Source organism: Symphalangus syndactylus, chromosome 3 (genome assembly GCF_028878055.3).
Source record: "Symphalangus syndactylus isolate Jambi chromosome 3, NHGRI_mSymSyn1-v2.1_pri, whole genome shotgun sequence".
NCBI classification, from domain to species: Eukaryota; Metazoa; Chordata; class Mammalia; order Primates; family Hylobatidae; genus Symphalangus; species Symphalangus syndactylus.
Window position 1 is genome coordinate 159,457,014 of NC_072425.2, and position 144,179 is coordinate 159,601,192.

Consider the following 144,179-nt stretch of genomic DNA (forward strand, 5'->3'; position numbering starts at 1 on the left):
CTACACGGAATCATTCGGTGAAACTTCTTTCTGATCTGTGCATTCAGCTAACAGAGTTATACCATACTTTTGATTGAGCAGATCTGAACACTCTTTCTGTTGAAAATGCAACTGGACATTTGGAGCGCTAAGAGCGTAGTAGTGGAAAAAGGAATATATTCAAATATAAACTACACAGAAGCATTCTGTGAAACTTCTTTCTGATCTGAGCATTCAGCTAACAGAGTTAAACCATACTTTTGATTGAGCAGTTTTGAAACACTCTGTCTGTAGAAAATGCAACCGGACATTCGTAGCGCTAAGTGGGTAATAGTGGAAAAAAAAATATGTTCAAATATAAACTACACAGAAGCATTGTATGTAACTTCTTTCTGTTCTGTGCATTCAACTAACAGAGTTGAACCTTACTTTTGATTGAGCCGTTCTGAAACACTCTTTCTGTAGAAACTGCAATTGGACATTCTGAGCGCTAAGAGGCCTGTATTGGAAAAAAGAATGTCTACAAATTAAAACTACACAGAAGAATTGTGTGAAACTTCTTTCCGTTCTGTTTGTTCAACTAAAAGAGTTGAACCTTAGTTTTGATTGAGCCGTTCTGAAACACTCTTTCTGTAGAAAATGCAAGTGGAGACTCGGAGCGCTAAGAGGGTAATAGTGGAAAAAGGAATGTCTCCAAATATAAACTACACAGAATCATTCTGTGAAACTTCTGTCTGATCTGTGCATTCAGCTAACAGAGTTAAACCATACTTTTGATTGAGCAGATCTGAACACTCTTTCTGTAGAAAATGCAACTGGACATTTGGAGCGCTAAGAGAGTAGTAGTGGAAAAAGGAATATATTCAAATATAAACTACACAGAAGCATTCTGTGAAACTTCTTTCTGATCTGAGCATTCAGCTAACAGAGTTAAACCATACTTTGATTGAGCAGTTTTGAAACCCTCTGTCTGTAGGAAATGCAACTGGACATTCGTAGCGCTAAGTGGGTAATAGTGGAAAAAATAGTATGTTCAAATATAAACTACACAGAAGCATTGTATGAAACTTCTTTCTTTTCTGTGCATTCAACTAACAGAGTTGAACCTTACTTTTGATTGAGCCGTTCTGAAACACTCTTTCTGTAGAAACTGCAATTGGACATTCTGAGCGCTAAGAGGCCTATATTGGGAAAAAGAATGTCTACAAATAAAAACTACACAGAAGAATTGTGTGAAACTTCTTTCTTTTCTGTTTGTTCAACTAAAAGAGTTGAACCTTAGTTTTGATTGAGACGTTCTGAAACACTCTTTCTGTAGAAAATGCAAGTGGAGATTCGGAGCGCTAAGAGGGTAATAGTGGAAAAAGGAATGTCTCCAAATATAAACTACACAGAATCCTTCTGTGAAACTACTTTCTGATCTGTGCATTCAGCTAACAGAGTTAAACCATACTTTTGATTGAGCAGATCTGAACACTCTTTCTCTAGAAAATGCAACTGGACGTTTGGAGCGCTAAGAGAGTAGTAGTGGAAAAAGGAATATATTCAAATATAAACTACACAGAAGCATTCTGTGAAACTTCTTTCTGATCTGAGCATTCAGCTAACAGAGTTAAACCATACTTTTGATTGAGCAGTTTTGAAACACTCTGTCTGTAGAAAATGCAACTGGACATTCGTAGCGCTAAGTGGGTAATAGTGGAAAAAAGAATATGTTCAAATATAAACTACACAGTAGCATTCTGTGAAAATTCTTTCTGTTCCGTGCATTCAACTAACAGAGTTGAACCTTACTTTTGATTGAGCCGTTCTGAAACACTCTTTCAGTAGAAACTGCAATTGGACATGCTAAGCGCTAAGAGGCCTACATTGGGAAAAAGAATATCTCCAAATAAAAACTACACAGATGCATTCTGTGAAACTTATTTCTGATCTGTAAATTCAGTTAACAGAGATAAAACTTATTTTTGATTGAGCAGTTATGAAACACTCTTTTTGTAGAAAATGCAAGTGGAGATTCGGAGCGCTAAGAGGGTAATAGTGGAAAAAGGAATGTCTTCAAATATAAACTACACGGAATCATTCGGTGAAACTTCTTTCTGATCTGTGCATTCAGCTAACAGAGTTAAACCATACTATTGATTGAGCAGATCTGAACACTCTTTCTGTTGAAAATGCAACTGGACATTTGGAACGCTAAGAGCGTAGTAGTGGAAAAAGGAATATATTCAAATATAAACTACACAGAAGCATTCTGTGAAACTTCTTTCTGATCTGAGCATTCAGCTAACAGAGTTAAACCATACTTTTGATTGAGCAGTTTTGAAACACTCTGTCTGTAGAAAATGCAACTGGACATTCGTAGCGCTAAGTGGGTAATAGTGGAAAAAAATATGTTCAAATATAAACTACACAGAAGGATTGTATGAAACTTCTTTCTGTTCTGTGCATTCAACTAACAGAGTTGAACCTTACTTTTGATTGAGCCTTTCTGAAACACTCTTTCTGTAGAAACTGCAATTGGATATTCTGAGCGCTAAGAGGCCTATATTGGGAAAAATAATATCTTCAAATAAAAACTACACAGAAGCATTGTGTGAAACTTATTTCTGATATGTTCATTAAGCTAACAGAGTTAAACCATAGTTTTGATTGCGCAGTTCTGAACACTCTTTCTGTAGAAAATGCAAGTGGACATTCGGAGCGCTAAGAGGGTAATAGTGGAAAAAGGAATATATTCAAATATAAACTACACAGTAGCATTCTGTGAAAATTCTTTCTGTTCTGTGCATTCAACTAACAGAGTTGAACCTTACTTTTGATTGAGCCGTTCTGAAACACTCTTTCAGTAGAAACTGCAATTGGACATGCTAAGCGCTAAGAGGCCTACATTGGGAAAAAGAATATCTCCAAATAAAAACTACACAGATGCATTCTGTGAAACTTATTTCTGATCTGTAAATTCAGTTAACAGAGATAAAACTTATTTTTGATTGAGCAGTTATGAAACACTCTTTTTGTAGAAAATGCAAGTGGAGATTCGGAGCGCTAAGAGGGTAATAGTGGAAAAAGGAATGTCTTCAAATATAAACTACACGGAATCATTCGGTGAAACTTCTTTCTGATCTGTGCATTCAGCTAACAGAGTTAAACCATACTATTGATTGAGCAGATCTGAACACTCTTTCTGTTGAAAATGCAACTGGACATTTGGAACGCTAAGAGCGTAGTAGTGGAAAAAGGAATATATTCAAATATAAACTACACAGAAGCATTCTGTGAAACTTCTTTCTGATCTGAGCATTCAGCTAACAGAGTTAAACCATACTTTTGATTGAGCAGTTTTGAAACACTCTGTCTGTAGAAAATGCAACTGGACATTCGTAGCGCTAAGTGGGTAATAGTGGAAAAAAATATGTTCAAATATAAACTACACAGAAGGATTGTATGAAACTTCTTTCTGTTCTGTGCATTCAACTAACAGAGTTGAACCTTACTTTTGATTGAGCCTTTCTGAAACACTCTTTCTGTAGAAACTGCAATTGGATATTCTGAGCGCTAAGAGGCCTATATTGGGAAAAATAATATCTTCAAATAAAAACTACACAGAAGCATTGTGTGAAACTTATTTCTGATATGTTCATTAAGCTAACAGAGTTAAACCATACTTTTGATTGCGCAGTTCTGAACACTCTTTCTGTAGAAAATGCAAGTGGACATTCGGAGCGCTAAGAGGGTAATAGTGGAAAAAGGAATATATTCAAATATAAACTACACAGTAGCATTCTGTGAAAATACTTTCTGTTCTGTGCATTGAACTAACAGAGTTGAACCTTAGTTTGATTGAGCCGTTCTGAAACACTCTTTCTGTAGAAACTGCAATTGGACATGCTAAGCGCTAAGAGGCCTACATTGGGAAAAAGAATATCTTCAAATAAAAACTACACAGATGCATTCTGTGAAACTTATTTCTGATCTGTAAATTCAGTTAACAGAGATAAAACATATTTTTGATTGAGCAGTTATGAACACTCTTTTTGTAGAAAATGCAAGTGGAGATTCGGAGCGCTAAGAGGGTAATAGTGGAAAAAGGAATGTCTTCAAATATAAACTACACAGAATCATTCGGTGAAACTTCTTTCTGATCTGTGCATTCAGCTAACAGAATTAAACCATACTTTTGATTGAGCAGATCTGAACACTCTTTCTGTAGAAAATGCAACTGGACATTTGGAGCGCTAAGAGCGTAGTAGTGGAAAAAGGAATATATTAAAATATAAACTACACAGAAGCATTCTGTGAAACTTCTTTCTGATCTGAGCATTCAGCTAACAGAGTTAAACCATACTTTTGATTGAGCAGTTTTGAAACACTCTGTCTGTAGAAAATGCAACTGGACATTCGTAGCGCTAAGTGGGTAATAGTGGAAAAAAGAATATGTTCAAATATAAACTACACAGAAGCATTGTATGAAACTTCTTTCTGTTCTGTGCATTCAACTAACAGAGTTGAACCTTACTTTTGATTGAGCCGTTCTGAAACACTCTTTCTGTAGAAACTGCAATTGGACATTCTGAGCGCTAAGAGGCCTATATTGGGAAAAAGAATGTCTACAAATAAAAACTACACAGAAGAATTGTGTGAAACTTCTTTCCGTTCTGTTTGTTCAACTAAAAGAGTTGAACCTTAGTTTTGATTGAGCCGTTCTGAAACACTCTTTCTGTAGAAAATGCAAGTGGAGTTTCGGAGCGCTAAGAGGGTAATAGTGGAAAAAGTAATGTCTCCAAATATAAACTACACAGAATCATTCTGTGAAACTTCTTTCTGATCTGTGCATTCAGCTAACAGAGTTAAACCATACTTTTGATTCAACAGATCTGAACACTCTTTCTGTAGAAAATGCAACTGGACATTTGGAGCGCTAAGAGAGTAGTAGTGGAAAAAGGAATATATTCAAATATAAACTACACAGAAGGATTCTGTGAAACTTCTTTCTGATCTGAGCATTCAGCTAACAGAGTTAAACCATACTTTTGATTGAGCAGTTTTGAAACACTCTGTCTGTAGAAAATGCAACTGGACATTCGTAGCGCTAAGTGGGTAATAGTGGAAAAAAGAATATGTTCAAATATAAACTACACAGAAGCATTGTATGAAACTTCTTTCTGTTCTGTGCATTCAACTAACAGAGTTGAACCTTACTTTTGATTGAGCCTTTCTGAAACACTCTTTCTGTAGAAACTGCAGTTGGACATTCTGAGCGCTAAGAGGCCTATATTGGGAAAAATAATATCTTCAAATAAAAACTACACAGAAGCATTGTGTGAAACTTATTTCTGATATGTTCATTAAGCTAACAGAGTTAAACCATACTTTTCATTGCGCAGTTCTGAACACTCTTTCTGTAGAAAATGCAAGTGGACATTCGGAGCGCTAAGAGGGTAATAGTGGAAAAAGGAATATATTCAAATATAAACTACACAGTAGCATTCTGTGAAAATTCTTTCTGTTCTGTGCATTCAACTAACAGAGTTGAACCTTACTTTTGATTGAGCCGTTCTGAAACACTCTTTCTGTAGAAACTGCAATTGGACATGCTAAGCGCTAAGAGGCCTACATTGGGAAAAAGAATATCTTCAAATAAAAACTACACAGATGCATTCTGTGAAACTTATTTCTGATCTGTAAATTCAGTTAACAGAGATAAAACATATTTTTGATTGAGCAGTTATGAAACACTCTTTTTGTAGAAAATGCAAGTGGAGATTCGGAGCGCTAAGAGGGTATTAGTGGAAAAAGGAATGTCTTCAAATATAAACTACACGGAATCATTCGGTAAAAACTTCTTTCTGATCTGTGCATTCAGCTAACAGAGTTAAACCATACTTTTGATTGAGCAGATCTGAACACTCTTTCTGTTGAAAATGCAACTGGACATTTGGAGCGCTAAGAGCGTAGTAGTGGAAAAAGGAATATATTCAAATATAAACTACACAGAAGCATTCTGTGAAACTTCTTTCTGATCTGAGCATTCAGCTAACAGAGTTAAACCATACTTTTGATTGAGCAGTTTTGAAACACTCTGTCTGTAGAAAATGCAACTGGACATTCGTAGCGCTAAGTGGGTAATAGTGGAAAAAAGAATATGTTCAAATATAAACTACACAGAAGCATTGTATGAAACTTCTTTCTGTTCTGTGCATTCAACTAACAGAGTTGAACCTTACTTTTGATTGAGCCGTTCTGAAACACTCTTTCTGTAGAAACTGCAATTGGACATTCTGAGCGCTAAGAGGCCTGTATTGGGAAAAAGAATGTCTACAAATAAAAACTACACAGAAGAATTGTGTGAAACTTCTTTCTGTTCTGTTTGTTCAACTAAAAGAGTTGAACCTTAGTTTTGATTGAGCCGTTCTGAAACACTCTTTCTGTAGAAAATGCAAGTGGAGATTCGGAGCGCTAAGAGGGTAATAGTGGAAAAAGGAATGTCTCCAAATATAAACTACACAGAATCATTCTGTGAAACTTCTTTCTGATCTGTGCATTCAGCTAACAGAGTTAAACCATACTTTTGATTGAGCAGATCTGAACACTCTTTCTGTAGAAAATGCAACTGGACATTTGGAGCGCTAACAGAGTAGTAGTGGAAAAAGGAATATATTCAAATATAAACTACACAGAAGCATTCTGTGAAACTTCTTTCTGATCTGAGCATTCAGCTAACAGAGTTAAACCATACTTTTGATTGAGCAGTTTTGAAACACTCTGTCTGTAGGAAATGCAACTGGACATTCGTAGCGCTAAGTGGGTAATAGTGGAAAAAATAGTATGTTCAAATATAAACTACACAGAAGCATTGTATGAAACTTCTTTCTGTTCTGTGCATTCAACTAACAGAGTTGAAACTTACTTTTGATTGAGCCTTTCTGAAACACTCTTTCTGTAGAAACTGCAATTGGACATTCTGAGCGCTAAGAGGCCTATATTGGGAAAAAGAATGTCTACAAATAAAAACTACACAGAAGGATTGTGTGAAACTTCTTTCTGTTCTGTTTGTTCAACTAAAAGAGTTGAACCTTAGTTTTGATTGAGCCGTTCTGAAACACTATTTCTGTAGAAAATGCAAGTGGAGATTCGGAGCGCTAAGAGGGTAATAGTGGAAAAAGGAATGTCTCCAAATATAAACTACACAGAATCATTCTGTGAAACTTCTTTCTGATCTGTGCATTCAGCTAACAGAGTTAAACCATACTTTTGATTGAGCAGATCTGAACACTCTTTCTGTAGAAAATGCAACTGGACATTTGGAGCGCTAAGAGTGTAGTAGTGGAAAAAGGAATATATTCAAATATAAACTACACAGAAGCATTCTGTGAAACTTCCTTCTGATCTGAGCATTCAGCTAACAGAGTTAAACCATACTTTTGATTGAGCAGTTTTGAAACACTCTGTCTGTAGAAAATGCAACTGGACATTCGTAGCGCTAAGTGGGTAATAGTGGAAAAAAGAATATGTTCAAATATAAACTACACAGAAGCATTGTATGAAACTACTTTCTGTTCTGTGCATTCAACTAACAGAGTTGAACCTTACTTTTGATTGAGCCTTTCTGAAACACTCTTTCTGTAGAAACTGCAGTTGGACATTCTGAGCGCTAAGAGGCCTATACTGGGAAAAATAATATCTTCAAATAAAAACTACACAGAAGCATTGTGTGAAACTTATTTCTGATATGTTCATTAAGCTAACAGAGTTAAACCATACTTTTCATTGCGCAGTTCTGAACACTCTTTCTGTAGAAAATGCAAGTGGACATTCGGAGCGCTAAGAGGGTAATAGTGGAAAAAGGAATATATTCAAATATAAACTACACAGTAGCATTCTGTGAAAATTCTTTCTGTTCTGTGCATTCAACTAACAGAGTTGAACCTTACTTTTGATTGAGCCGTTCTGAAACACTCTTTCTGTAGAAACTGCAATTGGACATGCTAAGCGCTAAGAGGCCTACATTGGGAAAAAGAATATCTTCAAATAAAAACTACACAGATGCATTCTGTGAAACTTATTTCTGATCTGTAAATTCAGTTAACAGAGATAAAACATATTTTTGATTGAGCAGTTATGAAACACTCTTTTTGTAGATAATGCAAGTGGAGATTCGGAGCGCTAAGAGGGTAATAGTGGAAAAAGGAATGTCTCCAAATATAAACTACACAGAATCATTCTGTGAAACTTCTGTCTGATCTGTGCATTCAGCTAACACAGTTAAACCATACTTTTGATTGAGCAGATCTGAACACTCTTTCTGTAGAAAATGCAACTGGACATTTGGAGCGCTAAGAGAGTAGTAGTGGAAAAAGGAATATATTCAAATATAAACTACACAGAAGCATTCTGTGAAACTTCTTTCTGATCTGAGCATTCAGCTAACAGAGTTAAACCATACTTTTGATTGAGCAGTTTTGAAACCCTCTGTCTGTAGGAAATGCAACTGGACATTCGTAGCGCTAAGTGGGTAATAGTGGAAAAAATAGTATGTTCAAATATAAACTACACAGAAGCATTGTATGAAACTTCTTTCTGTTCTGTGCATTCAACTAACAGAGTTGAACCTTACTTTTGATTGAGCCGTTCTGAAACACTCTTTCTGTAGAAACTGCAATTGGACATTCTGAGCGCTAAGAGGCCTATATTGGGAAAAAGAATGTCTACAAATAAAAACTACACAGATGAGTTGTGTGAAACTTCTTTCTTTTCTGTTTGTTCAACTAAAAGAGTTGAACCTTAGTTTTGATTGAGACGTTCTGAAACACTCTTTCTGTAGAAAATGCAAGTGGAGATTCGGAGCGCTAAGAGGGTAATAGTGGAAAAAGGAATGTCTCCAAATATAAACTACACAGAATCCTTCTGTGAAACTACTTTCTGATCTGTGCATTCAGCTAACAGAGTTAAACCATACTTTTGATTGAGCAGATCTGAACACTCTTTCTGTAGAAAATGCAACTGGACGTTTGGAGCGCTAAGAGAGTAGTAGTGGAAAAAGGAATATATTCAAATATAAACTACACAGAAGCATTCTGTGAAACTTCTTTCTGATCTGAGCATTCAGCTAACAGAGTTAAACCATACTTTTGATTGAGCAGTTTTGAAACACTCTGTCTGTAGAAAATGCAACTGGACATTCGTAGCGCTAAGTGGGTAATAGTGGAAAAAAGAATATGTTCAAATATAAACTACACAGAAGCATTGTATGAAACTTCTTTCTGTTCTGTGCATTCAACTAACAGAGTTGAACCTTACTTTTGATTGAGCCTTTCTGAAACTCTCTTTCTGTAGAAACTGCAATTGGACATTCTGAGCGCTAGGAGGCCTATATTGGGAAAAATAATACCTTCAAATAAAAACTACACAGAAGCATTTTGTGAAACTTATTTCTGATATGTTCATTAAGCTAACAGAGTTAAACCATACTTTTGATTGCGCAGTTCTGAACACTCTTTCTGTAGAAAATGCAAGTGGACATTCGGAGCGCTAAGAGGGTAATAGTGGAAAAAGGAATATATTCAAATATAAACTACACAGTAGCATTCTGTGAAAATTCTTTCTGTTCTGTGCATTCAACTAACAGAGTTGAACCTTACTTTTGATTGAGCCGTTCTGAAACACTCTTTCAGTAGAAACTGCAATTGGACATGCTAAGCGCTAAGAGGCCTACATTGGGAAAAAGAATATCTCCAAATAAAAACTACACAGATGCATTCTGTGAAACTTATTTCTGATCTGTAAATTCAGTTAACAGAGATAAAACTTATTTTTGATTGAGCAGTTATGAAACACTCTTTTTGTAGATAATGCAAGTGGAGATTCGGAGCGCTAAGAGGGTAATAGTGGAAAAAGGAATGTCTCCAAATATAAACTACACAGAATCATTCTGTGAAACTTCTGTCTGATCTGTGCATTCAGCTAACACAGTTAAACCATACTTTTGATTGAGCAGATCTGAACACTCTTTCTGTAGAAAATGCAACTGGACATTTGGAGCGCTAAGAGAGTAGTAGTGGAAAAAGGAATATATTCAAATATAAACTACACAGAAGCATTCTGTGAAACTTCTTTCTGATCTGAGCATTCAGCTAACAGAGTTAAACCATACTTTTGATTGAGCAGTTTTGAAACCCTCTGTCTGTAGGAAATGCAACTGGACATTCGTAGCGCTAAGTGGGTAATAGTGGAAAAAATAGTATGTTCAAATATAAACTACACAGAAGCATTGTATGAAACTTCTTTCTGTTCTGTGCATTCAACTAACAGAGTTGAACCTTACTTTTGATTGAGCCGTTCTGAAACACTCTTTCTGTAGAAACTGCAATTGGACATTCTGAGCGCTAAGAGGCCTATATTGGGAAAAAGAATGTCTACAAATAAAAACTACACAGATGAGTTGTGTGAAACTTCTTTCTTTTCTGTTTGTTCAACTAAAAGAGTTGAACCTTAGTTTTGATTGAGACGTTCTGAAACACTCTTTCTGTAGAAAATGCAAGTGGAGATTCGGAGCGCTAAGAGGGTAATAGTGGAAAAAGGAATGTCTCCAAATATAAACTACACAGAATCCTTCTGTGAAACTACTTTCTGATCTGTGCATTCAGCTAACAGAGTTAAACCATACTTTTGATTGAGCAGATCTGAACACTCTTTCTGTAGAAAATGCAACTGGACGTTTGGAGCGCTAAGAGAGTAGTAGTGGAAAAAGGAATATATTCAAATATAAACTACACAGAAGCATTCTGTGAAACTTCTTTCTGATCTGAGCATTCAGCTAACAGAGTTAAACCATACTTTTGATTGAGCAGTTTTGAAACACTCTGTCTGTAGAAAATGCAACTGGACATTCGTAGCGCTAAGTGGGTAATAGTGGAAAAAAGAATATGTTCAAATATAAACTACACAGAAGCATTGTATGAAACTTCTTTCTGTTCTGTGCATTCAACTAACAGAGTTGAACCTTACTTTTGATTGAGCCTTTCTGAAACTCTCTTTCTGTAGAAACTGCAATTGGACATTCTGAGCGCTAGGAGGCCTATATTGGGAAAAATAATACCTTCAAATAAAAACTACACAGAAGCATTTTGTGAAACTTATTTCTGATATGTTCATTAAGCTAACAGAGTTAAACCATACTTTTGATTGCGCAGTTCTGAACACTCTTTCTGTAGAAAATGCAAGTGGACATTCGGAGCGCTAAGAGGGTAATAGTGGAAAAAGGAATATATTCAAATATAAACTACACAGTAGCATTCTGTGAAAATTCTTTCTGTTCTGTGCATTCAACTAACAGAGTTGAACCTTACTTTTGATTGAGCCGTTCTGAAACACTCTTTCAGTAGAAACTGCAATTGGACATGCTAAGCGCTAAGAGGCCTACATTGGGAAAAAGAATATCTCCAAATAAAAACTACACAGATGCATTCTGTGAAACTTATTTCTGATCTGTAAATTCAGTTAACAGAGATAAAACTTATTTTTGATTGAGCAGTTATGAAACACTCTTTTTGTAGAAAATGCAAGTGGAGATTCGGAGCGCTAAGAGGGTAATAGTGGAAAAAGGAATGTCTTCAAATATAAACTACACGGAATCATTCGGTGAAACTTCTTTCTGATCTGTGCATTCAGCTAACAGAGTTAAACCATACTATTGATTGAGCAGATCTGAACACTCTTTCTGTTGAAAATGCAACTGGACATTTGGAACGCTAAGAGCGTAGTAGTGGAAAAAGGAATATATTCAAATATAAACTACACAGAAGCATTCTGTGAAACTTCTTTCTGATCTGAGCATTCAGCTAACAGAGTTAAACCATACTTTTGATTGAGCAGTTTTGAAACACTCTGTCTGTAGAAAATGCAACTGGACATTCGTAGCGCTAAGTGGGTAATAGTGGAAAAAAATATGTTCAAATATAAACTACACAGAAGGATTGTATGAAACTTCTTTCTGTTCTGTGCATTCAACTAACAGAGTTGAACCTTACTTTTGATTGAGCCTTTCTGAAACACTCTTTCTGTAGAAACTGCAATTGGATATTCTGAGCGCTAAGAGGCCTATATTGGGAAAAATAATATCTTCAAATAAAAACTACACAGAAGCATTGTGTGAAACTTATTTCTGATATGTTCATTAAGCTAACAGAGTTAAACCATACTTTTGATTGCGCAGTTCTGAACACTCTTTCTGTAGAAAATGCAAGTGGACATTCGGAGCGCTAAGAGGGTAATAGTGGAAAAAGGAATATATTCAAATATAAACTACACAGTAGCATTCTGTGAAAATACTTTCTGTTCTGTGCATTGAACTAACAGAGTTGAACCTTAGTTTGATTGAGCCGTTCTGAAACACTCTTTCTGTAGAAACTGCAATTGGACATGCTAAGCGCTAAGAGGCCTACATTGGGAAAAAGAATATCTTCAAATAAAAACTACACAGATGCATTCTGTAAAATTATTTCTGATCTGTAAATTCAGTTAACAGAGATAAAACATATTTTTGATTGAGCAGTTATGAACACTCTTTTTGTAGAAAATGCAAGTGGAGATTCGGAGCGCTAAGAGGGTAATAGTGGAAAAAGGAATGTCTTCAAATATAAACTACACAGAATCATTCGGTGAAACTTCTTTCTGATCTGTGCATTCAGCTAACAGAGTTAAACCATACTTTTGATTGAGCAGATCTGAACACTCTTTCTGTAGAAAATGCAACTGGACATTTGGAGCGCTAAGAGCGTAGTAGTGGAAAAAGGAATATATTAAAATATAAACTACACAGAAGCATTCTGTGAAACTTCTTTCTGATCTGAGCATTCAGCTAACAGAGTTAAACCATACTTTTGATTGAGCAGTTTTGAAACACTCTGTCTGTAGAAAATGCAACTGGACATTCGTAGCGCTAAGTGGGTAATAGTGGAAAAAAGAATATGTTCAAATATAAACTACACAGAAGCATTGTATGAAACTTCTTTCTGTTCTGTGCATTCAACTAACAGAGTTGAACCTTACTTTTGATTGAGCCGTTCTGAAACACTCTTTCTGTAGAAACTGCAATTGGACATTCTGAGCGCTAAGAGGCCTATATTGGGAAAAAGAATGTCTACAAATAAAAACTACACAGAAGAATTGTGTGAAACTTCTTTCCGTTCTGTTTGTTCAACTAAAAGAGTTGAACCTTAGTTTTGATTGAGCCGTTCTGAAACACTCTTTCTGTAGAAAATGCAAGTGGAGTTTCGGAGCGCTAAGAGGGTAATAGTGGAAAAAGTAATGTCTCCAAATATAAACTACACAGAATCATTCTGTGAAACTTCTTTCTGATCTGTGCATTCAGCTAACAGAGTTAAACCATACTTTTGATTCAACAGATCTGAACACTCTTTCTGTAGATAATGCAACTGGACATTTGGAGCGCTAAGAGAGTAGTAGTGGAAAAAGGAATATATTCAAATATAAACTACACAGAAGGATTCTGTGAAACTTCTTTCTGATATGAGCATTCAGCTAACAGAGTTAAACCATACTTTTGATTGAGCAGTTTTGAAACACTCTGTCTGTAGAAAATGCAACTGGACATTCGTAGCGCTAAGTGGGTAATAGTGGAAAAAAGAATATGTTCAAATATAAACTACACAGAAGCATTGTATGAAACTTCTTTCTGTTCTGTGCATTCAACTAACAGAGTTGAACCTTACTTTTGATTGAGCCTTTCTGAAACACTCTTTCTGTAGAAACTGCAGTTGGACATTCTGAGCGCTAAGAGGCCTATATTGGGAAAAATAATATCTTCAAATAAAAACTACACAGAAGCATTGTGTGAAACTTATTTCTGATATGTTCATTAAGCTAACAGAGTTAAACCATACTTTTCATTGCGCAGTTCTGAACACTCTTTCTGTAGAAAATGCAAGTGGACATTCGGAGCGCTAAGAGGGTAATAGTGGAAAAAGGAATATATTCAAATATAAACTACACAGTAGCATTCTGTGAAAATTCTTTCTGTTCTGTGCATTCAACTAACAGAGTTGAACCTTACTTTTGATTGAGCCGTTCTGAAACACTCTTTCTGTAGAAACTGCAATTGGACATGCTAAGCGCTAAGAGGCCTACATTGGGAAAAAGAATATCTTCAAATAAAAACTACACAGATGCATTCTGTGAAACTTATTTCTGATCTGTAAATTCAGTTAACAGAGATAAAACATATTTTTGATTGAGCAGTTATGAAACACTCTTTTTGTAGAAAATGCAAGTGGAGATTCGGAGCGCTAAGAGGGTATTAGTGGAAAAAGGAATGTCTTCAAATATAAACTACACGGAATCATTCGGTAAAAACTTCTTTCTGATCTGTGCATTCAGCTAACAGAGTTAAACCATACTTTTGATTGAGCAGATCTGAACACTCTTTCTGTTGAAAATGCAACTGGACATTTGGAGCGCTAAGAGCGTAGTAGTGGAAAAAGGAATATATTCAAATATAAACTACACAGAAGCATTCTGTGAAACTTCTTTCTGATCTGAGCATTCAGCTAACAGAGTTAAACCATACTTTTGATTGAGCAGTTTTGAAACACTCTGTCTGTAGAAAATGCAACTGGACATTCGTAGCGCTAAGTGGGTAATAGTGGAAAAAAGAATATGTTCAAATATAAACTACACAGAAGCATTGTATGAAACTTCTTTCTGTTCTGTGCATTCAACTAACAGAGTTGAACCTTACTTTTGATTGAGCCGTTCTGAAACACTCTTTCTGTAGAAACTGCAATTGGACATTCTGAGCGCTAAGAGGCCTGTATTGGGAAAAAGAATGTCTACAAATAAAAACTACACAGAAGAATTGTGTGAAACTTCTTTCTGTTCTGTTTGTTCAACTAAAAGAGTTGAACCTTAGTTTTGATTGAGCCGTTCTGAAACACTCTTTCTGTAGAAAATGCAAGTGGAGATTCGGAGCGCTAAGAGGGTAATAGTGGAAAAAGGAATGTCTCCAAATATAAACTACACAGAATCATTCTGTGAAACTTCTTTCTGATCTGTGCATTCAGCTAACAGAGTTAAACCATACTTTTGATTGAGCAGATCTGAACACTCTTTCTGTAGAAAATGCAACTGGACATTTGGAGCGCTAACAGAGTAGTAGTGGAAAAAGGAATATATTCAAATATAAACTACACAGAAGCATTCTGTGAAACTTCTTTCTGATCTGAGCATTCAGCTAACAGAGTTAAACCATACTTTTGATTGAGCAGTTTTGAAACACTCTGTCTGTAGGAAATGCAACTGGACATTCGTAGCGCTAAGTGGGTAATAGTGGAAAAAATAGTATGTTCAAATATAAACTACACAGAAGCATTGTATGAAACTTCTTTCTGTTCTGTGCATTCAACTAACAGAGTTGAAACTTACTTTTGATTGAGCCTTTCTGAAACACTCTTTCTGTAGAAACTGCAATTGGACATTCTGAGCGCTAAGAGGCCTATATTGGGAAAAAGAATGTCTACAAATAAAAACTACACAGAAGGATTGTGTGAAACTTCTTTCTGTTCTGTTTGTTCAACTAAAAGAGTTGAACCTTAGTTTTGATTGAGCCGTTCTGAAACACTATTTCTGTAGAAAATGCAAGTGGAGATTCGGAGCGCTAAGAGGGTAATAGTGGAAAAAGGAATGTCTCCAAATATAAACTACACAGAATCATTCTGTGAAACTTCTTTCTGATCTGTGCATTCAGCTAACAGAGTTAAACCATACTTTTGATTGAGCAGATCTGAACACTCTTTCTGTAGAAAATGCAACTGGACATTTGGAGCGCTAAGAGCGTAGTAGTGGAAAAAGGAATATATTCAAATATAAACTACACAGAAGCATTCTGTGAAACTTCTTTCTGATCTGAGCATTCAGCTAACAGAGTTAAACCATACTTTTGATTGAGCAGTTTTGAAACACTCTGTCTGTAGAAAATGCAACTGGACATTCGTAGCGCTAAGTGGGTAATAGTGGAAAAAAGAATATGTTCAAATATAAACTACACAGAAGCATTGTATGAAACTTCTTTCTGTTCTGTGCATTCAACTAACGGAGTTGAACCTTACTTTTGATTGAGCCTTTCTGAAACACTCTTTCTGTAGAAACTGCAATTGGACATTCTGAGCGCTAAGAGGCCTATATTGGGAAAAAGAATGTCTACAAATGAAAACTACACAGAAGAATTGTGTGAAACTTCTTTCTGTTCTGTTTGTTCAACTAAAAGAGTTGAACCTTAGTTTTGATTGAGCCCTTCTGAAACACTCTTTCTGTAGAAAATGCAAGTGGAGATTCGGAGCGCTAAGAGGGTAATAGTGGAAAAAGGAATGTCTCCAAATATAAACTACACAGAATCATTCTGTGAAACTTCTTTCTGATCTGTGCATTCAGCTAACAGAGTTAAACCATACTTTTGATTGAGCAGTTTTGAAACACTCTGTCTGTAGAAAATGCAACTGGACATTCGTAGCGCTAAGTGGGTAATAGTGGAAAAAAGAATATGTTCAAATATAAACTACACAGAAGCATTGTATGAAACTTCTTTCTGTTCTGTGCATTCAACTAACAGAGTTGAACCTTACTTTTGATTGAGCCTTTCTGAAACAGTCTTTCTGTAGAAACTGCAATTGGACATTCTGAGCGCTAGGAGGCCTATATTGGGAAAAATAATACCTTCAAATAAAAACTACACAGAAGCATTGTGTGAAACTTATTTCTGATATGTTCATTAAGCTAACAGAGTTAAAACATACTTTTGATTGCGCAGTTCTGAACACTCTTTCTGTAGAAAATGCAAGTGGACATTCTGAGCGCTAAGAGGGTAATAGTGGAAAAAGGAATATATTCAAATATAAACTACACAGTAGCATTCTGTGAAAATTCTTTCTGTTCTGTGCATTCAACTAACAGAGTTGAACCTTACTTTTGATTGAGCCGTTCTGAAACACTCTTTCTGTAGAAACTGCAATTGGACATGCTAAGCGCTAAGAGGCCTACATTGGGAAAAAGAATGTCTCCAAATAAAAACTACACAGATGCATTCTGTGAAACTTATTTCTGATCTGTAAATTCAGTTAACAGAGATAAAACTTATTTTTGATTGAGCATTTATGAAACACTCTTTTTGTAGAAAATGCAAGTGGAGATTCGGAGCGCTAAGAGGGTAATAGTGGAAAAAGGAATGTCTTCAAATATAAACTACACGGAATCATTCGGTGAAACTTCTTTCTGATCTGTGCATTCAGCTAACAGAGTTAAACCATACTTTTGATTGAGCAGATCTGAACACTCTTTCTGTTGAAAATGCAACTGGACATTTGGAGCGCTAAGAGCGTAGTAGTGGAAAAAGGAATATATTCAAATATAAACTACACAGAATCATTCTGTGAAACTTCTTTCTGATCTGAGCATTCAGCTAACAGAGTTAAACCATACTTTTGATTGAGCAGTTTTGAAACACTCTGTCTGTAGAAAATGCAACTGGACATTCGTAGCGCTAAGTGGGTAATAGTGGAAAAAAGAATATGTTCAAATATAAACTACCCAGAAGCATTGTATGAAACTTCTTTCTGTTCTGTGCATTCAAATAACAGAGTTGAACCTTACTTTTGATTGAGCCTTTCTGAAACACTCTTTCTGTAGAAACTGCAATTGGACATTCTGAGCGCTAAGAGGCCTCTATTGGGAAAAATAATATCTACAAATAAAAACTACACAGAAGCATTGTGTGAAACTTATTTCTGATATGTTCATTAAGCTAACAGAGTTAAACCATACTTTTGATTGCGCAGTTCTGAACACTCTTTCTGTAGAAAATGCAAGTGGACATTCGGAGCGCTAAGAGGGTAATAGTGGAAAAAGGAATATATTCAAATATAAACTACACAGTAGCATTCTGTGAAAATTCTTTCTGTTCTGTGCATTCAACTAACAGAGTTGAACCTTACTTTTGATTGAGCCGTTCTGAAACACTCTTTCTGTAGAAACTGCAATTGGACATGCTAAGCGCTAAGAGGCCTACATTGGGAAAAAGAATATCTTCAAATAAAAACTACACAGATGCATTCTGTGAAACTTATTTCTGATCTGTAAATTCAGTTAACAGAGATAAAACATATTTTTGATTGAGCAGTTATGAAACACTCTTTTTGTAGAAAATGCAAGTGGAGATTCGGAGCGCTAAGAGGGTAATAGTGGAAAAAGGAATGTCTTCAAATATAAACTACACAGAATCATTCGGTGAAACTTCTTTCTGATCTGTGCATTCAGCTAACAGAGTTAAACCATAGTTTTGATTGAGCAGATCTGAACACTCTTTCTGTAGAAAATGCAACTGGACATTTTGAGCGCTAAGAGCGTAGTAGTGGAAAAAGGAATATATTCAAATATAAGCTACACAGAAGCATTCTGTGAAACTTCTTTCTGATCTGAGCATTCAGCTAACAGAGTTAAACCATACTTTTGATTGAGCAGTTTTGAAACACTCTGTCTGTAGAAAATGCAACTGGACATTCGTAGCGCTAAGTGGGTAATAGTGGAAAAAAGAATATGTTCAAATATAAACTACACAGAAGCATTGTATGAAACTTCTTTCTGTTCTGTGCATTCAACTAACAGAGTTGAACCTTACTTTTGATTGAGCCGTTCTGAAACACTCTTTCTGTAGAAACTGCAATTGGACATTCTGAGCGCTAAGAGGCCTATATTGGGAAAAACAATGTCTACAAATAAAAACTACACAGAAGAATTGTGTGAAACTTCTTTCTGTTCTGTTTGTTCAACTAAAAGAGTTGAACCTTAGTTTTGATTGAGCCGTTCTTAAACACTCTTTCTGTAGAAAATGCAAGTGGAGATTTGGAGCGCTAAGAGGGTAATAGTGGAAAAAGGAATGTCTCCAAATATAAACTACACAGAATCATTCTGTGAAATTTCTTTCTGATCTGTGCATTCAGCTAACAGAGTTAAACCATACTTTTGATTGAGCAGATCAGAACACTCTTTCTGTAGAAAATGCAACTGGACATTTGGAGCGCTAAGAGAGTAGTAGTGGAAAAAGGAATATATTCAAATATAAACTACACAGAAGCATTCTGTGAAACTTCTTTCTGATCTGAGCATTCAGCTAACAGATATAAACCATACTTTTGATTGAGCAGTTTTGAAACACTCTGTCTGTAGAAAATGCAACTGGACATTCGTAGCGCTAAGTGGGTAATAGTGGAAAAAAGAATATGTTCAAATATAAACTACACAGAAGCATTGTATGAAACTTCTTTCTGTTCTGTGCATTCAACTAACAGAGTTGAACCTTACTTTTGATTGAGACTTTCTGAAACACTCTTTCTGTAGAAACTGCAATTGGACATTCTGAGCGCTAAGAAGCCTGTAATGGGAAAAATAATATCTTCAAATAAAAACTACACAGAAGCATTGTGTGAAACTTATTTCTGATATGTTCATTAAGCTAACAGAGTTAAACCATACTTTTGATTGCGCAGTTCTGAACACTCTTTCTGTAGAAAATGCAAGTGGACATTCGGAGCGCTAAGAGGGTAATAGTGGAAAAAGGAATATATTCAAATATAAACTACGCAGTAGCATTCTGTGAAAATTTTTTCTGTTCTGTGCATTCAACTAACAGAGTTGAACCTTACTTTAGATTGAGCCGTTCTGAAACACTCTTTCTGTAGAAACTTCAATTGGACATGCTAAGCGCTAAGAGGCCTACATTGGGAAAAAGAATATCTTCAAATAAAAACTACACAGATGCATTCTGTGAAACTTATTTCTGATCTGTAAATTCAGTTAACAGAGATAAAACATATTTTTGATTGAGCAGTTATGAAACACTCTTTTTGTAGAAAATGCCAGTGGAGATTCGGAGCGCTAAGAGGGTAATAGTGGAAAAAGGAATGTCTTCAAATATAAACTACACGGAATCATTCGGTGAAACTTCTTTCTGATCTGTGCATTCAGCTAACAGAGTTAAATCATACTTTTGATTGAGCAGATCTGAACAGTCTTTCTGTAGAAAATGCAACTGGACATTTGGAGCGCTAAGAGCGTAGTAGTGGAAAAAGGAATATATTCAAATATAAACTACACAGAAGCATTCTGTGAAACTTCTTTCGAATCTGAGCATTCAGCTAACAGAGTTAAACCATACTTTTGATTGAGCAGTTTTGAAACACTCTTTCTGTAGAAAATGCAACTGGACATTCGTAGCGCTAAGTGGGTAATAGTGGAAAAAAGAATATGTTCAAATATAAACTACACAGAAGCATTGTATGAAACTTCTTTCTGTTCTGTGCATTCAACTAACAGAGTTGAACCTTACTTTTGATTGAGCCGTTCTGAAACACTCTTTCTGTAGAAACTGCAATTGGACATTCTGAGCTCTAAGAGGCCTATATTGGGAAAAAGAATGTCTACAAATAAAAACTACACAGAAGAATTGTGTGAAACTTCTTTCTGTTCTCTTTGTTCAACTAAAAGAGTTGAACCTTTGTTTTGATTGAGCCGTTCTGAAACACTCTTTCTGTAGAAAATGCAAGTGGAGATTCGGAGCGCTAAGAGGGTAATAGTGGAAAAATGAATGTCTCCAAATATAAACTACACAGAATCATTCTGTGAAACTTCTTTCTGATCTGTGCATTCAGCTAACAGAGTTAAACCATACTTTTGATTGAGCAGATCAGAACACTCTTTCTGTAGAAAATGCAACTGGACATTTGGAGCGCTAAGAGAGTAGTAGTGGAAAAAGGAATATATTCAAATATAAACTACACAGAAGCATTCTGTGAAACTTCTTTCTGATCTGAGCATTCAGCTAACAGAGTTAAACTATACTTTTGATTGAGCAGTTTTGAAACACTCTGTCTGTAGAAAATGCAACTGGACATTCGTAGCGCTAAGTGGGTAATAGTGGAAAAAAGAGTATGTTCAGATATAAACTACACAGAAGCATTGTATGAAACTTCTTTCTGTTCTGTGCATTCAACTAACAGAGTTGAACCTTACTTTTGATTGAGCCTTTCTGAAACACTCTTTCTGTAGAAACTGCAATTGGACATTCTGAGCGCTAAGAGGCCTCTATTGGGAAAAATAATATCTTCAAATAAAAACTACACAGAAGCATTGTGTGAAACTTATTTCTGATATGTTCATTAAGCTAACAGAGTTAAACCATACTTTTGATTGCGCAGTTCTGAACACTCTTTCTGTAGAAAATGCAAGTGGACATTCGGAGCGCTAAGAGGGTAATAGTGGAAAAAGGAATATATTCAAATATAAACTACACAGTAGCATTCTGTGAAAATTCTTTCTGTTCTGTGCATTCAACTAACAGAGTTGAACCTTACTTTTGATTGAGCCGTTCTGAAACACTCTTTCTGTAGAAACTGCAATTGGACATGCTAAGCGCTAAGAGGCCTACATTGGGAAAAAGAATATCTTCAAATAAAAACTACACAGATGCATTCTGTGAAACTTATTTCTGATCTGTAAATTCAGTTAACAGAGATAAAACATATTTTTGATTGAGCAGTTATGAAACACTCTTTTTGTAGAAAATGCAAGTGGAGATTCGGAGCGCTAAGAGGGTAATAGTGGAAAAAGGAATGTCTTCAAATATAAACTACACAGAATCATTCGGTGAAACTTCTTTCTGATCTGTGCATTCAGCTAACAGATTTAAACCATACTTTTGATTGAGCAGATCTGAACACTCTTTCTGTAGAAAATGCAACTGGACATTTGGAGCGCTAAAAGAGTAGTAGTGGAAAAAGGAATATATTCAAATATAAACTACACAGAAGCATTCTGTGAAACTTCTTTCTGATCTGAGCATTCAGCTAACAGAGTTAAACCATACTTTTGATTGAGCAGTTTTGAAACACTCTGTCTGTAGAAAATGCAACTGGACATTCGTAGCGCTAAGTGGGTAATAGTGGAAAAAAGAATATGTTCAAATATAAACTACACAGAAGCATTGTATGAAACTTCTTTCTGTTCTGTGCATTCAACTAACAGAGTTGAACCTTACTTTTGATTGAGCCGTTCTGAAACACTCTTTCTGTAGAAACTGCAATTGGACATTCTGAGCGCTAAGAGGCCTATATTGGGAAAAAGAATGTCTACAAATAAAAACTACACAGAAGAATTTTGTGAAACTTCTTTCTGTTCTGTTTGTTCAACAAAAAGAGTTGAACCTTAATTTTGATTGAGCCGTTCTGAAACACTCTTTCTGTAGAAAATGCAAGTGGAGATTCGGAGCGCTAAGAGGGTAATAGTGGAAAAAGGAATGTCTCCAAATATAAACTACACAGAATCATTCTGTGAAACTTCTTTCTGATCTGTGCAATCAGCTAACAGAGTTAAACCATACTTTTGATTGAGCAGATCTGAACACTCTTTCTGTAGAAAATGCAACTGGACATTTGGAGCGCTAAGAGAGTAGTAGTGGAAAAAGGAATATATTCAAATATAAACTACACAGAAGCATTCTGTGAAACTTCTTTCTGATCTGAGCATTCCTCTAACAGAGTTAAACCATACTTTTGATTGAGCAGTTTTGAAACACTCTGTCTGTAGAAAATGCAAGTGGACATTCGTAGCGCTAAGTGGGTAATAGTGGAAAAAAGAGTATGTTCAGATATAAACTACACAGAAGCATTGTATGAAACTGCTTTCTGTTCTGTGCATTCAACTAACAGAGTTGAACCTTACTTTTGATTGAGCCTTTCTGAAACACTCTTTCTGTAGAAACTGCAATTGGACATTCTGAGCGCTAAGAGGCCTATATTGGGAAAAATAATATCTTCAAATAAAAACTACACAGAAGCATTGTGTGAAACTTATTTCTGATATGTTCATTAAGCTAACAGAGTTAAACCATACTTTTGATTGCGCAGTTCGGAACACTCTTTCTGTAGAAAATGCAAGTGGACATTCGGAGCGCTAAGAGGGTAATAGTGGAAAAAGGAATATATTCAAATATAAACTACACAGTAGCATTCTGTGAAAATTCTTTCTGTTCTGTGCATTCAACTAACAGAGTTGAACCTTACTTTTGATTGAGCCGTTCTGAAACACTCTTTCTGTAGAAACTGCAATTGGACATGCTAAGCGCTAAGAGGCCTACATTGGGAAAAAGAATATCTTCAAATAAAAACTACACAGATGCATTCTGTGAAACTTATTTCTGATCTCTACATTCAGTTAACAGAGATAAAACATATTTTTGAGTGAGCAGTTATGAAACACTCTTATTGTAGAAAATGCAAGTGGAGATTCGGAGCGCTAAGGGGGTAATAGTGGAAAAAGGAATGTCTTCAAATATAAACTACACAGAATCATTCGGTGAAACTTCTTTCTGATCTGTGCATTCAGCTAACAGAGTTAAACCATACTTTTGGTTGAGCAGATCTGAACACTCTTTCTGTAGAAAATGCAACTGGACATTTGGAGCGCTAAGAGCGTAGTAGTGGAAAAAGGAATATATTCAAATATAAGCTACACAGAAGCATTCTGTGAAACTTCTTTCTGATCTGAGCATTCAGCTAACAGAGTTAAACCATACTTTTGATTGAGCAGTTTTGAAACACTCTGTCTGTAGAAAATGCAACTGGATATTCGTAGCGCTAAGTGGGTAATAGTGGAAAAAAGAATATGTTCAAATATAAACTACACAGAAGCATTGTATGAAACTTCTTTCTGTTCTGTGCATTCAACTAACAGAGTTGAACCTTACTTTTGATTGAGCCGTTCTGAAACACTCTTTCTGTAGAAACTGCAATTGGACATTCTGAGCGCTAAGAGGCCTATATTGGGAAAAAGAATGTCTACAAATAAAAACTACACAGAAGAATTGTGTGAAACTTCTTTCTGTTCTGTTTGTTCAAATAAAAGAGTTGAACCTTAGTTTTGATTGAGCCGTTCTGAAACACTCTTTCTGTAGAAAACGCAAGTGGAGATTCGGAGCGCTAAGAGGGTAATAGTGGAAAAAGTAATATATTCAAATATAAACTACACAGTAGCATTCTGTGAAAATTCTTTCTGTTCTGTGCATTCAACTAACAGAGTTGAACCTTACTTTTGATTGAGCCGTTCTGAAACACTCTTTCTGTAGAAACTGCAATTGGACATGCTAAGCCCTAAGAGGCCTACATTGGGAAAAAGAATATCTTCAAATAAAAACTACACAGATGCATTCTGTGAAAGTTATTTCTGATCTGTAAATTCAGTTAACAGAGATAAAACATATTTTTGATTGAGCAGTTATGAAACACTCTTATTGTAGAAAATGCAAGGGGAGATTCGGAGCGCTAAGGGGGTAATAGTGGAAAAACGAATGTCTTCAAATATAAACTACACAGAATCATTCGGTGAAACTTCTTTCTGATCTGTGCATTCAGCTAACAGAGTTAAACCATACTTTTGATTGAGCAGATCTGAACACTCTTTCTGTAGAAAATGCAACTGGACATTTGGAGCGCTAAGAGCTTAGTAGTGGAAAAAGGAATATATTCAAATATAAACTACACAGAAGCATTCTGTGAAACTTCTTTCTGATCTGAGCATTCAGCTAACAGAGTTAAACCATACTTTTGATTGAGCAGTTTTGAAACACTCTGTCTGTAGAAAATGCAACTGGACATTCGTAGTGCTAAGTGGGTAATAGTGGAAAAAAGAATATGTTCAAATATAAACTACACAGAAGCATTGTATGAAACTTCTTTCTGTTCTGTGCATTCAACTAACAGAGTTGAACCTTACTTTTGATTGAGCCGTTCTGAAACACTCTTTCTGTAGAAACTGCAATTGGACATTCTGAGCGCTAAGAGGCCTATATTGGGAAAAAGAATATCTACAAATAAAAACTACACAGAAGAATTGTGTGAAACTTCTTTCTGTGCCGTTTGGTCAACTAAAAGAGTTGAACCTTAGTTTTGATTGAGCCGTTCTGAAACACTCTTTCTGTAGAAAATGCAAGTGGAGATTCGGAGCGCTAAGAGGGTAATAGTGGAAAAAGGAATATATTCAAATATAAACTACACAGTAGCATTCTGTGAAAATACTTTCTGTTCTGTGCATTCAACTAACAGAGTTGAACATTACTTTTGATTGAGCCGTTCTGAAACACTCTTTCTGTAGAAACTGCAATTGGACATTCTGAGCGCTAAGAGGGCTGTATTGGGAAAAATAATATCTTCAAATAAAAACTACACAGAAGCATTGTGTGAAACTTATTTCTGATATGTTCATTAAGCTAACAGAGTTAAACCATACTTTTGATTGCGCAGTTCTGAACACTCTTTCTGTAGAAAATGCAAGTGGACATTCGGAGCGCTAAGAGGGTAATAGTGGAAAAAGGAATATATTCAAATATAAACTACACAGTAGCATTCTGTGAAAATACTTTCTGTTCTGTGCATTCAACTAACAGAGTTGAACCTTACTTTTGATTGAGCCGTTCTGAAACACTCTTTCTGTAGAAACTGCAATTGGACATGCTAAGCGCTAAGAGGCCTACATTGGGAAAAAGAATATCTTCAAATAAAAACTACACAGATGCATTCTGTGAAACTTATTCCTGATCTGTAAATTCAGTTAACAGAGATAAAACATATTTTTGATTGAGCAGTTATGAAACACTCTTTTTGTAGAAAATGCAAGTGGAGATTCGGAGCGCTAAGAGGGTAATAGTGGAAAAAAGAATGTCTTCAAATATAAACTACACAGAATCATTCGGTGAAACTTCTTTCTGATCTGTGCATTCAGCTAACAGAGTTAAACCATACTTTTGATTGAGCAGATCTGAATACTCTTTCTGTAGAAAATGCAACTGCACATTTGGAGCGCTAAGAGCGTAGTAGTGGAAAAAGGAATATATTCAAATATAAACTACACAGAAGCATTCTGTGAAACTTCTTTCTGATCTGAGCATTCAGCTAACAGAGTTAAACCATACTTTTGATTGAGCAGTTTTGAAACACTCTGTCTGTAGAAAATGCAACTGGACATTCGTAGCGCTAAGTGGGTAATAGTGGAAAAAAGAATATGTTCAAATATAAACTACACAGAAGCATTGTATGAAACTTCTTTCTGTTCTGTGCATTCAACTAACGGACTTGAACCTTACTTTTGATTGAGCCGTTCTGAAACACTCTTTCTGTAGAAACTGCAATTGGACATTCTGAGCGCTAAGAGGCCTATATTGGGAAAAAGAATGTGTACAAATAAAAACTACACAGAAGAATTGTGTGAAACTTCTTTCCGTTCTGTTTGTTCAACTAAAAGAGTTGAACCTTAGTTTTGATTGAGCCGTTCTGAAACACTCTTTCTGTAGAAAATGCAAGTGGAGTTTCGGAGCGCTAAAAGGGTAATAGTGGAAAAAGGAATGTCTCCAAATATAAACTACACAGAATCATTCTGTGAAACTTCTTTCTGATCTGTGCATTCAGCTAACAGAGTTAAACCATACTTTTGATTCAACAGATCTGAACACCCTTTCTGTAGAAAATGCAACTGGACATTTGGAGCGCTAAGAGAGTAGTAGTGGAAAAAGGAATATATTCAAATATAAACTACACAGAAGCATTCTGTGAAACTTCTTTCTGATCTGAGCATTCAGCTAACAGAGTTAAACCATACTTTTGATTGAGCAGTTTTGAAACACTCTGTCTGTAGAAAATGCAACTGGACATTCGTAGCGCTAAGTGGGTAATAGTGGAAAAAAGAATATGTTCAAATATAAACTACACAGAAGCATTGTATGAAACTTCTTTCTGTTCTGTGCATTCAACTAACAGAGTTGAACCTTACTTTTGATTGAGCCGTTCTGAAACACTCTTTCTGTAGAAACTGCAATTGGACATTCTGAGCGCTAAGAGGCCTGTATTGGAAAAAAGAATGTCTACAAATAAAAACTACACAGAAGAATTGTGTGAAACTTCTTTCTGTTCTGTTTGTTCAACTAAAAGAGTTGAACCTTAGTTTTGATTGAGCCGTTCTGAAACACTCTTTCTGTAGAAAATGCAAGTGGAGACTCGGAGCGCTAAGAGGGTAATAGTGGAAAAAGGAATGTCTCCAAATATAAACTACACAGAATCATTCTGTGAAACTTCTGTCTGATCTGTGCATTCAGCTAACAGAGTTAAACCATACTTTTGATTGAGCAGATCTGAACACTCTTTCTGTAGAAAATGCAACTGGACATTTGGAGCGCTAAGAGAGTAGTAGTGGAAAAAGGAATATATTCAAATATAAACTACACAGAAGCATTCTGTGAAACTTCTTTCTGATCTGAGCATTCAGCTAACAGAGTTAAACCATACTTTGATTGAGCAGTTTTGAAACACTCTGTCTGTAGAAAATGCAACTGGACATTCGTAGCGCTAAGTGGGTAATAGTGGAAAAAATAGTATGTTCAAATATAAACTACACAGAAGCATTGTATGAAACTTCTTTCTGTTCTGTGCATTCAACTAACAGAGTTGAACCTTACTTTTGATTGAGCCGTTCTGAAACACTCTTTCTGTAGAAACTGCAATTGGACATTCTGAGCGCTAAGAGGCCTATATTGGGAAAAAGAATGTCGACAAATATAAACTACACAGAAGAATTGTGTGAAACTTCTTTCTTTTCTGTTTGTTCAACTAAAAGAGTTGAACCTTAGTTTTGATTGAGACGTTCTGAAACACTCTTTCTGTAGAAAATGCAAGTGGAGATTCGGAGCGCTAAGAGGGTAATAGTGGAAAAAGGAATGTCTCCAAATATAAACTACACAGAATCCTTCTGTGAAACTTCTTTCTGATCTGTGCATTCAGCTAACAGAGTTAAACCATACTTTTGATTGAGCAGATCTGAACACTCTTTCTGTAGAAAATGCAACTGGACGTTTGGAGCGCTAAGAGAGTAGTAGTGGAAAAAGGAATATATTCAAATATAAACTACACAGAAGCATTCTGTGAAACTTCTTTCTGATCTGAGCATTCAGCTAACAGAGTTAAACCATACTTTTGATTGAGCAGTTTTGAAACACTCTGTCTGTAGAAAATGCAACTGGACATTCGTAGCGCTAAGTGGGTAATAGTGGAAAAAAGAATATGTTCAAATATAAAGTACACAGAAGCATTGTATGAAACTTCTTTCTGTTCTGTGCATTCAACTAACAGAGTTGAACCTTACTTTTGATTGAGCCTTTCTGAAACACTCTTTCTGTAGAAACTGCAATTGGACATTCTGAGCGCTAAGAGGCCTCTAATGGGAAAAATAATATCTTCAAATAAAAACTACACAGGAGCATTGTGTGAAACTTATTTCTGATATGTTCATTAAGCTAACAGAGTTAAACCATACTTTTGATTGCGCAGTTCTGAACACTCTTTCTGTAGAAAATGCAAGTGGACATTCGGAGCGCTAAGAGGGTAATAGTGGAAAAAGTAATATATTCAAATATAAACTACACAGTAGCATTCTGTGAAAATACTTTCTGTTCTGTGCATTCAACTAACAGAGTTGAACCTTACTTTTGATTGAGCCGTTCTGAAACACACTTTCTGTAGAAACTGCAATTGGACATGCTAAGCCCTAAGAGGCCTACATTGGGAAAAAGAATATCTTCAAATAAAAACTACACAGATGCATTCTGTGAAAGTTATTTCTGATCTGTAAATTCAGTTAACAGAGATAAAACATATTTTTGATTGAGCAGTTATGAAACACTCTTATTGTAGAAAATGCAAGTGGAGATTCGGAGCGCTAAGGGGGTAATAGTGGAAAAAGGAATGTCTTCAAATATAAACTACACAGAATCATTCGGTGAAACTTCTTTCTGATCTGTGCATTCAGCTAACAGAGTTAAACCATACTTTTGATTGAGCAGATCTGAACACTCTTTCTGTAGAAAATGCAACTGGACATTTGGAGCGCTAAGAGCTTAGTAGTGGAAAAAGGAATATATTCAAATATAAACTACACAGAAGCATTCTGTGAAACTTCTTTCTGATCTGAGCATTCAGCTAACAGAGTTAAACCATACTTTTGATTGAGCAGTTTTGAAACACTCTGTCTGTAGAAAATGCAACTGGACATTCGTAGTGCTAAGTGGGTAATAGTGGAAAAAAGAATATGTTCAAATATAAACTACACAGAAGCATTGTATGAAACTTCTTTCTGTTCTGTGCATTCAACTAACAGAGTTGAACCTTACTTTTGATTGAGCCGTTCTGAAACACTCTTTCTGTAGAAACTGCAATTGGACATTCTGAGCGCTAAGAGGCCTATATTGGGAAAAAGAATATCTACAAATAAAAACTACACAGAAGAATTGTGTGAAACTTCTTTCTGTGCCGTTTGGTCAACTAAAAGAGTTGAACCTTAGTTTTGATTGAGCCGTTCTGAAACACTCTTTCTGTAGAAAATGCAAGTGGAGATTCGGATCGCTAAGAGGGTAATAGTGGAAAAAGGAATGTCTCCAAATATAAACTACACAGAATCATTCTGTGAAACTTCTTTCTGATCTGTGCATTCAGCTAACAGAGTTAAACCATACTTTTGATTGAGCAGATCAGAACTCTCCTTCTGTAGAAAATGCAACTGGACATTTGGAGCGCTAAGAGAGTAGTAGTGGAAAAAGGAATATATTCAAATATAAACTACACAGAAGCATTCTGTGAAACTTCTTTCTGATCTGAGCATTCAGCTAACAGAGTTAAACCATACTTTTGATTGAGCAGTTTTGAAACACTCTGTCTGTAGAAAATGCAACTGGACATTCGTAGCGCTAAGTGGGTAATAGTGGAAAAAAGAATATGTTCAAATATAAACTACACAGAAGCATTGTATGAAACTTCTTTCTGTTCTGTGCATTCAACTAGCAGAGTTGAACCTTACTTTTGATTGAGCCTTTCTGAAACACTCTTTCTGTAGAAACTGCAATTGGACATTCTGAGCGCTAAGAGGGCTGTATTGGGAAAAATAATATCTTCAAATAAAAACTACACAGAAGCATTGTGTGAAACTTATTTCTGATATGTTCATTAAGCTAACAGAGTTAAACCATACTTTTGATTGCGCAGTTCTGAACACTCTTTCTGTAGAAAATGCAAGTGGACATTCGGAGCGCTAAGAGGGTAATAGTGGAAAAAGGAATATATTCAAATATAAACTACACAGTAGCATTCTGTGAAAATACTTTCTGTTCTGTGCATTCAACTAACAGAGTTGAACCTTACTTTTGATTGAGCCGTTCTGAAACACTCTTTCTGTAGAAACTGCAATTGGACATGCTAAGCGCTAAGAGGCCTACATTGGGAAAAAGAATATCTTCAAATAAAAACTACACAGATGCATTCTGTGAAACTTATTCCTGATCTGTAAATTCAGTTAACAGAGATAAAACATATTTTTGATTGAGCAGTTATGAAACACTCTTTTTGTAGAAAATGCAAGTGGAGATTCGGAGCGCTAAGAGGGTAATAGTGGAAAAAGGAATGTCTTCAAATATAAACTACACAGAATCATTCGGTGAAACTTCTTTCTGATCTGTGCATTCAGCTAACAGAGTTAAACCATACTTTTGATTGAGCAGATCTGAATACTCTTTCTGTAGAAAATGCAACTGCACATTTGGAGCGCTAAGAGCGTAGTAGTGGAAAAAGGAATATATTCAAATATAAACTACACAGAAGCATTCTGTGAAACTTCTTTCTGATCTGAGCATTCAGCTAACAGAGTTAAACCATACTTTTGATTGAGCAGTTTTGAAACACTCTGTCTGTAGAAAATGCAACTGGACATTCGTAGCGCTAAGTGGGTAATAGTGGAAAAAAGAATATGTTCAAATATAAACTACACAGAAGCATTGTATGAAACTTCTTTCTGTTCTGTGCATTCAACTAACGGACTTGAACCTTACTTTTGATTGAGCCGTTCTGAAACACTCTTTCTGTAGAAACTGCAATTGGACATTCTGAGCGCTAAGAGGCCTGTATTGGAAAAAAGAATGTCTACAAATAAAAACTACACAGAAGAATTGTGTGAAACTTCTTTCTGTTCTGTTTGTTCAACTAAAAGAGTTGAACCTTAGTTTTGATTGAGCCGTTCTGAAACACTCTTTCTGTAGAAAATGCAAGTGGAGACTCGGAGCGCTAAGAGGGTAATAGTGGAAAAAGGAATGTCTCCAAATATAAACTACACAGAATCATTCTGTGAAACTTCTGTCTGATCTGTGCATTCAGCTAACAGAGTTAAACCATACTTTTGATTGAGCAGATCTGAACACTCTTTCTGTAGAAAATGCAACTGGACATTTGGAGCGCTAAGAGAGTAGTAGTGGAAAAAGGAATATATTCAAATATAAACTACACAGAAGCATTCTGTGAAACTTCTTTCTGATCTGAGCATTCAGCTAACAGAGTTAAACCATACTTTGATTGAGCAGTTTTGAAACACTCTGTCTGTAGAAAATGCAACTGGACATTCGTAGCGCTAAGTGGGTAATAGTGGAAAAAATAGTATGTTCAAATATAAACTACACAGAAGCATTGTATGAAACTTCTTTCTGTTCTGTGCATTCAACTAACAGAGTTGAACCTTACTTTTGATTGAGCCGTTCTGAAACACTCTTTCTGTAGAAACTGCAATTGGACATTCTGAGCGCTAAGAGGCCTATATTGGGAAAAAGAATGTCGACAAATATAAACTACACAGAAGAATTGTGTGAAACTTCTTTCTTTTCTGTTTGTTCAACTAAAAGAGTTGAACCTTAGTTTTGATTGAGACGTTCTGAAACACTCTTTCTGTAGAAAATGCAAGTGGAGATTCGGAGCGCTAAGAGGGTAATAGTGGAAAAAGGAATGTCTCCAAATATAAACTACACAGAATCCTTCTGTGAAACTTCTTTCTGATCTGTGCATTCAGCTAACAGAGTTAAACCATACTTTTGATTGAGCAGATCTGAACACTCTTTCTGTAGAAAATGCAACTGGACGTTTGGAGCGCTAAGAGAGTAGTAGTGGAAAAAGGAATATATTCAAATATAAACTACACAGAAGCATTCTGTGAAACTTCTTTCTGATCTGAGCATTCAGCTAACAGAGTTAAACCATACTTTTGATTGAGCAGTTTTGAAACACTCTGTCTGTAGAAAATGCAACTGGACATTCGTAGCGCTAAGTGGGTAATAGTGGAAAAAAGAATATGTTCAAATATAAACTACACAGAAGCATTGTATGAAACTTCTTTCTGTTCTGTGCATTCAACTAACAGAGTTGAACCTTACTTTTGATTGAGCCTTTCTGAAACACTCTTTCTGTAGAAACTGCAATTGGACATTCTGAGCGCTAAGAGGCCTCTAATGGGAAAAATAATATCTTCAAATAAAAACTACACAGGAGCATTGTGTGAAACATATTTCTGATATGTTCATTAAGCTAACAGAGTTAAACCATACTTTTGATTGCGCAGTTCTGAACACTCTTTCTGTAGAAAATGCAAGTGGACATTCGGAGCGCTAAGAGGGTAATAGTGGAAAAAGTAATATATTCAAATATAAACTACACAGTAGCATTCTGTGAAAATTCTTTCTGTTCTGTGCATTCAACTAACAGAGTTGAACCTTACTTTTGATTGAGCCGTTCTGAAACACTCTTTCTGTAGAAACTGCAATTGGACATGCTAAGCCCTAAGAGGCCTACATTGGGAAAAAGAATATCTTCAAATAAATACTACACAGATGCATTCTGTGAAACTTATTTCTGATCTGTAAATTCAGTTAACAGAGATAAAACATATTTTTGATTGAGCAGTTATGAAACACTCTTATTGTAGAAAATGCAAGTGGAGATTCGGAGCGCTAAGGGGGTAATAGTGGAAAAAGGAATGTCTTCAAATATAAACTACACAGAATCATTCGGTGAAACTTCTTTCTGATCTGTGCATTCAGCTAACAGAGTTAAACCATACTTTTGATTGAGCAGATCTGAACACTCTTTCTGTAGAAAATGCAACTGGACATTTGGAGCGCTAAGAGCTTAGTAGTGGAAAAAGGAATATATTCAAATATAAACTACACAGAAGCATTCTGTGAAACTTCTTTCTGATCTGAGCATTCAGCTAACAGAGTTAAACCATACTTTTGATTGAGCAGTTTTGAAACACTCTGTCTGTAGAAAATGCAACTGGACATTCGTAGTGCTAAGTGGGTAATAGTGGAAAAAAGAATATGTTCAAATATAAACTACACAGAAGCATTGTATGAAACTTCTTTCTGTTCTGTGCATTCAACTAACAGAGTTGAACCTTACTTTTGATTGAGCCGTTCTGAAACACTCTTTCTGTAGAAACTGCAATTGGACATTCTGAGCGCTAAGAGGCCTATATTGGGAAAAAGAATATCTACAAATAAAAACTACACAGAAGAATTGTGTGAAACTTCTTTCTGTGCCGTTTGGTCAACTAAAAGAGTTGAACCTTAGTTTTGATTGAGCCGTTCTGAAACACTCTTTCTGTAGAAAATGCAAGTGGAGATTCGGAGCGCTAAGAGGGTAATAGTGGAAAAAGGAATGTCTCCAAATATAAACTACACAGAATCATTCTGTGAAACTTATTTCTGATCTGTGCATTCAGCTAACAGAGTTAAACCATACTTTTGATTGAGCAGATCAGAACTCTCCTTCTGTAGAAAATGCAACTGGACATTTGGAGCGCTAAGAGAGTAGTAGTGGAAAAAGGAATATATTCAAATATAAACTACACAGAAGCATTCTGTGAAACTTCTTTCTGATCTGAGCATTCAGCTAACAGAGTTAAACCATACTTTTGATTGAGCAGTTTTGAAACACTCTGTCTGTAGAAAATGCAACTGGACATTCGTAGCGCTAAGTGGGTAATAGTGGAAAAAAGAATATGTTCAAATATAAACTACACAGAAGCATTGTATGAAACTTCTTTCTGTTCTGTGCATTCAACTAGCAGAGTTGAACCTTACTTTTGATTGAGCCTTTCTGAAACACTCTTTCTGTAGAAACTGCAATTGGACATTCTGAGCGCTAAGAGGGCTGTATTGGGAAAAATAATATCTTCAAATAAAAACTACACAGAAGCATTGTGTGAAACTTATTTCTGATATGTTCATTAAGCTAACAGAGTTAAACCATACTTTTGATTGCGCAGTTCTGAACACTCTTTCTGTAGAAAATGCAAGTGGACATTCGGAGCGCTAAGAGGGTAATAGTGGAAAAAGGAATATATTCAAATATAAACTACACAGTAGCATTCTGTGAAAATACTTTCTGTTCTGTGCATTGAACTAACAGAGTTGAACCTTACTTTTGATTGAGCCGTTCTGAAACACTCTTTCTGTAGAAACTGCAATTGGACATGCTAAGCGCTAAGGGGCCAACATTGGGAAAAAGAATATCTTCAAATAAAAACTACACAGATGCATTCTGTGAAACTTATTTCTGATCTGTAAATTCAGTTAACAGAGATAAAACATATTTTTGATTGAGCAGTTATGAACACTCTTTTTGTAGAAAATGCAAGTGGAGATTCGGAGCGCTAAGAGTGTAATAGTGGAAAAAGGAATGTCTTCAAATATAAACTACACAGAATCATTCGGTGAAACTTCTTTCTGATCTGTGCATTCAGCTAAAAGAGTTAAACCATACTTTTGATTGAGCAGATCTGAACACTCTTTCTGTAGAAAATGCAACTGGACATTTGGAGCGCTAAGAGCGTAGTAGTGGAAAAAGGAATATATTAAAATATAAACTACACAGAAGCATTCTGTGAAACTTCTTTCTGATCTGAGCATTCAGCTAACAGAGTTAAACCATACTTTTGATTGAGCAGTTTTGAAACACTCTGTCTGTAGAAAATGCAACTGGACATTCGTAGCGCTAAGTGGGTAATAGTGGAAAAAAGAATATGTTCAAATATAAAGTACACAGAAGCATTGTATGAAACTTCTTTCTGTTCTGTGCATTCAACTAACAGAGTTGAACCTTACTTTTGATTGAGCCGTTCTGAAACACTCTTTCTGTAGAAACTGCAATTGGACATTCTGAGCGCTAAGAGGCCTATATTGGGAAAATGAATGTCTACAAATAAAAACTACACAGAAGAATTGTGTGAAACTTCTTTCCGTTCTGTTTGTTCAACTAAAAGAGTTGAACCTTAGTTTTGATTGAGCCGTTCTGAAACACTCTTTCTGTAGAAAATGCAAGTGGAGATTCGGAGCGCTAAGAGGGTAATAGTGGAAAAAGGAATGTCTCCAAATATAAACTACACAGAATCATTCTGTGAAACTTCTTTCTGATCTGTGCATTCAGCTAACAGAGTTAAACCATACTTTTGATTGAGCAGATCTGAACACTCTTTCTGTAGAAAATGCAACTGGACATTTGGAGCGCTAAGAGAGTAGTAGTGGAAAAAGGAATATATTCAAATATAAACTACACAGAAGCATTCTGTGAAACTTCTTTCAGATCTGAGCATTCAGCTAACAGAGTTAAACCATACTTTTGATTGAGCAGTTTTGAAACACTCTGTCTGTAGAAAATGCAACTGGACATTCGTAGCGCTAAGTGGGTAATAGTGGAAAAAATAGTATGTTCAAATATAAACTACACAGAAGCATTGTATGAAACTTCTTTCTGTTCTGTGCATTCAACTAACAGAGTTGAACCTTACTTTTGATTGAGCCGTTCTGAAACACTCTTTCTGTAGAAACTGCAATTGGACATTCTGAGCGCTAAGAGGCCTATATTGGGAAAAAGAATGTCTACAAATAAAAACTACACAGAAGAATTGTGTGAAACTGCTTTCTTTTCTGTTTGTTCAACTAAAAGAGTTGAACCTTAGTTTTGATTGAGCCGTTCTGAAACACTCTTTCTGTAGAAAATGCAAGTGGAGATTCGGAGCGCTAAGAGGGTAATAGTGGAAAAAGGAATGTCTCCAAATATAAACTACACAGAATCATTCTGTGAAACTTCTTTCTGATCTGTGCATTCAGCTAACAGAGTTAAACCATACTTTTGATTGAGCAGATCTGAACACTCTTTCTGTAGAAAATGCAACTGGACGTTTGGAGCGCTAAGAGAGTAGTAGTGGAAAAAGGAATATATTCAAATATAAACTACACAGAAGCATTCTGTGAAACTTCTTTCTGATCTGAGCATTCAGCTAACAGAGTTAAACCATACTTTTGATTGAGCAGTTTTGAAACACTCTGTCTGTAGAAAATGCAACTGGACATTCGTAGCGCTAAGTGGGTAATAGTGGAAAAAAGAATATGTTCAAATATAAACTACACAGAAGCATTGTATGAAACTTCTTTCTGTTCTGTGAATTCAACTAACAGAGTTGAACCTTACTTTTGATTGAGCCTTTCTGAAACACTCTTTCTGTAGAAACTGCAATTGGACATTCAGAGCGCTAGGAGGCTTATATTGGGAAAAATAATACCTTCAAATAAAAACTACACAGAAGCATTGTGTGAAACTTATTTCTGATATGTTCATTAAGCTAACCGAGTTAAACCATACTTTTGATTGCGCAGTTCTGAACACTCTTTCTGTAGAAAATGCAAGTGGACATTCGGAGCGCTAAGAGGGTAATAGTGGAAAAAGGAATATATTCAAATATAAACTACACAGTAGCATTCTGTGAAAATTCTTTCTGTTCTGTGCATTCAACTAACAGAGTTGAACCTTACTTTTGATTGAGCCGTTCTGAAACACTCTTTCTGTAGAAACTGCAATTGGACATGCTAAGCGCTAAGAGGCCTACATTGGGAAAAAGAATATCTCCAAATAAAAACTACACAGATGCATTCTGTGAAACTTATTTCTGATCTGTAAATTCAGTTAACAGAGATAAAACTTATTTTTGATTGAGCAGTTATGAAACACTCTTTTTGTAGAAAATGCAAGTGGAGATTCGGAGCGCTAAGAGGGTAATAGTGGAAAAAGGAATGTCTTCAAATATAAACTACACGGAATCATTCGGTGAAACTTCTTTCTGATCTGTGCATTCAGCTAACAGAGTTAAACCATACTTTTGATTGAGCAGATCTGAACACTCTTTCTGTTGAAAATGCAACTGGACATTTGGAGCGCTAAGAGCGTAGTAGTGGAAAAAGGAATATATTCAAATATAAACTACACAGAAGCATTCTGTGAAACTTCTTTCTGATCTGAGCATTCAGCTAACAGAGTTAAACCATACTTTTGATTGAGCAGTTTTGAAACACTCTGTCTGTAGAAAATGCAACTGGACATTCGTAGCGCTAAGTGGGTAATAGTGGAAAAAAGAATATGTTCAAATATAAACTACACAGAAGCATTGTATGAAACTTCTTTCTGTTCTGTGCATTCAACTAACAGAGTTGAACCTTACTTTTGATTGAGCCTTTCTGAAACACTCTTTCTGTAGAAACTGCAATTGGACATTCTGAGCGCTAAGAGGCCTATATTGGGAAAAATAATATCTTCAAATAAAAACTACACAGAAGCATTGTGTGAAACTTATTTCTGATATGTTCATTAAGCTAACAGAGTTAAACCATACTTTTGATTGCGCAGTTCTGAACACTCTTTCTGTAGAAAATGCAAGTGGACATTCGGAGCGCTAAGAGGGTAATAGTGGAAAAAGGAATATATTCCAATATAAACTACACAGTAGCATTCTGTGAAAATACTTTCTGTTCTGTGCATTGAACTAACAGAGTTGAACCTTACTTTTGATTGAGACGTTCTGAAACACTCTTTCTGTAGAAACTGCAATTGGACATGCTAAGCGCTAAGAGGCCTACATTGGGAAAAAGAATATCTTCAAATAAAAACTACACAGATGCATTCTGTGAAACTTATTTCTGATCTGTAAATTCAGTTAACAGAGATAAAACATATTTTTGATTGAGCAGTTATGAAACACTCTTTTTGTAGAAAATGCAAGTGGAGATTCGGAGCGCTAAGAGGGTAATAGTGGAAAAAGGAATGTCTTCAAATATAAACTACACGGAATCATTCGGTGAAACTTCTTTCTGATCTGTGCATTCAGCTAACAGAGTTATACCATACTTTTGATTGAGCAGATCTGAACACTCTTTCTGTTGAAAATGCAACTGGACATTTGGAGCGCTAAGAGCGTAGTAGTGGAAAAAGGAATATATTCAAATATAAACTACACAGAAGCATTCTGTGAAACTTCTTTCTGATCTGAGCATTCAGCTAACAGAGTTAAACCATACTTTTGATTGAGCAGTTTTGAAACACTCTGTCTGTAGAAAATGCAACCGGACATTCGTAGCGCTAAGTGGGTAATAGTGGAAAAAATAATATGTTCAAATATAAACTACACAGAAGCATTGTATGAAACTTCTTTCTGTTCTGTGCATTCAACTAACAGAGTTGAACCTTACTTTTGATTGAGCCGTTCTGAAACACTCTTTCTGTGGAAACTGCAATTGGACATTCTGAGCGCTAAGAGGCCTGTATTGGAAAAAAGAATGTCTACAAATAAAAACTACACAGAAGAATTGTGTGAAACTTCTTTCCGTTCTGTTTGTTCAACTAAAAGAGTTGAACCTTAGTTTTGATTGAGCCGTTCTGAAACACTCTTTCTGTAGAAAATGCAAGTGGAGACTCGGAGCGCTAAGAGGGTAATAGTGGAAAAAGGAATGTCTCCAAATATAAACTACACAGAATCATTCTGTGAAACTTCTGTCTGATCTGTGCATTCAGCTAACAGAGTTAAACCATACTTTTGATTGAGCAGATCTGAACACTCTTTCTGTAGAAAATGCAACTGGACATTTGGAGCGCTAAGAGAGTAGTAGTGGAAAAAGGAATATATTCAAATATAAACTACACAGAAGCATTCTGTGAAACTTCTTTCTGATCTGAGCATTCAGCTAACAGAGTTAAACCATACTTTTGATTGAGCAGTTTTGAAACCCTCTGTCTGTAGGAAATGCAACTGGACATTCGTAGCGCTAAGTGGGTAATACTGGAAAAAATAGTATGTTCAAATATAAACTACACAGAAGCATTGTATGAAACTTCTTTCTGTTCTGTGCATTCAACTAACAGAGTTGAACCTTACTTTTGATTGAGCCGTTCTGAAACACTCTTTCTGTAGAAACTGCAATTGGACATTCTGAGCGCTAAGAGGCCTATATTGGGAAAAAGAATGTCTACAAATAAAAACTACACAGAAGAATTGTGTGAAACTTCTTTCTTTTCTGTTTGTTCAACTAAAAGAGTTGAACCTTAGTTTTGATTGAGACGTTCTGAAACACTCTTTCTGTAGAAAATGCAAGTGGAGATTCGGAGCGCTAAGAGGGTAATAGTGGAAAAAGGAATGTCTCCAAATATAAACTACACAGAATCCTTCTGTGAAACTACTTTCTGATCTGTGCATTCAGCTAACAGAGTTAAACCATACTTTTGATTGAGCAGATCTGAACACTCTTTCTGTAGAAAATGCAACTGGACGTTTGGAGCGCTAAGAGAGTAGTAGTGGAAAAAGGAATATATTCAAATATAAACTACACAGAAGCATTCTGTGAAAATTCTTTCTGATCTGAGCATTCAGCTAACAGAGTTAAACCATACTTTTGATTGAGCAGTTTTGAAACACTCTGTCTGTAGAAAATGCAACTGGACATTCGTAGCGCTAAGTGGGTAATAGTGGAAAAAAGAATATGTTCAAATATAAACTACACAGAAGCATTGTATGAAACTTCTTTCTGTTCTGTGCATTCAACTAACAGAGTTGAACCTTACTTTTGATTGAGCCTTTCTGAAACTCTCTTTCTGTAGAAACTGCAATTGGACACTCTGAGCGCTAGGAGGCCTATATTGGGAAAAATAATACCTTCAAATAAAAACTACACAGAAGCATTGTGTGAAACTTATTTCTGATATGTTCATTAAGCTAACAGAGTTAAACCATACTTTTGATTGCGCAGTTCTGAACACTCTTTCTGTAGAAAATGCAAGTGGACATTCGGAGCGCTAAGAGGGTAATAGTGGAAAAAGGAATATATTCAAATATAAACTACACAGTAGCATTCTGTGAAAATTCTTTCTGTTCTGTGCATTCAACTAACAGAGTTGAACCTTACTTTTGATTGAGCCGTTCTGAAACACTCTTTCAGTAGAAACTGCAATTGGACATGCTAAGCGCTAAGAGGCCTACATTGGGAAAAAGAATATCTCCAAATAAAAACTACACAGATGCATTCTGTGAAACTTATTTCTGATCTGTAAATTCAGTTAACAGAGATAAAACTTATTTTTGATTGAGCAGTTATGAAACACTCTTTTTGTAGAAAATGCAAGTGGAGATTCGGAGCGCTAAGAGGGTAATAGTGGAAAAAGGAATGTCTTCAAATATAAACTACACGGAATTATTCGGTGAAACTTCTTTCTGATCTGTGCATTCAGCTAACAGAGTTAAACCATACTATTGATTGAGCAGATCTGAACACTCTTTCTGTTGAAAATGCAACTGGACATTTGGAACGCTAAGAGCGTAGTAGTGGAAAAAGGAATATATTCAAATATAAACTACACAGAAGCATTCTGTGAAACTTCTTTCTGATCTGAGCATTCAGCTAACAGAGTTAAACCATACTTTTGATTGAGCAGTTTTGAAACACTCTGTCTGTAGAAAATGCAACTGGACATTCGTAGCGCTAAGTGGGTAATAGTGGAAAAAAGAATATGTTCAAATATAAACTACACAGAAGCATTGTATGAAACTTCTTTCTGTTCTGTGCATTCAACTAACAGAGTTGAACCTTACTTTTGATTGAGCCTTTCTGAAACACTCTTTCTGTAGAAACTGCAATTGGATATTCTGAGCGCTAAGAGGCCTATATTGGGAAAAATAATATCTTCAAATAAAAACTACACAGAAGCATTGTGTGAAACTTATTTCTGATATGTTCATTAAGCTAACAGAGTTAAACCATACTTTTGATTGCGCAGTTCTGAACACTCTTTCTGTAGAAAATGCAAGTGGACATTCGGAGCGCTAAGAGGGTAATAGTGGAAAAAGTAATATATTCAAATATAAACTACACAGTAGCATTCTGTGAAAATACTTTCTGTTCTGTGCATTGAACTAACAGAGTTGAACCTTACTTTTGATTGAGCCGTTCTGAAACACTCTTTCTGTAGAAACTGCAATTGGACATGCTAAGCGCTAAGAGGCCTACATTGGGAAAAAGAATATCTTCAAATAAAAACTACACAGATGCATTCTGTGAAACTTATTTCTGATCTGTAAATTCAGTTAACAGAGATAAAACATATTTTTGATTGAGCAGTTATGAACACTCTTTTTGTAGAAAATGCAAGTGGAGATTCGGAGCGCTAAGAGGGTAATAGTGGAAAAAGGAATGTCTTCAAATATAAACTACACAGAATCATTCGGTGAAAATTCTTTCTGATCTGTGCATTCAGCTAACAGAGTTAAACCATACTTTTGATTGAGCAGATCTGAACACTCTTTCTGTAGAAAATGCAACTGGACATTTGGAGCGCTAAGAGCGTAGTAGTGGAAAAAGGAATATATTAAAATATAAACTACACAGAAGCATTCTGTGAAACTTCTTTCTGATCTGAGCATTCAGCTAACAGAGTTAAACCATACTTTTGATTGAGCAGTTTTGAAACACTCTGTCTGTAGAAAATGCAACTGGACATTCGTAGCGCTAAGTGGGTAATAGTGGAAAAAAGAATATGTTCAAATATAAACTACACAGAAGCATTGTATGAAACTTCTTTCTGTTCTGTGCATTCAACTAACAGAGTTGAACCTTACTTTTGATTGAGCCGTTCTGAAACACTCTTTCTGTAGAAACTGCAATTGGACATTCTGAGCGCTAAGAGGCCTGTATTGGGAAAAAGAATGTCTACAAATAAAAACTACACAGAAGAATTGTGTGAAACTTCTTTCTGTTCTGTTTGTTCAACTAAAAGAGTTGAACCTTAGTTTTGATTGAGCCGTTCTGAAACACTCTTTCTGTAGAAAATGCAAGTGGAGATTCGGAGCGCTAAGAGGGTAATAGTGGAAAAAGGAATGTCTCCAAATATAAACTACACAGAATCATTCTGTGAAACTTCTTTCTGATCTGTGCATTCAGCTAACAGAGTTAAACCATACTTTTGATTGAGCAGATCTGAACACTCTTTCTGTAGAAAATGCAACTGGACATTTGGAGCGCTAAGAGAGTAGTAGTGCAAAAAGGAATATATTCAAATATAAACTACACAGAAGCATTCTGTGAAACTTCTTTCTGATCTGAGCATTCAGCTAACAGAGTTAAACCATACTTTTGATTGAGCAGTTTTGAAACACTCTGTCTGTAGGAAATGCAACTGGACATTCGTAGCGCTAAGTGGGTAATAGTGGAAAAAATAGTATGTTCAAATATAAACTACACAGAAGCATTGTATGAAACTTCTTTCTGTTCTGTGCATTCAACTAACAGAGTTGAAACTTACTTTTGATTGAGCCTTTCTGAAACACTCTTTCTGTAGAAACTGCAATTGGACATTCTGAGCGCTAAGAGGCCTATATTGGGAAAAAGAATGTCTACAAATAAAAACTACACAGAAGGATTGTGTGAAACTTCTTTCTGTTCTGTTTGTTCAACTAAAAGAGTTGAACCTTAGTTTTGATTGAGCCGTTCTGAAACACTATTTCTGTAGAAAATGCAAGTGGAGATTCGGAGCGCTAAGAGGGTAATAGTGGAAAAAGGAATGTCTCCAAATATAAACTACACAGAATCATTCTGTGAAACTTCTTTCTGATCTGTGCATTCAGCTAACAGAGTTAAACCATACTTTTGATTGAGCAGATCTGAACACTCTTTCTGTAGAAAATGCAACTGGACATTTGGAGCGCTAAGAGCGTAGTAGTGGAAAAAGGAATATATTCAAATATAAACTACACAGAAGCATTCTGTGAAACTTCTTTCTGATCTGAGCATTCAGCTAACAGAGTTAAACCATACTTTTGATTGAGCAGTTTTGAAACACTCTGTCTGTAGAAAATGCAACTGGACATTCGTAGCGCTAAGTGGGTAATAGTGGAAAAAAGAATATGTTCAAATATAAACTACACAGAAGCATTGTATGAAACTACTTTCTGTTCTGTGCATTCAACTAACAGAGTTGAACCTTACTTTTGATTGAGCCTTTCTGAAACACTCTTTCTGTAGAAACTGCAGTTGGACATTCTGAGCGCTAAGAGGCCTATATTGGGAAAAAGAATGTCTACAAATGAAAACTACACAGAAGAATTGTGTGAAACTTCTTTCTGTTCTGTTTGTTCAACTAAAAGAGTTGAACCTTAGTTTTGATTGAGCCATTCTGAAACACTCTTTCTGTAGAAAATGCAAGTGGAGATTCGGAGCGCTAAGAGGGTAATAGTGGAAAAAGGAATGTCTCCAAATATAAACTACACAGAATCATTCTGTGAAACTTCTTTCTGATCTGTGCATTCAGCTAACAGAGTTAAACCATACTTTTGATTGAGCAGTTTTGAAAGACTCTGTCTGTAGAAAATGCAACTGGACATTCGTAGCGCTAAGTGGGTAATAGTGGAAAAAAGAATATGTTCAAATATAAACTACACAGAAGCATTGTATGAAACTTCTTTCTGTTCTGTGCATTCAACTAACAGAGTTGAACCTTACTTTTGATTGAGCCGTTCTGAAACAGTCTTTCTGTAGAAACAGCAATTGGACATTCTGAGCGCTAGGAGGCCTATAGTGGGAAAAATAATACCTTCAAATAAAAACTACACAGAAGCATTGTGTGAAACTTATTTCTGATATGTTCATTAAGCTAACAGAGTTAAAACATACTTTTGATTGCGCAGTTCTGAACACTCTTTCTGTAGAAAATGCAAGTGGACATTCGGAGCGCTAAGAGGGTAATAGTGGAAAAAGGAATATATTCAAATATAAACTACACAGTAGCATTCTGTGAAAATTCTTTCTGTTCTGTGCATTCAACTAACAGAGTTGAACCTTACTTTTGATTGAGCCGTTCTGAAACACTCTTTCTGTAGAAACTGCAATTGGACATGCTAAGCGCTAAGAGGCCTACATTGGGAAAAAGAATGTCTCCAAATAAAAACTACACAGATGCATTCTGTGAAACTTATTTCTGATCTGTAAATTCAGTTAACAGAGATAAAACTTATTTTTGATTGAGCATTTATGAAACACTCTTTTTGTAGAAAATGCAAGTGGAGATTCGGAGCGCTAAGAGGGTAATAGTGGAAAAAGGAATGTCTTCAAATATAAACTACACGGAATCATTCGGTGAAACTTCTTTCTGATCTGTGCATTCAGCTAACAGAGTTAAACCATACTTTTGATTGAGCAGATCTGAACACTCTTTCTGTTGAAAATGCAACTGGACATTTGGAGCGCTAAGAGCGTAGTAGTGGAAAAAGGAATATATTCAAATATAAACTACACAGAATCATTCTGTGAAACTTCTTTCTGATCTGAGCATTCAGCTAACAGAGTTAAACCATACTTTTGATTGAGCAGTTTTGAAACACTCTGTCTGTAGAAAATGCAACTGGACATTCGTAGCGCTAAGTGGGTAATAGTGGAAAAAAGAATATGTTCAAATATAAACTACACAGAAGCATTGTATGAAACGTCTTTCTGTTCTGTGCATTCAACTAACAGAGTTGAACCTTACTTTTGATTGAGCCTTTCTGAAACACTCTTTCTGTAGAAACTGCAATTGGACATTCTGAGCGCTAAGAGGCCTCTATTGGGAAAAATAATATCTTCAAATAAAAACTAAACAGAAGCATTGTGTGAAACTTATTTCTGATATGTTCATTAAGCTAACAGAGTTAAACCATACTTTTGATTGCGCAGTTCTGAACACTCTTTCTGTAGAAAATGCAAGTGGACATTCGGAGCGCTAAGAGGGTAATAGGGGAAAAAGGAATATATTCAAATATAAACTACACAGTAGCATTCTGTGAAAATACTTTCTGTTCTGTGCATTCAACTAACAGAGTTGAACCTTATTTTGATTGAGCCGTTCTGAAACACTCTTTCTGTAGAAACTGCAATTGGACATGCTAAGCGCTAAGAGGCCTACATTGGGAAAAAGAATATCTTCAAATAAAAACTACACAGATGCATTCTGTGAAACTTATTTCTGATCTGTAAATTCAGTTAACAGAGATAAAACATATTTTTGATTGAGCAGTTATGAAACACTCTTTTTGTAGAAAATGCAAGTGGAGATTCGGAGCGCTAAGAGGGTAATAGTGGAAAAAGGAATGTCTTCAAATATAAACTACACAGAATCATTCGGTGAAACTTCTTTCTGATCTGTGCATTCAGCTAACAGAGTTAAACCATACTTTTGATTGAGCAGATCTGAACACTCTTTCTGTAGATAATGCAACTGGACATTTGGAGCGCTAAGAGCGTAGTAGTGGAAAAAGGAATATATTCAAATATAAACTACACAGAAGCATTCTGTGAAACTTCTTTATGATCTGAGCATTCAGCTAACAGAGTTAAACCATACTTTTGATTGAGCAGTTTTGAAACACTCTGTCTGTAGAAAATGCAACTGGACATTTGTAGCGCTAAGTGGGTAATAGTGGAAAAAAGAATATGTTCAAATATAAACTATACAGAAGCATTGTATGAAACTTCTTTCTGTTCTGTGCATTCAACTTACGGAGTTGAACCTTACTTTTGATTGAGCCGTTCTGAAACACTCTTTCTGTAGAAACTGCAATTGGACATTCTGAGCGCTAAGAGGCCTATATTGGGAAAAAGAATGTCTACAAATAAAAACTACACAGAAGAATTGTGTGAAACTTCTTTCCGTTCTGTTTGTTCAACTAAAAGAGTTGAACCTTAATTTTGATTGAGCCGTTCTGAAACACTCTTTCTGTAGAAAATGCAAGTGGAGTTTCGGAGCGCTAAGAGGGTAATAGTGGAAAAAGGAATGTCTCCAAATATAAACTACACAGAATCATTCTGTGAAACTTCTTTCTGATCTGTGCATTCAGCTAACAGAGTTTAACCATACTTTTGATTCAACAGATCTGAACACTCTTTCTGCAGAAAATGCAACTGGACATTTGGAGCGCTAAGAGAGTAGTAGTGGAAAAAGGAATATATTCAAATATAAACTACACAGAAGCATTCTGTGAAACTTCTTTCTGATCTGAGCATTCAGCTAACAGAGTTAAACCATACTTTTGATTGAGCAGTTTTGAAACACTCTGTCTGTAGAAAATGCAACTGGACATTCGTAGCGCTAAGTGGGTAATAGTGGAAAAAAGAATATGTTCAAATATAAACTACACAGAAGCATTGTATGAAACTTCTTTCTGTTCTGTGCATTCAACTAACAGAGTTGAACCTTACTTTTGATTGAGCCGTTCTGAAACACTCTTTCTGTAGAAACTGCAATTGGACATTCTGAGCGCTAAGAGGCCTATATTGGGAAAAATAATATCTTCAAATAAAAACTACACAGAAGCATTGTGTGAAACTTATTTCTGATATGTTCATTAAGCTAACAGAGTTAAACCATACTTTTGATTGCGCAGTTCTGAACACTCTTTCTGTAGAAAATGCAAGTGGACATTCGGAGCGCTAAGAGGGTAATAGTGGAAAAAGGAATATATTCAAATATAAACTACACAGTAGCATTCTGTGAAAATACTTTCTGTTCTGTGCATTGAACTAACAGAGTTGAACCTTACTTTTGATTGAGCCGTTCTGAAACACTCTTTCTGTAGAAACTGCAATTGGACATGCTAAGCGCTAAGAGGCCTACATTGGGAAAAAGAATATCTTCAAATAAAAACTACACAGATGCATTCTGTGAAACTTATTTCTGATCTGTAAATTCAGTTAACAGAGATAAAACATATTTTTGATTGAGCAGTTATGAAACACTCTTTTTGTAGAAAATGCAAGTGGAGATTCGGAGCGCTAAGAGGGTATTAGTGGAAAAAGGAATGTCTTCAAATATAAACTACACGGAATCATTCGGTAAAAACTTCTTTCTGATCTGTGCATTCAGCTAACAGAGTTAAACCATACTTTTGATTGAGCAGATCTGAACACTCTTTCTGTTGAAAATGCAACTGGACATTTGGAGCGCTAAGAGCGTAGTAGTGGAAAAAGGAATATATTCAAATATAAACTACACAGAAGCATTCTGTGAAACTTCTTTCTGATCTGAGCATTCAGCTAACAGAGTTAAACCATACTTTTCATTGAGCAGTTTTGAAACACTCTGTCTGTAGAAAATGCAACTGGACATTCGTAGCGCTAAGTGGGTAATAGTGGAAAAAAGAATATGTTCAAATATAAACTACACAGAAGCATTGTATGAAAGTTCTTTCTGTTCTGTGCATTCAACTAACAGAGTTGAACCTTACTTTTGATTGAGCCGTTCTGAAACACTCTTTCTGTAGAAACTGCAATTGGACATTCTGAGCGCTAAGAGGCCTGTATTGGGAAAAAGAATGTCTACAAATAAAAACTACACAGAAGAATTGTGTGAAACTTCTTTCTGTTCTGTTTGTTCAACTAAAAGAGTTGAACCTTAGTTTTGATTGAGCCGTTCTGAAACACTCTTTCTGTAGAAAATGCAAGTGGAGATTCGGAGCGCTAAGAGGGTAATAGTGGAAAAAGGAATGTCTTCAAATATAAACTACACAGAATCATTCTGTGAAACTTCTTTCTGATCTGTGCATTCAGCTAACAGAGTTAAACCATACTTTTGATTGAGCAGATCTGAACACTCTTTCTGTAGAAAATGCAACTGGACATTTGGAGCGCTAAGAGAGTAGTAGTGGAAAAAGGAATATATTCAAATATAAACTACACAGAAGCATTCTGTGAAACTTCTTTCTGACCTGAGCATTCAGCTAACAGAGTTAAACCATACTTTTGATTGAGCAGTTTTGAAACACTCTGTTTGTAGAAAATGCAACTAGACATTCGTAGCGCTAAGTGGGTAATAGTGGAAAAAAGAATATGTTCAAATATAAACTACACAGAAGCATTGTATGAAACTTCTTTCTGTTCTGTGCATTCAACTAACAGAGTTGAACCTTAATTTTGATTGAGCCTTTCTGAAACACTCTTTCTGTAGAAACTGCAATTGGACATTCTGAGCGCTAAGAGGCCTATATTGGGAAAATAATATCTTCAAATAAAGACTACACAGAAGCATTTTGTGAAACTTATTTCTGATATGTTCATTAAGCTAACAGAGTTAAAGCATACTTTTGATTGCGCAGTTCTGAACACTCTTTCTGTAGAAAATGCAAGTGGACATTCGGAGCTCTAAGAGGGTAATAGTGGAAAAAGGAATATATTCAAATATAAACTACACAGTAGCATTCTGTGAAAATTCTTTCTGTTCTGTGCATTCAACTAACAGAGTTGAACCTTACTTTTGATTGAGCCGTTCTGAAACACTCTTTCTGTAGAAACTGCAATTGGACATGCTAAGCGCTAAGAGGCCTACATTGGGAAAAAGAACATCTTCAAATAAAAACTACACAGATGTATTCTGTGAAACTTATTTCTGATCTCTAAATTCAGTTAACAGAGATAAAACATATTTTTGATTGAGCAGTTATGAAACACTCTTTTTGTAGAAAATGCAAGTGGAGATTCGGAGCGCTAAGAGGGTAATAGTGGAAAAAGGAATGTTTTCAAATATAAACTACACAGAATCATTCGGTGAAACTTCTTTCTGATCTGTGCATTCAGCTAACAGAGTTAAACCATACTTTTGATTGAGCAGATCTGAACACTCTGTAGAAAATGCAACTGGACATTTGGAGCGCTAAGAGCGTAGTAGTGGAAAAAGGAATATATTCAAATATAAACTACAAAGAAGCATTCTGTGAAACTTCTTTCTGATCTGAGCATTCAGCTAACAGAGTTAAACCATACTTTTGATTGAGCAGTTTTGAAACACTCTGTCTGTAGAAAATGCAGCTGGACATTCGTAGCGCTAAGTGGGTAATAGTGGAAAAAAGAATATGTTCAAATATAAACTACACAGAAGCATTGTATGAAACTTCTTTCTGTTCTGTGCATTCAACTAACAGAGTTGAACCTTACTTTTGATTGAGCCGTTCTGAAACACTCTTTCTGTAGAAACTGCAATTGGACATTCTGAGCGCTAAGAGGCCTATATTGGGAAAAAGAATGTCTACAAATAAAAACTACACAGAAGAATTGTGTGAAACTTCTTTCTGTTCTGTTTGTTCAACTAAAAGAGTTGAACCTTAGTTTTGATTGAGCCGTTCTGAAACACTCTTTCTGTAGAAAATGCAAGTGGAGATTCGGAGCGCTAAGAGGGTAATAGTGGAAAAAGGAATGTCTCCAAATATAAACTACACAGAATCATTCTGTGAAACTTCTTTCTGATCTGTGCATTCAGCTAACAGAGTTAAACCATACTTTTGATTGAGCAGATCTGAACACTCTTTCTGTAGAAAATACAACTGGACATTTGGAGCGCTAAGAGAGTAGTAGTGGAAAAAGGAATATATTCAAATATAAACTACACAGAAGCATTCTGTGAAACTTCTTTCTGACCTGAGCATTCAGCTAACAGAGTTAAACCATACTTTTGATTGAGCAGTTTTGAAACACTCTGTTTGTAGAAAATGCAACTGGACATTCGTAGCGCTAAGTGGGTAATAGTGGAAAAAACAATATGTTCAAATATAAACTACACAGAAGCATTGTATGAAACTTCTTTCTGTTCTGTGCATTCAACTAACAGAGTTGAACCTTAATTTTGATTGAGCCTTTCTGAAACACTCTTTCTGTAGAAACTGCAATTGGACATTCTGAGCGCTAAGAGGCCTCTATTGGGAAAAATAATATCTTCAAATAAAAACTACACAGAAGCATTGTGTGAAACTTATTTCTGATATGTTCATTAAGCTAACAGAGTTAAACCATTCTTTTGATTGCGCAGTTCTGAACACTCTTTCTGTAGAAAATGCAAGTGGACATTCGGAGCGCTAAGAGAGTAATAGTGGAAAAAGGAATATATTCAAATATAAACTACACAGTAGCATTCTGTGAAAATACTTTCTGTTCTGTGCATTCAACTAACAGAGTTGAACCTTACTTTTGATTGAGCCGTTCTGAAACACTCTTTCTGTAGAAACTGCAATTGGACATGCTAAGCGCTAAGAGGCCTACATTGGGAAAAAGAATATCTTCAAATAAAAACTACACAGATGCATTCTGTGAAACTTATTTCTGATCTGTAAATTCAGTTAACAGAGATAAAACATATTTTTGATTGAGCAGTTATGAAACACTCTTTTTGTAGAAAATGCAAGTGGAGATTCGGAGCGCTAAGTGGGTAATAGTGGAAAAAGGAATGTTTTCAAATATAAACTACACAGAATCATTCGGTGAAACTTCGTTCTGATCTGTGCATTCAGCTAACAGAGTTAAACCATACTTTTGATTGAGCAGATCTGAACACTCTTTCTGTAGAAAATGCAACTGGACATTTGGAGCGCTAAGAGCGTAGTAGTGGAAAAAGGAATATATTCAAATATAAACTACAAAGAAGCATTCTGTGAAACTTCTTTCTGATCTGAGCATTCAGCTAACAGAGTTAAACCATACTTTTGATTGAGCAGTTTTGAAACACTCTGTCTGTAGAAAATGCAGCTGGACATTCGTAGCGCTAAGTGGGTAATAGTGGAAAAAAGAATATGTTCAAATATAAACTACACAGAAGCATTGTATGAAACTTCTTTCTGTTCTGTGCATTCAACTAACAGAGTTGAACCTTACTTTTGATTGAGCCGTTCTGAAACACTCTTTCTGTAGAAACTGCAATTGGACATTCTGAGCGCTAAGAGGCCTATATTGGGAAAAAGAATGTCTACAAATAAAAACTACACAGAAGAATTGTGTGAAACTTCTTTCTGTTCTGTTTGTTCAACTAAAAGAGTTGAACCTTAGTTTTGATTGAGCCGTTCTGAAACACTCTTTCTGTAGAAAATGCAAGTGGAGATTCGGAGCGCTAAGAGGGTAATAGTGGAAAAAGGAATGTCTCCAAATATAAACTACACAGAATCATTCTGTGAAACTTCTTTCTGATCTGTGCATTCAGCTAACAGAGTTAAACCATACTTTTGATTGAGCAGATCTGAACACTCTTTCTGTAGAAAATACAACTGGACATTTGGAGCGCTAAGAGAGTAGTAGTGGAAAAAGGAATATATTCAAATATAAACTACACAGAAGCATTCTGTGAAACTTCTTTCTGACCTGAGCATTCAGCTAACAGAGTTAAACCATACTTTTGATTGAGCAGTTTTGAAACACTCTGTTTGTAGAAAATGCAACTGGACATTCGTAGCGCTAAGTGGGTAATAGTGGAAAAAACAATATGTTCAAATATAAACTACACAGAAGCATTGTATGAAACTTCTTTCTGTTCTGTGCATTCAACTAACAGAGTTGAACCTTAATTTTGATTGAGCCTTTCTGAAACACTCTTTCTGTAGAAACTGCAATTGGACATTCTGAGCGCTAAGGGCCTCTATTGGGAAAAATAATATCTTCAAATAAAAACTACACAGAAGCATTGTGTGAAACTTATTTCTGATATGTTCATTAAGCTAACAGAGTTAAACCATTCTTTTGATTGCGCAGTTCTGAACACTCTTTCTGTAGAAAACGCAAGTGGACATTCGGAGCGCTAAGAGAGTAATAGTGGAAAAAGGAATATATTCAAATATAAACTACACAGTAGCATTCTGTGAAAATACTTTCTGTTCTGTGCATTCAACTAACAGAGTTGAACCTTACTTTTGATTGAGCCGTTCTGAAACACTCTTTCTGTAGAAACTGCAATTGGACATGCTAAGCGCTAAGAGGCCTACATTGGGAAAAAGAATATCTTCAAATAAAAACTACACAGATGCATTCTGTGAAACTTATTTCTGATCTGTAAATTCAGTTAACAGAGATAAAACATATTTTTGATTGAGCAGTTATGAAACACTCTTTTTGTAGAAAATGCAAGTGGAGATTCGGAGCGCTAAGTGGGTAATAGTGGAAAAAGGAATGTTTTCAAATATAAACTACACAGAATCATTCGGTGAAACTTCGTTCTGATCTGTGCATTCAGCTAACAGAGTTAAACCATACTTTTGATTGAGCAGATCTGAACACTCTTTCTGTAGAAAATGCAACTGGACATTTGGAGCGCTAAGAGCGTAGTAGTGGAAAAAGGAATATATTCAAATATAAACTACAAAGAAGCATTCTGTGAAACTTCTTTCTGATCTGAGCATTCAGCTAACAGAGTTAAACCATACTTTTGATTGAGCAGTTTTGAAACACTCTGTCTGTAGAAAATGCAGCTGGACATTCGTAGCGCTAAGTGGGTAATAGTGGAAAAAAGAATATGTTCAAATATAAACTACACAGAAGCATTGTATGAAACTTCTTTCTGTTCTGTGCATTCAACTAACAGAGTTGAACCTTACTTTTGATTGAGCCGTTCTGAAACACTCTTTCTGTAGAAACTGCAATTGGACATTCTGAGCGCTAAGAGGCCTATATTGGGAAAAAGAATGTCTACAAATAAAAACTACACAGAAGAATTGTGTGAAACTTCTTTCTGTTCTGTTTGTTCAACTAATAGAGTTGAACCTTAGTTTTGATTGAGCCGTTCTGAAACACTCTTTCTGTAGAAAATGCAAGTGGAGATTCGGAGCGCTAAGAGGGTAATAGTGGAAAAAGGAATGTCTCCAAATATAAACTACACAGAATCATTCTGTGAAACTTCTTTCTGATCTGTGCATTCAGCTAACAGAGTTAAACCATACTTTTGATTGAGCAGATCTGAACACTCTTTCTGTAGAAAATACAACTGGACATTTGGAGCGCTAAGAGAGTAGTAGTGGAAAAAGGAATATATTCAAATATAAACTACACAGAAGCATTCTGTGAAACTTCTTTCTGACCTGAGCATTCAGCTAACAGAGTTAAACCATACTTTTGATTGAGCAGTTTTGAAACACTCTGTTTGTAGAAAATGCAACTGGACATTCGTAGCGCTAAGTGGGTAATAGTGGAAAAAACAATATGTTCAAATATAAACTACACAGAAGCATTGTATGAAACTTCTTTCTGTACTGTGCATTCAACTAACAGAGTTGAACCTTAATTTTGATTGAGCCTTTCTGAAACACTCTTTCTGTAGAAACTGCAATTGGACATTCTGAGCGCTAAGAGGCCTCTATTGGGAAAAATAATATCTTCAAATAAAAACTACACAGAAGCATTGTGTGAAACTTATTTCTGATATGTTCATTAAGCTAACAGAGTTAAACCATTCTTTTGATTGCGCAGTTCTGAACACTCTTTCTGTAGAAAATGCAAGTGGACATTCGGAGCGCTAAGAGAGTAATAGTGGAAAAAGGAATATATTCAAATATAAACTACACAGTAGCATTCTGTGAAAATACTTTCTGTTCTGTGCATTCAACTAACAGAGTTGAACCTTACTTTTGATTGAGCCGTTCTGAAACACTCTTTCTGTAGAAACTGCAATTGGACATGCTAAGCGCTAAGAGGCCTACATTGGGAAAAAGAATATCTTCAAATAAAAACTACACAGATGCATTCTGTGAAACTTATTTCTGATCTGTAAATTCAGTTAACAGAGATAAAACATATTTTTGATTGAGCAGTTATGAAACACTCTTTTTGTAGAAAATGCAAGTGGAGATTCGGAGCGCTAAGTGGGTAATGGTGGAAAAAGGAATGTTTTCAAATATAAACTACACAGAATCATTCGGTGAAACTTCGTTCTGATCTGTGCATTCAGCTAACAGAGTTAAACCATACTTTTGATTGAGCAGATCTGAACACTCTTTCTGTAGAAAATGCAACTGGACATTTGGAGCGCTAAGAGCGTAGTAGTGGAAAAAGGAATATATTCAAATATAAACTACAAAGAAGCATTCTGTGAAACTTCTTTCTGATCTGAGCATTCAGCTAACAGAGTTAAACCATACTTTTGATTGAGCAGTTTTGAAACACTCTGTCTGTAGAAAATGCAGCTGGACATTCGTAGCGCTAAGTGGGTAATAGTGGAAAAAAGAATATGTTCAAATATAAACTACACAGAAGCATTGTATGAAACTTCTTTCTGTTCTGTGCATTCAACTAACAGAGTTGAACCTTAATTTTGATTGAGCCTTTCTGAAACACTCTTTCTGTAGATACTGCAATTGGACATTCTGAGCGCTAAGAGGCCTATATTGGGAAAAATAATATCTTCAAATAAAAACTACACAGAAGCATTTTGTGAAACTTATTTCTGATATGTTCATTAAGCTAACAGAGTTAAACCATACTTTTGATTGCGCAGTTCGGAACCCTCTTTCTGTAGAAAATGCAAGTGGACATTCGGAGCGCTAAGAGGGTAATAGTGGAAAAAGGAATATATCCAAATATAAACTACACAGTAGCATTCTGTGAAAATTCTTTCTGTTCTGTGCATTCAACTAACAGAGTTGAACCTTACTTTTGATTGAGCCGTTCTGAAACACTCTTTCTGTAGAAACTGCAATTGGACATGCTAAGCGCTAAGAGGCCTACATTGGGAAAAATAATATCTTCAAATAAAAACTACACAGATGCATTCTGTGAAACTTATTTCTGATCTGTAAATTCAGTTAACAGAGATAAAACTTATTTTTGATTGAGCAGTTATGAAACACACTTTTTGTAGAAAATGCAAGTGGAGATTCGGAGCGCTAAGAGGGTAATAGTGGAAAAAGGAATGTCTTCAAATATAAACTACACGGAATCATTCGGTGAAACTTCTTTCTGATCTGTGCATTCAGCTAACAGAGTTAAACCATACTTTTGATTGAGCAGATCTGAACACTCTTTCTGTAGAAAATGCAACTGGACATTTGGAGCGCTAAGAGCGTAGTAGTGGAAAAAGGAATATATTCAAATATAAACTACACAGAAGCATTCTGTGAAACTTCTTTCTGATCTGAGCATTCAGCTACAGAGTTAAACCATACTTTTGATTGAGCAGTTTTGAAACACTCTGTCTGTAGAAAATGCAACTGGACAATCGTAGCGCTAAGTGGGTAATAGTGGAAAAAAGAATATGTTCAAATATAAACTACACAGAAGCATTGTATGAAACTTCTTTCTGTTCTGTGCATTCAACTAACAGAGTTGAACCTTACTTTTGATTGAGCCGTTCTGAAACACTCTTTCTGTAGAAGCTGCAATTGGACATTCTGAGCGCTAAGAGGCCTATATTGGGAAAATGAATATCTACAAATAAAAACTACACAGAAGAATTGTGTGAAACTTCTTTCTGTTCTGTTTGTTCAACTAAAAGAGTTGAACCTTAGTTTTGATTGAGCCGTTCTGAAACACTCTTTCTGTAGAAAATGCAAGTGGAGATTCGGAGCGCTAAGAGGGTAATAGTGGAAAAAGGAATGTCTCCAAATATAAACTACACAGAATCATTCTGTGAAACTTCTTTCTGATCTGTGCATTCAGCTAACAGAGTTAAACCGTACTTTTGATTGAGCAGATCTGAACACTCTTTCTGTAGAAAATGCAACTGGACATTTGGAGCGCTAAGAGAGTAGTAGTGGAAAAAGGAATATATTCAAATATAAACTACACAGAAGCATTCTGTGAAACTTCTTTCTCATCTGAGCATTCAGCTAACAGAGTTAAACCATACTTTTGATTGAGCAGTTTTGAAACACTCTGTTTGTAGAAAATGCAACTGGACATTCATAGCGCTAAGTGGGTAATAGTGGAAAAAAGAATATGTTCAAATATAAACTACACAGAAGCATTGTATGAAACTTCTTTCTGTTCTGTGCATTCAACTAACAGAGTTGAACCTTACTTTTGATTGAGCCTTTCTGAAACACTCTTTCTGTAGAAACTGCAATTGGACATTCTGAGCGCTAAGAGGCCTCTATTGGGAAAAATAATATCTTCAAATAAAAACTACACAGAAACATTGTGTGAAACTTATTTCTGATATGTTCATTAAGCTAACAGAGTTAAACCATTCTTTTGATTGCGCAGTTCTGAACACTCTTTCTGTAGAAAACGCAAGTGGACATTCGGAGCGCTAAGAGAGTAATAGTGGAAAAAGGAATATATTCAAATATAAACTACACAGTAGCATTCTGTGAAAATACTTTCTGTTCTGTGCATTCAACTAACAGAGTTGAACCTTACTTTTGATTGAGCCGTTCTGAAACACTCTTTCTGTAGAAACTGCAATTGGACATGCTAAGCGCTAAGAGGCCTACATTGGGAAAAAGAATATCTTCAAATAAAAACTACACAGATGCATTCTGTGAAACTTATTTCTGATCTGTAAATTCAGTTAACAGAGATAAAACATATTTTTGATTGAGCAGTTATGAAACACTCTTTTTGTAGAAAATGCAAGTGGAGATTCGGAGCGCTAAGAGGGTAATAGTGGAAAAAGGAATGTTTTCAAATATAAACTACACAGAATCATTCGGTGAAACTTCGTTCTGATCTGTGCATTCAGCTAACAGAGTTAATCCATACTTTTGATTGAGCAGATCTGAACACTCTTTCTGTAGAAAATGCAACTGGACATTTGGAGCGCTAAGAGCGTAGTAGTGGAAAAAGGAATATATTCAAATATAAACTACAAAGAAGCATTCTGTGAAACTTCTTTCTGATCTGAGCATTCAGCTAACAGAGTTAAACCATACTTTTGATTGAGCAGTTTTGAAACACTCTGTCTGTAGAAAATGCAACTGGACATTCGTAGCGCTAAGTGGGTAATAGTGGAAAAAAGAATATGTTCAAATATAAACTACACTGAAGCATTGTATGAAACTACTTTCTGTTCTGTGCATTCAACTAACAGAGTTGAACCTTACTTTTGATTGAGCCTTTCTGAAACACTCTTTCTGTAGAAACTGCAATTGGACATTCTGAGCGCTAAGAGGCCTATATTGGGAAAATAATATCTTCAAATAAAAACTACACAGAAGCATTTTGTGAAACTTATTTCTGATATGTTCATTAAGCTAACAGAGTTAAACCATACTTTTGATTGCGCAGTTCTGAACACTCTTTCTGTAGAAAATGCAAGTGGACATTCGGAGCTCTAAGAGGGTAATAGTGGAAAAAGGAATATATTCAAATATAAACTACACAGTAGCATTCTGTGAAAATTCTTTCTGTTCTGTGCATTCAACTAACAGAGTTGAACCTTACTTTTGATTGTGCCATTCTGAAACACTCTTTCTGTAGAAACGGCAATTGGACATGCTAAGCGCTAAGAGGCCTACATTGGGAAAAAGAATATCTTCAAATAAAAACTACACAGATGCATTCTGTGAAACTTATTTCTGATCTGTAAATTCAGTTAACAGAGATAAAACATATTTTTGATTGAGCAGTTATGAAACACTCTTTTTGTAGAAAATGCAAGTGGAGATTCGGAGCGCTAAGAGGGTAATAGTGGAAAAAGGAATGTCTTCAAGTATAAACTACACGGAATCATTCGGTGAAACTTCTTTCTGATCTGTGCATTCAGCTAACAGAGTTAAACCATACTTTTGATTGAGCAGATCTGAACACTCTTTCTGTAGAAAATGCAACTGGACATTTGGAGCGCTAAGAGCGTAGTAGTGGAAAAAGGAATATATTCAAATATAAACTACACAGAAGCATTCTGTGAAACTTCTTTCTGATCTGAGCATTCAGGTAACAGAGTTAAACCAAACTTTTGATTGAGCAGTTTTGAAACACTCTGTCTGTAGAAAATGCAGCTGGACATTCGTAGCGCTAAGTGGGTAATAGTGGAAAAAAGAATATGTTCAAATATAAACTACACAGAAGCATTGTATGAAACTTCTTTCTGTTCTGTGCATTCAACTAACAGAGTTGAACCTTACTTTTGATTGAGCCTTTCTGAAACACTCTTTCTGTAGATACTGCAATTGGACATTCTGAGCGCTAAGAGGCCTATATTGGGATAAATAATATCTTCAAATAAAAACTACACAGAAGCATTGTGTGAAACTTATTTCTGATATGTTCATTAAGCTAACAGAGTTAAACCATACTTTTGATTGCGCAGTTCTGAACCCTCTTTCTGTAGAAAATGCAAGTGGACATTCGGAGCGCTAAGAGGGTAATAGTGGAAAAAGGAATATATTCAAATATAAACTACACAGTAGCATTCTGTGAAAATTCTTTCTGTTCTGTGCATTCAACTAACAGAGTTGAACCTTACTTTTGATTGAGCCGTTCTGAAACACTCTTTCTGTAGAAACTGCAATTGGACATGCTAAGCGCTAAGAGGCCTACATTGGGAAAAAGAATATCTTCAAATAAAAACTACACAGATGCATTCTGTGAAACTTATTTCTGATCTGTAAATTCAGTTAACAGAGATAAAACTTATTTTTGATTGAGCAGTTATGAAACACTCTTTTTGTAGAAAATGCAAGTGGAGATTCGGAGCGCTAAGGGGGTAATAGTGGAAAAAGGAATGTCTTCAAATATAAACTACACGGAATCATTCGGTGAAACTTCTTTCTGATCTGTGCATTCAGCTAACAGAGTTAAACCATACTTTTGATTGAGCAGATCTGAACACTCTTTCTGTTGAAAATGCAACTGGACATTTGGAGCGCTAAGAGCGTAGTAGTGGAAAAAGGAATATATTCAAATATAAACTACACAGAAGCATTCTGTGAAACTTCTTTCTGATCTGAGCATTCAGCTAACAGAGTTAAAACATACTTTTGATTGAGCAGTTTTGAAACACTCTGTCTGTAGAAAATGCAACTGGACATTCTTAGCGCTAAGTGGGTAATAGTGGAAAAAAGAATATGTTCAAATATAAACTACACAGAAGCATTGTATGAAACTTCTTTCTGTTCTGTGCATTCAACTCACAGAGTTGAACCTTACTTTTGATTGAGCCGTTCTGAAACACCCTTTCTGTAGAAACTGCAATTGGACATTCTGAGCGCTAAGAGGCCTATATTGGGAAAAAGAATGTCTACAAATAAAAACTACACAGAAGAATTGTGTGAAACTTCTTTCTGTTCTGTTTGTTCAACTAAAAGAGTTGAACCTTAGTTTTGATTGAGAAGTTCTGAAACACTCTTTCTGTAGAAAATGCAAGTTGAGATTCGGAGCGCTAAGAGGGTAATAGTGGAAAAAGGAATGTCTCCAAATATAAACTACACAGAATCATTCTCTGAAACTTCTTTCTGATCTGTGCATTCAGCTAACAGAGTTAAACCATACTTTTGATTGAGCAGATCTGAACACTCTTTCTGTAGAAAATGCAACTGGACATTTGGAGCGCTAAGAGAGTAGTAGTGGAAAAAGGAATATATTCAAATATAAACTACACAGAAGCATTCTGTGAAACTTCTTTCTGACCTGAGCATTCAGCTAACAGAGTTAAACCATACTTTTGATTGAGCAGTTTTGAAACACTCTGTTTGTAGAAAATGCAACTGGACATTCGTAGCGCTAAGTGGGTAATAGTGGAAAAAAGAATATGTTCAAATATAAACTACACAGAAGCATTGTATGAAACTTCTTTCTGTTCTGTGCATTCAACTAACAGAGTTGAACCTTACTTTTGATTGAGCCTTTCTGAAACACTCTTTCTGTAGAAACTGCAATTGGACATTCTGAGCGCTAAGAGGCCTCTATTGGGAAAAATAATATCTTCAAATAAAAACTACACAGAAGCATTGTGTGAAACTTATTTCTGATATGTTCATTAAGCTAACAGAGTTAAACCATTCTTTTGATTGCGCAGTTCTGAACACTCTTTCTGTAGAAAACGCAAGTGGACATTCGGAGCGCTAAGAGAGTAATAGTGGAAAAAGGAATATATTCAAATATAAACTACACAGTAGCATTCTGTGAAAATACTTTCTGTTCTGTGCATTCAACTAACAGAGTTTAACCTTACTTTTGATTGAGCCGTTCTGAAACACTCTTTCTGTAGAAACTGCAATTGGACATGCTAAGCGCTAAGAGGCCTACATTGGGAAAAATAATATCTTCAAATAAAAACTACACAGATGCATTCTGTGAAACTTATTTCTGATCTGTAAATTCAGTTAACAGAGATAAAACATATTTTTGATTGAGCAGTTATGAAACACTCTTTTTGTAGAAAATGCAAGTGGAGATTCGGAGCGCTAAGAGGGTTATAGTGGAAAAAGGAATGTTTTCAAATATAAACTACACAGAATCATTCGGTGAAACTTCGTTCTGATCTGTGCATTCAGCTAACAGAGTTAAACCATACTTTTGATTGAGCAGATCTGAACACTCTTTCTGTAGAAAATGCAACTGGACATTTGGAGCGCTAAGAGCGTAGTAGTGGAAAAAGGAATATATTCAAATGTAAACTACAAAGAAGCATTCTGTGAAACTTCTTTCTTATCTGAGCATTCAGCTAACAGAGTTAAACCATACTTTTGATTGAGCAGTTTTGAAACACTCTGTCTGCAGAAAATGCAACTGGACATTCGTAGCGCTAAGTGGGTAATAGTGGAAAAAAGAATATGTTCAAATATAAACTACACAGAAGCATTGTATGAAACTTCTTTCTGTTCTGTGCATTCAACTAACAGAGTTGAACCTTACTTTTGATTGAGCCGTTCTGAAACACTCTTTCTGTAGAAACTGCAATTGGACATTCTGAGCGCTAAGAGGCCTATATTGGGAAAAAGAATGTCTACAAATAAAAACTACACAGAAGAATTGTGTGAAACTTCTTTCTGTTCTGTTTGTTCAACTAAAAGAGTTGAACCTCAGTTTTGATTGAGCCGTTCTGAAACACTCTTTCTGTAGAAAATGCAAGTGGAGATTCGGAGCGCTAAGAGGGTAATAGTGGAAAAAGGAATGTCTCCAAATATAAACTACACAGAATCATTCTGTGAAACTTCTTTCTGATCTGTGCATTCAGCTAACAGAGTTAAACCATACTTTTGATTGAGCAGATCTGAACACTCTTTCTGTAGAAAATGCAACTGGACATTTGGAGCACTAAGAGAGTAGTAGTGGAAAAAGGAATATATTCAAATATAAACTACACAGAAGCATTCTGTGAAACTTCTTTCTGACCTGAGCATTCAGCTAACAGAGTTAAACCATACTTTTGATTGAGCAGTTTTGAAACACTCTGTTTGTAGAAAATGCAACTGGACATTCGTAGCGCTAAGTGGGTAATAGTGGAAAAAAGAATATGTTCAAATATAAACTACACAGAAGCATTGTATGAAACATCTTTCTGTTCTGTGCATTCAACTAACAGAGTTGAACCTTACTTTTGATTGAGCCTTTCTGAAACACTCTTTCTGTAGAAACTGCAATTGGACATTCTGAGCGCTAAGAGGCCTCTATTGGGAAAAATAATATCTTCAAATAAAAACTACACAGAAGCATTGTGTGAAACTTATTTCTGATATGTTCATTAAGCTAACAGAGTTAAACCATTCTTTTTATTGCGCAGTTCTGAACACTCTTTCTGTAGAAAATGCAAGTGGACATTCGGAGCGCTAAGAGAGTAATAGTGGAAAAAGGAATATATTCAAATATAAACTACACAGTAGCATTCTGTGAAAATACCTTCTGTTCTGTGCATTCAACTAACAGAGTTGAACCTTACTTTTCATTGAGCCGTTCTGAAACACTCTTTCTGTAGAAACTGCAATTGGACATGCTAAGCGCTAAGAGGCCTACATTGGGAAAATGAATATCTTCAAATAAAAACTACACAGATGCATTCTGTGAAACTTATTTCTGATCTGTAAATTCAGTTAACAGAGATAAAACATATTTTTGATTGAGCAGTTATGAAACACTCTTTTTGTAGAAAATGCAAGTGGAGATTCGGAGCGCTAAGAGGGTAATAGTGGAAAAAGGAATGTTTTCAAATATAAACTACACAGAATCATTCGGTGAAACTTCGTTCTGATCTGTGCATTCAGCTAACAGAGTTAAACCATACTTTTGATTGAGCAGATCTGAACACTCTTTCTGTAGAAAATGCAACTGGACATTTGGAGCGCTAAGAGCGTAGTAGTGGAAAAAGGAATATATTCAAATATAAACTACAAAGAAGCATTCTGTAAAACTTCTTTCTGATCTGAGCATTCAGCTAACAGAGTTAAACCATAGTTTTGATTGAGCAGTTTTGAAACACTCTGTCGAAAATGCAACTGGACATTCGTAGCGCTAAGTGGGTAATAGTGGAAAAAAGAATATGTTCAAATATAAACTACACTGAAGCATTGTATGAAACTTCTTTCTGTTCTGTGCATTCAACTAACAGAGTTGAACCTTACTTTTGATTGAGCCTTTCTGAAACACTCTTTCTGTAGAAACTGCAATTGGACATTCTGAGCGCTAAGAGGCCTATATTGGGAAAATAATATCTTCAAATAAAAACTACACAGAAGCATTTTGTGAAACTTATTTCTGATATCTTCATTAAGCTAACAGAGTTAAACCATACTTTTGATTGCGCAGTTCTGAACACTCTTTCTGTAGAAAATGCAAGTGGACATTCGGAGCTCTAAGAGGGTAATAGTGGAAAAAGGAATATATTCAAATATAAACTACACAGTAGCATTCTGTGAAATTTCTTTCTGTTCTGTGCATTCAACTAACAGAGTTGAACCTTACTTTTGATTGAGCCGTTCTGAAACACTCTTTCTGTAGAAACGGCAATTGGACATGCTAAGCGCTAAGATTCCTACATTGGGAAAAAGAATATCTTCAAATAAAAACTACACAGATGCATTCTGTGAAACTTATTTCTGATCTGTAAATTCAGTTAACAGAGATAAAACATATTTTTGATTGAGCAGTTATGAAACACTCTTTTTGTAGAAAATGCAAGTGGAGATTCGGAGCGCTAAGAGGGTTATAGTGGAAAAAGGAATGTTTTCAAATATAAACTACACAGAATCATTCGGTGAAACTTCGTTCTGATCTGTGCATTCAGCTAACAGAGTTAAACCATACTTTTGATTGAGCAGATCTGAACACTCTTTCTGTAGAAAATGCAACTGGACATTTGGAGCGCTAAGAGCGTAGTAGTGGAAAAAGGAATATATTCAAATGTAAACTACAAAGAAGCATTCTGTGAAACTTCTTTCTTATCTGAGCATTCAGCTAACAGAGTTAAACCATACTTTTGATTGAGCAGTTTTGAAACACTCTGTCTGCAGAAAATGCAACTGGACATTCGTAGCGCTAAGTGGGTAATAGTGGAAAAAAGAATATGTTCAAATATAAACTACACAGAAGCATTGTATGAAACTTCTTTCTGTTCTGTGCATTCAACTAACAGAGTTGAACCTTACTTTTGATTGAGCCGTTCTGAAACACTCTTTCTGTAGAAACTGCAATTGGACATTCTGAGCGCTAAGAGGCCTATATTGGGAAAAAGAATGTCTACAAATAAAAACTACACAGAAGAATTGTGTGAAACTTCTTTCTGTTCTGTTTGTTCAACTAAAAGAGTTGAACCTCAGTTTTGATTGAGCCGTTCTGAAACACTCTTTCTGTAGAAAATGCAAGTGGAGATTCGGAGCGCTAAGAGGGTAATAGTGGAAAAAGGAATGTCTCCAAATATAAACTACACAGAATCATTCTGTGAAACTTCTTTCTGATCTGTGCATTCAGCTAACAGAGTTAAACCATACTTTTGATTGAGCAGATCTGAACACTCTTTCTGTAGAAAATGCAACTGGACATTTGGAGCACTAAGAGAGTAGTAGTGGAAAAAGGAATATATTCAAATATAAACTACACAGAAGCATTCTGTGAAACTTCTTTCTGACCTGAGCATTCAGCTAACAGAGTTAAACCATACTTTTGATTGAGCAGTTTTGAAACACTCTGTTTGTAGAAAATGCAACTGGACATTCGTAGCGCTAAGTGGGTAATAGTGGAAAAAAGAATATGTTCAAATATAAACTACACAGAAGCATTGTATGAAACATCTTTCTGTTCTGTGCATTCAACTAACAGAGTTGAACCTTACTTTTGATTGAGCCTTTCTGAAACACTCTTTCTGTAGAAACTGCAATTGGACATTCTGAGCGCTAAGAGGCCTCTATTGGGAAAAATAATATCTTCAAATAAAAACTACACAGAAGCATTGTGTGAAACTTATTTCTGATATGTTCATTAAGCTAACAGAGTTAAACCATTCTTTTGATTGCGCAGTTCTGAACACTCTTTCTGTAGAAAATGCAAGTGGACATTCGGAGCGCTAAGAGAGTAATAGTGGAAAAAGGAATATATTCAAATATAAACTACACAGTAGCATTCTGTGAAAATACCTTCTGTTCTGTGCATTCAACTAACAGAGTTGAACCTTACTTTTCATTGAGCCGTTCTGAAACACTCTTTCTGTAGAAACTGCAATTGGACATGCTAAGCGCTAAGAGGCCTACATTGGGAAAATGAATATCTTCAAATAAAAACTACACAGATGCATTCTGTGAAACTTATTTCTGATCTGTAAATTCAGTTAACAGAGATAAAACATATTTTTGATTGAGCAGTTATGAAACACTCTTTTTGTAGAAAATGCAAGTGGAGATTCGGAGCGCTAAGAGGGTAATAGTGGAAAAAGGAATGTTTTCAAATATAAACTACACAGAATCATTCGGTGAAACTTCGTTCTGATCTGTGCATTCAGCTAACAGAGTTAAACCATACTTTTGATTGAGCAGATCTGAACACTCTTTCTGTAGAAAATGCAACTGGACATTTGGAGCGCTAAGAGCGTAGTAGTGGAAAAAGGAATATATTCAAATATAAACTACAAAGAAGCATTCTGTAAAACTTCTTTCTGATCTGAGCATTCAGCTAACAGAGTTAAACCATAGTTTTGATTGAGCAGTTTTGAAACACTCTGTCGAAAATGCAACTGGACATTCGTAGCGCTAAGTGGGTAATAGTGGAAAAAAGAATATGTTCAAATATAAACTACACTGAAGCATTGTATGAAACTTCTTTCTGTTCTGTGCATTCAACTAACAGAGTTGAACCTTACTTTTGATTGAGCCTTTCTGAAACACTCTTTCTGTAGAAACTGCAATTGGACATTCTGAGCGCTAAGAGGCCTATATTGGGAAAATAATATCTTCAAATAAAAACTACACAGAAGCATTTTGTGAAACTTATTTCTGATATGTTCATTAAGCTAACAGAGTTAAACCATACTTTTGATTGCGCAGTTCTGAACACTCTTTCTGTAGAAAATGCAAGTGGACATTCGGAGCTCTAAGAGGGTAATAGTGGAAAAAGGAATATATTCAAATATAAACTACACAGTAGCATTCTGTGAAATTTCTTTCTGTTCTGTGCATTCAACTAACAGAGTTGAACCTTACTTTTGATTGAGCCGTTCTGAAACACTCTTTCTGTAGAAACGGCAATTGGACATGCTAAGCGCTAAGATTCCTACATTGGGAAAAAGAATATCTTCAAATAAAAACTACACAGATGCATTCTGTGAAACTTATTTCTGATCTGTAAATTCAGTTAACAGAGATAAAACATATTTTTGATTGAGCAGTTATGAAACACTCTTTTTGTAGAAAATGCAAGTGGAGATTCGGAGCGCTAAGAGGGTAATAGTGGAAAAAGGAATGTCTTCAAGTATAAACTACACGGAATCATTCGGTGAAACTTCTTTCTGATCTGTGCATTCAGCTAACAGAGTTAAACCATACTTTTGATTGAGCAGATCTGAACACTCTTTCTGTAGAAAATGCAACTGGACATTTGGAGCGCTAAGAGCGTAGTAGTGGAAAAAGGAATATATTCAAATATAAACTACACAGAAGCATTCTGTGAAACTTCTTTCTGATCTGAGCATTCAGCTAACAGAGTTAAACCATACTTTTGATTGAGCAGTTTTGAAACACTCTGTCTGTAGAAAATGCAGCTGGACATTCGTAGCGCTAAGTGGGTAATAGTGGAAAAAAGAATATGTTCAAATATAAACTACACAGAAGCATTGTATGAAACTTCTTTCTGTTCTGTGCATTCAACTAACAGAGTTGAACCTTACTTTTGATTGAGCCTTTCTGAAACACTCTTTCTGTAGATACTGCAATTGGACATTCTGAGCGCTAAGAGGCCTATATTGGGATAAATAATATCTTCAAATAAAAACTACACAGAAGCATTGTGTGAAACTTATTTCTGATATGTTCATTAAGCTAACAGAGTTAAACCATACTTTTGATTGCGCAGTTCTGAACCCTCTTTCTGTAGAAAATGCAAGTGGACATTCGGAGCGCTAAGAGGGTAATAGTGGAAAAAGGAATATATTCAAATATAAACTACACAGTATCATTCTGTGAAAATTCTTTCTGTTCTGTGCATTCAACTAACAGAGTTGAACCTTACTTTTGATTGAGCCGTTCTGAAACACTCTTTCTGTAGAAACTGCAATTGGACATGCTAAGCGCTAAGAGGCCTACATTGGGAAAAAGAATATCTTCAAATAAAAACTACACAGATGCATTCTGTGAAACTTATTTCTGATCTGTAAATTCAGTTAACAGAGATAAAACTTATTTTTGATTGAGCAGTTATGAAACACTCTTTTTGTAGAAAATGCAAGTGGAGATTCGGAGCGCTAAGGGGGTAATAGTGGAAAAAGGAATGTCTTCAAATATAAACTACACGGAATCATTCGGTGAAACTTCTTTCTGATCTGTGCATTCAGCTAACAGAGTTAAACCATACTTTTGATTGAGCAGATCTGAACACTCTTTCTGTTGAAAATGCAACTGGACATTTGGAGCGCTAAGAGCGTAGTAGTGGAAAAAGGAATATATTCAAATATAAACTACACAGAAGCATTCTGTGAAACTTCTTTCTGATCTGAGCATTCAGCTAACAGAGTTAAAACATACTTTTGATTGAGCAGTTTTGAAACACTCTGTCTGTAGGAAATGCAACTGGACATTCGTAGCGCTAAGTGGGTAATAGTGGAAAAAAGAATATGTTCAAATATAAACTACACAGAAGCATTGTATGAAACTTCTTTCTGTTCTGTGCATTCAACTCACAGAGTTGAACCTTACTTTTGATTGAGCCGTTCTGAAACACCCTTTCTGTAGAAACTGCAATTGGACATTCTGAGCGCTAAGAGGCCTATATTGGGAAAAAGAATGTCTACAAATAAAAACTACACAGAAGAATTGTGTGAAACTTCTTTCTGTTCTGTTTGTTCAACTAAAAGAGTTGAACCTTAGTTTTGATTGAGAAGTTCTGAAACACTCTTTCTGTAGAAAATGCAAGTTGAGATTCGGAGCGCTAAGAGGGTAATAGTGGAAAAAGGAATGTCTCCAAATATAAACTACACAGAATCATTCTCTGAAACTTCTTTCTGATCTGTGCATTCAGCTAACAGAGTTAAACCATACTTTTGATTGAGCAGATCTGAACACTCTTTCTGTAGAAAATGCAACTGGACATTTTGAGCGCTAAGAGAGTAGTAGTGGAAAAAGGAATATATTCAAATATAAACTACACAGAAGCATTCTGTGAAACTTCTTTCTGACCTGAGCATTCAGCTAACAGAGTTAAACCATACTTTTGATTGAGCAGTTTTGAAACACTCTGTTTGTAGAAAATGCAACTGGACATTCGTAGCGCTAAGTGGGTAATAGTGGAAAAAAGAATATGTTCAAATATAAACTACACAGAAGCATTGTATGAAACTTCTTTCTGTTCTGTGCATTCAACTAACAGAGTTGAACCTTACTTTTGATTGAGCCTTTCTGAAACACTCTTTCTGTAGAAACTGCAATTGGAAATTCTGAGCGCTAAGAGGCCTCTATTGGGAAAAATAATATCTTCAAATAAAAACTACACAGAAGCATTGTGTGAAACTTATTTCTGATATGTTCATTAAGCTAACAGATTTAAACCATTCTTTTGATTGCGCAGTTCTGAACACTCTTTCTGTAGAAAACGCAAGTGGACATTCGGAGCGCTAAGAGAGTAATAGTGGAAAAAGGAATATATTCAAATATAAACTACACAGTAGCATTCTGTGAAAATACTTTCTGTTCTGTGCATTCAACTAACAAAGTTTAACCTTACTTTTGATTGAGCCGTTCTGAAACACTCTTTCTGTAGAAACTGCAATTGGACATGCTAAGCGCTAAGAGGCCTACATTGGGAAAAATAATATCTTCAAATAAAAACTACACAGATGCATTCTGTGAAACTTATTTCTGATCTGTAAATTCAGTTAACAGAGATAAAACATATTTTTGATTGAGCAGTTATGAAACACTCTTTTTGTAGAAAATGCAAGTGGAGATTCGGAGCGCTAAGAGGGTTATAGTGGAAAAAGGAATGTTTTCAAATATAAACTACACAGAATCATTCGGTGAAACTTCGTTCTGATCTGTGCATTCAGCTAACAGAGTTAAACCATACTTTTGATTGAGCAGATCTGAACACTCTTTCTGTAGAAAATGCAACTGGACATTTGGAGCGCTAAGAGCGTAGTAGTGGAAAAAGGAGTATATTCAAATGTAAACTACAAAGAAGCATTCTGTGAAAATTCTTTCTGATCTGAGCATTCAGCTAACAGAGTTAAACCATACTTTTGATTGAGCAGTTTTGAAACACTCTGTCTGCAGAAAATGCAACTGGACATTCGTAGCGCTAAGTGGGTAATAGTGGAAAAAAGAATATGTTCAAATATAAACTACACAGAAGCATTGTATGAAACTTCTTTCTGTTCTGTGCATTCAACTAACAGAGTTGAACCTTACTTTTGATTGAGCCGTTCTGAAACACTCTTTCTGTAGAAACTGCAATTGGACATTCTGAGCGCTAAGAGGCCTATATTGGGAAAAAGAATGTCTACAAATAAAAACTACACAGAAGCATTGTGTGAAACTTCTTTCTGTTCTGTTTGTTCAACTAAAAGAGTTGAACCTTAGTTTTGATTGAGCCGTTCTGAAACACTCTTTCTGTAGAAAATGCAAGTGGAGATTCGGAGCGCTAAGAGGGTAATAGTGGAAAAAGGAATGTCTCCAAATATAAACTACACAGAATCATTCTGTGAAACTTCTTTCTGATCTGTGCATTCAGCTAACAGAGTTAAACCATACTTTTGATTGAGCAGATCTGAACACTCTTTCTGTAGAAAATGCAACTGGACATTTGGAGCACTAAGAGAGTAGTAGTGGAAAAAGGAATATATTCAAATATAAACTACACAGAAGCATTCTGTGAAACTTCTTTCTGACCTGAGCATTCAGCTAACAGAGTTAAACCATACTTTTGATTGAGCAGTTTTGAAACACTCTGTTTGTAGAAAATGCAACTGGACATTCGTAGCGCTAAGTGGGTAATAGTGGAAAAAAGAATATGTTCAAATATAAACTACACAGAAGCATTGTATGAAACATCTTTCTGTTCTGTGCATTCAACTAACAGAGTTGAACCTTACTTTTGATTGAGCCTTTCTGAAACACTCTTTCTGTAGAAACTGCAATTGGACATTCTGAGCGCTAAGAGGCCTCTATTGGGAAAAATAATATCTTCAAATAAAAACTACACAGAAGCATTGTGTGAAACTTATTTCTGATATGTTCATTAAGCTAACAGAGTTAAACCATTCTTTTGATTGCGCAGTTCTGAACACTCTTTCTGTAGAAAATGCAAGTGGACATTCGGAGCGCTAAGAGAGTAATAGTGGAAAAAGGAATATATTCAAATATAAACTACACAGTAGCATTCTGTGAAAATACCTTCTGTTCTGTGCATTCAACTAACAGAGTTGAACCTTACTTTTCATTGAGCCGTTCTGAAACACTCTTTCTGTAGAAACTGCAATTGGACATGCTAAGCGCTAAGAGGCCTACATTGGGAAAATGAATATCTTCAAATAAAAACTACACAGATGCATTCTGTGAAACTTATTTCTGATCTGTAAATTCAGTTAACAGAGATAAAACATATTTTTGATTGAGCAGTTATGAAACACTCTTTTTGTAGAAAATGCAAGTGGAGATTCGGAGCGCTAAGAGGGTAATAGTGGAAAAAAGAATGTTTTCAAATATAAACTACACAGAATCATTCGGTGAAACTTCGTTCTGAACTGTGCATTCAGCTAACAGAGTTAAACCATACTTTTGATTGAGCAGATCTGAACACTCTTTCTGTAGAAAATGCAACTGGACATTTGGAGCGCTAAGAGCGTAGTAGTGGAAAAAGGAATATATTCAAATATAAACTACACAGAAGCATTCTGTGAAACTTCTTTCTGATCTGAGCATTCAGGTAACAGAGTTAAACCATACTTTTGATTGAGCAGTTTTGAAACACTCTGTCTGTAGAAAATGCAGCTGGACATTCGTAGCGCTAAGTGGGTAATAGTGGAAAAAAGAATATGTTCAAATATAAACTACACAGAAGCATTGTATGAAACTTCTTTCTGTTCTGTGCATTCAACTAACAGAGTTGAACCTTACTTTTGATTGAGCCTTTCTGAAACACTCTTTCTGTAGATACTGCAATTGGACATTCTGAGCGCTAAGAGGCATATATTGGGATAAATAATATCTTCAAATAAAAACTACACAGAAGCATTGTGTGAAACTTATTTCTGATATGTTCATTAAGCTAACAGAGTTAAACCATACTTTTGATTGCGCAGTTCTGAACCCTCTTTCTGTAGAAAATGCAAGTGGACATTCGGAGCGCTAAGAGGGTAATAGTGGAAAAAGGAATATATTCAAATATAAACTACACAGTAGCATTCTGTGAAAATCCTTTCTGTTCTGTGCATTCAACTAACAGAGTTGAACCTTACTTTTGATTGAGCCGTTCTGAAACACTCTTTCTGTAGAAACTGCAATTGGACATGCTAAGCGCTAAGAGGCCTACATTGGGAAAAAGAATATCTTCAAATAAAAACTACACAGATGCATTCTGTGAAACTTATTTCTGATCTGTAAATTCAGTTAACAGAGATAAAACTTATTTTTGATTGAGCAGTTATGAAACACTCTTTTTGTAGAAAATGCAAGTGGAGATTCGGAGCGCTAAGAGGGTAATAGTGGAAAAAGGAATGTCTTCAAATATAAACTACACGGAATCATTCGGTGAAACTTCTTTCTGATATGTGCATTCAGCTAACAGAGTTAAACCATACTTTTGATTGAGCAGATCTGAACACTCTTTCTGTAGAAAATGCAACTGGACATTTGGAGCGCTAAGAGCGTAGTAGTGGAAAAAGGAATATATTCAAATATAAACTACACAGAAGCATTCTGTGAAACTTCTTTCTGATCTGAGCATTCAGCTAACAGAGTTAAACCATACTTTTGATTGAGCAGTTTTGAAACACTCTGTCTGTAGAAAATGCAGCTGGACATTCGTAGCGCTAAGTGGGTAATAGTGGAAAAAAGAATATGTTCAAATATAAACTACACAGAAGCATTGTATGAAACTTCTTTCTGTTCTATGCATTCAACTAACAGAGTTGGACCTTACTTTTGATTGAGCCTTTCTGAAACACTCTTTCTGTAGATACTGCAATTGGACATTCTGAGCGCTAAGAGGCCTATATTGGGAAAAAGAATGTCTACAAATAAAAACTACACAGAAGAATTGTGTGAAACTTCTTTCTGTTCTGTTTGTTCAACTAAAAGAGTTGAACCTTAGTTTTGTTTGAGCCGTTCTGAAACACTCTTTCTGTAGAAAATGCAAGTGGAGATTCGGAGCGCTAAGAGGGTAATAGTGGAAAAAGGAATGTCTCCAAATATAAACTACACAGAATCATTCTGTGAAACTTCTTTCTGATCTGTGCATTCAGCTAACAGAGTTAAACCATACTTTTGATTGAGCAGATCTGAACACTCTTTCTGTAGAAAATGCAACTGGACATTTGGAGCGCTAAGAGCGTAGTAGTGGAAAAAGGAATATATTCAAATATAAACTACACAGAAGCATTCTGTGAAACTTCTTTCTGATCTGAGCATTCAGCTAAAAGAGTTAAACCATACTTTTGATTGAGCAGTTTTGAAACACTCTGTCTGTAGAAAATGCAACTGGACATTCGTAGCGCTAAGTGGGTAGTAGTGGAAAAAAGAATATGTTCAAATAAAAACTACACAGAAGAATTGTGTGAAACTTCTTTCTGTTCTGTTTGTTCAACTAAAAGAGTTGAACCTTAGTTTTGATTGAGCCGTTCTGAAACACTCTTTTTGTAGAAAATGCAAGTGGAGATTCGGAGCGCTAAGAGGGTAATAGTGGAAAAAGGAATGTCTCCAAATATAAATTGCACATAATCATTCTGTGAAACTTCTTTCTGATCTGTGCATTCAGCTAACAGAGTTAAACCATACTTTTGATTGAGCAGATCTGAACACTCTTTCTGCAGAAAATGCAACTGGACATTTGGAGCGCTAAGAGAGTAGTAGTGGAAAAAGGAATATATTCAAATATAAACTACACAGAATCATTCTGTGAAACTTCTTTCTGATCTGAGCATTCAGCTAACAGAGTTAAACCATACTTTTGATTGAGCAGTTTTGAAACACTCTGTCTGTAGAAAATGCAACTGGACATTCGTAGCGCTAAGAGGGTAATAGTGGAAAAAAGAATATGTTCAAATATAAACTACACAGAAGCATTGTATGAAACTTCTTTCTGTTCTGTGCATTCAACTAACAGAGTTGAACCTTACTTTTGATTGAGCCTTTCTGAAACACTCTTTCTGTAGAAACTGCAATTGGACATTCTGAGCGCTAAGAGGCCTATATTGGGAAAAGTAATAACTCCAAATAAAAACTACACAGAAGCATTGTGTGAAACTTATTTCTGATATGTTCATTAAGCTAACAGAGTTAAACCATACTTTTGATTGCGCAGTTCTGAACACTCTTTCTGTAGAAAATGCAAGTGGACATTCGGAGCGCTAAGAGGGTAATAGTGGAAAAAGGAATATATTCAAATATAAACTACACAGTAGGATTCTGTGAAAATTCTTTCTGTTCTGTGCATTCAACTAACAGAGTTGAACCTTACTTTTGATTGAGCCGTTCTGAAACACTCTTTCTGTAGAAACTGCAATTGGACATGCTAAGCGCTAAGAGGCCTACATTGGGAAAAAGAATATCTTCAAATAAAAACTACACAGATGCATTCTGTGAAACTTATTTCTGATCTGTAAATTCAGTTAACAGAGATAAAACATATTTTTGATTGAGCAGTTATGAAACACTCTTTTTGTAGAAAATGCAAGTGGAGATTCGGAGCGCTAAGAGGGTAATAGTGGAAAAAGGAATGTCTTCAAATATAAACTACACAGAAGCATTCTGTGAAACTTCTTTCTGATCTGAGCATTCAGCTAACAGAGTTAAACCATACTTTTGATTGAGCAGTTTTGAAACACTCTGTCTGTAGAAAATGCAACTGGACATTCGTAGCGCTAAGTGGGTAATAGTGGAAAAAAGAATATGTTCAAATATAAACTACACAGAAGCATTGTATGAAACTTCTTTCTGTTCTGTGCATTCAACTAACAGAGTTGAACCTTACTTTTGATTGAGCCGTTCTGAAACACTCTTTCTGTAGAAACTGCAATTGGACATTCTGAGCGCTAAGAGGCCTATATTGGGAAAAAGAATGTCTACAAATAAAAACTACACAGAAGAATTGTGTGAAACTCCTTTCTGTTCTGTTTGTTCAACTAAAAGATTTGAACCTTAGTTTTGATTGAGCCGTTCTGAAACACTCTTTCTGTAGAAAATGCAAGTGGAGATTCGGAGCGCTAAGAGGGAAATAGTGGAAAAAGGAATGTCTCCAAATATAAACTACACAGAATTATTCTGTGAAACTTCTTTCTGATCTGTGCATTCAGCTAACAGAGTTAAACCATTCTTTTGATTGAGCAGATCTGAACACTCTTTCTATAGAAAATGCAACTAGACATTTGGAGCGCTAAGAGAGTAGTAGTGGAAAAAGGAATATATTCAAATATAAACTACACAGAAGCATTCTGTGAAACTTCTTTCTGATCTGAGCACTCAGCTAACAGAGTTAAACCATACTTTTGATTGAGCAGTTTTGAAACACTCTGTCTGTAGAAAATGCAACTGGACATTCGGAGCGCTAAGTGGGTAATAGTGGAAAAAAGAATATGTTCAAATATAAACTACACAGAAGCATTGTATGAAACTTCTTTCTGTTCTGTGCATTCACCTAACAGAGTTGAACCTGACATTTGATTGAGCCTTTCTGAAACACTCTTTCTGTAGAAACTGCAATTGGACATTCTGAGCGCTAAGAGGCCTATATTGGGAAAAGTAATATCTTCAAATAAAAACTACACAGAAGCATTGTGTGAAACTTATTTCTGATATATTCATTAAGCTAACAGAGTTAAACCATACTTTTGATTGCGCAGTTCTGAACACTCTTTCTGTAGAAAATGCAAGTGGACATTCGGAGCGCTAAGAGGGTAATAGTGGAAAAAGGAATATATTCAAATATAAACTACACAGTAGCATTCTGTGAAAATTCTTTCTGTTCTGGGCATTCAACTAACAGAGTTGAACCTTACTTTTGATTGAGCCGTTCTGAAACACTCTTTCTGTAGAAACTGCAACTGGACATGCTAAGCGCTAAGAGGCCTACATTGGGAAAAAGAATATCTTCAAATAAAAACTACACAGATACATTCTGTGAAACTTATTTCTGATCTGTAAATTCAGTTAACAGAGATAAAATATATTTTTGATTGAGCAGTTATGAAACACTCTTTTTGTAGAAAATGCAAGTGGAGATTCGGAGCGCTAAGAGGGTAATAGTGGAAAAAGGAATGTCTTCAAGTATAAACTACACGGAATCATTCGGTGAAACTTCTTTCTGATCTGTGCATTCAGCTAACAGAGTTAAACCATACTTTTGATTGAGCAGATCTGAACACTCTTTCTGTAGAAAATGCAACTGGACATTTGGAGCGCTAAGAGCGTAGTAGTGGAAAAAGGAATATATTCAAATATAAACTACACAGAAGCATTCTGTGAAACTTCTTTCTGATCTGAGCATTCAGCTAACAGAGTTAAACCATACTTTTGATTGAGCAGTTTTGAAACACTCTGTCTGTAGAAAATGCAACTGGACATTCGTAGCGCTAAGTGGGTAATAGTGGAAAAAAGAATATGTTCAAATATAAACTACACAGAAGCATTGTATGAAACTTCTTTCTGTTCTGTGCATTCAACTAACAGAGTTGAACCTTACTTTTGATTGAGCCTTTCTGAAACACTCTTTCTGTAGAAACTGCAATTGGACATTCTGAGCGCTAAGAGGCCTATATTGGGAAAAATAATATCTTCAAATAAAAACTACACAGAAGCATTGTGTGAAACTTATTTCTGATATGTTCATTAAGCTAACAGAGTTAAACCATACTTTTGATTGCGCAGTTCTGAACACTCTTTCTGTAGAAAATGCAAGTGGACATTCGGAGCGCTAAGAGGGTAATAGTGGAAAAAGGAATATATTCAAATATAAACTACACAGTAGCATTCTGTGAAAATTCTTTCTGTTCTGTGCATTAAACTAAGAGAGTTGAACCCTACTTTTGATTGAGCCGTTCTGATACACTCTTCCTGTAGAAACTGCAATTGGACATGCTAAGCGCTAAGAGGCCTACATTGGGAAAAAGAATATCTTTAAATAAAAACTACACAGATGCATTCTGTGAAACTTATTTCTGATCTGTAAATTCAGTTAACAGAGATAAAACATATTTTTGATTGAGCAGTTATGAAACACTCTTTTTGTAGAAAATGCAAGTGGAGATTCGGAGCGCTAAGAGGGTAATAGTGGAAAACGGAATGTCTTCAAATATAAACTACACAGAATCATTCGGTGAAACTTCTTTCTGATCTGTGCATTCAGCTAACAGAGTTAAACCATACTTTTGATTGAGCAGATCTGAACACTCTTTCTGTAGAAAATGCAACTGGACATTTGGAGCGCTAAGAGCGTAGTAGTGGAAAAAGGAATATATTCAAATATAAACTACACAGAAGCATTCTGTGAAACTTCTTTCTGATCTGAGCATTCAGCTAACAGAGTTAAACCATACTTTTGATTGAGCAGTTTTGAAACACTCTGTCTGTAGAAAATGCAACTGGACATTCGTAGCGCTAAGTGGGTAATAGTGGAAAAAAGAATATGTTCAAATATAAACTACACAGAAGCATTGTATGAAACTTCTTTCTGTTCTGTGCATTCAACTAACAGAGTTGAATCTTACTTTTGATTGAGCCGTTCTGAAACACTCTTTCTGTAGAAACTGCAATTGGACATTCTGAGTGCTAAGAGGCCTATATTGGGAAAAAGAATGTCTACAAATAAAAACTACACAGAAGAATTGTGTGAAACTTCTTTCTGTTCTGTTTGTTCAACTAAAAGAGTTGAACCTTAGTTTTGATTGAGCCGTTCTGAAACACTCTTTCTGTAGAAAATGCAAGTGGAGATTCGGAGCGCTAAGAGGGTAATAGTGGAAAAAGGAATGTCTCCAAATATAAACTACACAGAATCATTCTGTGAAACTTCTTTCTGATCTGTGCATTCAGCTAACAGAGTTAAACCATACTTTTGATTGAGCAGATCTGAACACTCTTTCTGTAGAAAATGCAACTGGACATTTGGAGCGCTAAGAGAGTAGTAGTGGAAAAAGGAATATATTCATATATAAACTACACAGAAGCATTCTGTGAAACTTCTTTCTGATCTGAGCATTCAGCTAACAGAGTTAAGCCATACTTTTGATTGAGCAGTTTTGAAACACTCTGTCTGTAGAAAATGCAACTGAACATTCGTAGCGCTAAGTGGGTAATAGTGGAAAAAAGAATATGTTCAAATATAAACTACACAGAAGCATTGTATGAAACTTCTTTCTGTTCTGTGCATTCAACTAACAGAGTTGAACCTTACTTTTGATTGAGCCTTTCTGAAACACTCTTTCTGTAGAAACTGCAATTGGACATTCTGAGCGCTAAGAGGCCTCTATTGGGAAAAATAATATCTTCAAATAAAATCTACACAGAAGCATTGTGTGAAACTTATTTCTGATATGTTCATTAAGCTAACAGAGTTAAACCATACTTTTGATTGCGCAGTTCTGAACACTCTTTCTGTAGAAAATGCAAGTGGACATTTGGAGCGCTAAGAGGGTAATAGTGGAAAAAGGAATATATTCAAATATAAACTACACAGTAGCACTCTGTTAAAATTCTTTCTGTTCTGTGCATTCAACTAACAGAGTTGAACCCTACTTTTGATTGAGCCGTTCTGAAACACTCTTTCTGTAGATACTGCAATTGGACATGCTAAGCGCTAAGAGGCCTACATTGGGAAAAAGAATATCTTTAAATAAAAACTACACAGATGCATTCTGTGAAATTTATTTCTGATCTGTAAATTCAGTTAACAGAGATAAAACATATTTTTGATTGAGCAGTTATGAAACACTCTTTTTGTAGAAAATGCAAGTGGAGATTCGGAGCGCTAAGAGGGTAATAGTGGAAAAAGGAATGTCTTCAAATATAAACTACACAGAATCATTCGGTGAAACTTCTTTCTGATCTGTGCATTCAGCTAACAGAGTTAAACCATACTTTTGATTGAGCAGATCTGAACACTCTTTCTGTAGAAAATGCAACTGGACATTTGGAGCGCTAAGAGCGTAGTAGTGGAAAAAGGAATATATTCAAATATAAACTACACAGAAGCATTCTGTGAAACTTCTTTCTGATCTGAGCATTCACCTAACAGAGTTAAACCACACTTTTGATTGAGCAGTTTTGAAACACTCTGTCTGTAGAAAATGCAACTGGACATTCGTAGCGCTAAGTGGGTAATAGTGGAAAAAAGAATATGTTCAAATATAAACTACACAGAAGCATTGTATGAAACTTCTTTCTGTTCTGTGCATTCAACTAACAGAGTTGAACCTTACTTTTGATTGACCCGTTCTGAAACACTCTTTCTGTAGAAACTGCAATTGGACATTCTGAGCGCTAAGAGGCCTATATTGGGAAAAAGAATGTCTACAAATAAAAACTACACAGAAGAATTGTGTGAAACTTCTTCCTGTTCTGTTTGTTCAACTAAAAGAGTAGAACCTTAGTTTTGATTGAGCCGTTCTGAAACACTCTTTTTGTAGAAAATGCAAGTGGAGATTCGGAGCGCTAAGAGGGTAATAGTGGAAAAAGGAATGTCTCCAAATATAAACTACACATAATCATTCTGTGAAACTTCTTTCTGATCTGTGCATTCAGCTAACAGAGTTAAACCATACTTTTGATTGAGCAGATCTGAACACTCTTTCTGCAGAAAATGCAACTGGATATTTGGAGCGCTAAGAGATTAGTAGTGGAAAAAGGAATATATTCAAATATAAACTACACAGAATCATTCTGTGAAACTTCTTTCTGATCTGAGCATTCAGCTAACAGAGTTAAACCATACTTTTGATTGAGCAGTTTTGAAACACTCTGTCTGTAGAAAATGCAACTGGACATTCGTAGCGCTAAGTGGGTAATAGTGGAAAAAAGAATATGTTCAAATATAAACTACACAGAAGCATTGTATGAAAATTCTTTCTGTTCTGTGCATTCAACTAACAGAGTTGAACCTTACTTTTGATTGAGCCTTTCTGAAACACTCTTTCTGTAGAAACTGCAATTGGACATTCTGAGCGCTAAGAGGCCTATATTGGGAAAAATAATATCTTCAAATAAAAACTACACAAAAGCATTGTGTGAAACTTATTTCTGATATGTTCATTAAGCTAACAGAGTTAAACCATACTTTTGATTGCGCAGTTCTGAACACTCTTTCTGTAGAAAATGCAAGTGGACATTCGGAGCGCTAAGAGGGTAATAGTGGAAAAAGGAATATATTCAAATATAAACTACACAGTAGCATTCTGTGAAAATTCTTTCTGTTCTGTGCATTCAACTAACAGAGTTGAACCTTACTTTTGATTGAGCCGTTCTGAAACACTCTTTCTGTAGAAACTGCAATTGGACATGTTAAGCGCTAAGAGGCCTACATTGGGAAAAAGAATATCTTCAAATAAAAACTACACAGATGCATTCTGTGAAACTTATTTCTGATCTGTAAATTCAGTTAACAGAGATAAAACATATTTTTGATTGAGCAGTTATGAAACACTCTTTTTGTAGAAAATGCAAGTGGAGATTCGGAGCGCTAAGAGGGTAATAGTGGAAAAAGGAATGTCTTCAAATATAAACTACACAGAAGCATTCTGTGAAACTTCTTTCTGATCTGAGCATTCAGCTAACAGAGTTAAACCATACTTTTGATTGAGCAGTTTTGAAACACTCTGTCTGTAGTAAATGCAACTGGACATTCGTAGCGCTAAGTGGGTAATAGTGGAAAAAAGAATATGTTCAAATATAAACTACACAGAAGCATTGTATGAAACTTCTTTCTGTTATGTGCATTCAACTAACAGAGTTGAACCTTACTTTTGATTGAGCCGTTCTGAAACACTCTTTCTGTAGAAACTGCAATTGGACATTCTGAGCGCTAAGAGGCCTATATTGGGAAAAAGAATGTCTACAAATAAAAACTACACAGAAGAATTGTGTGAAACTTCTTTCTGTTCTGTTTGTTCAACTAAAAGAGTTGAACCTTAGTTTTGATTGAGCCGTTCTGAAACACTCTTTTTGTAGAAAATGCAAGTGGAGATTCGGAGCGCTAAGAGGGTAATAGTGGAAAAAGGAATGTCTCCAAATATAAACTGCACATAATCATTCTGTGAAACTTTTTTCTGATCTGTGCATTCAGCTAACAGAGTTAAACCATACTTTTGATTGAGCAGATCTGAACACTCTTTCTGCAGAAAATGCAACTGGACGTTTGGAGCGCTAATAGAGTAGTAGTGGAAAAAGGAATATATTCAAATATAAACTACACAGAATCATTCTGTGAAACTTCTTTCTGATCTGAGCATTCAGCTAACAGAGTTAAACCATACTTTTGATTGAGCAGTTTTGAAACACTCTGTCTGTAGAAAATGCAACTGGACATTCGTAGCGCTAAGTGGGTAATAGTGGAAAAAAGAATATGTTCAAATATAAACTACACAGAAGCATTGTATGAAACTTCTTTCTGTTCTGTGCATTCACCTAACAGAGTTGAAACTTACATTTGATTGAGCCTTTCTGAAATACTCTGTCTGTAGAAACTGCAATTGGACATTCTGAGCGCTAAGAGGCCTATATTGGGAAATGTAATATCTTCAAATAAAAACTACACAGAAGCATTGTGTGAAACTTATTTCTGATATATTCATTAAGCTAACAGAGTTAAACCATACTTTTGATTGCGCAGTTCTGAACACTCTTTCTGTAGAAAATGCAAGTGGACATTCGGAGCGCTAAGAGGGTAATAGTGGAAAAAGGAATATATCCAAATATAAACTACACAGTAGCATTCTGTGAAAATTCTTTCTGTTCTGGGCATTCAACTAACAGAGTTGAACCTTACTTTTGATTGAGCCGTTCTGAAACACTCTTTCTGTAGAAACTGCAACTGGACATGCTAAGCGCTAAGAGGCCTACATTGGGAAAAAGAATATCTTCAAATAAAAACTACACAGATACATTCTGTGAAACTTATTTCTGATCTGTAAATTCAGTTAACAGAGATAAAACATATTTTTGATTGAGCAGTTATGAAACACCCTTTTGTAGAAAATGCAAGTGGAGATTCGGAGCGCTAAGAGGGTAATAGTGGAAAAAGGAATGTCTTCAAGTATAAACTACACGGAATCATTCGGTGAAACTTCTTTCTGATCTGTGCATTCAGCTAACAGAGTTAAACCATACTTTTGATTGAGCAGATCTGAACACTCTTTCTGTAGAAAATGCAACTGGACATTTGGAGCGCTAAGAGGGTAATAGTGGAAAAAGGAATATATTCAAATATAAACTACACAGAAGCATTCTGTGAAACTTCTTTCTGATCTGAGCATTCAGCTAACAGAGTTAAACCATACTTTTGATTGAGCAGTTTTGAAACACTCTGTCTGTAGAAAATGCAACTGGACATTCGTAGCGCTAAGTGGGTAATAGTGGAAAAAAGAATATGTTCAAATATAAACTACACAGAAGCATTGTATGAAACTTCTTTCTGTTCTGTGCATTCAACTAACAGAGTTGAACCTTACTTTTGATTGAGCCTTTCTGAAACACTCTTTCTGTAGAAACTGCAATTGGACATTCTGAGCGCTAAGAGGCCTATATTGGGAAAAATAATATCTTCAAATAAAAACTACACAGAAGCATTGTGTGAAACTTATTTCTGATATGTTCATTAAGCTAACAGAGTTAAACCATACTTTTGATTGCGCAGTTCTGAACACTCTTTCTGTAGAAAATGCAAGTGGACATTCGGAGCGCTAAGAGGGTAATAGTGGAAAAAGGAATATATTCAAATATAAACTACACAGTAGCATTCTGTGAAAATTCTTTCTGTTCTGTGCATTCAACTAAGAGAGTTGAACCCTACTTTTGATTGAGCCGTTCTGATACACTCTTTCTGTAGAAACTGCAATTGGACATGCTAAGCGCTAAGAGGCCTACATTGGGAAAAAGAATATCTTTAAATAAAAACTACACAGATGCATTCTGTGAAACTTATTTCTGATCTGTAAATTCAGTTAACAGAGATAAAACATATTTTTGATTGAGCAGTTATGAAACACTCTTTTTGTAGAAAATGAAAGTGGAGATTCGGAGCGCTAAGAGGGTAATAGTGGAAAAAGGAATGTCTTCAAATATAAACTACACAGAATCATTCGGTGAAACTTCTTTCTGATCTGTGCATTCAGCTAACAGAGTTAAACCATACTTTTGATTGAGCAGATCTGAACACTCTTTCTGTAGAAAATGCAACTGGACATTTGGAGCGCTAAGAGCGTAGTAGTGGAAAAAGGAATATATTCAAATATAAACTACACAGAAGCATTCTGTGAAACTTCTTTCTGATCTGAGCATTCACCTAACAGAGTTAAACCATAATTTTGATTGAGCAGTTTTGAAACACTCTGTCTGTAGAAAATGAAACTGGACATTCGTAGCGTTAAGTGGGTAATAGTGGAAAAAATAATATGTTCAAATATAAACTACACAGAAGCATTGTATGAAACTTCTTTCTGTTCTGTGCATTCAACTAACAGAGTTGAACCTTACTTTTGATTGAGCCGTTCAGAAACACTCTTTCTGTAGAAACTGCAATTGGACATTCTGAGCGCTAAGAGGCCTATATTGGGAAAAAGAATGTCTACAAATAAAAACTACACAGAAGAATTGTGTGAAACTTCTTTCTGTTCTGTTTGTTCAACTAAAAGAGTTGAACCTTAGTTTTGATTGAGCCGTTCTGAAACACTCTTTTTGTAGAAAATGCAAGTGGAGATTCGGAGCGCTAAGAGGGTAATAGTGGAAAAAGGAATGTCTCCAAATATAAATTGCACATAATCATTCTGTGAAACTTCTTTCTGATCTGTGCATTCAGCTAACAGAGTTAAACCATACTTTTGATTGAGCAGATCTGAACACTCTTTCTGCAGAAAATGCAACTGGACATTTGGAGCGCTAAGAGAGTAGTAGTGGAAAAAGGAATATATTCAAATATAAACTACACAGAATCATTCTGTGAAACTTCTTTCTGATCTGAGCATTCAGCTAACAGAGTTAAACCATACTTTTGATTGAGCAGTTTTGAAACACTCTGTCTGTAGAAAATGCAACTGGACATTCGTAGCGCTAAGAGGGTAATAGTGGAAAAAAGAATATGTTCAAATATAAACTACACAGAAGCATTGTATGAAACTTCTTTCTGTTCTGTGCATTCAACTAACAGAGTTGAACCTTACTTTTGATTGAGCCTTTCTGAAACACTCTTTCTGTAGAAACTGCAATTGGACATTCTGAGCGCTAAGAGGCCTATATTGGGAAAAGTAATAACTCCAAATAAAAACTACACAGAAGCATTGTGTGAAACTTATTTCTGATATGTTCATTAAGCTAACAGAGTTAAACCATACTTTTGATTGCGCAGTTCTGAACACTCTTTCTGTAGAAAATGCAAGTGGACATTCGGAGCGCTAAGAGGGTAATAGTGGAAAAAGGAATATATTCAAATATAAACTACACAGTAGCATTCTGTGAAAATTCTTTCTGTTCTGTGCATTCAACTAACAGAGTTGAACCTTACTTTTGATTGAGCCGTTCTGAAACACTCTTTCTGTAGAAACTGCAATTGGACATGCTAAGCGCTAAGAGGCCTACATTGGGAAAAAGAATATCTTCAAATAAAAACTACACAGATGCATTCTGTGAAACTTATTTCTGATCTGTAAATTCAGTTAACAGAGATAAAACATATTTTTGATTGAGCAGTTATGAAACACTCTTTTTGTAGAAAATGCAAGTGGAGATTCGGAGCGCTAAGAGGGTAATAGTGGAAAAAGGAATGTCTTCAAATATAAACTACACAGAAGCATTCTGTGAAACTTCTTTCTGATCTGAGCATTCAGCTAACAGAGTTAAACCATACTTTTGATTGAGCAGTTTTGAAACACTCTGTCTGTAGAAAATGCAACTGGACATTCGTAGCGCTAAGTGGGTAATAGTGGAAAAAAGAATATGTTCAAATATAAACTACACAGAAGCATTGTATGAAACTTCTTTCTGTTCTGTGCATTCAACTAACAGAGTTGAACCTTACTTTTGATTGAGCCGTTCTGAAACACTCTTTCTGTAGAAACTGCAATTGGACATTCTGAGCGCTAAGAGGCCTATATTGGGAAAAAGAATGTCTACAAATAAAAACTACACAGAAGAATTGTGTGAAACTCCTTTCTGTTCTGTTTGTTCAACTAAAAGATTTGAACCTTAGTTTTGATTGAGCCGTTCTGAAACACTCTTTCTGTAGAAAATGCAAGTGGAGATTCGGAGCGCTAAGAGGGAAATAGTGGAAAAAGGAATGTCTCCAAATATAAACTACACAGAATTATTCTGTGAAACTTCTTTCTGATCTGTGCATTCAGCTAACAGAGTTAAACCATTCTTTTGATTGAGCAGATCTGAACACTCTTTCTATAGAAAATGCAACTAGACATTTGGAGCGCTAAGAGAGTAGTAGTGGAAAAAGGAATATATTCAAATATAAACTACACAGAAGCATTCTGTGAAACTTCTTTCTGATCTGAGCACTCAGCTAACAGAGTTAAACCATACTTTTGATTGAGCAGTTTTGAAACACTCTGTCTGTAGAAAATGCAACTGGACATTCGGAGCGCTAAGTGGGTAATAGTGGAAAAAAGAATATGTTCAAATATAAACTACACAGAAGCATTGTATGAAACTTCTTTCTGTTCTGTGCATTCACCTAACAGAGTTGAACCTGACATTTGATTGAGCCTTTCTGAAACACTCTTTCTGTAGAAACTGCAATTGGACATTCTGAGCGCTAAGAGGCCTATATTGGGAAAAGTAATATCTTCAAATAAAAACTACACAGAAGCATTGTGTGAAACTTATTTCTGATATATTCATTAAGCTAACAGAGTTAAACCATACTTTTGATTGCGCAGTTCTGAACACTCTTTCTGTAGAAAATGCAAGTGGACATTCGGAGCGCTAAGAGGGTAATAGTGGAAAAAGGAATATATTCAAATATAAACTACACAGTAGCATTCTGTGAAAATTCTTTCTGTTCTGGGCATTCAACTAACAGAGTTGAACCTTACTTTTGATTGAGCCGTTCTGAAACACTCTTTCTGTAGAAACTGCAACTGGACATGCTAAGCGCTAAGAGGCCTACATTGGGAAAAAGAATATCTTCAAATAAAAACTACACAGATACATTCTGTGAAACTTATTTCTGATCTGTAAATTCAGTTAACAGAGATAAAATATATTTTTGATTGAGCAGTTATGAAACACTCTTTTTGTAGAAAATGCAAGTGGAGATTCGGAGCGCTAAGAGGGTAATAGTGGAAAAAGGAATGTCTTCAAGTATAAACTACACGGAATCATTCGGTGAAACTTCTTTCTGATCTGTGCATTCAGCTAACAGAGTTAAACCATACTTTTGATTGAGCAGATCTGAACACTCTTTCTGTAGAAAATGCAACTGGACATTTGGAGCGCTAAGAGCGTAGTAGTGGAAAAAGGAATATATTCAAATATAAACTACACAGAAGCATTCTGTGAAACTTCTTTCTGATCTGAGCATTCAGCTAACAGAGTTAAACCATACTTTTGATTGAGCAGTTTTGAAACACTCTGTCTGTAGAAAATGCAACTGGACATTCGTAGCGCTAAGTGGGTAATAGTGGAAAAAAGAATATGTTCAAATATAAACTACACAGAAGCATTGTATGAAACTTCTTTCTGTTCTGTGCATTCAACTAACAGAGTTGAACCTTACTTTTGATTGAGCCTTTCTGAAACACTCTTTCTGTAGAAACTGCAATTGGACATTCTGAGCGCTAAGAGGCCTATATTGGGAAAAATAATATCTTCAAATAAAAACTACACAGAAGCATTGTGTGAAACTTATTTCTGATATGTTCATTAAGCTAACAGAGTTAAACCATACTTTTGATTGCGCAGTTCTGAACACTCTTTCTGTAGAAAATGCAAGTGGACATTCGGAGCGCTAAGAGGGTAATAGTGGAAAAAGGAATATATTCAAATATAAACTACACAGTAGCATTCTGTGAAAATTCTTTCTGTTCTGTGCATTCAACTAAGAGAGTTGAACCCTACTTTTGATTGAGCCGTTCTGATACACTCTTCCTGTAGAAACTGCAATTGGACATGCTAAGCGCTAAGAGGCCTACATTGGGAAAAAGAATATCTTTAAATAAAAACTACACAGATGCATTCTGTGAAACTTATTTCTGATCTGTAAATTCAGTTAACAGAGATAAAACATATTTTTGATTGAGCAGTTATGAAACACTCTTTTTGTAGAAAATGCAAGTGGAGATTCGGAGCGCTAAGAGGGTAATAGTGGAAAACGGAATGTCTTCAAATATAAACTACACAGAATCATTCGGTGAAACTTCTTTCTGATCTGTGCATTCAGCTAACAGAGTTAAACCATACTTTTGATTGAGCAGATCTGAACACTCTTTCTGTAGAAAATGCAACTGGACATTTGGAGCGCTAAGAGCGTAGTAGTGGAAAAAGGAATATATTCAAATATAAACTACACAGAAGCATTCTGTGAAACTTCTTTCTGATCTGAGCATTCAGCTAACAGAGTTAAACCATACTTTTGATTGAGCAGTTTTGAAACACTCTGTCTGTAGAAAATGCAACTGGACATTCGTAGCGCTAAGTGGGTAATAGTGGAAAAAAGAATATGTTCAAATATAAACTACACAGAAGCATTGTATGAAACTTCTTTCTGTTCTGTGCATTCAACTAACAGAGTTGAATCTTACTTTTGATTGAGCCGTTCTGAAACACTCTTTCTGTAGAAACTGCAATTGGACATTCTGAGCGCTAAGAGGCCTATATTGGGAAAAAGAATGTCTACAAATAAAAACTACACAGAAGAATTGTGTGAAACTTCTTTCTGTTCTGTTTGTTCAACTAAAAGAGTTGAACCTTAGTTTTGATTGAGCCGTTCTGAAACACTCTTTCTGTAGAAAATGCAAGTGGAGATTCGGAGCGCTAAGAGGGTAATAGTGGAAAAAGGAATGTCTCCAAATATAAACTACACAGAATCATTCTGTGAAACTTCTTTCTGATCTGTGCATTCAGCTAACAGAGTTAAACCATACTTTTGATTGAGCAGATCTGAACACTCTTTCTGTAGAAAATGCAACTGGACATTTGGAGCGCTAAGAGAGTAGTAGTGGAAAAAGGAATATATTCATATATAAACTACACAGAAGCATTCTGTGAAACTTCTTTCTGATCTGAGCATTCAGCTAACAGAGTTAAGCCATACTTTTGATTGAGCAGTTTTGAAACACTCTGTCTGTAGAAAATGCAACTGAACATTCGTAGCGCTAAGTGGGTAATAGTGGAAAAAAGAATATGTTCAAATATAAACTACACAGAAGCATTGTATGAAACTTCTTTCTGTTCTGTGCATTCAACTAACAGAGTTGAACCTTACTTTTGATTGAGCCTTTCTGAAACACTCTTTCTGTAGAAACTGCAATTGGACATTCTGAGCGCTAAGAGGCCTCTATTGGGAAAAATAATATCTTCAAATAAAATCTACACAGAAGCATTGTGTGAAACTTATTTCTGATATGTTCATTAAGCTAACAGAGTTAAACCATACTTTTGATTGCGCAGTTCTGAACACTCTTTCTGTAGAAAATGCAAGTGGACATTTGGAGCGCTAAGAGGGTAATAGTGGAAAAAGGAATATATTCAAATATAAACTACACAGTAGCACTCTGTTAAAATTCTTTCTGTTCTGTGCATTCAACTAAAAGAGTTGAACCCTACTTTTGATTGAGCCGTTCTGAAACACTCTTTCTGTAGATACTGCAATTGGACATGCTAAGCGCTAAGAGGCCTACATTGGGAAAAAGAATATCTTTAAATAAAAACTACACAGATGCATTCTGTGAAATTTATTTCTGATCTGTAAATTCAGTTAACAGAGATAAAACATATTTTTGATTGAGCAGTTATGAAACACTCTTTTTGTAGAAAATGCAAGTGGAGATTCGGAGCGCTAAGAGGGTAATAGTGGAAAAAGGAATGTCTTCAAATATAAACTACACAGAATCATTCGGTGAAACTTCTTTCTGATCTGTGCATTCAGCTAACAGAGTTAAACCATACTTTTGATTGAGCAGATCTGAACACTCTTTCTGTAGAAAATGCAACTGGACATTTGGAGCGCTAAGAGCGTAGTAGTGGAAAAAGGAATATATTCAAATATAAACTACACAGAAGCATTCTGTGAAACTTCTTTCTGATCTGAGCATTCACCTAACAGAGTTAAACCACACTTTTGATTGAGCAGTTTTGAAACACTCTGTCTGTAGAAAATGCAACTGGACATTCGTAGCGCTAAGTGGGTAATAGTGGAAAAAAGAATATGTTCAAATATAAACTACACAGAAGCATTGTATGAAACTTCTTTCTGTTCTGTGCATTCAACTAACAGAGTTGAACCTTACTTTTGATTGACCCGTTCTGAAACACTCTTTCTGTAGAAACTGCAATTGGACATTCTGAGCGCTAAGAGGCCTATATTGGGAAAAAGAATGTCTACAAATAAAAACTACACAGAAGAATTGTGTGAAACTTCTTTCTGTTCTGTTTGTTCAACTAAAAGAGTAGAACCTTAGTTTTGATTGAGCCGTTCTGAAACACTCTTTTTGTAGAAAATGCAAGTGGAGATTCGGAACGCTAAGAGGGTAATAGTGGAAAAAGGAATGTCTCCAAATATAAACTACACATAATCATTCTGTGAAACTTCTTTCTGATCTGTGCATTCAGCTAACAGAGTTAAACCATACTTTTGATTGAGCAGATCTGAACACTCTTTCTGCAGAAAATGCAACTGGATATTTGGAGCGCTAAGAGATTAGTAGTGGAAAAAGGAATATATTCAAATATAAACTACACAGAATCATTCTGTGAAACTTCTTTCTGATCTGAGCATTCAGCTAACAGAGTTAAACCATACTTTTGATTGAGCAGTTTTGAAACACTCTGTCTGTAGAAAATGCAACTGGACATTCGTAGCGCTAAGTGGGTAATAGTGGAAAAAAGAATATGTTCAAATATAAACTACACAGAAGCATTGTATGAAACTTCTTTCTGTTCTGTGCATTCAACTAACAGAGTTGAACCTTACTTTTGATTGAGCCTTTCTGAAACACTCTTTCTGTAGAAACTGCAATTGGACATTCTGAGCGCTAAGAGGCCTATATTGGGAAAAATAATATCTTCAAATAAAAACTACACAAAAGCATTGTGTGAAACTTATTTCTGATATGTTCATTAAGCTAACAGAGTTAAACCATACTTTTGATTGCGCAGTTCTGAACACTCTTTCTGTAGAAAATGCAAGTGGACATTCGGAGCGCTAAGAGGGTAATAGTGGAAAAAGGAATATATTCAAATATAAACTACACAGTAGCATTCTGTGAAAATTCTTTCTGTTCTGTGCATTCAACTAACAGAGTTGAACCTTACTTTTGATTGAGCCGTTCTGAAACACTCTTTCTGTAGAAACTGCAATTGGACATGTTAAGCGCTAAGAGGCCTACATTGGGAAAAAGAATATCTTCAAATAAAAACTACACAGATGCATTCTGTGAAACTTATTTCTGATCTGTAAATTCAGTTAACAGAGATAAAACATATTTTTGATTGAGCAGTTATGAAACACTCTTTTTGTAGAAAATGCAAGTGGAGATTCGGAGCGCTAAGAGGGTAATAGTGGAAAAAGGAATATATTCAAATATAAACTACACAGAAGCATTCTGTGAAACTTCTTTCTGATCTGAGCATTCAGCTAACAGAGTTAAACCATACTTTTGATTGAGCAGTTTTGAAACACTCTGTCTGTAGTAAATGCAACTGGACATTCGTAGCGCTAAGTGGGTAATAGTGGAAAAAAGAATATGTTCAAATATAAACTACACAGAAGCATTGTATGAAACTTCTTTCTGTTATGTGCATTCAACTAACAGAGTTGAACCTTACTTTTGATTGAGCCGTTCTGAAACACTCTTTCTGTAGAAACTGCAATTGGACATTCTGAGCGCTAAGAGGCCTATATTGGGAAAAAGAATGTCTACAAATAAAAACTACACAGAAGAATTGTGTGAAACTTCTTTCTGTTCTGTTTGTTCAACTAAAAGAGTTGAACCTTAGTTTTGATTGAGCCGTTCTGAAACACTCTTTTTGTAGAAAATGCAAGTGGAGATTCGGAGCGCTAAGAGGGTAATAGTGGAAAAAGGAATGTCTCCAAATATAAACTGCACATAATCATTCTGTGAAACTTTTTTCTGATCTGTGCATTCAGCTAACAGAGTTAAACCATACTTTTGATTGAGCAGATCTGAACACTCTTTCTGCAGAAAATGCAACTGGACATTTGGAGCGCTAAGAGAGTAGTAGTGGAAAAAGGAATATATTCAAATATAAACTACACAGAATCATTCTGTGAAACTTCTTTCTGATCTGAGCATTCAGCTAACAGAGTTAAACCATACTTTTGATTGAGCAGTTTTGAAACACTCTGTCTGTAGAAAATGCAACTGGACATTCGTAGCGCTAAGTGGGTAATAGTGGAAAAAAGAATATGTTCAAATATAAACTACACAGAAGCATTGTATGAAACTTCTTTCTGTTCTGTGCATTCACCTAACAGAGTTGAAACTTACATTTGATTGAGCCTTTCTGAAATACTCTTTCTGTAGAAACTGCAATTGGACATTCTGAGCGCTAAGAGGCCTATATTGGGAAAAGTAATATCTTCAAATAAAAACTACACAGAAGCATTGTGTGAAACTTATTTCTGATATATTCATTAAGCTAACAGAGTTAAACCATACTTTTGATTGCGCAGTTCTGAACACTCTTTCTGTAGAAAATGCAAGTGGACATTCGGAGCGCTAAGAGGGTAATAGTGGAAAAAGGAATATATCCAAATATAAACTACACAGTAGCATTCTGTGAAAATTCTTTCTGTTCTGGGCATTCAACTAACAGAGTTGAACCTTACTTTTGATTGAGCCGCTCTGAAACACTCTTTCTGTAGAAACTGCAACTGGACATGCTAAGCGCTAAGAGGCCTACATTGGGAAAAAGAATATCTTCAAATAAAAACTACACAGATACATTCTGTGAAACTTATTTCTGATCTGTAAATTCAGTTAACAGAGATAAAACATATTTTTGATTGAGCAGTTATGAAACACTCTTTTTGTAGAAAATGCAAGTGGAGATTCGGAGCGCTAAGAGGGTAATAGTGGAAAAAGGAATGTCTTCAAGTATAAACTACACGGAATCATTCGGTGAAACTTCTTTCTGATCTGTGCATTCAGCTAACAGAGTTAAACCATACTTTTGATTGAGCAGATCTGAACACTCTTTCTGTAGAAAATGCAACTGGACATTTGGAGCGCTAAGAGGTTAATAGTGGAAAAAGGAATATATTCAAATATAAACTACACAGAAGCATTCTGTGAAACTTCTTTCTGATCTGAGCATTCAGCTAACAGAGTTAAACCATACTTTTGATTGAGCAGTTTTGAAACACTCTGTCTGTAGAAAATGCAACTGGACATTCGTAGCGCTAAGTGGGTAATAGTGGAAAAAAGAATATGTTCAAATATAAACTACACAGAAGCATTGTATGAAACTTCTTTCTGTTCTGTGCATTCAACTAACAGAGTTGAACCTTACTTTTGATTGAGCCTTTCTGAAACACTCTTTCTGTAGAAACTGCAATTGGACATTCTGAGCGCTAAGAGGCCTATATTGGGAAAAATAATATCTTCAAATAAAAACTACACAGAAGCATTGTGTGAAACTTATTTCTGATATGTTCATTAAGCTAACAGAGTTAAACCATACTTTTGATTGCGCAGTTCTGAACACTCTTTCTGTAGAAAATGCAAGTGGACATTCGGAGCGCTAAGAGGGTAATATTGGAAAAAGGAATATATTCAAATATAAACTACACAGTAGCATTCTGTGAAAATTCTTTCTGTTCTGTGCATTCAACTAAGAGAGTTGAACCCTACTTTTGATTGAGCCGTTCTGATACACTCTTTCTGTAGAAACTGCAATTGGACATGCTAAGCGCTAAGAGGCCTACATTGGGAAAAAGAATATCTTTAAATAAAAACTACACAGATGCATTCTGTGAAACTTATTTCTGATCTGTAAATTCAGTTAACAGAGATAAAACATATTTTTGATTGAGCAGTTATGAAACACTCTTTTTGTAGAAAATGCAAGTGGAGATTCGGAGCGCTAAGAGGGTAATAGTGGAAAAAGGAATGTCTTCAAATATAAACTACACAGAATCATTCGGTGAAACTTCTTTCTGATCTGTGCATTCAGCTAACAGAGTTAAACCATACTTTTGATTGAGCAGATCTGAACACTCTTTCTGTAGAAAATGCAACTGGACATTTGGAGCGCTAAGAGCGTAGTAGTGGAAAAAGGAATATATTCAAATATAAACTACACAGAAGCATTCTGTGAAACTTCTTTCTGATCTGAGCATTCACCTAACAGAGTTAAACCATAATTTTGATTGAGCAGTTTTGAAACACTCTGTCTGTAGAAAATGAAACTGGACATTCGTAGCGTTAAGTGGGTAATAGTGGAAAAAAGAATATGTTCAAATATAAACTACACAGAAGCATTGTATGAAACTTCTTTCTGTTCTGTGCATTCAACTAACAGAGTTGAACCTTACTTTTGATTGAGCCGTTCAGAAACACTCTTTCTGTAGAAACTGCAATTGGACATTCTGAGCGCTAAGAGGCCTATATTGGGAAAAAGAATGTCTACAAATAAAAACTACACAGAAGAATTGTGTGAAACTTCTTTCTGTTCTGTTTGTTCAACTAAAAGAGTTGAACCTTAGTTTTGATTGAGCCGTTCTGAAACACTCTTTTTGTAGAAAATGCAAGTGGAGATTCGGAGCGCTAAGAGGGTAATAGTGGAAAAAGGAATGTCTCCAAATATAAACTGCACATAATCATTCTGTGAAACTTCTTTCTGATCTGTGCATTCAGCTAACAGAGTTAAACCATACTTTTGATTGAGCAGATCTGAACACTCTTTCTGCAGAAAATGCAACTGGACATTTGGAGCGCTAAGAGAGTAGTAGTGGAAAAAGGAATATATTCAAATATAAACTACACAGAATCATTCTGTGAAACTTCTTTCTGATCTGAGCATTCAGCTAACAGAGTTAAACCATACTTTTGATTGAGCAGTTTTGAAACACTCTGTCTGTAGAAAATTCAACTGGACATTCGTAGCGCTAAGTGGGTAATAGTGGAAAAAAGAATATGTTCAAATATAAACTACACAGAAGCATTGTATGAAACTTCTTTCTGTTCTGTGCATTCAACTAACAGAGTTGAACCTTACTTTTGATTGAGCCTTTCTGAAACACTCTTTCTGTAGAAACTGCAATTGGACATTCTGAGCGCTAAGAGGCCTATATTGGGAAAGGTAATAACTCCAAATAAAAACTACACAGAAGCATTGTGTGAAACTTATTTCTGATATGTTCATTAAGCTTACAGAGTTAAACCATACTTTTGATTGCGCAGTTCTGAACACTCTTTCTGTAGAAAATGCAAGTGGACATTCGGAGCGCTAAGAGGGTAATAGTGGAAAAAGGAATATATTCAAATATAAACTACACAGTAGCATTCTGTGAAAATTCTTTCTGTTCTGTGCATTCAACTAACAGAGTTGAACCTTACTTTTGATTGAGCCGTTCTGAAACACTCTTTCTGTAGAAACTGCAATTGGACATGCTAAGCGCTAAGAGGCCTACATTGGGAAAAAGAATATCTTCAAATAAAAACTACACAGATGCATTCTGTGAAACTTATTTCTGATCTGTAAATTCAGTTAACAGAGATAAAACATACTTTTGATTGAGCAGTTTTGAAACACTCTGTCTGTAGAAAATGCAACTGGACATTCGTAGCGCTAAGTGGGTAATAGTGGAAAAAAGAATATGTTCAAATATAAACTACACAGAAGCATTGTATGAAACTTCTTTCTGTTCTGTGCATTCAACTAACAGAGTTGAACCTTACTTTTGATTGAGCCGTTCTGAAACACTCTTTCTGTAGAAACTGCAATTGGACATTCTGAGCGCTAAGAGGCCTATATTGGGAAAAAGAATGTCTACAAATAAAAACTACACAGAAGAATTGTGTGAAACTCCTTTCTGTTCTGTTTGTTCAACTAAAAGATTTGAACCTTAGTTTTGATTGAGCCGTTCTGAAACACTCTTTCTGTAGAAAATGCAAGTGGAGATTCGGAGCGCTAAGAGGGAAATAGTGGAAAAAGGAATGTCTCCAAATATAAACTACACAGAATTATTCTGTGAAACTTCTTTCTGATCTGTGCATTCAGCTAACAGAGTTAAACCATTCTTTTGATTGAGCAGATCTGAACACTCTTTCTATAGAAAATGCAACTGGACATTTGGAGCGCTAAGAGAGTAGTAGTGGAAAAAGGAATATATTCAAATATAAACTACACAGAAGCATTCTGTGAAACTTCTTTCTGATCTGAGCATTCAGCTAACAGAGTTAAACCATACTTTTGATTGAGCAGTTTTGAAACACTCTGTCTGTAGAAAATGCAACTGGACATTCGGAGCGCTAAGTGGGTAATAGTGGAAAAAAGAATATGTTCAAATATAAACTACACAGAAGCATTGTATGAAACTTCTTTCTGTTCTGTGCATTCACCTAACAGAGTTGAACCTGACATTTGATTGAGCCTTTCTGAAACACTCTTTCTGTAGAAACTGCAATTGGACATTCTGAGCGCTAAGAGGCCTATATTGGGAAAAGTAATATCTTCAAATAAAAACTACACAGAAGCATTGTGTGAAACTTATTTCTGATATATTCATTAAGCTAACAGAGTTAAACCATACTTTTGATTGCGCAGTTCTGAACACTCTTTCTGTAGAAAATGCAAGTGGACATTCGGAGCGCTAAGAGGGTAATAGTGGAAAAAGGAATATATTCAAATATAAACTACACAGTAGCATTCTGTGAAAATTCTTTCTGTTCTGGGCATTCAACTAACAGAGTTGAACCTTACTTTTGATTGAGCCGTTCTGAAACACTCTTTCTGTAGAAACTGCAACTGGACATGCTAAGCGCTAAGAGGCCTACATTGGGAAAAAGAATATCTTCAAATAAAAACTACACAGATACATTCTGTGAAACTTATTTCTGATCTGTAAATTCAGTTAACAGAGATAAAACATATTTTTGATTGAGCAGTTATGAAACACTCTTTTTGTAGAAAATGCAAGTGGAGATTCGGAGCGCTAAGAAGGTAATAGTGGAAAAAGGAATGTCTTCAAGTATAAACTACACGGAATCATTCGGTGAAACTTCTTTCTGATCTGTGCATTCAGCTAACAGAGTTAAACCATACTTTTGATTGAGCAGATCTGAACACTCTTTCTGTAGAAAATGCAACTGGACATTTGGAGCGCTAAGAGCGTAGTAGTGGAAAAAGGAATATATTCAAATATAAACTACACAGAAGCATTCTGTGAAACTTCTTTCTGATCTGAGCATTCAGCTAACAGAGTTAAACCATACTTTTGATTGAGCAGTTTTGAAACACTCTGTCTGTAGAAAATGCAACTGGACATTCGTAGCGCTAATTGGGTAATAGTGGAAAAAAGAATATGTTCAAATATAAACTACACAGAAGCATTGTATGAAACTTCTTTCTGTTCTGTGCATTCAACTAACAGAGTTGAACCTTACTTTTGATTGAGCCTTTCTGAAACACTCTTTCTGTAGAAACTGCAATTGGACATTCTGAGCGCTAAGAGGCCTATATTGGGAAAAGTAATATCTTCAAATAAAAACTACACAGAAGCATTGTGTGAAACTTATTTCTGATATATTCATTAAGCTAACAGAGTTAAACCATACTTTTGATTGCGCAGTTCTGAACACTCTTTCTGTAGAAAATGCAAGTGGACATTCGGAGCGCTAAGAGGGTAATAGTGGAAAAAGGAATATATTCAAATATAAACTACACAGTAGCATTCTGTGAAAATTATTTCTGTTCTGTGCATTCAACTAAGAGAGTTGAACCCTACTTTTGATTGAGCCGTTCTGATACACTCTTCCTGTAGAAACTGCAATTGGACATGCTAAGCGCTAAGAGGCCTACATTGGGAAAAAGAATATCTTTAAATAAAAACTACACAGATGCATTCTGTGAAACTTATTTCTGATCTGTAAATTCAGTTAACAGAGATAAAACATATTTTTGATTGAGCAGTTATGAAACACTCTTTTTGTAGAAAATGCAAGTGGAGATTCGGAGCGCTAAGAGGGTAATAGTGGAAAACGGAATGTCTTCAAATATAAACTACACAGAATCATTCGGTGAAACTTCTTTCTGATCTGTGCATTCAGCTAACAGAGTTAAACCATACTTTTGATTGAGCAGATCTGAACACTCTTTCTGTAGAAAATGCAACTGGACATTTGGAGCGCTAAGAGCGTAGTAGTGGAAAAAGGAATATATTCAAATATAAACTACACAGAAGCATTCTGTGAAACTTCTTTCTGATCTGAGCATTCACCTAACAGAGTTAAACCATAATTTTGATTGAGCAGTTTTGAAACACTCTGTCTGTAGAAAATGCAACTGGACATTCGTAGCGCTAAGTGGGTAATAGTGGAAAAAAGAATATGTTCAAATATAAACTACACAGAAGCATTGTATGAAACTTCTTTCTGTTCTGTGCATTCAACTAACAGAGTTGAACCTTACTTTTGATTGAGCCGTTCAGAAACACTCTTTCTGTAGAAACTGCAATTGGACATTCTGAGCGCTAAGAGGCCTATATTGGGAAAAAGAATGTCTACAAATAAAAACTACACAGAAGAATTGTGTGAAACTTCTTTCTGTTCTGTTTGTTCAACTAAAAGAGTTGAACCTTAGTTTTGATTGAGCCGTTCTGAAACACTCTTTTTGTAGAAAATGCAAGTGGAGATTCGGAGCGCTAAGAGGGTAATAGTGGAAAAAGGAATGTCTCCAAATATAAACTGCACATAATCATTCTGTGAAACTTCTTTCTGATCTGTGCATTCAGCTAACAGAGTTAAACCATACTTTTGATTGAGCAGATCTGAACACTCTTTCTGCAGAAAATGCAACTGGACATTTGGAGCGCTAAGAGAGTAGTAGTGGAAAAAGGAATATATTCAAATATAAACTACACAGAAGCATTCTGTGAAACTTCTTTCTGATCTGAGCATTCAGCTAACAGAGTTAAACCATACTTTTGATTGAGCAGTTTTGAAACACTCTGTCTGTAGAAAATGCAACTGGACATTCGTAGCGCTAAGTGGGTAATAGTGGAAAAAAGAATATGTTCAAATATAAACTACACAGAAGCATTGTATGAAACTTCTTTCTGTTCTGTGCATTCAACTAACAGAGTTGAACCTTACTTTTGATTGAGCCTTTCTGAAACACTCTTTCTGTAGAAACTGCAATTGGACATTCTGAGCGCTAAGAGGCCTATATTGGGAAAAGTAATAACTCCAAATAAAAACTACACAGAAGCATTGTGTGAAACTTATTTCTGATATGTTCATTAAGCTAACAGAGTTAAACCATACTTTTGATTGCGCAGTTCTGAACACTCTTTCTGTAGAAAATGCAAGTGGACATTCGGAGCGCTAAGAGGGTAATAGTGGAAAAAGGAATATATTCAAATATAAACTACACAGTAGCATTCTGTGAAAATTCTTTCTGTTCTGTGCATTCAACTAACAGAGTTGAACCTTACTTTTGATTGAGCCGTTCTGAAACACTCTTTCTGTAGAAACTGCAATTGGACATGCTAAGCGCTAAGAGGCCTACATTGGGAAAAAGAATATCTTCAAATAAAAACTACACAGATGCATTCTGTGAAACTTATTTCTGATCTGTAAATTCAGTTAACAGAGATAAAACATATTTTTGATTGAGCAGTTATGAAACACTCTTTTTGTAGAAAATGCAAGTGGAGATTCGGAGCGCTAAGAGGGTAATAGTGGAAAAAGGAATGTCTTCAAATATAAACTACACAGAAGCATTCTGTGAAACTTCTTTCTGATCTGAGCATTCAGCTAACAGAGTTAAACCATACTTTTGATTGAGCAGTTTTGAAACACTCTGTCTGTAGAAAATGCAACTGGACATTCGTAGCGCTAAGTGGGTAATAGTGGAAAAAAGAATATGTTCAAATATAAACTACACAGAAGCATTGTATGAAACTTCTTTCTGTTCTGTGCATTCAACTAACAGAGTTGAACCTTACTTTTGATTGAGCCGTTCTGAAACACTCTTTCTGTAGAAACTGCAATTGGACATTCTGAGCGCTAAGAGGCCTATATTGGGAAAAAGAATGTCTACAAATAAAAACTACACAGAAGAATTGTGTGAAACTCCTTTCTGTTCTGTTTGTTCAACTAAAAGATTTGAACCTTAGTTTTGATTGAGCCGTTCTGAAACACTCTTTCTGTAGAAAATGCAAGTGGAGATTCGGAGCGCTAAGAGGGAAATAGTGGAAAAAGGAATGTCTCCAAATATAAACTACACAGAATTATTCTGTGAAACTTCTTTCTGATCTGTGCATTCAGCTAACAGAGTTAAACCATTCTTTTGATTGAGCAGATCTGAACACTCTTTCTATAGAAAATGCAACTGGACATTTGGAGCGCTAAGAGAGTAGTAGTGGAAAAAGGAATATATTCAAATATAAACTACACAGAAGCATTCTGTGAAACTTCTTTCTGATCTGAGCATTCAGCTAACAGATTTAAACCATACTTTTGATTGAGCAGTTTTGAAACACTCTGTCTGTAGAAAATGCAACTGGACATTCGGAGCGCTAAGTGGGTAATAGTGGAAAAAAGAATATGTTCAAATATAAACTACACAGAAGCATTGTATGAAACTTCTTTCTGTTCTGTGCATTCACCTAACAGAGTTGAACCTGACATTTGATTGAGCCTTTCTGAAACACTCTTTCTGTAGAAACTGCAATTGGACATTCTGAGCGCTAAGAGGCCTATATTGGGAAAAGTAATATCTTCAAATAAAAACTACACAGAAGCATTGTGTGAAACTTATTTCTGATATATTCATTAAGCTAACAGAGTTAAACCATACTTTTGATTGCGCAGTTCTGAACACTCTATCTGTAGAAAATGCAAGTGGACATTCGGAGCGCTAAGAGGGTAATAGTGGAAAAAGGAATATATTCAAATATAAACTACACAGTAGCATTCTGTGAAAATTCTTTCTGTTCTGGGCATTCAACTAACAGAGTTGAACCTTACTTTTGATTGAGCCGTTCTGAAACACTCTTTCTGTAGAAACTGCAACTGGACATGCTAAGCGCTAAGAGGCCTACATTGGGAAAAAGAATATCTTCAAATAAAAACTACACAGATACATTCTGTGAAACTTATTTCTGATCTGTAAATTCAGTTAACAGAGATAAAACATATTTTTGATTGAGCAGTTATGAAACACTCTTTTTGTAGAAAATGCAAGTGGAGATTCGGAGCGCTTAGAGGGTAATAGTGGAAAAAGGAATGTCTTCAAGTATAAACTACACGGAATCATTCGGTGAAACTTCTTTCTGATCTGTGCATTCAGCTAACAGAGTTAAACCATACTTTTGATTGAGCAGATCTGAACACTCTTTCTGTAGAAAATGCAACTGGACATTTGGAGCGCTAAGAGCGTAGTAGTGGAAAAAGGAATATATTCAAATATAAACTACACAGAAGCATTCTGTGAAACTTCTTTCTGATCTGAGCATTCAGCTAACAGAGTTAAACCATACTTTTGATTGAGCAGTTTTGAAACACTCTGTCTGTAGAAAATGCAACTGGACATTCGTAGCGCTAATTGGGTAATAGTGGAAAAAAGAATATGTTCAAATATAAACTACACAGAAGCATTGTATGAAACTTCTTTCTGTTCTGTGCATTCAACTAACAGAGTTGAACCTTACTTTTGATTGAGCCTTTCTGAAACACTCTTTCTGTAGAAACTGCAATTGGACATTCTGAGCGCTAAGAGGCCTATATTGGGAAAAATAATATCTTCAAATAAAAACTACACAGAAGCATTGTGTGAAACTTATTTCTGATATGTTCATTAAGCTAACAGAGTTAAACCATACTTTTGATTGCGCAGTTCTGAACACTCTTTCTGTAGAAAATGCAAGTGGACATTCGGAGCGCTAAGAGGGTAATAGTGGAAAAAGGAATATATTCAAATATAAACTACACAGTAGCATTCTGTGAAAATTCTTTCTGTTCTGTGCATTCAACTAAGAGAGTTGAACCCTACTTTTGATTGAGCCGTTCTGATACACTCTTCCTGTAGAAACTGCAATTGGACATGCTAAGCGCTAAGAGGCCTACATTGGGAAAAAGAATATCTTTAAATAAAAACTACACAGATGCATTCTGTGAAACTTATTTCTGATCTGTAAATTCAGTTAACAGAGATAAAACATATTTTTGATTGAGCAGTTATGAAACACTCTTTTTGTAGAAAATGCAAGTGGAGATTCGGAGCGCTAAGAGGGTAATAGTGGAAAAAGGAATGTCTTCAAATATAAACTACACAGAATCATTCGGTGAAACTTCTTTCTGATCTGTGCATTCAGCTAACAGAGTTAAACCATACTTTTGATTGAGCAGATCTGAACACTCTTTCTGTAGAAAATGCAACTGGACATTTGGAGCGCTAAGAGCGTAGTAGTGGAAAAAGGAATATATTCAAATATAAACTACACAGAAGCATTCTGTGAAACTTCTTTCTGATCTGAGCATTCACCTAACAGAGTTAAACCATAATTTTGATTGAGCAGTTTTGAAACACTCTGTCTGTAGAAAATGCAACTGGACATTCGTAGCGCTAAGTGGGTAATAGTGGAAAAAAGAATATGTTCAAATATAAACTACACAGAAGCATTGTATGAAACTTCTTTCTGTTCTGTGCATTCAACTAACAGAGTTGAACCTTACTTTTGATTGAGCCGTTCAGAAACACTCTTTCTGTAGAAACTGCAATTGGACATTCTGAGCGCTAAGAGGCCTATATTGGGAAAAAGAATGTCTACAAATAAAAACTACACAGAAGAATTGTGTGAAACTTCTTTCTGTTCTGTTTGTTCAACTAAAAGAGTTGAACCTTAGTTTTGATTGAGCCGTTCTGAAACACTCTTTTTGTAGAAAATGCAAGTGGAGATTCGGAGCGCTAAGAGGGTAATAGTGGAAAAAGGAATGTCTCCAAATATAAACTGCACATAATCATTCTGTGAAACTTCTTTCTGATCTGTGCATTCAGCTAACAGAGTTAAACCATACTTTTGATTGAGCAGATCTGAACACTCTTTCTGCAGAAAATGCAACTGGACATTTGGAGCGCTAAGAGAATAGTAGTGGAAAAAGGAATATATTCAAATATAAACTACACAGAATCATTCTGTGAAACTTCTTTCTGATGTGAGCATTCAGCTAACAGAGTTAAACCATACTTTTGATTGAGCAGTTTTGAAACACTCTGTCTGTAGAAAATGCAACTGGACATTCGTAGCGCTAAGTGGGTAATAGTGGAAAAAAGAATATGTTCAAATATAAACTACACAGAAGCATTGTATGAAACTTCTTTCTGTTCTGTGCATTCAACTAACAGAGTTGAACCTTACTTTTGATTGAGCCTTTCTGAAACACTCTTTCTGTAGAAACTGCAATTGGACATTCTGAGCGCTAAGAGGCCTATATTGGGAAAAGTAATAACTCCAAATAAAAACTACACAGAAGCATTGTGTGAAACTTATTTCTGATATGTTCATTAAGCTAACAGAGTTAAACCATACTTTTGATTGCGCAGTTCTGAACACTCTTTCTGTAGAAAATGCAAGTGGACATTCGGAGCGCTAAGAGGGTAATAGTGGAAAAAGGAATATATTCAAATATAAACTACACAGTAGCATTCTGTGAAAATTCTTTCTGTTCTGTGCATTCAACTAACAGAGTTGAACCTTACTTTTGATTGAGCCGTTCTGAAACACTCTTTCTGTAGAAACTGCGATTGGACATGCTAAGCGCTAAGAGGCCTACATTGGGAAAAAGAATATCTTCAAATAAAAACTACACAGATGCATTCTGTGAAACTTATTTCTGATCTGTAAATTCAGTTAACAGAGATAAAACATATTTTTGATTGAGCAGTTATGAAACACTCTTTTTGTAGAAAATGCAAGTGGAGATTCGGAGCGCTAAGAGGGTAATAGTGGAAAAAGGAATGTCTTCAAATATAAACTACACAGAAGCATTCTGTGAAACTTCTTTCTGATCTGAGCATTCAGCTAACAGAGTTAAACCATACTTTTGATTGAGCAGATCTGAACTCTCTTTCTGTAGAAAATGCAACTGGACATTTGGAGCGCTAAGAGAGTAGTAGTGGAAAAAGGAATATATTCAAATATAAACTACACAGAAGCATTCTGTGAAACTTCTTTCTGATCTGAGCATTTAGCTAACAGAGTTAAACCATACTTTTGATTGAGCAGTTTTGAAACACTCTGTCTGTAGAAAATGCAACTGGACATTCGTAGCGCTAATGGGTAATAGTGGAAAAAAGAATATGTTCAAATATAAACTACACAGAAGGATTGTATGAAACTTCCTTCTGTTCTGTGCATTCAACTAACAGAGTTAAACCTTACTTTTGATTGAGCCTTTCTGAAACACTCTTTCTGTAGAAACTGCAATTGGACATTCTGAGCGCTAAGAGGCCTCTATTGGGAAAAATAATATCTTCAAATAAAAACTACACAGAAGCATTGTGTGAAATTTATTTCTGATATGTTCATTGAGCTAACAGAGTTAAACCATACTTTTGATTGCGCAGTTCTGAACACTCTTTCTGTAGAAAATGCAAGTGGACATTCGGAGCGCTAAGAGGGTAATAGTGGAAAAAGGAATATATTCAAATATAAACTACACAGTAGCATTCTGTGAAAATTCTTTCTGTTCTGTGCATTCAACTAACAGAGTTGAACCTTACCTTTTATTGAGCCGTTCTGAAACACTCTTTCTGTAGAAACTGCAATTGGACATGCTAAGCGCTAAGAGGCCTACATTGGGAAAAAGAATATCTTCAAATAAAAACTACACAGATGCATTCTGTGAAACTTATTTCTGATCTGTAAATTCAGTTAACAGAGATAAAACATATTTTTGATTGAGCAGTTATGAAACACTCTTTTTGTAGAAAATGCAAGTGGAGATTCGGAGCGCTAAGTGGGTAATAGTGGAAAAAGGAATGTCTTCAAATATAAACTAAATAGAATCATTAGGTGAAACTTCTTTCTGATCCGTGCATTCAGCTAACAGAGTTAAACCATACTTTTGATTGAGCAGATCTGAACACACTTTCTGTAGAAAATGCAACTGGACATTTGGAGCGCTAAGAGCGTAGTAGTGGAAAAAGGAAAATATTCAAATATAAACTACACAGAAGCATTCTGTGAAACTTCTTTCTGATCTGAGCATTCAGCTAACAGAGTTAAACCATAATTTTGATTGAGCAGTTTTGAAACACTCTGTCTGTAGAAAATGCAACTGGACATTCGTAGCGCTAAGTGGGTAATAGTGGAAAAAAGAATATGTTCAAATATAAACTACACAGAAGCATTGTATGAAACTTCTTTCTGTTCTGTGCATTCAACTAACAGAGTTGAACCTTACTTTTGATTGAGCCGTTCTGAAACACTCTTTCTGTAGAAACTGCAATTGGACATTCTGAGCGCTAAGAGGCCTATATTGGGAAAAAGAATGTCGACAAATAAAAACTACACCGAAGAATTGTGTGAAACTTCTTTCTGTTCTGTTTGTTCAACTAAAAGAGTTGAACCTTAGTTTTGATTGAGCCGTTCTGAAACACTCTTTCTGTAGAAAATGCAAGTGGAGATTCGGAGCGCTAAGAGGGTAATAGTGGAAAAAGGAATGTCTCCAAATATAAACTACACAGAATCATTCTGTGAAACTTCTTTCTGATCTGTGCATTCAGCTAACAGAGTTAAACCATACTTTTGTTTCAGCAGATCTGAACACTATTTCTGTACAAAATGCAACTGGACATTTGGAGCGCTAAGAGAGTAGTAGTGGAAAAAGGAATATATTCAAATATAAACTACACAGAAGCATTCTGTGAAACTTCTTTCTGATCTGAGCATTCAGCTAACAGAGTTAAACCATACTTTTGATTGAGCAGTTTTGAAACACTCTGTCTGTAGAAAATGCAACTGGACATTCGTAGCGCTAAGTGGGTAATAGTGGAAAAAAGAATATGTTCAAATATAAACTACACAGAAGCATTGTATGAAACTTCTTTCTGTTCTGTGCATTCAACTAACAGAGTTGAACCTTACTTTTGATTGAGCCTTTCTGAAACACTCTTTCTGTAGAAACTGCAATTGGACATTCTGAGCGCTAAGAGGCCTCTACTGGGAAAAATAATATCTTCAAATAAAAACTACACAGATGCATTGTGTGAAACTAATTTCTGATATGTTCATTAAGCTAAGAGAGTTAAACCATACTTTTGATTGAGCAGATCTGAACACTCTTTCTGTAGAAAATGCAACTGGACATTTGGAGCGCTAAGAGTGTAGTAGTGGAAAAAGGAATATATTCAAATATAAACTACACAGAAGCATTCTGTGAAACTTCTTTCTGATCTGAGCATTCAGCTAACAGAGTTAAACCATACTTTTGATTGAGCAGTTTTGAAACACTCTGTCTGTAGAAAATGCAACTGGACATTCGTAGCGCTAAGTGGGTAATAGTGGAAAAAGAATATGTTCAAATATAAACTACACAGAAGCATTGTATGAAACTTCTTTCTGTTCTGTGCATTCAACTAACAGAGTTGAACCTTACTTTTGATTGAGCCGTTCTGAAACACTCTTTCTGTAGAAACTGCAATTGGACATTCTGAGCGCTAAGAGGCCTATATTGGGAAAAAGAATGTCTACAAATAAAAACTACACAGAAGAATTGTGTGAAACTTCTTTCTGTTCTGTTTGTTCAACTAAAAGAGATGAACCTTAGTTTTGATTGAGCCGTTCTGAAACAGTCTTTCTGTAGAAAATGCAAGTGGAGATTCGGAGCGCTAAGAGAGTAATAGTGGAAAAAGGAATGTCTCCAAATATAAACTACACAGAATCATTCTGTGAAACTTCTTTCTGATCTGTGCATTCAGCTAACAGAGTTAAACCATACTTTTGATTGAGCAGATCTGAACACTCTTTCTGTAGAAAATGCAACTGGACATTTGGAGCGCTAAGAGAGTAGTAGTGGAAAAAGGAATATATTCAAATATAAACTACACAGAAGCATTCTGTGAAACTTCTTTCTGATCTGAGCATTCAGCTAACAGAGTTAAACCATACTTTTGATTGAGCAGTTTTGAAACCCTCTGTCTGTAGAAAATGCAACTGGACATTCGTAGCGCTAAGTGGGTAATAGTGGAAAAAAGAATATGTTCAAATATAAACTACACAGAAGCATTGTATGAAACTTCTTTCTGTTCTGTGCATTCAACTAACAGAGTTGAACCTTACTTTTGATTGAGCCTTTCTGAAACACTCTTTCTGTAGAAACTGCAATTGGACATTCTGAGCGCTAAGAGGCCTCTATTGGGAAAAATAATATCTTCAAATAAAAACTACACAGAAGCATTGTGTGAAACTTATTTCTGATAGGTTCATTAAGCTAACAGAGTTTTGATTGCGCAGTTCTGAACACACTTTCTGTAGAAAATGCAAGTGGACATTCGGAGCGCTAAGAGGGTAACAGTGGAAAAAGGAATATATTCAAATATAAACTACACAGTAGCATTCTGTGAAAATTCTTTCTGTTCTGTGCATTCAACTAACAGAGTTGAACCTTACTTTTGATTGAGCCGTTCTGAAACACTCTTTCTGTAGAAACTGCAATTGGACATGCTAAGCGCTAAGAGGCCTACATTGGGAAAAAGAATATCTTCAAATAAAAACTACACAGATGCATTCTGTGAAACTTATTTCTGATCTGTAAATTCACTTAACAGAGATAAAACATATTTTTGATTGAGCAGTTATGAAACACTCTTTTTGTAGAAAATGCAAGTGTAGATTCGGAGCGCTAAGAGGGTAATAGTGGAAAAAGGAATGTCTCCAAATATAAACTACACAGAATCATTCTGTGAAACTTCTTTCTGATCTGTGCATTCAGCTAACGGAGTTAAACCATACTTTTGATTGAGCAGATCTGAACTCTCTTTCTGTAGAAAATGCAACTGGACATTTGGAGCGCTAAGAGAGTAGTAGTGGAAAAAGGAATATATTCAAATATAAACTACACAGAAGCATTCTGTGAAACTTCTTTCTGATCTGAGCATTTAGCTAACAGAGTTAAACCATACTTTTGATTGAGCAGTTTTGAAACACTCTGTCTGTAGAAAATGCAACTGGACATTCGTAGCGCTAAGTGGGTAATAGTGGAAAAAAGAATATGTTCAAATATAAACTACACAGAAGGATTGTATGAAACTTCTTTCTGTTCTGTGCATTCAACTAACAGAGTTGAACCTTACTTCTGATTGAGCCTTTCTGAAACACTCTTTCTGTAGATACTGCAATTGGACATTCTGAGTGCTAAGAGGCCTCTATTGGGAAAAATAATATCTTCAAATAAAAACTACACAGAAGCATTGTGTGAAACTTATTTCTGATATGTTCATTGAGCTAACAGAGTTAAACCATACTTTTGATTGCGCAGTTCTGAACACTCTTTCTGTAGAAAATGCAAGTGGACATTCGGACCGCTAAGAGGGTAATAGTGGAAAAAGGAATATATTCAAATATAAACTACACAGTAGCATTCTGTGAAAATTCTTTCTGTTCTGTGCATTCAACTAACAGAGTTGAACCTTACCTTTGATTGAGCCGTTCTGAAACACTCTTTCTGTAGAAACTGCAATTGGAAATGCTAAGCGCTAAGAGGCCTACATTGGGAAAAAGAATATCTTCGAATAAAAACTACACAGATGCATTCTGTGAAACTTATTTCTGATCTGTAAATTCAGTTAACAGAGATAAAACATATTTTTGATTGAGCAGTTATGAAACACTCTTTTTGTAGAAAATGCAAGTGGAGATTCCGAGCGCTAAGAGGGTTATAGTGGAAAAAGGAATGTCTTCAAATATAAACTACACAGAATCATTCGCTGAAACTTCTTTCTGATCCGTGCATTCAGCTAACATAGTTAAACCATACTTTTGATTGAGCAGATCTGAACACTCTTTCTGTAGAAAATGCAACTGGACATTTGGAGCGCTAAGAGCGTAGTAGTGGAAAAAGGAATATATTCAAATATAAACTACACAGAAGCATTCTGTGAAACTTCTTTCTGATCTGAGCATTCAGCTAACAGAGTTAAACCATAATTTTGATTGAGCAGTTTTGAAACACTCTGTCTGTAGAAAATGCAACTGGACATTCGTAGCGCTAAGTGGGTAATAGTGGAAAAAAGAATATGTTCAAATATAAACTACACAGAAGCATTGTATGAAACTTCTTTCTGTTCTGTGCATTCAACTAACAGAGTTGAACCTTACTTTTGATTGAGCCGTTCTGAAACACTCTTTCTGTAGAAACTGCAATTGGACATTCTGAGCGCTAAGAGGCCTATATTGGGAAAAAGAATGTCTACAAATAAAAACTACACAGAAGAATTGTGTGAAACTTCTTTCTGTTCTGTTTGTTCAACTAAAAGAGTTGAACCTTAGTTTTGATTGAGCCGTTCTGAAACAGTCTTTCTGTAGAAAATGCAAGTGGAGATTCGGAGCGCTAAGAGGGTAATAGTGGAAAAAGGAATGTCTCCAAATATAAACTACACAGAATCATTCTGTGAAACTTCTTCTGATCTGTGCATTCAGCTAACAGAGTTAAACCATATTTTTGATTGAGCAGATCTGAACACTCTTTCTGTAGAAAATGCAACTGGACATTTGGAGCGCTAAGAGAGTAGTAGTGGAAAAAGGAATATATTCAAATATAAACTACACAGAAGCATTCTGTGAAACTTCTTTCTGATCTGAGCATTCAGCTAACAGAGTTAAACCATACTTTTGATTGAGCAGTTTTGAAACACTCTGTCTGTAGAAAATGCAACTGGACATTCGTAGCGCTAAGTGGGTAATAGTGGAAAAAAGAATATGTTCAAATATAAACTACACAGAAGCATTGTATGAAACTTCTTTCTGTTCTGTGCATTCAACTAACAGAGTTGAACCTTACTTTTGATTGAGCCTTTCTGAAACACTCTTTCTGTAGAAACTGCAATTGGACATTCTGAGCGCTAAGAGGCCTATATTGGGAAAAATAATATCTTCAAATAAAAACTACACAGAAGCATTGTGTGAAACTTATTTCTGATATGTTCATTAAGCTAACAGAGTTAAACCATACTTTTGATTGCGCAGTTCTGAACACTCTTTCTGTAGAAAATGCAAGTGGACATTCGGAGCGCTAAGAGGGTAATAGTGGAAAAAGGAATGTATTCAAATATAAACTACACAGTAGCATTCTGTGAAAATTCTTTCTGTTCTGTGCATTCAACTAACAGAGTTGAACCTTACTTTTGATTGAGCCGTTCTGAAACACTCTTTCTGTAGAAACTGCAATTGGACATGCTAAGCGCTAAGAGGCCTACATTGGGAAAAAGAATATCTTCAAATAAAAACTACACAGATGCATTCTGTGAAACTTATTTCTGATCTGTAAATTCAGTTAACAGAGATAAAACATATTTTTGATTGAGAAGTTATGAAACACTCTTTTTGTAGAAAATGCAAGTGTAGATTCGGAGCGCTAAGTGGGTAATAGTGGAAAAAGGAATGTCTCCAAATATAAACTACACAGAATCATTCTGTGAAACTTCTTTCTGATCTGTGCATTCAGCTAACAGAGTTAAACGATACTTTTGATTGAGCAGATCTGAACTCTCTTTCTGTAGAAAATGCAACTGGACATTTGGAGCGCTAAGAGAGTAGTAGTGGAAAAAGGAATATATTCAAATATAAACTACACAGAAGCATTCTGTGAAACTTCTTTCTGATCTGAGCATTTAGCTAACAGAGTTAAACCATACTTTTGATTGAGCAGTTTTGAAACACTCTGTCTGTAGAAAATGCAACTGGACATTCGTAGCGCTAAGTGGGTAATAGTGGAAAAAAGAATATGTTCAAATATAAACTACACAGAAGGATTGTATGAAACTTCTTTCTGTTCTGTGCATTCAACTAACAGAGTTGAACCTTACTTTTGATTGAGCCTTTCTGAAACACTCTTTCTGTTGAAACTGCAATTGGACATTCTGAGCGCTAAGAGGCCTCTATTGGGAAAAATAATATCTTCAAATAAAAACTACACAGAAGCATTTTGTGAAACTTATTTCTGATATGTTCATTGAGCTAACAGAGTTAAACCATACTTTTGATTGCGCAGTTCTGAACACTCTTTCTGTAGAAAATGCAAGTGGACATTCGGACCGCTAAGAGGGTAATAGTGGAAAAAGGAATATATTCAAATATAAACTACACAGTAGCATTCTGTGAAAATTCTTTCTGTTCTGTGCATTCAACTAACAGAGTTGAACCTTACCTTTGATTGAGCCGTTCTGAAACACTCTTTCTGTAGAAACTGCAATTGGAAATGCTAAGCGCTAAGAGGCCTACATTGGGAAAAAGAATATCTTCAAATAAAAACTACACAGATGCATTCTGTGAAACTTATTTCTGATCTGTAAATTCAGTTAACAGAGATAAAACTTATTTTTGATTAAGCAGTTATGAAACACTCTTTTTGTAGAAAATGCAAGTGGAGATTCCGAGCGCTAAGAGGGTAATAGTGGAAAAAGGAATGTCTTCAAATATAAACTACACAGAATCATTCGGTGAAACTTCTTTCTGATCTGTGCATTCAGCTAACAGAGTTAAACCATACTTTTGATTGAGCAGATCTGAACACTCTTTCTGCAGAAAATGCAACTGGACATTTGGAGCGCTAAGAGCGTAGTAGTGGAAAAAGGAAAATATTCAAATATAAACTACACAGAAGCATTCTGTGAAACTTCTTTCTGATCTGAGCATTCAGCTAACAGAGTTAAACCATAATTTTGATTGAGCAGTTTTGAAACACTCTGTCTGTAGAAAATGCAACTGGACATTCGTAGCGCTAAGTGGGTAATAGTGGAAAAAAGAATATGTTGAAATATCAACTACACAGAAGCATTGTATGAAACTTCTTTCTGTTCGGTGCATTCAACTAACAGAGTTGAACCTTACTTTTGATTGAGCCGTTCTGAAACACTCTTTCTGTAGAAACTGCAATTGAACATTCTGAGCGCTAAGAGGCCTATATTGGGAAAAAGAATGTCTACAAATAAAAACTACACAGAAGAATTGTGTGAAACTTCTTTCTGTTCTGTTTGTTCAACTAAAAGAGTTGAACCTTAGTTTTGATTGAGCCGTTCTGAAACACTCTTTCTGTAGAAAATGCAAGTGGAGATTCGGAGCGCTAAGAGGGTAATAGTGGAAAAAGGAATGTCTCCAAATATAAACTACACAGAATCATTCTGTGAAACTTCTTTCTGATCTGTGCATTCAGCTAACAGAGTTAAACCATACTTTTGATTGAGCAGATCTGAACACTCTTTCTGTAGAAAATGCAACTGGACATTTGGAGCGCTAAGAGAGTAGTAGTGGAAAAACGAATATATTCAAATATAAACTACACAGAAGCATTCTGTGAAACTTCTTTCTGATCTGAGCATTCAGCTAACAGAGTTAAACCATACTTTTGATTGAGCAGTTTTGAAACACTCTGTCTGTAGAAAATGCAACTGGACATTCGTAGCGCTAAGTGGGTAATAGTGGAAAAAAGAATATGTTCAAATATAAACTACACAGAAGCATTGTATGAAACTTCTTTCTGTTCTGTGCATTCAACTAACAGAGTTGAACCTTACTTTGATTGAGCCTTTCTGAAACACTCTTTCTGTAGAAACTGCAATTGGACATTCTGAGCGCTAAGAGGCCTATATTGGGAAAAATAATATCTTCAAATAAAAACTACACAGAAGCATTGTGTGAAACTTATTTCTGATATGTTCATTAAGCTAACAGAGTTAAACCATACTTTTGATTGCGCAGTTCTGAACACTCTTTCTGTAGAAAATGCAAGTGGACATTCGGAGCGCTAAGAGGGTAATAGTGGAAAAAGGAATGTATTCAAATATAAACTACACAGTAGCATTCTGTGAAAATTCTTTCTGTTCTGTGCATTCAACTAACAGAGTTGAACCTTACTTTTGATTGAGCCGTTCTGAAACACTCTTTCTGTAGAAACTGCAATTGGACATGCTAAGCGCTAAGAGGCCTACATTGGGAAAAAGAATATCTTCAAATAAAAACTACACAGATGCATTCTGTGAAACTTATTTCTGATCTGTAAATTCAGTTAACAGAGATAAAACATATTTTTGATTGAGAAGTTATGAAACACTCTTTTTGTAGAAAATGCAAGTGGAGATTCGGAGCGCTAAGTGGGTAATAGTGGAAAAAGTAATATCTTCAAATATAAACTACACAGAAACATTCGGTGAAACTTCTTTCTGATCTGTGCATTCAGCTAACAGAGTTAAACCATACTTTTGATTGAGCAGATCTGAACACTCTTTCTGTAGAAAATGCAACTGGACATTTGGAGCGCTAAGAGCGTAGTAGTGGAAAAAGGAATATATTCAAATATAAACTACACAGAAGCATTCTGTGAAACTTCTCTCTGATCTGAGCATTCAGCTAACAGAGTTAAACCATACTTTTGATTGAGCAGTTTTGAAACACTCTGTCTGTAGAAAATGCAACTGGACATTCGTAGCGCTAAGTGGGTAATAGTGGAAAAAAGAATATGTTCAAATATAAACTACACAGAAGCATTGTATGAAACTTCTTTCTGTTCTGTGCATTCAACTAACAGAGTTGAACCTTACTTTTGATTGAGCCGTTCTGAAACACTCTTTCTGTAGAAACTGCAATTGGACATTCTGAGCGCTAAGAGGCCTGTATTGGGAAAAAGAATGTCTACAAATAAAAACTACACAGAAGAATTGTGTGAAACTTCTTTCTGTTCTGTTTGTTCAACTAAAAGAATTGAACCTTAGTTTTGATTGAGCCGTTCTGAAACACTCTTTCTGTAGAAAATGCAAGAGGAGATTCGGAGCGCTAAGAGGGTAATAGTGGAAAAAGGAATGTCTCCAAATATAAACTACACAGAATCATTCTGTGAAAATTCTTTCTGATCTGTGCATTCAGCTAACAGAGTTAAACCATACTTTTGATTGAGCAGATCTGAACACTCTTTCTGTAGAAAATGCAACTGGACATTTGGAGCGCTAAGAGAGTAGTAGTGGAAAAAGGAATATATTCAAATATAAACTACACAGAAGCATTCTGTGAAACTTATTTCTGATCTGAGCATTCAGCTAACAGAGTTAAACCGTACTTTTGATTGAGCAGTTTTGAAACACTCTGTCTGTAGAAAATGCAACTGGACATTCGTAGCGCTAAGTGGGTAATAGTGGAAAAAAGAATATGTTCAAATATAAACTACACAGAAGCATTGTATGAAACTTCTTTCTGTTCTGTGCATTCAACTAACAGAGTTGAACCTTACTTTTGATTGAGCCTTTCTGAAACACTCTTTCTGTAGAAACTGCAATTGGACATTCTGAGCGCTAAGAGGCCTATATTGGGAAAAATAATATCTTCAAATAAAAACTACACAGAAGCATTGTGTGAAACTTATTTCTGATATGTTCATTAAGCTAACAGAGTTAAACCATACTTTTGATTGCGCAGTTCTGGACACTCTTTCTGTAGAAAATGCAAGTGGAAATTCGGAGCGCTAAGAGGTTAATAGTGGAAAAAGGAATATATTCAAATATAAACTACACAGTAGCATTCTGTGAAAATTCTTTCTGTTCTGTGCATTCAACTAACAGAGTTGAAACCTACTTTTGATTGAGCCGTTCTGAAACACTCTTTCTGTAGAAACTGCAATTGGACATGCTAAGCGCTAAGAGGCCTACATTGGGAAAAAGAATATCTTCAAATAAAAACTACACAGATGCATTCTGTGAAACTTATTTCTGATCTGTAAATTCAGTTAACAGAGATAAAACATATTTTGATTGAGCAGTTATGAAACACTCTTTTTGTAGAAAATGCAAGTGGAGATTCGGAGCGCTAAGACGGTAATAGTGGAAAAAGGAATGTCTTCAAATATAAACTACACAGAATCATTCGGTGAAACTTCTTTCTGATCTGTGCATTCAGCTAAAAGAGTTAAACCATACTTTTGATTGAGGAGATATGAACACTCTTTCTGTGGAAAATGCAACTGGACATTTGGAGCGCTAAGAGCGTAGTAGTGGAAAAAGGAATATATTCAAATATAAACTACACAGAAGCATTCTGTGAAACTTCTTTCTGATCTGAGCATTCAGCTAACAGAGTTAAACCATACTTTTGATTGAGCAGTTTTGAAACACTCTGTCTGTAGAAAATGCAACTGGACATTCGTAGCGCTAAGTGGGTAATAGTGGAAAAAAGAATATGTTCAAATATAAACTACACAGAAGCATTGTATGAAACTTCTTTCTGTTCTGTGCATTCAACTAACAGAGTTGAACCTTACTTTTTATTGAGCCGTTCTGAAACACTCTTTCTGTAGAAACTGCAATTGCACATTCTGAGCGCTAAGAGGCCTATATTGGGAAAAAGAATGTCTACAAATAAAAACTACACAGAAGAATTGTGTGAAAATTCTTTCTGTTCTGTTTGTTCAACTAAAAGAGTTGAAACTTAGTTTTGATTGAGCCGTTCTGAAACACTCTTTCTGTAGAAAATGCAAGTGGAGATTCAGAGCGCTAAGAGGCTAAATTGGAAAAAGGAATGTCTCCAAATTTAAACTACACAGAATCATTCTGTGAAACTTCTATCTGATCTGTGCATTCAGCTAACAGAGTTAAACCAGACTTTTGATTGAGCAGATCTGAACACTCTTTCTGTAGAAAATGCAACTGGACATTTGGAGCGCTAAGAGAGTAGTAGTGGAAAAACGAATATATTCAAATATAAACTACACAGAAGCATTCTGTGAAACTTCTTTCTGATCTGAGCATTCAGCTAACAGAGTTAAACCATACTTTTGATTGAGCAGTTTTGAAACACTCTGTCTGTAGAAAATGCAACTGGACATTCGTAGCGCTAAGTGGGTAATAGTGGAAAAAAGAATATGTTCAAATATAAACTACACAGAAGCATTGTATGAAACTTCTTTCTGTTCTGTGCATTCAACTAACAGAGTTGAACCTTACTTTGATTGAGCCTTTCTGAAACACTCTTTCTGTAGAAACTGCAATTGGACATTCTGAGCGCTAAGAGGCCTATATTGGGAAAAATAATATCTTCAAATAAAAACTACACAGAAGCATTGTGTGAAACTTATTTCTGATATGTTCATTAAGCTAACAGAGTTAAACCATACTTTTGATTGCGCAGTTCTGAACACTCTTTCTGTAGAAAATGCAAGTGGACATTCGGAGCGCTAAGAGGGTAATAGTGGAAAAAGGAATGTATTCAAATATAAACTACACAGTAGCATTCTGTGAAAATTCTTTCTGTTCTGTGCATTCAACTAACAGAGTTGAACCTTACTTTTGATTGAGCCGTTCTGAAACACTCTTTCTGTAGAAACTGCAATTGGACATGCTAAGCGCTAAGAGGCCTACATTGGGAAAAAGAATATCTTCAAATAAAAACTACACAGATGCATTCTGTGAAACTTATTTCTGATCTGTAAATTCAGTTAACAGAGATAAAACATATTTTTGATTGAGAAGTTATGAAACACTCTTTTTGTAGAAAATGCAAGTGGAGATTCGGAGCGCTAAGTGGGTAATAGTGGAAAAAGTAATATCTTCAAATATAAACTACACAGAAACATTCGGTGAAACTTCTTTCTGATCTGTGCATTCAGCTAACAGAGTTAAACCATACTTTTGATTGAGCAGATCTGAACACTCTTTCTGTAGAAAATGCAACTGGACATTTGGAGCGCTAAGAGCGTAGTAGTGGAAAAAGGAATATATTCAAATATAAACTACACAGAAGCATTCTGTGAAACTTCTTTCTGATCTGAGCATTCAGCTAACAGAGTTAAACCATACTTTTGATTGAGCAGTTTTGAAACACTCTGTCTGTAGAAAATGCAACTGGACATTCGTAGCGCTAAGTGGGTAATAGTGGAAAAAAGAATATGTTCAAATATAAACTACACAGAAGCATTGTATGAAACTTCTTTCTGTTCTGTGCATTCAACTAACAGAGTTGAACCTTACTTTTGATTGAGCCGTTCTGAAACACTCTTTCTGTAGAAACTGCAATTGGACATTCTGAGCGCTAAGAGGCCTGTATTGGGAAAAAGAATGTCTACAAATAAAAACTACACAGAAGAATTGTGTGAAACTTCTTTCTGTTCTGTTTGTTCAACTAAAAGAGTTGAACCTTAGTTTTGATTGAGCCGTTCTGAAACACACTTTCTGTAGAAAATGCAAGAGGAGATTCGGAGCGCTAAGAGGGTAATAGTGGAAAAAGGAATGTCTCCAAATATAAACTACACAGAATCATTCTGTGAAAATTCTTTCTGATCTGTGCATTCAGCTAACAGAGTTAAACCATACTTTTGATTGAGCAGATCTGAACACTCTTTCTGTAGAAAATGCAACTGGACATTTGGAGCGCTAAGAGAGTAGTAGTGGAAAAAGGAATATATTCAAATATAAACTACACAGAAGCATTCTGTGAAACTTATTTCTGATCTGAGCATTCAGCTAACAGAGTTAAACCGTACTTTTGATTGAGCAGTTTTGAAACACTCTGTCTGTAGAAAATGCAACTGGACATTCGTAGCGCTAAGTGGGTAATAGTGGAAAAAAGAATATGTTCAAATATAAACTACACAGAAGCATTGTATGAAACTTCTTTCTGTTCTGTGCATTCAACTAACAGAGTTGAACCTTACTTTTGATTGAGCCTTTCTGAAACACTCTTTCTGTAGAAACTGCAATTGGACATTCTGAGCGCTAAGAGGCCTATATTGGGAAAAATAATATCTTCAAATAAAAACTACACAGAAGCATTGTGTGAAACTTATTTCTGATATGTTCATTAAGCTAACAGAGTTAAACCATACTTTTGATTGCGCAGTTCTGGACACTCTTTCTGTAGAAAATGCAAGTGGACATTCGGAGCGCTAAGAGGTTAATAGTGGAAAAAGGAATATATTCAAATATAAACTACACAGTAGCATTCTGTGAAAATTCTTTCTGTTCTGTGCATTCAACTAACAGAGTTGAAACCTACTTTTGATTGAGCCGTTCTGAAACACTCTTTCTGTAGAAACTGCAATTGGACATGCTAAGCGCTAAGAGGCCTACATTGGGAAAAAGAATATCTTCAAATAAAAACTACACAGATGCATTCTGTGAAACTTATTTCTGATCTGTAAATTCAGTTAACAGAGATAAAACATATTTTGATTGAGCAGTTATGAAACACTCTTTTTGTAGAAAATGCAAGTGGAGATTCGGAGCGCTAAGACGGTAATAGTGGAAAAAGGAATGTCTTCAAATATAAACTACACAGAATCATTCGGTGAAACTTCTTTCTGATCTGTGCATTCAGCTAAAAGAGTTAAACCATACTTTTGATTGAGGAGATATGAACACTCTTTCTGTAGAAAATGCAACTGGACATTTGGAGCGCTAAGAGCGTAGTAGTGGAAAAAGGAATATATTCAAATATAAACTACACAGAAGCATTCTGTGAAACTTCTTTCTGATCTGAGCATTCAGCTAACAGAGTTAAACCATACTTTTGATTGAGCAGTTTTGAAACACTCTGTCTGTAGAAAATGCAACTGGACATTCGTAGCGCTAAGTGGGTAATAGTGGAAAAAAGAATATGTTCAAATATAAACTACACAGAAGCATTGTATGAAACTTCTTTCTGTTCTGTGCATTCAACTAACAGAGTTGAACCTTACTTTTTATTGAGCCGTTCTGAAACACTCTTTCTGTAGAAACTGCAATTGCACATTCTGAGCGCTAAGAGGCCTATATTGGGAAAAAGAATGTCTGCAAATAAAAACTACACAGAAGAATTGTGTGAAAATTCTTTCTGTTCTGTTTGTTCAACTAAAAGAGTTGAACCTTAGTTTTGATTGAGCCGTTCTGAAACACTCTTTCTGTAGAAAATGCAAGTGGAGATTCAGAGCGCTAAGAGGCTAATAGTGGAAAAAGGAATGTCTCCAAATTTAAACTACACAGAATCATTCTGTGAAACTTCTATCTAATCTGTGCATTCAGCTAACAGAGTTAAACCAGACTTTTGATTGAGCAGATCTGAACACTCTTTCTGTAGAAAATGCAACTGGACATTTGGAGCGCTAAGAGAGTAGTAGTGGAAAAAGGAATATATTCAAATATAAACTACACAGAAGCATTCTGTGAAACTTCTTTCTGATCTGAGCATTCAGCTAACAGAGTTAAACCATACTTTTGATTGAGCAGATTTGAAACACTCTGTCTGTAGAAAATGCAACTGGACATTCGTAGCGCTAAGTGGGTAATAGTGGAAAAAAGAATATGTTCAAATATAAACTTCACAGAATCATTGTATGAAACTTCTTTCTGTTCTGTGCATTCAACTAACAGTGTTGAACCTTACTTTTGATTGAGCCTTTCTGAAACACTCTTTCTGTAGAAACTGCAATTGGACATTCTGAGCGCTAAGAGGCATATATTGGGAAAAATAATATCTTCAAATAAAAACTACACAGAAGCATTGTGTGAAACTTATTTCTGATATGTTCATTAAGCTAACAGAGTTAAACCATACTTTTGATTGCGCAGTTCTGAACACTCTTTCTGTAGAAAATGCAAGTGGACATTCGGAGCGCTAAGAGGTTAATAGTGGAAAAAGGAATATATTCAAATATAAACTACACAGTAGCATTCTGTGAAAATTCTTTCTGTTCTGTGCATTCAACTAACAGAGGTGAACCCTATTTTGATTGAGCCGTTCTGAAACACTCTTTCTGTAGAAACTGCAATTGGACATGCTAAGCGCTAAGAGGCCTACATTGGGAAAAAGAATATCTTCAAATAAAAACTACACAGATGCATTCTGTGAAACTTATTTCTGATCTGTAAATTCAGTTAACAGAGATAAAACATATTTTGATTGAGCAGTTATGAAACACTCTTTTTGTAGAAAATGCAAGTGGAGATTCGGAGCGCTAAGAGGGTAATAGTGGAAAAAGGAATGTCTTCAAATATAAACTACACAGAATCATTCGGTGAAACTTCTTTCTGATCTGTGCATTCAGCTAAAAGAGTTAAACCATACTTTTGATTGAGCAGATCTGAACACTCTTTCTGTAGAAAATGCAACTGGACATTTGGAGCGCTAAGAGCGTATTAGTGGAAAAAGGAATATATTCAAATATAAACTACACAGAAGCATTCTGTGAAACTTCTTTCTGATCTGAGCATTCAGCTAACAGAGTTAAACCATACTTTTGATTGAGCAGTTTTGAAACACTCTGTCTGTAGAAAATGCAACTGGACATTCGTAGCGCTAAGTGGGTAATAGTGGAAAAAAGAATATGTTCAAATATAAACTACACAGAAGCATTGTATGAAACTTCTTTCTGTTCTGTGCATTCAACTAACAGAGTTGAACCTTACTTTTGATTGAGCCGTTCTGAAACACTCTTTCTGTAGAAACTGCAATTGCACATTCTGAGCGCTAAGAGGCCTATATTGGGAAAAAGAATGTCTACAAATAAAAACTACACAGAAGAATTGTGTGAAAATTCTTTCTGTTCTGTTTGTTCAACTAAAAGAGTTGAACCTTAGTTTTGATTGAGCCGTTCTGAAACATTCTTTCTGTAGAAAATGCAAGTGGAGATTCAGAGCGCTAAGAGGGTAATAGTGGAAAAAGGAATGTCTCCAAATTTAAACTACACAGAATCATTTTGTGAAACTTTTTTCTGATCTGTGCATTCAGCTAACAGAGTTAAACCATACTTTTGATTGAGCAGATCTGAACTCTCTTTCTGTAGAAAATGCAACTGGACATTTGGAGCGCTAAGAGAGTAGTAGTGGAAAAAGGAATATATTCAAATATAAACTACACAGAAGCATTCTGTGAAACTTCTTTCTGATCTGAGCATTCAGCTAACAGAGTTAAACCATACTTTTGATTGAGCAGTTTTGAAACACTCTGTCTGTAGAAAATGCAACTGGACATTCGAAGCGCTAAGTGGGTAATAGTGGAAAAAAGAATATGTTCAAATATAAACTTCACAGAATCATTGTATGAAACTTCTTTCTGTTCTGTGCATTCAACTAACAGAGTTGAACCTTACTTTTGATTGAGCCTTTCTGAAACACTCTTTCTGTAGAAACTGCAATTGGACATTCTGAGCGCTAAGAGGCCTCTATTGGGAAAAATAATATCTTCAAATAAAAACTACACAGAAGCATTGTGTGAATCTTATTTCTGATATGTTCATTAAGCTAACAGAGTTTTGATTGCGCAGTTCTGAACACTCTTTCTGTAGAAAATGCAAGTGGACATTCGGAGCGCTAAGAGGGTAATAGTGGAAAAAGGAATATATTCAAATATAAACTACACAGTAGCATTCTGTGAAAATTCTTTCTGTTCTGTGCATTCAACTAACAGAGTTGAACCTTACTTTTGATTGAGCCGTTCTGAAACACTCTTTCTGTAGAAACTGCAATTGGACATGCTAAGCGCTAAGAGGCCTACATTGGGAAAAAGAATATCTTCAAATAAAAACTACACAGATGCATTCTGTGAAACTTATTTCTTATCTGTAAATTCAGTTAACAGAGATAAAACATATTTTTGATTGAGCAGTTATGAAACACTCTTTTTGTAGAAAATTCAAGTGGAGATTCGGAGCACTAAGAGGGTAATAGTGGAAAAAGGAATGTCTTCAAATATAAACTACACAGAATCATTCGGTGAAACTTCTTTCTGATCTGTGCATTCAGCTAACAGAGTTAAACCATACTTTTGATTGAGCAGATCTGAACACTCTTTCTGTAGAAAATGCAACTGGACATTTGGAGCGCTAAGAGCGTAGTAGTGGAAAAAGGAATATATTCAAATATAAACTACACAGAAGCATTCTGTGAAACTTCTTTCTGATCTGAGCATTCAGCTCACAGAGTTAAACCATACTTTTGATTGAGCAGTTTTGAAACACTCTGTCTGTAGAAAATGCAACTGGACATTCGTAGCGCTAAGTGGGTAATAGTGGAAAAAAAATATGTTCAAATATAAACTACACAGAAGCATTGTATGAAACTTCTTTCTGTTCTGTGCATTCAACTAACAGAGTTGAACCTTACTTTTGATTGAGCCGTTCTGAAACACTCTTTCTGTAGAAACTGCAATTGGACATTCTGAGCGCTAAGAGGCCTATATTGGGAAAAAGAATGTCTACAAATAAAAACTACACAGAAGAATTGTGTGAAACTACTTTCTGTTCTGTTTGTTCAACAAAAAGAGTTGAACCTTAGTTTTGATTGAGCCGTTCTGAAACACTCTTTCTGTAGAAAATGCAAGTGGAGATTCGGAGCGCTAAGAGGGTAATAGTGGAAAAAGGAATGTCTCCAAATATAAACTACACAGAATCATTCTGTGAAACTTCTTTCTGATCTGTGCATTCAGCTAACAGTGTTAAACCATACTTTTGATTGAGCAGATCTGAACACTCTTTCTGCAGAAAATGCAACTGGACAATTGGAGCTCTAAGAGAGTAGTGGTGGAAAAAGGAATATATTCAAATATAAACTACACAGAAGCATTCTGTGAAACTTCTTTCTGATCTGAGCATTCAGCTAACAGAGTTAAACCATACTTTTGATTGAGCAGTTTTGAAACACTCTGTCTGTACAAAATGCAACTGGACATTCGTAGCGCTAAGTGGGTAATAGTGGAAAAAAGAATATGTTCAAATATAAACTACACAGAAGCATTGTATGAAACTTCTTTCTGTTCTGTGCATTCAACTAACAGAGTTGAACCTTACTTTTGATTGAGCCTTTCTGAAACACTCTTTCTGTAGAAACTGCAATTGGACATTCTGAGCGCTAAGAGGCCTCTATTGGGAAAAATAATATCTTCAAGTAAAAACAACACAGAAGCATTGTGTGAAACTTATTTCTGATATGTTCATTAAGCTAACAGAGTTAAACCATACTTTTGATTGCGCAGTTCTGAACACTCTTTCTGTAGAAAATGCAAGTGGGCATTCGGAGCGCTAAGAGGGTAATAGTGGAAAAAGGAATATATTCAAATATAAACTACACAGTAGCATTCGGTGAAAATACTTTCTGTTCTGTGCATTCAACTAACAGAGTTGAACCTTACTTTTGATTGAGCCGTTCTGAAACACTCTTTCTGTAGAAACTGCAATTGGACATGCTAAGCGCTAAGAGGCCTACATTGGGAAAAAGAATATCTTCAAATAAACACTACACAGATGCATTCTGTGAAACTTATTTCTGATCTGTAAATTCAGTTAACAGAGATAAAACATATTTTTGATTGAGCAGTTATGAAACACTCTTTTTGTAGAAAATGCAAGTGGATATTCGGAGCGCTAAGAGGGTAATAGTGGAAAAAGGAATGTCTTCAAATATAAACTACACAGAATCATTCGGTGAAACTTCTTTCTGATCTGTGCATTCAGCTAACAGAGTTAAACCATACTTTTGATTGAGCAGATCTGAACACTCTTTCTGTAGAAAATGCAACTGGACATTTGGAGTGCTAAGAGCGTAGTAGTGGAAAAAGGAATATATTCAAATATAAACTACACAGAAGCATTCTGTGAAACTTCTTTCTGATCTGAGCATTCAGCTAACAGAGTTAAACCATAATTTTGATTGAGCAGTTTTGAAACACTCTGTCTGTAGAAAATGCAACTGGACATTCGTAGCGCTAAGTGGGTAATAGTGGAAAAAAGAATATGTTCAAATATAAACTACACAGAAGCATTGTATGAAACTTCTTTCTGTTCTGTGCATTCAACTAACAGAGTTGAACCTTACTTTTGATTGAGCCGTTCTGAAACACTCTTTCTGTAGAAACTGCAATTGGACATTCTGAGCGCTAAGAGGCCTATATTGGGAAAAAGAATGTCTACAAATAAAAACTACACAGAAGAATTGTGTGAAACTTCTTTCTGTTCTGTTTGTTCAACTAAAAGAGTTGAACCTTAGTTTTGATTGAGCCGTTCTGAAACACTCTTTCTGTAGAAAATGCAAGAGGAGATTCGGGGCGCTAAGAGGGTAATAGTGGAAAAAGGAATGTCTCCAAATATAAACTACACAGAATCATTCTGTGAAAATTCTTTCTGCTCTGTGCATTCAGCTAACAGAGTTAAACCATACTTTTGATTGAGCAGATCTGAACTCTCTTTCTGTAGAAAATGCAACTGGACATTTGGAGCGCTAAGAGAGTAGTAGTGGAAAAAGGAATATATTCAAATATAAACTACACAGAAGCATTCTGTGAAACTTCTTTCTGATCTGAGCATTCAGCTAACAGATTTAAACCATACTTTTGATTGAGCAGTTTTGAAACACTCTGTCTGTACAAAATGCAACTGGACATTCGTAGCGCTAAGTGGGTAATAGTGGAAAAAAGAATATGTTCAAATATAAACTACACAGAAGCATTGTATGAAACTTCTTTCTGTTCTGTGCATTCAACTAACAGAGTTGAACCTTACTTTTGATTGAGCCTTTCTGAAACACTCTTTCTGTAGAAACTGCAATTGGACATTCTGAGCGCTAAGAGGCCTATATTGGGAAAAAGAATGTCTACAAATAAAAACTACACAGAAGAATTGTGTGAAACTTCTTTCTGTTCTGTTTGTTCAACTAAAAGAGTTGAACTTTAGTTTTGATTGAGCCGTTCTGAAACACTCTTTGTGTAGAAAATGCAAGTGGAGATTCGGAGCGCTAAGAGGGTAATAGTGGAAAAAGGAATGTCTCCAAATATAAACTACACAGAATCATTCTGTGAAACTTCTTTCTGATCCGTGCATTCAGCTAACAGAGTTAAACCATACTTTTGATTGAGCAGATCTGAACACTCTTTCTGTAGAAAATGCAACTGGACATTTGGAGCGCTAAGAGAGTAGTAGTGGAAAAAGGAATATATTCAAATATAAACTACACAGAAGCATTCTGTGAAACTTCTTTCTGATCTGAGCATTCAGCTAACAGAGTTAAACCATACTTTTGATTGAGCAGTTTTGAAACACTCTGTCTGTACAAAATGCAACTGGACATTCGTAGCGCTAAGTGGGTAATAGTGGAAAAAAGAATATGTTCAAATATAAACTACACAGAAGCATTGTATGAAACTTCTTTCTGTTCTGTGCATTCAACTAACAGAGTTGAACCTTACTTTTGATTGAGCCTTTCTGAAACACTCTTTCTGTAGAAACTGCAATTGGACATTCTGAGCGCTAAGAGGCTTCTATTGGGAAAAATAATATCTTCAAGTAAAAACTACACAGAAGCATTGTGTGAAACTTATTTCTGATATGTTCATTAAGCTAACAGAGTTAAACCATACTTTTGATTGCGCAGTTCTGAACACTCTTTCTGTAGAAAATGCAAGTGGGCATTCGGAGCGCTAAGAGGGTAATAGTGGAAAAAGGTATATATTCAAATATAAACTACACAGTAGCATTCGGTGAAAATACTTTCTGTTCTGTGCATTCAACTAACAGAGTTGAACCTTACTTTTGATTGAGCCGTTCTGAAACACTCTTTCTGTAGAAACTGCAATTGGACATGCTAAGCGCTAAGAGGCCTACATTGGGAAAAAGAATATCTTCAAATAAACACTACACAGATGCATTCTGTGAAACTTATTTCTGATCTGTAAATTCAGTTAACAGAGATAAAATATATTTTTGATTGAGCAGTTATGAAACACTCTTTTTGTAGAAAATGCAAGTGGATATTCGGAGCGCTAAGAGGGTAATAGTGGAAAAAGGAATGTCTTCAAATATAAACTACACAGAATCATTCGGTGAAACTTCTTTCTGATCTGTGCATTCAGCTAACAGAGTTAAACCATACTTTTGATTGAGCAGATCTGAACACTCTTTCTGTAGAAAATGCAACTGGACATTTGGAGTGCTAAGGGCGTAGTAGTGGAAAAAGGAATATATTCAAATATAAACTACACAGAAGCATTCTGTGAAACTTCTTTCTGATCTGAGCATTCAGCTAACAGAGTTAAACCATACTTTTGATTGAGCAGTTTTGAAACACTCTGTCTGTAGAAAATGCAACTGGACATTCGTAGCGCTAAGTGGGTAATAGTGGAAAAAAGAATATGTTCAAATATAAACTACACAGAAGCATTGTATGAAACTTCTTTCTGTTCTGTGCATTCAACTAACAGAGTTGAACCTTACTTTTGATTGAGCCGTTCTGAAACACTCTTTCTGTAGAAACTGCAATTGGACATTCTGAGCGCTAAGAGGCCTATATTGGGAAAAAGAATGTCTACAAATAAAAACTACACAGAAGAATTGTGTGAAACTTCTTTCTGTTCTGTTTGTTCAACTAAAAGAGTTGAACCTTAGTTTTGATTGAGCCGTTCTGAAACACTCTTTCTGTAGAAAATGCAAGAGGAGATTCGGAGCGCTAAGAGGGTAATAGTGGAAAAAGGAATGTCTCCAAATATAAACTACACTGAATCATTCTGTGAAAATTCTTTCTGCTCTGTGCATTCAGCTAACAGAGTTAAACCATACTTTTGATTGAGCAGATCTGAACTCTCTTTCTGTAGAAAATGCAACTGGACATTTGGAGCGCTAAGAGAGTAGTAGTGGAAAAAGGAATATATTCAAATATAAACTACACAGAAGCATTCTGTGAAACTTCTTTCTGATCTGAGCATTCAGCTAACAGATTTAAACCATACTTTTGATTGAGCAGTTTTGAAACACTCTGTCTGTAGAAAATGCAACTGGACATTCGTAGCGCTAAGTGGGTAATAGTGGAAAAAAGAATATGTTCAAATATAAACTACACAGAAGCATTGTATGAAACTTCTTTCTGTTCTGTGCATTCAAATAACAGAGTTGAACCTTACTTTTGATTGAGCCTTTCTGAAACACTCTTTCTGTAGAAACTGCAATTGGACATTCTGAGCGCTAAGAGGCCTATATTGGGAAAAATAATATCTTCAAATAAAAACTACACAGAAGCATTGTGTGAAACTTATTTCTGATATGTTCATTAAGCTAACAGAGTTAAACCATACTTTTGATTGCGCAGTTCTGAACACTCTTTCTGTAGAAAATGCAAGTGGACATTCGGAGCGCTAAGAGGGTAATAGTAAAAAAAGAAATATATTCAAATATGAACTACACAGTAGCATTCTGTGAAAATTCTTTCTGTTCTGTGCATTCAACTAACAGAGTTGAACCTTACTTTTGATTGAGCCGTTCTGAAACACTCTTTCTGTAGAAACTGCAATTGGACATGCTAAGCGCTAAGAGGCCTACATTGGGAAAAAGAATATCTTCAAATAAAAACTACACAGATGCATTCTGTGAAACTTATTTCTGATCTGTAAATTCAGTTAACAGAGATAAAACATATTTTTGATTGAGCAGTTATGAAACACTCTTTTTGTAGAAAATGCAAGTGGAGATTCGGAGCGCTAAGAGGGTAATAGTGGAAAAAGGAATGTCTTCAAATATAAACTACACAGAATCATTCGGTGAAACTTCTTTCTGATCTGTGCATTCAGCTAACAGAGTTAAACCATACTTTTGATTGAGCAGATCTGAACACTCTTTCTGTAGAAAATGCAACTGGACATTTGGAGCGCTAAGAGCGTAGTAGTGGAAAAAGGAATATATTCAAATAAAAACTATACAGAAGCATTCTGTGAAACTTCTTTCTGATCTGAGCATTCAGCTAACAGAGTTAAACCATACTTTTGATTGAGCAGTTTTGAAACACTCTGTCTGTAGAAAATGCAACTGGACATTCGTAGCGCTAAGTGGGTAATAGTGGAAAAAAGAATATGTTCAAATATAAACTACACAGAAGAATTGTATGAAACTTCTTTCTGTTCTGTGCATTCAACTAACAGAGTTGAACCTTACTTTTGATTGAGCCGTTCTGAAACACTCTTTCTGTAGAAACTACAATTGGACATTCTGAGCGCTAAGAGGCCTATATTGGGAAAAAGAATGTCTACAAATAAAAACTACACAGAAGAATTGTGTGAAACTTCTTTCTGTTCTGTTTGTTCAACTAAAAGAGTTGAACCTTAGTTTTGATTGAGCCGTTCTGAAACACTCTTTCTGTAGAAAATGCAAGTGGAGATTCGGAGCGCTAAGAGGGTAATAGTGGAAAAAGGAATGTTTCCAAATATAAACTACACTGAATCATTCTGTGAAACTTCTTTCTGATCTGTGCATTCAGCTAACAGAGTTAAACCATACTTTTGATTGAGCAGATCTGAACACTCTTTCTGTAGAAAATGCAACTGGACATTTGGAGTGCTAAGAGCGTAGTAGTGGAAAAAGGAATATATTCAAATATAAACTACACAGAAGCATTCTGTGAAACTTCTTTCTGATCTGAGCATTCAGCTAACAGAGTTAAACCATACTTTTGATTGAGCAGTTTTGAAACACTCTGTCTGTAGAAAATGCAACTGGACATTCGTAGCGCTAAGTGGGTAATAGTGGAAAAAAGAATATGTTCAAATATAAACTACACAGAAGCATTGTATGAAACTTCTTTCTGTTCTGTGCATTCAACTAACAGAGTTGAACCTTACTTTTGATTGAGCCGTTCTGAAACACTCTTTCTGCAGAAACTGCAATTGGACATTCTGAGCGCTAAGAGGCCTATATTGGGAAAAAGAATGTCTACAAATAAAAACTACACAGAAGAATTGTGTGAAACTTCTTTCTGTTCTGTTTGTTCAACTAAAAGAGTTGAACCTTAGTTTTGATTGAGCCGTTCTGAAACACTCTTTCTGTAGAAAATGCAAGAGGAGATTCGGAGCGCTAAGAGGGTAATAGTGGAAAAAGGAATGTCTCCAAATATAAACTACACAGAATCATTCTGTGAAAATTCTTTCTGCTCTGTGCATTCAGCTAACAGAGTTAAACCATACTTTTGATTGAGCAGATCTGAACTCTCTTTCTGTAGAAAATGCAACTGGACATTTGGAGCGCTAAGAGAGTAGTAGTGGAAAAAGGAATATATTCAAATATAAACTACACAGAAGCATTCTGTGAAACTTCTTTCTGATCTGAGCATTCAGCTAACAGAGTTAAACCATACTTTTGATTGAGCAGTTTTGAAACACTCTGTCTGTAGAAAATGCAACTGGACATTCGTAGCGCTAAGTGGGTAATAGTGGAAAAAAAATATGTTCAAATATAAACTACACAGAAGCATTGTATGAAACTTCTTTCTGTTCTGTGCATTCAACTAACAGTGTTGAACCTCACTTTTGATTGAGCCTTTCTGAAACACTCTTTCTGTAGAAACTGCAATTGGACATTCTGAGCGCTAAGAGGCCTATATTGGGAAAAATAATATCTTCAAATAAAAACTACACAGAAGCATTGTGTGAAACTTATTTCTGATATGTTCATTAAGCTAACAGAGTTAAACCATACTTTTGATTGCGCAGTTCTGAACACTCTTTCTGTAGAAAATGCAAGTGGACATTCGGAGCGCTAAGAGGGTAATAGTAAAAAAAGAAATATATTCAAATATGAACTACACAGTAGCATTCTGTGAAAATTCTTTCTGTTCTGTGCATTCAACTAACAGAGTTGAACCTTACTTTTGATTGAGCCGTTCTGAAACACTCTTTCTGTAGAAACTGCAATTGGACATGCTAAGCGCTAAGAGGCCTACATTGGGAAAAAGAATATCTTCAAATAAAAACTACACAGATGCATTCTGTGAAACTTATTTCTGATCTGTAAATTCAGTTAACAGAGATAAAACATATTTTTGATTGAGCAGTTATGAAACACTCTTTTTGTAGAAAATGCAAGTGGAGATTCGGAGCGCTAAGAGGGTAATAGTGGAAAAAGGAATGTCTTCAAATATAAACTACACAGAATCATTCGGTGAAACTTCTTTCTGATCTGTGCATTCAGCTAACAGAGTTAAACCATACTTTTGATTGAGCAGATCTGAACACTCTTTCTGTAGAAAATGCAACTGGACATTTGGAGCGCTAAGAGCGTAGTAGTGGAAAAAGGAATATATTCAAATAAAAACTATACAGAAGCATTCTGTGAAACTTCTTTCTGATCTGAGCATTCAGCTAACAGAGTTAAACCATACTTTTGATTGAGCAGTTTCGAAACACTCTGTCTGTAGAAAATGCAACTGGACATTCGTAGCGCTAAGTGGGTAATAGTGGAAAAAAGAATATGTTCAAATATAAACTACACAGAAGAATTGTATGAAACTTCTTTCTGTTCTGTGCATTCAACTAACAGAGTTGAACCTTACTTTTGATTGAGCCGTTCTGAAACACTCTTTCTGTAGAAACTACAATTGGACATTCTGAGCGCTAAGAGGCCTATATTGGGAAAAAGAATGTCTACAAATAAAAACTACACAGAAGAATTGTGTGAAACTTCTTTCTGTTCTGTTTGTTCAACTAAAAGAGTTGAACCTTAGTTTTGATTGAGCCGTTCTGAAACACTCTTTCTGTAGAAAATGCAAGTGGAGATTCGGAGCGCTAAGAGGGTAATAGTGGAAAAAGGAATGTTTCCAAATATAAACTACACTGAATCATTCTGTGAAACTTCTTTCTGATCTGTGCATTCAGCTAACAGAGTTAAACCATACTTTTGATTGAGCAGATCTGAACACTCTTTCTGTAGAAAATGCAACTGGACATTTGGAGTGCTAAGAGCGTAGTAGTGGAAAAAGGAATATATTCAAATATAAACTACACAGAAGCATTCTGTGAAACTTCTTTCTGATCTGAGCATTCAGCTAACAGAGTTAAACCATACTTTTGATTGAGCAGTTTTGAAACACTCTGTCTGTAGAAAATGCAACTGGACATTCGTAGCGCTAAGTGGGTAATAGTGGAAAAAAGAATATGTTCAAATATAAACTACACAGAAGCATTGTATGAAACTTCTTTCTGTTCTGTGCATTCAACTAACAGAGTTGAACCTTACTTTTGATTGAGCCGTTCTGAAACACTCTTTCTGCAGAAACTGCAATTGGACATTCTGAGCGCTAAGAGGCCTATATTGGGAAAAAGAATGTCTACAAATAAAAACTACACAGAAGAATTGTGTGAAACTTCTTTCTGTTCTGTTTGTTCAACTAAAAGAGTTGAACCTTAGTTTTGATTGAGCCGTTCTGAAACACTCTTTCTGTAGAAAATGCAAGAGGAGATTCGGAGCGCTAAGAGGGTAATAGTGGAAAAAGGAATGTCTCCAAATATAAACTACACAGAATCATTCTGTGAAAATTCTTTCTGCTCTGTGCATTCAGCTAACAGAGTTAAACCATACTTTTGATTGAGCAGATCTGAACTCTCTTTCTGTAGAAAATGCAACTGGACATTTGGAGCGCTAAGAGAGTAGTAGTGGAAAAAGGAATATATTCAAATATAAACTACACAGAAGCATTCTGTGAAACTTCTTTCTGATCTGAGCATTCAGCTAACAGAGTTAAACCATACTTTTGATTGAGCAGTTTTGAAACACTCTGTCTGTAGAAAATGCAACTGGACATTCGTAGCGCTAAGTGGGTAATAGTGGAAAAAAAATATGTTCAAATATAAACTACACAGAAGCATTGTATGAAACTTCTTTCTGTTCTGTGCATTCAACTAACAGTGTTGAACCTCACTTTTGATTGAGCCTTTCTGAAACACTCTTTCTGTAGAAACTGCAATTGGACATTCTGAGCGCTAAGAGGCCTATATTGGGAAAAATAATATCTTCAAATAAAAACTACACAGAAGCATTGTGTGAAACTTATTTCTGATATGTTCATTAAGCTAACAGAGTTAAACCATACTTTTGATTGCGCAGTTCTGAACACTCTTTCTGTAGAAAATGCAAGTGGACATTCGGAGCGCTAAGAGGGTAACAGTGGAAAAAGGAATATATTCAAATATAAACTACACAGTAGCATTCTGTGAAAATTCTTTCTGTTCTATGCATTCAACTAACAGAGTTGAACCTTACTTTTGATTGAGCCGTTCTGAAACACTCTTTCTGTAGAAACTGCAATTGGACATGCTAAGCGCTAAGAGGCCTACATTGGGAAAAAGAATATCTTCAAATAAAAACTACACAGATGCATTCTGTGAAACTTATTTCTGATCTGTAAATTCAGTTAACAGAGATAAAACATATTTTTGATTGAGCAGTTATGAAACACTCTTTTTGTAGAAAATGCAAATGGAGATTCGGAGCGCTAAGTGGGTAATAGTGGAAAAAGGAATGTCTTCAAATATAAACTACACAGAATCATTCGGTGAAACTTCTTTCTGATCTGTGCATTCAGCTAACAGAGTTAAACCATACTTTTGATTGAGCAGATCTGAACACTCTTTCTGTAGAAAATGCAACTGGACATTTGGAGCGCTAAGAGCGTAGTAGTGGAAAAAGGAATATATTCAAATATAAACTATACAGAAGCATTCTGTGAAACTTCTTTCTGATCTGAGCATTCAGCTAACAGAGTTAAACCATACTTTTGATTGAGCAGTTTTGAAACACTCTGTCTGTAGAAAATGCAACTGGACATTCGTAGCGCTAAGTGGGTAATAGTGGAAAAAAGAATATGTTCAAATATAAACTACCCAGAAGAATTGTATGAAACTTCTTTCTGTTCTGTGCATTCAACTAACAGAGTTGAACCTTACTTTTGATTGAGCCGTTCTGAAACACTCTTTCTGTAGAAACTACAATTGGACATTCTGAGCGCTAAGAGGCCTATATTGGGAAAAAGAATGTCTACAAATAAAAACTACACAGAAGAATTGTGTGAAACTTCTTTCTGTTCTGTTTGTTCAACTAAAAGAGTTGAACCTTAGTTTTGATTGAGCCGTTCTGAAACACTCTTTCTGTAGAAAATGCAAGTGGAGATTCGGAGCGCTAAGAGGGTAATAGTGGAAAAAGGAATGTCTCCAAATATAAACTACACTGAATCATTCTGTGAAACTTCTTTCTGATCTGTGCATTCAGCTAACAGAGTTAAACCATAATTTTGATTGAGCAGATCTGAACACTCTTTCTGTAGAATATGCAACTGGACATTTGGAGCGCTAAGAGAGTAGTAGTGGAAAAAGGAATATATTCAAATATAAACTACACAGAAGCATTCTGTGAAACTTCTTTCTGATCTGAGCATTCAGCTAACAGAGTTAAACCATACTTTTGATTGAGCAGTTTTGAAACACTCTGTCTGTAGAAAATGCAACTGGACATTCGTAGCGCTAAGTGGGTAATAGTGGAAAAAAAATATGTTCAAATATAAACTACACAGAAGCATTGTATGAAACTTCTTTCTGTTCTGTGCATTCAACTAACAGTGTTGAACCTCACTTTTGATTGAGCCTTTCGGAAACACTCTTTCTGTAGAAACTGCAATTGGACATTCTGAGCGCTAAGAGGCCTATATTGGGAAAAATAATATCTTCAAATAAAAACTACACAGAAGCATTGTGTGAAACTTATTTCTGATATGTTCATTAAGCTAACAGAGTTAAACCATACTTTTGATTGCGCAGTTCTGAACACTCTTTCTGTAGAAAATGCAAGTGGACATTCGGAGCGCTAAGAGGGTAACAGTGGAAAAAGGAATATATTCAAATATAAACTACACAGTAGCATTCTGTGAAAATTCTTTCTGTTCTGTGCATTCAACTAACAGAGTTGAACCTTACTTTTGATTGAGCCGTTCTGAAACACTCTTTCTGTAGAAACTGCAATTGGACATGCTAAGCGCTAAGAGGCCTACATTGGGAGAAAGAATATCTTCAAATAAAAACTACACAGATGCATTCTGTGAAACTTATTTCTGATCTGTAAATTCAGTTAACAGAGATAAAACAAATTTTTGATTGAGCAGTTATGAAACACTCTTTTTGTAGAAAATGCAAGTGGAGATTCGGAGCGCTAAGACGGTAATAGTGGAAAAAGGAATGTCTTCAAATATAAACTACACGGAATCATTCGGTGAAACTTCTTTCTGATCTGTGCATTCAGCTAACAGAGTTAAACCATACTTTTGATTGAGGAGATCTGAACACTCTTTCTGTAGAAAATGCAACTGGACATTTGGAGCGCTAAGAGCGTAGTAGTGGAAAAAGGAATATATTCAAATATAAACTACACAGAAGCATTCTGTGAAACTTCTTTCTGATCTGAGCATTCAGCTAACAGAGTTAAACGATACTTTTGATTGAGCAGTTATGAAACACTCTGTCTGTAGAAAATGCAACTGGACATTCGTAGGGCTAAGGGGGTAATAGTGGAAAAAAGAATATGCTCAAATATAAACTACACAGAAGCATTGTATGAAACTTCTTTCTGTTCTGTGCATTCAACTAACAGAGTTGAACCTTACTTTTGATTGAGCCGTTCTGAAACACTCTTTCTGTAGAAACTGCAATTGGACATTCTGAGCGCTAAGAGGCCTATATTGGGAAAATGAATGTCTACAAATAAAAACTACACAGAAGAATTGTGTGCAACTTCTTTCTGTTCTGTTTGTTCAACTAAAAGAGTTGAACCTTAGTTTTGATTGAGCCGTTCTGAAACACTCTTTCTGTAGAAAATGCAAGTGGGGATTCGGAGCGCTAAGAGGGTAATAGTGGAAAAAGGAATGTCTCCAAATATAAACTACACAGAATCATTCTGTGAAACTTCTTTCTGATCTGTGCATTCAGCTAACAGAGTTAAACCATACTTTTGATTGAGCAGATCTGAACTCTCTTTCTGTAGAAAATGCAACTGGACATATGGAGCGCTAAGAGAGTAGTAGTGGAAAAAGGAATATATTCAAATATAAACTACACAGAAGCATTCTGTGAAACTTCTTTCTGATCTGAGCATTCAGCTAACAGAGTTAAACCATACTTTTGATTGAGCAGTTTTGAAACACTCTGTCTGTAGAAAATGCAACTGGACATTCGTAGCGCTAAGTGGGTAATAGTGGAAAAAAGAATATGTTCAAATATAAACTACACAGAAGCATTGTATGAAACTTCTTTCTGTTCTGTGCATTCAACTAACAGAGTTGAACCTTACTTTTGTTTGAGCCTTTCTGAAACACTCTTTCTGTAGAAACTGCAATTGGACATTCTGAGCGCTAAGAGGCCTATATTGGGAAAAATAATATCTTCAAATAAAAACTACACAGAAGCATTGTGTGAAACTTATTTCTGATATGTTCATTAAGGTAACAGAGTTAAACCATACTTTTGATTGCGCAGTTCTGAACACTCTTTCTGTAGAAAATGCAAGTGGACATTCGGAGCGCTAAGAGGGTAATAGTGGAGAAAGGAATATATTCAAATATAAACTACACAGTAGCATTCTGTGAAAATTCTTTCTGTTCTGTGCATTCAACTAACAGAGTTGAACCTTACTTTTGATTGAGCCGTTCTGAAACACTCTTTCTGTAGAAACTGCAATTGGACATGCTAAGCGCTAAGTGGCCTACATTGGGAAATAGAATATCTTCAAATAAAAACTACACAGATGCATTCTGTGAAACTTATTTCTGATCTGTAAATTCAGTTAACAGAGATAAAACATATTTTTGATTGAGCAGTTATGAAACACTCTTTTTGTAGAAAATGCAAGTGGAGATTCGGAGCGCTAAGGGGGTAATAGTGGAAAAAGGAATGTCTTCAAATATAAACTACATAGAATCATTCGGTGAAACTTCTTTCTGATCTGTGCATTCAGCTAACAGAGTTAAACCATACTTTTGATTGAGCAGATCTGAACACTCTTTCTGTAGAAAATGCAACTGGACATTTGGAGCGCTAAGAGCGTAGTAGTGGAAAAAGGAATATATTCAAATATAAACTACACAGAAGCATTCTGTGAAACTTCTTTCTGATCTGAGCATTCAGCTAACAGAGTTAAACGATACTTTTGATTGAGCAGTTTTGAAACACTCTGTCTGTAGAAAATGCAACTGGACATTCGTAGCGCTAAGTGGGTAATAGTGGAAAAAAGAATATGTTCAAATATAAACTACACAGAAGCATTGTATGAAACTTCTTTCTGTTCTGTGCATTCAACTAACAGAGTTGAACCTTACTTTTGATTGAGCCGTTCTGAAACACTCTTTCTGTAGAAACTACAATTGGACATTCTGAGCGCTAAGAGGCCTATATTGGGAAAAAGAATGTCTACAAATAAAAACTACACAGAAGAATTGTGTGAAACTTCTTTCTGTTCTGTTTGTTCAACTAAAAGAGTTGAACCTTACTTTTGATTGAGCCGTTCTGAAACACTCTTTCAGTAGAAAATGCAAGTGGAGATTCGGAGCGCTAAGAGGGTAATAGTGGAAAAAGGAATGTCTCCAAATATAAACTACACTGAATCATTCTGTGAAACTTCTTTCTGATCTGTGCATTCAGCTAACAGAGTTAAACCATAATTTTGATTGAGCAGATCTGAACACTCTTTCTGTAGAATATGCAACTGGACATTTGGAGCGCTAAGAGAGTAGTAGTGGAAAAAGGAATATATTCAAATATAAACTACACAGAAGCATTCTGTGAAACTTCTTTCTGATCTGAGCATTCAGCTAACAGAGTTAAACCATACTTTTGATTGAGCAGTTTTGAAACACTCTGTCTGTAGAAAATGCAACTGGACATTCGTAGCGCTAAGTGGGTAATAGTGGAAAAAAAATATGTTCAAATATAAACTACACAGAAGCATTGTATGAAACTTCTTTCTGTTCTGTGCATTCAACTAACAGTGTTGAACCTCACTTTTGATTGAGCCTTTCTGAAACACTCTTTCTGTAGAAACTGCAATTGGACATTCTGAGCGCTAAGAGGCCTATATTGGGAAAAATAATATCTTCAAATAAAAACTACACAGAAGCATTGTGTGAAACTTATTTCTGATATGTTCATTAAGCTAACAGAGTTAAACCATACTTTTGATTGCGCAGTTCTGAACACTCTTTCTGTAGAAAATGCAAGTGGACATTCGGAGCGCTAAGAGGGTAACAGTGGAAAAAGGAATATATTCAAATATAAACTACACAGTAGCATTCTGTGAAAATTCTTTCTGTTCTGTGCATTCAACTAACAGAGTTGAACCTTACTTTTGATTGAGCCGTTCTGAAACACTCTTTCTGTAGAAACTGCAATTGGACATGCTAAGCGCTAAGAGGCCTACATTGGGAGAAAGAATATCTTCAAATAAAAACTACACAGATGCATTCTGTGAAACTTATTTCTGATCTGTAAATTCAGTTAACAGAGATAAAACAAATTTTTGATTGAGCAGTTATGAAACACTCTTTTTGTAGAAAATGCAAGTGGAGATTCGGAGCGCTAAGACGGTAATAGTGGAAAAAGGAATGTCTTCAAATATAAACTACACGGAATCATTCGGTGAAACTTCTTTCTGATCTGTGCATTCAGCTAACAGAGTTAAACCATACTTTTGATTGAGGAGATCTGAACACTCTTTCTGTAGAAAATGCAACTGGACATTTGGAGCGCTAAGAGCGTAGTAGTGGAAAAAGGAATATATTCAAATATAAACTACACAGAAGCATTCTGTGAAACTTCTTTCTGATCTGAGCATTCAGCTAACAGAGTTAAACGATACTTTTGATTGAGCAGTTTTGAAACACTCTGTCTGTAGAAAATGCAACTGGACATTCGTAGCGCTAAGGAGGTAATAGTGGAAAAAAGAATATGCTCAAATATAAACTACACAGAAGCATTGTATGAAACTTCTTTCTGTTCTGTGCATTCAACTAACAGAGTTGAACCTTACTTTTGATTGAGCCGTTCTGAAACACTCTTTCTGTAGAAACTGCAATTGGACATTCTGAGCGCTAAGAGGCCTATATTGGGAAAATGAATGTCTACAAATAAAAACTACACAGAAGAATTGTGTGCAACTTCTTTCTGTTCTGTTTGTTCAACTAAAAGAGTTGAACCTTAGTTTTGATTGAGCCGTTCTGAAACACTCTTTCTGTAGAAAATGCAAGTGGGGATTCGGAGCGCTAAGAGGGTAATAGTGGAAAAAGGAATGTCTCCAAATATAAACTACACAGAATCATTCTGTGAAACTTCTTTCTGATCTGTGCATTCAGCTAACAGAGTTAAACCATACTTTTGATTGAGCAGATCTGAACTCTCTTTCTGTAGAAAATGCAACTGGACATATGGAGCGCTAAGAGAGTAGTAGTGGAAAAAGGAATATATTCAAATATAAACTACACAGAAGCATTCTGTGAAACTTCTTTCTGATCTGAGCATTCAGCTAACAGAGTTAAACCATACTTTTGATTGAGCAGTTTTGAAACACTCTGTCTGTAGAAAATGCAACTGGACATTCGTAGCGCTAAGTGGGTAATAGTGGAAAAAAGAATATGTTCAAATATAAACTACACAGAAGCATTGTATGAAACTTCTTTCTGTTCTGTGCATTCAACTAACAGAGTTGAACCTTACTTTTGTTTGAGCCTTTCTGAAACACTCTTTCTGTAGAAACTGCAATTGGACATTCTGAGCGCTAAGAGGCCTATATTGGGAAAAATAATATCTTCAAATAAAAACTACACAGAAGCATTGTGTGAAACTTATTTCTGATATGTTCATTAAGCTAACAGAGTTAAACCATACTTTTGATTGCGCAGTTCTGAACACTCTTTCTGTAGAAAATGCAAGTGGACATTCGGAGCGCTAAGAGGGTAATAGTGGAGAAAGGAATATATTCAAATATAAACTACACAGTAGCATTCTGTGAAAATTCTTTCTGTTCTGTGCATTCAACTAACAGAGTTGAACCTTACTTTTGATTGAGCCGTTCTGAAACACTCTTTCTGTAGAAACTGCAATTGGACATGCTAAGCGCTAAGTGGCCTACATTGGGAAAAAGAATATCTTCAAATAAAAACTACACAGATGCATTCTGTGAAACTTATTTCTGATGTGTAAATTCAGTTAACAGAGATAAAACATATTTTTGATTGAGCAGTTATGAAACACTCTTTTTGTAGAAAATGCAAGTGGAGATTCGGAGCGCTAAGGGGGTAATAGTGGAAAAAGGAATGTCTTCAAATATAAACTACACAGAATCATTCGGTGAAACTTCTTTCTGATCTGTGCATTCAGCTAACAGAGTTAAACCATACTTTTGATTGAGTAGATCTGAACACTCTTTCTGTAGAAAATGCAACTGGACATTTGGAGCGCTAAGAGCGTAGTAGTGGAAAAAGGAATATATTCAAATATAAACTACACAGAAGCATTCTGTGAAACTTCTTTCTGATCTGAGCATTCAGCTAACAGAGTTAAACGATACTTTTGATTGAGCAGTTTTGAAACACTCTGTCTGTAGAAAATGCAACTGGACATTCGTAGCGCTAAGTGGGTAATAGTGGAAAAAAGAATATGTTCAAATATAAACTACACAGAAGCATTGTATGAAACTTCTTTCTGTTCTGTGCATTCAACTAACAGAGTTGAACCTTACTTTTGATTGAGCCGTTCTGAAACACTCTTTCTGTAGAAACTACAATTGGACATTCTGAGCGCTAAGAGGCCTATATTGGGAAAAAGAATGTCTACAAATAAAAACTACACAGAAGAATTGTGTGAAACTTCTTTCTGTTCTGTTTGTTCAACTAAAAGAGTTGAACCTTACTTTTGATTGAGCCGTTCTGAAACACTCTTTCTGTAGAAAATGCAAGTGGAGATTCGGAGCGCTAAGAGGGTAATAGTGGAAAAAGGAATGTCTCCAAATATAAACTACACTGAATCATTCTGTGAAACTTCTTTCTGATCTGTGCATCCAGCTAACAGAGTTAAACCATAATTTTGATTGAGCAGATCTGAACACTCTTTCTGTAGAATATGCAACTGGACATTTGGAGCGCTAAGAGAGTAGTAGTGGAAAAAGGAATATATTCAAATATAAACTACACAGAAGCATTCTGTGAAACTTCTTTCTGATCTGAGCATTCAGCTAACAGAGTTAAACCATACTTTTGATTGAGCAGTTTTGAAACACTCTGTCTGTAGAAAATGCAACTGGACATTCGTAGCGCTAAGTGGGTAATAGTGGAAAAAAAATATGTTCAAATATAAACTACACAGAAGCATTGTATGAAACTTCTTTCTGTTCTGTGCATTCAACTAACAGAGTTGAACCTCACTTTTGATTGAGCCTTTCTGAAACACTCTTTCTGTAGAAACTGCAATTGGACATTCTGAGCGCTAAGAGGCCTATATTGGGAAAAATAATATCTTCAAATAAAAACTACACAGAAGCATTGTGTGAAACTTATTTCTGATATATTCATTAAGCTAACAGAGTTAAACCATACTTTTGATTGCGCAGTTCTGAACACTCTTTCTGTAGAAAATGCAAGTGGACATTCGGAGCGCTAAGAGGGTAACAGTGGAAAAAGGAATATATTCAAATATAAACTACACAGTAGCATTCTGTGAAAATTCTTTCTGTTCTGTGCATTCAACTAACAGAGTTGAACCTTACTTTTGATTGAGCCGTTCTGAAACACTCTTTCTGTAGAAACTGCAATTGGACATGCTAAGCGCTAAGAGGCCTACATTGGGAAAAAGAATATCTTCAAATAAAAACTACACAGATGCATTCTGTGAAACTTATTTCTGATCTGTAAATTCAGTTAACAGAGATAAAACATATTTTTGATTGAGCAGTTATGAAACACTCTTTTTGTAGAAAATGCAAGTGGAGATTCGGAGCGCTAAGAGGGTAATAGTGGAAAAAGGAATGTCTTCAAATATAAACTACACAGAATCATTCGGTGAAACTTCTTTCTGATCTGTGCATTCAGCTAACAGAGTTAAACCATACTTTTGATTGAGCAGATCTGAACACTCTTTCTGTAGAAAATGCAACTGGACATTTGGAGCGCTAAGAGCGTAGTAGTGGAAAAAGGAATATATTCAAATATAAACTACACAGAAGCATTCTGTGAAACTTCTTTCTGATCTGAGCATTCAGCTAACAGAGTTAAACCATACTTTTGATTGAGCAGTTTTGAAACACTATGTCTGTAGAAAATGCAACTGGACATTCGTAGCGCTAAGTGGGTAATAGTGGAAAAAAGAATATGTTCAAATATAAACTACACAGAAGCATTGTATGAAACTTCTTTCTGTTCTGTGCATTCAACTAACAGAGTTGAACCTTACTTTTGATTGAGCCGTTCTGAAACACTCTTTCTGTAGAAACTACAATTGGACATTCTGAGCGCTAAGAGGCCTATATTGGGAAAAAGAATGTCTACAAATAAAAACTACACAGAAGAATTGTGTGAAACTTCTTTCTGTTCTGTTTGTTCAACTAAAAGAGTTGAACCTTAGTTTTGATTGAGCCGTTCTGAAACACTCTTTCTGTAGAAAATGCAAGTGGAGATTCGGAGCGCTAAGAGGGTAATAGTGGAAAAAGGAATGTCTCCAAATATAAACTACACTGAATCATTCTGTGAAACTTCTTTCTGATCTGTGCATTCAGCTAACAGAGTTAAACCATAATTTTGATTGAGCAGATCTGAACACTCTTTCTGTAGAATATGCAACTGGACATTTGGAGCGCTAAGAGAGTAGTAGTGGAAAAAGGAATATATTCAAATATAAACTACACAGAAGCATTCTGTGAAACTTCTTTCTGATCTGAGCATTCAGCTAACAGATTTAAACCATACTTTTGATGGAGCAGTTTTGAAACACTCTGTCTGTAGAAAATGCAACTGGACATTCGTAGCGCTAAGTGGGTAATAGTGGAAAAAAAATATGTTCAAATATAAACTACACAGAAGCATTGTATGAAACTTCTTTCTGTTCTGTGCATTCAACTAAGAGTTGAACCTCACTTTTGATTGAGCCTTTCTGAAACACTCTTTCTGTAGAAACTGCAATTGGACATTCTGAGCGCTAAGAGGCCTATATTGGGAAAAATAATATCTTCAAATAAAAACTACACAGAAGCATTGTGTGAAACTTATTTCTGATATGTTCATTAAGCTAACAGAGTTAAACCATACTTTTGATTGCGCAGTTCTGAACACTCTTTCTGTAGAAAATGCAAGTGGACATTCGGAGCGCTAAGAGGGTAACAGTGGAAAAAGGAATATATTCAAATATAAACTACACAGTAGCATTCTGTGAAAATTCTTTCTGTTCTGTGCATTCAACTAACAGAGTTGAACCTTACTTTTGATTGAGCCGTTCTGAAACACTCTTTCTGTAGAAACTGCAATTGGACATGCTAAGCGCTAAGAGGCCTACATTGGGAAAAAGAATATCTTCAAATAAAAACTACACAGATGCATTCTGTGAAACTTATTTCTGATCTGTAAATTCAGTTAACAGAGATAAAACATATTTTTGATTGAGCAGTTATGAAACACTCTTTTTGTAGAAAATGCAAGTGGAGATACGGAGCGCTAAGAGGGTAATAGTGGAAAAAGGAATGTCTTCAAATATAAACTACACGGAATCATTCGGTGAAACTTCTTTCTGATCTGTGCATTCAGCTAACAGAGTTAAACCATACTTTTGATTGAGGAGATCTGAACACTCTTCCTGTAGAAAATGCAACTGGACATTTGGAGCGCTAAGAGCGTAGTAGTGGAAAAAGGAATATATGCAAATATAAACTACACAGAAGCATTCTGTGAAACTTCTTTCTGATCTGAGCATTCAGCTAACAGAGTTAAACGATACTTTTGATTGAGCAGTTTTGAAACACTCTGTCTGTAGAAAATGCAACTGGACATTCGTAGCGCTAAGGGGGTAATAGTGGAAAAAAGAATATGCTCAAATATAAACTACACAGAAGCATTGTATGAAACTGCTTTCTGTTCTGTGCATTCAACTAACAGAGTTGAACCTTACTTTTGATTGAGCCGTTCTGAAACACTCTTTCTGTAGAAACTGCAATTGGACATTCTGAGCGCTAAGAGGCCTATATTGGGAAAAAGAATGTCTACAAATAAAAACTACACAGAAGAATTGTGTGCAACTTCTTTCTGTTCTGTTTGTTCAAATAAAAGAGTTGAACCTTAGTTTTGATTGAGCCGTTCTGAAACACTCTTTCTGTAGAAAATGCAAGTGGAGATTCGGAGCGCTAAGAGGGTAATAGTGGAAAAAGGAATGTCTCCAAATATAAACTACACAGAATCATTATGTGAAACTTCTTTCTGATCTGTGCATTCAGCTAACAGAGTTAAACCATACTTTTGATTGAGCAGATCTGAACTCTCTTTCTGTAGAAAATGCAACTGGACATATGGAGCGCTAAGAGAGTAGTAGTGGAAAAAGTAATATATTCAAATATAAACTACACAGAAGCATTCTGTGAAACTTCTTTCTGATCTGAGCATTCAGCTAACAGAGTTAAACCATACTTTTGATTGAGCAGTTTTGAAACACTCTGTCTGTAGAAAATGCAACTGGACATTCGTAGCGCTAAGTGGGTAATAGTGGAAAAAAGAATATGTTCAAATATAAACTACACAGAAGCATTGTATGAAACTTCTTTCTGTTCTGTGCATTCAACTAACAGAGTTGAACCTTACTTTTGTTTGAGCCTTTCTGAAACACTCTTTCTGTAGAAACTGCAATTGGACATTCTGAGCGCTAAGAGGCCTATATTGGGAAAAATAATATCTTCAAATAAAAACTACACAGAAGCATTGTGTGAAACTTATTTCTGATATGTTCATTAAGCTAACAGAGTTAAACCATACTTTTGATTGCGCAGTTCTGAACACTCTTTCTGTAGAAAATGCAAGTGGACATTCGGAGCGCTAAGAGGGTAATAGTGGAGAAAGGAATATATTCAAATATAAACTACACAGTAGCATTCTGTGAAAATTCTTTCTGTTCTGTGCATTCAACTAACAGAGTTGAACCTTACTTTTGATTGAGCCGTTCTGAAACACTCTTTCTGTAGAAACTGCAATTGGACATGCTAAGCGCTAAGTGGCCTACATTGGGAAAAAGAATATCTTCAAATAAAAACTACACAGATGCATTCTGTGAAACTTATTTCTGATGTGTAAATTCAGTTAACAGAGATAAAACATATTTTTGATTGAGCAGTTATGAAACACTCTTTTTGTAGAAAATGCAAGTGGAGATTCGGAGCGCTAAGGGGGTAATAGTGGAAAAAGGAATGTCTTCAAATATAAACTACACAGAATCATTCGGTGAAACTTCTTTCTGATCTGTGCATTCAGCTAACAGAGTTAAACCATACTTTTGATTGAGCAGATCTGAACACTCTTTCTGTAGAAAATGCAACTGGACATTTGGAGCGCTAAGAGCGTAGTAGTGGAAAAAGGAATATATTCAAATATAAACTACACAGAAGCATTCTGTGAAACTTCTTTCTGATCTGAGCATTCAGCTAACAGAGTTAAACGATACTTTTGATTGAGCAGTTTTGAAACACTCTGTCTGTAGAAAATGCAACTGGACATTCGTAGCGCTAAGTGGGTAATAGTGGAAAAAAGAATATGTTCAAATATAAACTACACAGAAGCATTGTATGAAACTTCTTTCTGTTCTGTGCATTCAACTAACAGAGTTGAACCTTACTTTTGATTGAGCCGTTCTGAAACACTCTTTCTGTAGAAACTACAATTGGACATTCTGAGCGCTAAGAGGCCTATATTGGGAAAAAGAATGTCTACAAATAAAAACTACACAGAAGAATTGTGTGAAACTTCTTTCTGTTCTGTTTGTTCAACTAAAAGAGTTGAACCTTACTTTTGATTGAGCCGTTCTGAAACACTCTTTCTGTAGAAAATGCAAGTGGAGATTCGGAGCGCTAAGAGGGTAATAGTGGAAAAAGGAATGTCTCCAAATATAAACTACACTGAATCATTCTGTGAAACTTCTTTCTGATCTGTGCATCCAGCTAACAGAGTTAAACCATAATTTTGATTGAGCAGATCTGAACACTCTTTCTGTAGAATATGCAACTGGACATTTGGAGCGCTAAGAGAGTAGAAGTGGAAAAAGGAATATATTCAAATATAAACTACACAGAAGCATTCTGTGAAACTTCTTTCTGATCTGAGCATTCAGCTAACAGAGTTAAACCATACTTTTGATTGAGCAGTTTTGAAACACTCTGTCTGTAGAAAATGCAACTGGACATTCGTAGCGCTAAGTGGGTAATAGTGGAAAAAAAATATGTTCAAATATAAACTACACAGAAGCATTGTATGAAACTTCTTTCTGTTCTGTGCATTCAACTAACAGAGTTGAACCTCACTTTTGATTGAGCCTTTCTGAAACACTCTTTCTGTAGAAACTGCAATTGGACATTCTGAGCGCTAAGAGGCCTATATTGGGAAAAATAATATCTTCAAATAAAAACTACACAGAAGCATTGTGTGAAACTTATTTCTGATATATTCATTAAGCTAACAGAGTTAAACCATACTTTTGATTGCGCAGTTCTGAACACTCTTTCTGTAGAAAATGCAAGTGGACATTCGGAGCGCTAAGAGGGTAACAGTGGAAAAAGGAATATATTCAAATATAAACTACACAG